Source organism: Odocoileus virginianus, unplaced genomic scaffold (genome assembly GCF_023699985.2).
Source record: "Odocoileus virginianus isolate 20LAN1187 ecotype Illinois unplaced genomic scaffold, Ovbor_1.2 Unplaced_Contig_4, whole genome shotgun sequence".
NCBI lineage: Eukaryota > Metazoa > Chordata > Mammalia > Artiodactyla > Cervidae > Odocoileus > Odocoileus virginianus.
The window spans coordinates 48,474-172,123 of record NW_027224321.1 but is presented as its reverse complement, the minus strand read 5'-3'; the positions used below and the strand labels follow the sequence as shown (position 1 = coordinate 172,123).

Genomic DNA, 123,650 nt, shown 5'->3' with positions numbered 1-123,650 from the left:
CATTTCATTTTTAGAAGGAGAGATGTAATCTTACTTTCAACAAAATGGTTAATTTTTTTAATTTATTTATTTTTAATTGGAGGATAACTGCTTTACAATACTGTGTTGGTTTCTGTATACATCACTGTGGATCAGCCGTAGGTATACATATGTCCCCTCCCTCTTGAGACTCCGTCCCACTTCCCGTTTCCTTCCCACACCTCCAGGTTGTTACAGAGCCCCAGTTTGCAGTTCCCTGGGTCACACAGCAAATTCCCATTGGCTGTCTATTTTACACATGGTGGTATATATGTTTCCATTCTACTCTCTCCATTCACCCCACCCTCTCCTTCCCCCCAGCCATGCCCATAAGTCTGTTCTCTATGTTTGCATCTCCACAAAGTGGTTAATTTTAAAATGTTATCTGTTTTGTTCCCTCTCATATTTCTAAAGATGACTGTTCATAAAAAAATGTGTTTTTATTTCACAATCTCACTGGAAATTGTGACTTTAAAGGAGAGAATCTAACCTGCAAAATTTAAATATGCCAAGCAACTTCACATGCAATAAAAAGCAATGTTGTGCCTTCATGTCCACCAAACTTCTCTGCTAATGGTTGTTTTCGCATCTCACCTGGATAACAAGGTATTTGCATGCTGATGAGTTTCATGCACTATAAGATTCCAAGGTAGTTTGTGAATCATTAAAAAGAAGAGACTCTTTACAGTAAATACATGTTGTGTTACTTGTAATTCATTGTATTCTCAGTCCTTGAATTCATGCTTTAGAAGCTGTACTGTTCTGGGGCTCAGAAACACCTGGACCGGAATCCTGGTTCCATGCTTGTCAGACATGTATGCTCGGGCATGGTACTCAGCACCTCTGAACCTCAACTTCTTCATCCATAAAATGGGCATAAATGTTTAGATGTAAACGCATGTTATTATTTAGGAAGGCACAGAGAGAGATTTATTTTAAGGAGTTGACTCATGCAATGGTGGGAGTGTTGCAAGTTCAAAATCTGCAGGATGGGTGGCAGGCTAAAGACCTAGGAAAGTTACAGCTCGACTCCAAAAGCCATCTATTGCCACAATTCCTTCCTGCTCATGGGGAGATCAGTCTTTGTTTATTCAGGCCTTCAATTGATTGGATGAGGCCCACACACAATACAGAGAGTAATCTGCCTTCTTCAGAGTCCACTGATTTAAGAGTTAATCTCACTAAAAATTATCACAGAAACATCCATAATAATGCTTGACCAAATATCTGGGCGCCATGGCCAAGGTGACACGTAAAATTAATCATCAGATAAAAATTAAATAACAAACTCTAGGGAGAATGCTTGGCAAATTATTTGCTTGATAAATAAGAACTGCTGGCAAGAATTTAATTCAATAAATATTTTTTAGAATCTGCTATGTACAAGGCAAGAAGTCCAGAGAACATCTAAATAAATGAATCATCTAGCTCACCCTGCTTCAACAAGGCACGTGTCAGTGCCAACAAGCATAAATTGCTATGAGAGTTCTTGGAGATACTGGGGTCTTTGCAATTTGCTCAGTCTTCCTGACTCTGGTTCCCAGGTGGTCACGTGTTGCTTTGGTTGACAGATGCAGAAGTATCCCAACAGGAGAGATGGAGACTCAGAACAGGAAGAAAAAGAACAGACAGGAAACCATGGGGAGAAGGCTGCAGCCATTTTCCAAGGATGTGACTGATGTGGGGAGGTGATGTTTGCCAGAGTCAGGCCGGGCCTTGTTACCAACACAGAGGAGGAAAAGAGGTGGGGGGACAGGGAAGAAGAGATGCTGGGTAGATCCAACACGAAAGATGTGCCTTAAAGGAAAAAGTGCAGCAATGCAAAATTTTAATTGTTGCTACTACACAAGCCAACTTTATTAATCAAAATGTTGCCTCTGCTTTCCCTGCCCTCTGCACAAAAGGTTAAACTCGTGCTTCTGACTTTACCTACAGTCTGGATCATGAATATTTAGTGCTCTCACCCAAAAGGTGTTCTTCCTATAAGTCTTATTCATCAGCACATTGGCACAAAGCCTGTGTCTAAAATCCCCAGAAAATCCCAGTGCCTAAATACCCATTGCCGCCCACCCTCCCCACACACACATCATCCTTGGGTCCCCCAGCTCCTGGCCTCATGTTGGGCCGTTCTCCTTCCTGCACTAGGCTCCAGCCACACAGGTATCCTTGAATTTCCTCCAGGACAAGCGACTTCCATTCCTTGACCTTGGCTTGTTCTATTCCTTCCAACAGGACATGGACATTTCTCTTGCTTCCTCACCTGCACATCCTCCCATCATTTGGGTTTCAGCAAAAATAACGCCTCCCTGGAGAGCTTCTCTAACCACCCACCTGAACATCACGCATCCTTTCCCCCTACTTCAGCCCTCTGCTTCTTCCCTCCTAGCACTTAACAAAAGGGGCAGTAATTTTGCTTGTTTTGTTTGATATTTTCTTTCTCCTGTAGTAGACTATGAGCTTCCCTGATAGCTCAGTTGGTGAAAAATCTGCCCGCAATGCAGTACATCCCGGTTCAATTCCTGGGTTGGAAAGATCTGCTGAAGAAGGGATAGACTACCAACACCAGTATTCATGTGCTTCCCCTGTGGCTCAGCTGGTAAAGAATCTTCTCACAATGCAGGAGACCTGGGCTCTATCCCTAGGTTGGGAAGACCCCTTGGAGAAGGGAAGGGCTACTCTCTCCACTTTCCTGGCCTGGCGAATTCCATGGACTACAGTTCACGGGTTCGCAAAGAGTCAGTCACTACTAAGCAACTTTCACTTTCACTTTCATAGTAGACTATAAGTTCCATAGGGCAGGATCCATGCCTGTCTTGTTGATGTCAAAGTGCAGCACTCAAATAGGAACATGATTAAATATTTGTTGAACAAATGCGTAAATGAATGAATGAGTGAGTGAGCACCCTTGGTCTCTCTGAACCTCAATTCCAGTCTTTCTGTTTGAAGCCTGCACTGATTTTGGTGCATAAAACGTACACAAAACAATGCCCTATGAGATAATGACTGCTAAGGTTTGTGATTCTGTTACTCTTAACCTGGTTACTCTTAACCTGGTTTGAACTCAACTCTATTATGGCCTTCCAGATTTAACTAACTGCACCATCTGGCTCCAAACTCCAGGGTCTCATTAAATGAGCAGTGATAATAAAAGTAATTGCAAAAGAGTAGAGGAGATTAGGGAGACAACAATAAAATAACGTTGCCAGCACAGGGCTATTGATTTTGTTTGTCGCCTGCTGGTGCAGAGGATAAATCATTTTATTTCTCAGATTCATTTGGTTACAATAAACATTGTCACCGGGCATGCAGGGCAGCCACTGATTAGTGCTAAAGAGCGATTACTACTAAAAATGTCTCTGCAGAGTTACATCATGTCTGGTAAACCTAGAAGATTAAATAGAAGCCAACCACTGAAATTAGAGTAAAGATTTCTTTCATTATTCTTTTCCTGATTGGCAGAAATGTACACAGCGATAATTTCAGCAGTCTCCTGCTGTTCCAAAAAAAATTATTTAGTTAAGGTATTAAAAGTTCTGTGTCACTAAGGGAAGAGTAAAGTGTAACTTTTCTTATGTGGCCTCTGGAAATTTATATCAAACTTATCATCGGAAGCTTAATGAGCAATTTGGAAAAAAAATTGAATACAGCTGTATGACATCCATCATAGACTAATAGGATTCATTGCTATTACCTTTATCATTTCTCTTGAGACAGTTTCTTTTCATTGTGGTCATCCTTACAGTAATATTATTTGAGAAAAATCACTAAATTTAGAGCAAGCATAAACCATGTGTGTACATGCTAAGTTGCTTTAATCATGTTCAACTGCTTGTGACTCCATGGACTATAGCTCACCAGGCTTCTCTGTCCGTGGGATTCTCCAAGCAAGAATATTGGAGTGGATTGCCATGCCCTACTCCAGGGGATCTTCCTGACCCAGGGATCGAACCCATGTCTCTTATATCTCCTGCTTTGGCAGGTGGGTTCTTTACCACTAGCACCACATGGGAAGACCAAGCATAAACCATATCTTCATCCAATCCATAAACCACAAATTTTGCAGCTGTCTCCTAATTTCTTGTAATAGCCTGGTTTCTAAACTCCTGAACTCCACTGTCTTCTTCCATGTTCTGAAAATGTCAATATTATTGTTACTTTTATTTTATAGGGGATGGCATGTTTATTTGCAAGCAAGGTGGCAGAAATCAGAAATTCTCAAAGGGTGTTCCCTGAGCCAGCAGTTTCAGCATCACATGGCAACTTACTGAAAACGTAAATTCTCAAACCCCAACCCAGACCTACTATATCAGCCACCCTAGAGAGAAGAACCAGCCATCAGTGTTCCACAAATCCTCCAGGGGATTCTGATGAACACTCAAGTGGTTCTCAGTTGGGGGTCAGTTTCACCCCTACCACCAGGACATTTCACAACATCTGGAGACATTTTAGTTTTCAACAACTAGGGGAGAGGTTGTAGTGGGCTTCTAGTGGATAAAAGCAAAAGATTCTGTTGAACACCCTACAAGACACAGGACAGATTCCCATAACAGAGAATCCAAGTCCAAAATGTCAATAGCTCCAAGGCTGAGAAATCATGGTGAAAGGAAAGAACTCTGTTGAGCAACTCTGAGTTTTAATGTTTACTATTCATTCTTATTTATTATTTTATTTTTGGTGTTTCATGTATTACAAATGATTTTACTTTTCATTTCCTATTTTTATTTAAACCCACTCAATGTGATTTCTATTAATGTCATCTTTAGAAGATCTTCCTCCCGCTCGCTTATAATCACACCAATGTTTACCTATGTGTTAGATTTCCTTTTTTATACTTAATTAGTTAATCCATTTGGAATTAATTTTCATAAAAGTTGTAAAGTAATGATCTAATAGTTTCTTTATTGTATTAAAAGTCTTCAGACCTGAATATGAATTGCTTCTATTTCCTCACCAAGCCACGGCTAAGAGGATGTGCTTCACCAAAACAAAGGAATTAACTGAGCAAAAAGATCAGTCTGAATCAGCTTCAACCTCATGTGACCAAAAGTTTAATACCAGATTGAATGCCAGATGAAAGTATACTTCTCACACTAAAAAATTAAAATGTGGCAATGAACAGAATGGTGCTTGGTTTGTGGTGCTGTAATTAGGGGCTTAGACCTCTTCAAAACATCCTTGTCATTATGATCCAAAATGCCTGCTGAAGCTCCAGCCATCACATTCTATTACATGCAGATTGATGAAGACAAAGACAGAAAAGGGTGAGCCTCTTCTCTTTAGGGACACTTTCCAAAGTTAACATGTTATTGTTTGAATCTCACTGGCCAAAAATAAATTATAAAGCGCACCTATTGCAAAGAAGGCAAGGAAATACAACCCACTAATTAGGAGAATAGTTAGAGAGGTAGTGATAATAATCTTTGCCAAGTTGAGTTGCAGGAACCAGGGCTTTAATGTTCCAAAGTTTTGAGATAAAGGGGATCTCCAGGATGACAATTCTGTGTGTGTTGGCAGTGGGATGTGCTGGAGGGAAACCCTTTAATGGAGAGTCCCAAAGAGAAAGTGAAAGAAAGTGAAGTCTCTCAGTCGTGTCTGACTCTGCAACCTCGTGGACTGTAGCCTACCAGGCTCCTCCATCCATGGGATTCTCCAGGCAAGAGTACCAGAGTGGGTTGCCATGCCCTCTTCCGCATCATCTTCCTCTGTAGAAAAGGGAGGAAAGAGATGATTTGCAATACTGGCATCTGTAGTGAGTTGCCACACAACTCTCAGTGCTCAACACTGGAGCAAATCCTGAGTCTGTTTCCGTGTTCAAAACCAACAATAAGCATCACTTAAGAGCAAAGAAAACTAAAGAACTCAGTAACCCCAACCAAAGAATGATTTGCAAGCTTTTACCCTTTCATCAACCACAGCCAGCTGTGTGCCAACCCCTTAGAAGCATAATGCCATTTCTATGAGGTTGGAATAAAGTTAATTTTAAAATAGCACACTTTTCTTTTAAAAATGTAAATCGAAGGACCTGTTTTCAGGCTCAATCACTGAATGCACTCCAAGATTTATTTAAAATCTTCTGTGATTTTTCCAAATTCTTGAGATTGTTTGTACCTCTCTGAAATGAATTAGAAATAGTAATTTTTTTCTACCTGATAAGATATGGATATTTTCATGACAGTCATTTTCCAAGCATATGCTTGTTTGAAGGACAGAAGGAATGGGAACTATTTGGGGCCAACATGACTCTGTCTCCTTGCTGGTTCCTGGCAGGTCAGCCAATTCCAGGTGACTGAGGCTATTAAACTCTTTCTATTGACTCACATAGATATAAATAATACTGACAGTCTTGTATATTCTCACCAGATGCCCTGAATCACTCTCGTCTTCATTCTAAAGACTGTGGTGGGAGAAGACTCAAGACAGGAGAATAATAGAGTTTGTAAATTCCACCTCTAGACAGTATTCTGCCTTCCAAGGCTAACTGCTTACTGCCTAATCCTATTATGCATGTTGGAAACTGGGAATTATCTCTGCCTCCCTGCAGGATGCTGATATGTTTCTGATCTGGGCTCCCTCCTTCCACCCCAGGCAGATGGAAATGCTGGGCCAACTGGGGAAATGCTTGTGTTCTCAAAGAGGCAAAAAAGAAAGTTGTTGTTGTTGTTCAGTCACTAAGTCATGTCCAACTCTTTGCAACCCTGTGGACTGCAGCATGCCAGGCTCCTCTGTCCTCCACTATCTCCCAGAGTTTGCTCAAATTCATGTCCATTGAGTCGGTGATGCTATCTAACCATCTCATCCTCTGTCACCCCTTCTTTTCCTGCCCTCAATCTTTCCCAGCATCAGGGACTTTTCCAATGAGTCAGCTCTTTGCATCAGGTGGCCAAAGTGTTGGAGCTTCAACTTCAGCATCAGTCCTTCCAATGAATATTCAGGGTTGATTTTCTTTACAATTGACTGGTTTGATCTCCTTGCTGTCCAAGAGACTCTCAAGAGTCTTCTCCAGCAATATAATTGGAAAGCATCAATTCTTTGGTGCTCAGTCTTCTTTATGGTCCAAATCTCACATCCATATATGACTACTGGAAAAACCATAGCTTTGACTATACAGACCTCTGTTGGCAAAGTGATATTTGTGCTTTTCAATATGCTGTCTAGCTTTGTCATATCTTTCCTTGCAAGGAGCAAGTGTCTTTTAATTTCATAGCTTCAGTCACCATCTGCAGTGATTTTTGGAGCCCAAGAAAAGGAAATCTGTCACTGCTTCTACTATTCCTTCTTCTATTTGCATGAAGTGATGGGACTGGAGGCCATGAATAATTTCCAAGTTTCCCGTTCCCCATCTGGATGCAGGCACTTGGATGCTTGCCTTTCGCCAAGGTCTGTGTCAAGCTCTCGCGTCCCACAACCACCTGTTGTGTGCCTGCTGTCTCTCGGTCATGTCCAACTCCTTCTTGACCCTGTGGACTGTATCCCACCAGTCTCCTCGGTTCATGGCAAGAATATTGGAGTGGGTTGCCATTTCCACCTCCAGAGCATCTTCCCAGACCAGGGATCGAACCTGCATCTCCTGTATTGCAGGCAAATTCTTTACAGGCTGAGCCATCAACAAAGCACAGCCACCCTGGGGGGGAAGCTAATAGGATCCCCTTTGGGCAGACGAGAAGGCTGGGTCCAAACAGTAGGCTTATGGCGGAGGGGGCTGGGTCCTTCACAGTGACCGCACCCTGCTGTCCGCGAGGTGTGCTTGCCATGGCCCTGGGGGTGAGAAAGCTTCTCCCTTGGGAGGGAGACCAGCAATAGGGGTTTGATCACAGACGCAGAGCCCGCCAAGCAAGGATGGTAAGGAGAGACTCAGCAGAAATGGTAGGGACCGCTTCCTTTGACTAAAACCCCTGTCCTGGCCTTCTTCACGGCCAGTCATCCAACCAGACTGGGCTCAGGCCCCGGCTCACTCTGACAAATCACCTTCCTCTGCCCACCCCAGGGTTCTGCAGTGGCTCTCCAGGATTTCCTCTGATGTCACACTGTCCACCATGTGAGGATCTTGAGTTCTCTTGCCTGCCTCCCTCATTAGAGGGCAAGTCCTCTGAAGGCAGCAACAAAGTCATTTATTGCAAATAATTCGATAAGTGACTTGTTGAGTGAGGGAGGGAGTTCAGATGAGGAAATAAGTTTTGCATCCTGCCCAGTTGTCCATAACTTAATTAGTTACTCCTAATGAATGTAAATGTTGTCTCCTAACTTCTGGCCCAGAGCTTTTTCTTTGATGCTTTACTAAACTCTGACTATATGTCCTCTTTCAGAGTCCTCTATAAAATCTGGGTAGCAGTGTGGGAGAAATTAGTTTAACCACTTGGAAGAGACTAAAGACCTAGGAGGGAAAAAATTGAAAAATTAGAAGGAGAAAAAGAGAACATGCAAGAAAGAGATGAAAACCATTGTTGGCTTCAGAGGGTCTCAGTTCATTTCAGTTCAGTCACTCAGTCGTGTCCAACTCTTTGTAACCCCATGGACTGCAATATGCCAGGCCTCCCTGTCCATTGGAAACTCCCAGAGTTTATTCAAACTCATGTCCATTGAGTCGGTGATGCCATCCAACCATCTCATCCTCTGTCGTCCTCTTCTCCTGCCTTCAATCTTTCCCAGGATCAGGATCTTTTCCAATGAGTCAGTTCTTTGCATCAGGTGGCCAGAGTATTGGAGTTTCAGCTTCAGCATCAGTCCTTCCAATGAATATTCAGGATTGATTTCCTTTAGGATGGACTGGTTGGATCTCCTTGCAGTCCAAGGGACTCTCAAGAGTCTTCTCCAACAACACAGTTCAAAAGCATCAATTCTTCGGTGCTCAGTTTTCTTTATAGTCCAACTCTCACATCCATACATGACTACTGGAAAAACCATAGCTTTGACTAAACGGACCTTTGTTGGCTCAGAGGGTATTGCAAGGATATTATTTGTGTGGAAGAAATAAAGGAATGGTCCTCAAAACATTCACATTTCATTTCTTCACATCTTGGTACTGAAATCCAAGAAACATGCAAAATGGATAAAATAGAATTGCTTTTCATGTTCATTACGCCTAGAACAGGGTATGCTCAGTTGGACTCTTTTGCACCCCCATGGACTGTAGCCTGTCAGGATCCTCTGTCCCCAGGATTTCCCAGGCAAGAATACTGGAGTGGGTTGCCATTTCCTTCTCCAGGGAATCTTCCCAACCCAGGGATCAAACCTGTGTCTCCTGCATCTCCTGCACTGGCAGGCAGATTCTTTACCACTATACCACCTGGGACTCTAGTTAATGTCAGGCCCAGGGGAAAGTCTGAAATTTTTCTCAACATGTAGCTGACGTGGATGCTGACAGAAGACCCAATACTCCTGCGTCAGAGATGAGACTCCATCACTCACAGCAGTAGCCAGGGTATCTGCATCTGTTGCCTTAGTTACCTGAGCCCTGATTCCCACAAGGCAACATGAAAAAGAGCCAGGTGATACCTGCACAAATGGTCAGCCACATTACAGAAGAAGATCTTAGTGAACCCAAGGCTTTTCTAAGGGGCAGTGAGCATGCCTGCCATTTTTTTTTCCAGAGGAAGATATTATCTTTATTATATGGAGTGTTAGTAGGCCTGTTCTTTGTTCTAAAGGGAGAAATTACTTCTATCTCCCAGGCTGTTCCTCATACAAAAATCCTTGAACAAATAGAAACAGAGGCAAATGTTCAGACTCATGAGAAACCAATGTATCCATTGCTGTCTCCCAGAAATTACCTGATTTATCCATTCGCTCACACACTGGACATCACTTAGCAATTATATGTCAGGCACTGAGCTGCTTGCTAGATATACATCTGGGAGCAAACCTTGACTTGGTTCCTGACTGCAGGGAGCTTACACTTTTAGCCAGGAAGATAAGCATGCATTCAGGATCACATGAAGGCATGCAAAATGGCAATAGTATTGAAGACCCTTCGAGGAGGGCTCAGTGTCACCACAGAGACATACCATAGTGGATGCTACAAAAGCGTGATGTGGCAAGAAAGAGACTCCCGGACAGATGAGACAGAACAAGCAAAGGCCTCAGAGTCAGAGGGCGAACCCCCCCATGAGTGGGTGAATAGTACAGTTTTCCCAAGACTGTTGTCTCTTTCAAGCCAGTTGCTACAGACTGATCATTAATTGCACCCTTCTTTCCTCTAGAAAAATGCTACAGATGAACCTATATGCAAAGCAGAAATAGAGGCACAGATATAGAGAACAAATGTATGAACACGGAGGATGGAAAGGGGGGATAAGGGATTGACATGTACACTCTACTATGTATAAACTAGATACATAGGGTCTCTAATGAGACCCTACTGCACAGCACGGAGAACTCTACTCAGCGCTCTGTGGTGACCAAATGGGAAGGAAATCCAAAAGAGAGGGGATGTGTGTATACATATGGCTGAATCACTTTGTTGTACAGCAGAGAATAACACAACACTGGAAAGCAACTATACTCCAATAAATTAAAAAAAAAAATAGTGCCATCTGAGGATTTGAGAGGTTCAGAGTTCAGGGAGAGGGCAGCATGTTTCAGATGCTGCTCTACAAAGATAAATGGGACCAGAGCAGGCTGAGCTTTGCAGGCCCTGCTAACAACCTGGGTCATTATCCCAAGAGCAACGGGGTGCTATATGAGGGTTTTGAACAAGAGCATCACATGAGCAGGCTTTCATTCTGAAGAGATCCCTTTGGTGTCAATGCAGAGAAGAATTTAGAGGAGATGATCAGGTCATCAGAATCTATGACTGTGGTTCAGGCAGAGAAAATAGTGGCTTGGATGAGAATGGTAAAGTGAGATGAAGTCGAATTTAAGTGGAGAAGAAGGGACATGGTTAGACTCCAGATACTTAGGGGGTACAAAGGACAGGCTATGACTCGGGAGTAAATAGATCATCAGTGATGACGCTAGAATTTCTGTCTGGCACAATCACAGGAAATATTAGTGAAGGTAAAGAGAAATGCTAGCTAGGCAGTGGGATGAGCAGGTATGATCTCAGGTGGGAAATACAGGCTGGAGCCATACGCCTGGGAACTGACATCATCTGGATGCTCACTGAAGCTGGGGTGTGAAGGAGGGGACCCAAGCACAGGAGGAGAGAGCCAAGGAGGGAGGCTGGGAAAGCCAGCGTGGACAGACAGGCAGAGCAGGGCAGGTTTCAAGGCAACTGAGAGGGTGCTTATTGAGTCAGGGAGAAGCCCGGACTGGGGCTCCAGAAAGCCTGCAGGAGAGAGATCACAGGAAGACCGGCAAACGCCTGTGGACGGAAGACTAGAGCCCACTGGTGGTCCACGCAAGAGGAGGTGCGTGGAGCCGGCTGGAGGAGACTCAGTCACGTGGGAGAGGGGGAAACAGAGGCCAAGAGGCCCGGCACCTCTGTGAGGTTTTAGGCAGTGAGAGGGAGGAGACAGAAGGGCCGTGGAAGATGGAGGGCAGCAGCGTTCGATTCTGAGGACGGGAAGCATGGAAGCAAGCAGAAACAATTCCAGTGGGGAGAAGCCCCTTGAGAAGAGAAGGGGTAAAAAGAAAGTGAGGAGGAAGAGGAACCAGCCCTAGAAGGTTCCTGAGAAGCACAAGCGTGGGACGGGGTCCAAAGCGCAGGAGGACGGAGCTGACTGGGAGAAGACAAAGGCCAGCAGGAAGGCCCCTCGGCGGGGTCGGGGTGCCCGCAAACCTGGGCGGGGGTGGCCGAGTGAGCCCGTGGGAACGCGGCCGGGAGGAGGAAGTAAGGTTGTTGACCAAGGGCAAAGAAGGAGACGGAGTCAAGGGGAGCCAGAGGTTTCCAGGAAAGAGTGTCTGGAGGCAGCCACTGCCGAGAACAAGTGGGACAGAGGAAAGCAAGGAGGGCGCCAGACAGTTTGTGTGTGCATGCACACACACGTGCACACGCACACACACATGAACACATGTGCGCTCACTCACATGCACACACATGCACGGGCACACATATCCACAAATATGCATATGTGTGCACACATGTCCACACATGCATGAATGTCTGCACATGTCTATACATGTGTGCACACACACGTGTTCACACATGAACACGTGTTGATGTGTGTCCCCACATGCTCGTGCTCTCACACATGCTCACACATACACATGTATGCATGTGTGTTCACGCACATGCACACATTGCATGCATACATGCGCACATGGCGCGCGCGCACATACACACGTGCACGCACATACATGCACACACATATGCAGACATACACACAAGCACGCTCACATAGGCACATGCACACATATACCCATGCATTCACATGCTACACACACATTCATACACACAGGCCAGGACCCCAGTCTCTCCACACTCGGTAAACACTCCCTCACATCCGGGCCCCCTTCCCCCTTCCACTCTCTTGCCTGTGTCCATCTGCTCACAGTCCTGTCACCATGAGCATTCCTACAAGAGGTGGCCTGAGGAAGCCTCTAAAGCCTGGGCGGCTGGTGAAAGGGAAGATCATTGCCAGCACTCCTCAGTTCGTATTCACCCCCTCATCCCAGACACATTTACAGGAATAAGCTCAAAGCCATCGAAATGACCCAGAAGAGAAAATCCATCAGCATTCTGGCCAAAGCCAAGCTCTGCTCAACCACCCAGGGAGCTGCGTAAGGCTGGTGTTTCAGAGAGAGGAAGGCCTGGGGAGCAATGAAGCTCAACTTCTCCTCCCTCTAATGAGGAGCCCAAAGCCCAGAGAGGCTTAAAGGCGGCTGCTCACCCGCATGTGTCCTCGTTCTTTGAGAATTAATCTGGGCACACTGCATCCAGAGGCAGGCAGTGAATGCTTGAAGAAAGTGAATTTATCTCCCCCTCGCCAAACCCCCAAATGCTTCCCTCCAAGTCAAATGCACCACAAGTCTGAAAATGAAAGCCTCTCTTTGCTTAATCAGGGGAGAAACGGTGTCGCCTCATTTCAGACAGATCAGAGGAAATCTCAAGAGGAGGGAACATGGCCCAGGATTCTGGAGCTGGAACACCGAGTGCTCTCTGGAGTGGAAAGGAAATGACTCTCCTGACCTGGAAACAACCCTCATTTGCCATGAGAGTCTCTTGTTTCCAGACTCTCCAAGGACAGCAGGGGTCAGAAGCTGGGGCTTTGGTGGGTAGACAGCGTGGGGTCTGCAGGGAGAGAGCATGCAGGCTGTGCCTGGGGTCTCCCGGAGGAGGTGGGCTGTGAGGGAAGCCCCGTGAGGGTGCTGCCGCCCCCCACCCTCCTGCCACCAGCCAGGACTCCCGAGTGTCTTCCGTTCTGGGTCACTGAAGGCACACGGCTCCTTAAGCATCCATAAATCGCCTGATCTGCCTGAAAGAAACTGACAGTGGGGCTTGAAAGAAAATCCATTTCTGGAATAACAAGAGAGCTTGGCAGCTTCTGCGAGCAGATTCAAGGCAAAGCTGAGGGCGCCCGGGGGATTTTCACTTTGCAAGGGGTAGGGGGTGGGGGGTTGTCTGTGCCCGGAGGTTGAACCAGGGGACGTGAGAGGTGAAATCGGAGGCGAAAAGCCTCTCTGTCAGCGTGGAAGGGCAACTTCGCTCTTGTTCTTCACCCATCTCCAAGAAAAATTAAGTAGACATCAGAGTCATCTGCCAGCGCTGAACTGGAAGGAGGGAGACAGTGAGGAAGAGAAAGGCTGGAGGAGGCTTGGGAGGGGGGTGCAGGGGGAGGAGGCAGGGGGAGGAGGCAGGGGGACAAGAAACGGGGACAGGGACCATCACTGCTTAACATCTATTCAGCTGGGGTCACCGCAGCGCTGTAACACAATTTGTTCTTGTACTCAGAACACAATTTGTTCTTGTACTCAGCTCAGACGATAAAGAATCTGCCTGGGGATCTGAGTTCAATTCCTGGGTCAAGAAGATCTCCTGGAGAAGGCAATGGCTACCTACTCCAGTATTCTTGCCTGGGAAATCCCATAGACAGAGGAGCCTGGTGGGCTACAGTCCATGGGGTCGCAAAGAGTTGGAAACGTCTAAGCGACTAACACTAACACAACAGCAGGAAGGCAAAGAAGCACGTGAAGTTTTACATTCATGCACACAAAATTACTGCAAACACTATTCTCCTACCTCAGAACTATGTATGTGTGTGTGTGTGTGTGTGTACACATATTAAATCTCAATTTGGAGGCTACGTCCTTTTTGGCTTATTTTTAAAATAAACCCCCCTGGAGTAGGAAATGGCAACCCACTGCAGTATTCTTGCCTGGAGAATCCCATGGACAGAGGAGTGAGAGGGTAACAGGCAGGAAGGCCAGGGGTCTCCAAATGGAAAAAAGAAGCTGCAGGTGCCAGACATTTTTATCTCTCTTAAGCGGCAGGAAGAAACAAACCAGCGATATGTCTTTCCTTCTCTATACAAATTTAAAAGAGGTTTCTCTTAAAGTGCTGTGTTGCCATGACACCTGGTCTCACCTGAAGCTAACTACTCTCAAACCTAGAGTTGACCAATACGTTTCTTTTTCTTATGGAAATGTTGTCTCAAGCTATGTTAATGAACCCCAGACTCTATCTTCAAGTTGGTTCCGCCAGGGATGAATTATCTGGTGTCATTCTAAATTTTATGACATCCTTTTCATTAACAGACTGTGAGTGACTATATAACAGACAGCTAAAGACTAGGAGGGGGGTACTCTATTGCCCCCTTCTGATGCCTATGTTAGAAGCTTTCTCTATCTCCTTTATACTTTAACAAAACTTTATTACACAAAAGCTCTGAGCGATCCAGCCTCGTCTCTGGCCCTCGATTGAATTCGTCTCCTCCGGAGGCCAAGAATCCCGCGTCTAATCGTTCAAGCAACAACCTTTCAGGAGCCTGGCAGGCTACAGTTCACAGGGTCACAAAGAGTTGGACAAGACTGAGTGAATGAACACACAAAATAAAAGCAAGTGCTCCTCTGTGTGTCTGTGTGAAGAAGGCACTCCGTCTTGAGGGTGGGAAGGAGACGTGTCACAGTGGCCCCCCGCTGGTCCCCCTGCAGGAAGCCCCCACCCTCTTTGTTGCATGAGCGTGGCTCCCTGGAGGCGTCTGCTAGTTGCTGTCTTCCCCAGCTAAACTTTCCCGACATGTAGGGTGAATTTCACATGATCACTACATGGTGAAGCATTTTGTGGAGAGTACAGAATCAAGAATTTAAAGGAAGTTAATAAAGGATCCACAGGTTCAAGGCAAATGCCGCGTGGGTCGGGGCTTCTTGCCAGGTCAGGTCTAAGTGTCCTCTGGGGTCAGGATTTGAGCCCAGGTGAGCTGGTTCAAGGGCTTCCCAGGCGGCGCTTCCCAGACTTCCCTGCCTGCCGATGCAGTAGACAAGAGACGTGGGTTCGATCCCTGGGTCAGGAAGATCACCTGGAGAAGGAAATGGCAGCCTACTCCAGTATTCGTGTCCAAAGAATCCCCACAGACAGAGGAGACTGGTGGGCTAAGTCCATGGGGTCACATAGAGTCAGATACACCTGAAGTAACTTAGCATGCATACTCATAAGTTGGTTCAAGTTCCTGCTTTCCACCACTTCCCAGCTGCTGTGTGTTCCCTCTGCTTCCGACACTCCCCTCCTGTCCTGGATTAACCCTCTCTATCGCTTTGCTGGTTCTGAGGAATCCCTCCTGCCTCTCCCCCAGAGCTCGGCTGAGAGGCCCTCATACCTGCCCCTGGACCCCCCATCACCCCCCAGATCTCAGGACTCCCTGCAGACAGTAAGATCCCCAGGGACAGGGTTTCTGTAACACCCAGGCATTGTGAGCACACAGTGTGTCTGCGAGCACAATGAATGAAATAGTGAGAAAGACCAGGTCTTTGTCCTACAACTTATATGTGCAGAGTACATCATGAGAAACCCTGGCCTGGAAGAAGCACAAGCTGGAATCAAGATTGCTGGGAGAAATATCAATAACCTCAGATATGCAGATGACACCACCCTTATGGCAGAAAGTGAAGAGGAACTAAAGAGCCTCTTGGTGAAAGTGAAAGAGGAGAGTGAAAAAGTTGGCTTAAAGCTCAACATTCAGAAAACTAAGATCATGGCATCCAGTCCCATCACTTCATGGAAATAGATGGGGAAACAGTGGAAACAGTGTCAGACTTTATTTTGGGGGGCTCCAAAATCACTGCAGAATGGTGACTGCAGCCATGAAATTAAAAGACGCTTACTCCTTGGAAGGAAAGTTATGACCAACCTAGATAGCATATTAAAAAGCAGAGACATTACTTTGCCAACAAAGGTCTGTCTAGTCAAGGCTATGATTTTTCCAGTGGTCATGTATGGATGTGAGAGTTGGACTGTGAAGAAAGCTGAGCGCCGAAAAATTGATGCTTTTGAACTATGGTGTTGGAGAAGACTCTTGAGAGTCCCTTGGACTGCAAGGAGATCCAACCAGTCCATCCTAAAGGAGATCAGTCCTGGGTGTTCATTGGAAGGACTGATGCTGAAGCTGAAACTCTAGTACTTTGGCCACCTCATGTGAAGAGTTGACTCATTGAAAAGACCCTGATGCTGGGAGGGATTGGGGGCAGGAGAAGAAGGGGACGACAGAGGATGAGATGGCTGGATGGCATCACTGACTCAATAGACATGAGTTTGAGTAAACTCCGGGAGTTGGTGATAGAAAGGGAGGCCTGGCGTGCATGGGGTCACAAAGAGTCAGACACAACTGAGCAACTGAAGTGAACTGAACTTGTCCTACAAGAGCTCCTAAACCCATGGGAGGGCAGATTCCTACACAACACCATGACACCTCATGGACAGCTGGAAGGGCTGCAGTCAAATTTACAAATCAGGTTCCAAACTCACATGGGAAGGACTGGCGGCCTCTGCCTGGGGTGCGAGGACAGGGCAGACACTTAATTAGGGATACATGTGTGTGTGCTCAGTTGCTCAGTCGTCTCTGACTCTCTTGCAACCCCATGGACCACCAGGCTCCTCTGTCCATGGGGTCTCCCAGGCAAGAATACTGGAGCAAGTTGCCATTTCCTACTCCAGGGATCTTTCCAACCCAGGGATCAAACCCATGTCTCTTGCATCTCCTGCATTGGCAGGCAGATTCTTTACCGCTGAGCCACCTGGGAAGGGATGAGTCCTATTCTAACCAGCCAAGAAGGGAGGAGGAACAGACTGATAAGGAGACCACACGGCACATGAAGAAGGGTGACTAGTTTGGTCCAACAGCTGAGCTGTCTGAATGAGCTCCTACAATAGATCAGGCATTGTCCAGATGCAGAGAGCCAAACACAGGGGGAGCAGAAAGCCCTTCCTTCCAAAAGGTCACAGTAAGGGAGGGAGTGAGACCCACAACAGACCACGGTGGAAACTGTTAACCACAGGTTCCAGGCCAGGATCCCGTCCTGGCGGGAGGTCAGTGAGTGAGGTGCTCACCCTCCAGCTCCAGGGAGGCTGGGAGGGGGCCTGGCCAGGGTCTGTGGCCTCGAGAAGTCCCCTCTAGCACTCTGGTGACCCACAGGTACTCATATCTTCCACACGGCCAGGAGGTAGAAGAGCTGAGAAACTCTCAGGAAAGAGCTGCTCTGGGAGTGCAAAAACAAAGCAGGCTTTATGGAGGAGGTGATTCCCAAGTTGGGCCCTGATAATAGAGTAGGAGAGGTGGAGAGATTTTGAACAAAGGAACAAACTAAAACAATAAAGAGTGACAATAAAGTGTGCTAATCTTCATTGACTCACTTCATGGTAGATAGAAGGAAAAAAAGTCAATTCTAAAGAAAATCAACCCTGAATATTCATTGGAAGGACTGATACTGATGCTGAAGCTGAAGCTCCAATACTTTGGCCACATGATGTGAAGAGCCAGCACATTGGAAAAGACTCTGATGCTGGGAAATATTGAAGGAAAAAGAAGAAGCAGGTGGCTGGAGATGAAATGGTCGGATGGCTTCAGTGACTCAATGGACATGAGTCTGAGCTGGAGATAGAGAAGGATAGGGAAGCCTGGCATGCTGCAGTTTGTGGGTCACAAATAATTGGACACCACTTAGCGACTGAGCAACAACAGCAATAAACCTTCACTGAGCAGTAAGAAAGTGCCAGCCTGGACCTAAGCACCTCTAAAGTTATCTTATTTAATCCTCCCACCTCTCTGAAGGGAAGGAGGTCATTTCACATGTGAGTAAATTGAGGCACAGAGAGTTGAAGTAACCTTCCCAAAGTCACACAGCCAGAAAGCAGTGAAGCTAGGATTCACAGCAAGGTAATGTGTCCCAGATTTCTGCTCCCTAGTAAATGATCCACTGAGGCACATGGCAAAACTGCAGAAGCCGTGTGTCTTTCCTGGGGTACAGGATGCTGGATGGTCAGTGGTAAGAAACAGGCAGGGAGGAAGACACAGCATTCGACTCAGACCAGGAAAGGCACATGGACAGCTGTTCCTGGAGCTTAGGATCTAGACCAGGAGGTCACATCGTGTGTCTGCAGGGGTGGGTGAGGGCCAGGCTGCTCAAGTCATAAGCTCCCTTTTGGGGATTTGGGCAGGAATTCAATTGGGAGCCATTGAAGACTCATGAGCAGGGCACAGGATGCTCAGTGGGGAGCATCAGGAAGATGACCCTCAGGCAGTGCCAAGGATCAGGAGGAGGGTACGCTGTGATGGAGATACGTAGAAGGATGCTGTGGTGGTCCAGTGTGACAGGGGCCCATGGGTGGCTCCAGGTGTGATATGGTCCCTGCACGTGTTCTCCGTCTGTTGCCAGGATTCCTTCCTGGTTTGTATTTCCTTCCTGATGATTGGTGCCATCATAAAGAAGTGCTCCCAAGAACAGTGCCCTACACACCCCTTAACACGGCCCTCCTGGCCTGCACCTTTCTTCTCTGTCCTCATCTCAATAAACCTGCCACTATTTCCCCCCAGCAACTTCAAACACCTCAGCCCTGCTGGTGAATAGCAATTAGTGACCGGCTTTAGCCACTTGGGTCTCACTGTCCACCCCAGGGAGCTTCTCAAGGCATTTCTTTGATACAAACATGGGGGCATTCAGAGGAAGCCAGTCTCTTCCATCGGCCGCAGGAGCAGTTGTCTCTTGGACACTTCACCCCATACACTTCCTCCTGAGTGCAAAGGAGGAAGTGCACTCAGCTTACTGCCTGCAGTGTCATACATGCATGCATGCTTAGTCACTCAGTTGTGTCTGACTCTTTGCAACCTCATGGACTGTAGCCCACCAGGCTCCTCTGTGCATGGAATTCTCCAGGCAAGAATACTGGAGTAGGTAGCCATTTCCTACTCCAGGGGATCTTCCCGACCCAGGGATCAAACCCAGATCTTCTGCATTGGCAGGTGGATTCTTTGCCACTGAGCCACCAGGAAGCATCAAGTCCCTGTTTATCTTAAATCAATCTTGTCTCCCTGGCGGCTCAGACAGTAAAGCATCTGCCTGCAGTGCAGGAGACCTGGGTTCGATCCCTGGGTCAGGAAGATCCCCTGGAGAAGGAAATGGCAATCCACTCCAGTACTCTTGCCTGGAAAATTCCATGAACGGAGGAGCCTGGTAGGCTACAATCCTTGGGATAGCAGAGTTGAACATGACTGAGCGACTTCATTTTCACTTTTCTTTTGTCTCCTCTAATGGATTGTAAGATGGTGGAGAGCAGGGCCTCCTGTTCCTTTCTTATTTTGATTTATTTTTTAATTTATTTTATCCTTAATCCCCAGGAAGTATTCCCAGTGGACACTTAACTGACAACACATTGCACATTATGAGAAAAATGAGGGAAATGTCTCCTAGTCAAACAAGGCTTCTGCAAGGGGAAAAACACTGATTAAAAATTTGAGGCTATAAATGAGCCCATGGAGTCCCAAAGCCCCAGCTTGATCCTAAACGATGGTTCAGAAACATTCGCCGAGGTCTGATGGATGTACAGGGCAGGCCACTGAAGGCCGGTTTGTCCCTCATGTTTTCCATCTTCAGGAGAATAAAGACCTGTCCAGTCCACATGTGCCTGGCTTGGGGTGGGTCAGGAAAGGCAATGGGATGTTTGTGTCCAAAATCCAGCCCCAACTCAATGGAGGGCCTGACTCCTAAGCCTTTTCTTTTTGAGGTGGAGGCTGTGGGCAGAGGCTGTGTCCATGGTAATCTCCAAGTTCAGTCCTCCACATGGACCACGAAGGGGGTGGGGTGGCAGGAGGGAGACACGCTTCCCCAGTTGTGTCTGGAACCAAGGTGGCTTTGGAGGACTCTGCCTTCAGCAAGGAAACCGGGTACCTCAGCCTGGGCCCCAGCCTTCATCAGCATGTGGGGTTGTGGACATAAGGCACTACCTTGGCCCCAAGACAGATCCTGAGCCCACAGGAGACCCTGTAAGCTCAGAAATAACCACACATATCTGAAGGGTGGTGACCTAGCAGCGTGTCTCCAAGTCACAGAAGCTGGAGACCCTGGGGGTGCAGATGGGTGCCCAACTGGGGGCACCAAAAAGTGACCATGGATCCAAACCTGGCCCTGATGGCAAGAATCAGAACCATGAGGGACAGCCTTCCGCTTGCACCCGATCAGAATGCTCGAGTTATCTGCTTATCAAAGTCAGCTCAGGTAACTCTGCGAGTCAAATCCCCATAGAAATAAATCTGAAGGGAGGTACTGTATTTTTTTTTTCACTCTCAAAAGAATGACAAAGGCAACCCATGACATTTCCTCCTCATTTAATTCAACATAGTCATTTGAGCCACGCCGCAAGGCTAGCAGCAGCCATGCACACACACACAGGACATTTTTAGTACCACATACAAAGACAGCACTTTGATTAGAGGTACAGCCAAGACGCCCGCTGTTTTCATGAGCTACACCTAAAACAAGGACTGTCCTACACAGAGATCACAGAGAGGAACCATGCAAAACCTCGGCCAGACAAGCCGAGCTGGAAGCACTGGGCGGCTCCTCCAAGTGAACTCCCAGCGTTGTTCAAGTTCTCCGTCATCAGCGTCAATGGAACAGTTGCTTTTACTCACGATATTGATGTGCACATGGCCTATTTCTTACACTGACAAAAGCACAGTCTGTAAAAATGTGAATATAGGGAAAAGCACATTTAAGGAGATCAGCCAAGAGTTATGCTAAATTTTATCTTCTAGGAGGGTTTCAAGTTACTGATCTTATTCACATTCATCATTTGAATTGAGGATAAAAGGTTAGGATGGTTGTCATTCTCTATGTGGTCTTATGGACAGGGCCAAATACTTTTTTTTTTCCAGTCACTATGGTGATAACACAAGCCTCTTCTTGGTGAATTCAGAAAAGGCAGCTCTTCTAGTTGCTATGGTGAAACAAAAATGAAATTCCCTCGCTAACAGAGAAAACCTGAAAATTCCATTCATTGACAATTTTGGTCAAGTAAATTTTATTCCACTTTTCAGAATCCAAAACCATGAATTGATCATCCCCACTACTAAAATTCCTTGTCAGGTCATTAAAGAGATTTAGGTAAAAAGACATCTTTTATTTGTGTTCATTCCCTACAAACATTCTCAATGTTGTGAGGAGTCATTTTAACTACTGCCCAGACAAAACAGAAAAACATTTTTTTAGTTCATGCTTTTGTAGTTTTTCCAATGAAGTAATCATTTAATAGCTTCCTTCTAAGATTTTCTTCTTTAGCCACTGAGTACCTTCTATTCAAAGTGGAAAAACTAATCACAGATGTTTAAATAACTTTATTTACTTCTTTTGCCCAAAGATAACACCACTTCCAGACAAAGCTGGGACTACAGGTGTTCAATAAGATAATACCTTGAATTCTATAGCAATGCCCTCACCCTCTATATTACTAAAATAAGTATACTGGTTTCTTCCTAAACTAAGGATTAAATGCAATATTTTATCTTAGGAGTTCTAGGTTCTGTATTGTGTTAATAATTCCCATTTGCTAAACATTTTTGAAAAAGCCTTGTAAATACTTTGATAAGACTTATATTGAAGGCAGGAGGAGAAGGGGACGACAGAGGATGAGATGGTTGGATGGCATCACTGACTCAATGGACATGAGTTTGAGTAAACTCCAGGAGTTGGTGATGGACAGGGAGGCCTGGTGTGCTGCAGTCCATGGGGTCGCAAAGAGTTGGACACAACTGAGTGACTGAACTGAACTGATATCAAGCTAATAATTCCTATTTGCTAAACATTTCTGAAAAAAACCTTGTAAATAGTTTGATAAGAAATACATATTCCTGGGAATCTAGCCATGGGAAATTTTCCCAACTATGGAAAAAGATTCATGCACATAGATGCTCACCCCATTGGCCAACAAGAAACCACCTTCAATGACCAACATAGCAGAAATCATTAGAGACTGAATAGCATGCAAGTGTTAATGTAAAGTTTAAGAAGACCCCGTATATAAAGAACACATCCTGGATAAAATATTAAGTGAAAAAGCTTATGTAAAATTGTATATGTGGTATTCTGACTTTATATAAAATTTTAAAAGAGACATAACACATGCATAGAAAAAAAAAAAAAAACAGATCTGGATAAACACCCTGACTTGTTAGCAGTGATTATCTTCAGATAGTGAGACTGTTTATATTTTCTACTTTCCCCATAGTCTACGTTTTCTATAATACCCATGAATTTCCTATCATACCCATGAATTATTTATAATGGGAAAATAATAAGTAAGAGGAACATTCAGTGAAAACAAAATCAGATGCGCCTCTGAGGAATTCATTTTCAGGTGCCTTTTCACACTGCTAGGAAGGGGATACTTCCATCAAGTGGGGTTCTGGGGGCACATGCAGGAAGATTATGCTTTAATGATTAAAATCAGAGAGAGAAATGATAAGAGTTTCTCCTGAAAAAAAAAAAGCAGAGTCCTCTAGCTGTAGCACGTCTTAGAATCTGACCTGACTGTAGAAACTTTTAACACTATGACAGATAATTAGTCACCTAATACCAAAAAAAAAAAGGAAACAAAAGAGAATCCGTTGAAGACAAAGTAAGGATCCAGGAGAGAAAGCAGGACCAGGTTGCTATTCCTAGGAGAGATGTTCCCTAATGTGCATGGGTCCAAGGAGGACAAGAGAAGGAAACGGGAGAACACCACGCAGCTTAAAGCATCCACAGAGGGCTCCGGCCATGGAGACGCAGAGAGCAACAGGGCAGCGTCTGGGGGGAAGCACGGGGAAGGAAATGTTCTTCCTTCACATCCGTCTTCTGGAGTGAAATCGGAGACACATTTTATCCTCAGACTGAGCACACTGGAATGATTAAAGCCATGGTGGTGCACCCAGGGGCCTGAGCAGTTCTCGCTTAGTCAGGAACACAGCTGTTGTCAAGATGCAACTGCTCAGCGGTATCCCTTGAATCTTCTCCATGTAGACGTCGGATACGACCTGTGAAGACAAAGGAGGAGCATGCATTAAGAGTCATCTCCCTCTTCTGTTCTCAGGACACCGCGTGCTTCAAAACACACTAGTAACATACTGACAGAGGGCCTACATGCAACTACCAGGCACTGAGACATTGCCTTTCAGTACTGAAGCGATTACATGACCATTTTTCTCCCTTAAAGAGGTGAGTCCTGACCACTTTGCCAATGTGAACAAAATGACTGTGGTTGAACAGTTAAGACTCAACTCAAAGATAAGACCCAGAAAGCTTCCAAGTGCCCTATCTGCTGAGTGATTTCTGCACAAGGATGGGTTGATAGTAACATTAAGAACTGCAGTAATGTACTGAAGAGATGAACTAGAATTTAAGTGCAGCCAATACAAGAACTGATGGATCATTGTGGAGGGATCAAACAATTTCTGGTACCCAAAGGAAGTACTCCCCACCCCACCTTCTCTCCACCCATCCTCAGGGAAGGGGTAAGGGCACAAGAAAACAAATAGCTTTCTCTCACCCTGGTTCTTACTTCTTTTCAATCTTAGCATGGGAGAAAGAAATATTTATACCCAAACATCTCATCCCAAGTTATTGGGTCAAAGGCTGATTCAAGATGGAGAGCTCCGATGGGCAAATTGATAAAAGACTTGTCCCCAGATGTCCCTTCTGCCCTGCCTTCACTGGTGCCCAGCTTACACCCGCTTGAGTTGGCATTCACTTACTTGCCCCTACTCCTAGGAAACATATCCTCACCTCTCTAGAGAAAGCAGTGTCAGAGACACACTACAATAATAATATTTCAGCACCATGTACCTGTGGGGAGAGGTAGGAGAGAGGGGCAGGATATGGGGAGGGGAGAGGGAGGTACAAACTAACGCGTAGAAAATAACCTACACGGATAAATTATACAACACGGGGAATATAGCCAACATTTTATAATAACTACAAATAGAGTTAACTTTTAAAGAATTAACCTTTAAAATTGCAAATCACTATACTGTACACTTATATAATATTTGACAGCAACTATACTTCAATTAAAAAAATCAAAAAAATATATTTTAGTAGCATGTAGATGGTTGCCTATAAAATTACATTTTCAGCAAACTTCTTAAGGACATGCCAGACAGACGACATCAAAAAAAGAAAATGGATCTTCTACCCAGAAGTAAAAAGTATACCAACAAACTGGATGTGCCAAGCACATTGTTTCTAAAGATATCTGTGATTAAGACTATCTCGGGCCTCCGTGTTCTCACGCTCTTCTCATCCCCAGGCTCACAGATGCCCAACGTGGACATGAAGTGATCTCCTTCTCCCAATTCATCTTCATTCACCAGTGAATCAACTCTCTTTACATTAAAAAAAATTAAGTCTAAGCAAAGAGCAGGCTGCTAAGAAACCAGTCTCTGTGCTCATTGTCCTCATAGTCAACACTCTTGGAAAAAAAAGAGAGATGAGATTAGATCTTTAAGAGGTGGATGAGTACATCTATTCTGATTACTACACCTCTATGGGTTTTTAAATCATTTTAAATTGTTTCATCACTTCCTAATTGTTTTTTCTATGACTCAGCTCATAAAGTAACAAATGCTTCAAAACTCAAATTATAATTTATTGTAAAGTATAATATTGTGTTCATGAAGCACCATGATGGAAGAGTTGAAATGCATTCTTCCTAAATATTCAAGGTTTGTTTTCTTGAGCAACTTGTGGGGCCATGCCTGCCTTCACACAAAATAACTATACAAATAAAATATGTGCCAATCTTGCCCTTACAAAATATTCCAGGATAGAGGGCTTAGAATATGATATGTAATTGTCAGAATCCAAGGAAAAGTGTTGAGTGACCAGATACACCAAATCCAGTTACCCCTATAACACAGCCACTCTGTGAACAGAAATTCTGCTGTGAGAGGATTTATGCAAAGGTGGAAATCAGGGTCTGAGCCTTGGCACTTAGAAGGTGCTCAGTAAACACGAAGGCAAAGAGGGAAGGTGGGAGCGAGCCTTAATTGTGTTTCCATTCCGTGCAATTCACTTCCTTAAAAAATTTCTAATCAAATGGAATGCTCATAGCTGATTCCTCCTAGCTCTACAACTCCCTAACAACATTTTTAACATTTGGTTTGAGCATTTGGACAGGTAATGAGAAAACTTAATTAAAGTAAATGCTCAGATCATGGTACAAAGCCTTGGGCTCAATTTTGCCAGTTAACTGAATTACATTTTTATTGTGCGAATGAGCTATTGCTAAAAACCTTGCAAGTGAAAGAAAGCATTAGTGGCTCAGTCAACTCTGTGATCCCATGGACTGTAACCTGCCAGGCTCCTCTATCCATGGAATTCTCCAGGCAAGAATACTGGAATGGGTAGCCATTCCCTTCTCCAGGGCATCTTCCTGACCCAGGGGTCTCCCAACATTGCAGGGAGATTCTTTACTGTCTGAACTATCAGGGAAGCCCCCAAAGTCTTAAAATCTTTACTAAAACATTTTTGGTAGTAAGATGTGATCAACATTCATTTGTTGAGAGAAAATAAAACAAACCAACCAAAAGACCCACACTTTGTGTATCCCCTAACAGCAAAAATCATCAATGATGCGTCATAAGAATGAGGTACACATTTGAAGCACAGATCTGTAAAGACCCTCATGATCTAGAGTTAAGTAAGAAAAAATTGCCAAGTCTTAGAACAGTCTGACCTTGATTCAATTAATGTCAAAATAGCTATATAATTTGCAAGTTTTGAAAAAAAAGATTCAGAAAGATACTACTAGTGGTCATCTTGGACCAGGGAATAGTCTTGCACTGGGGGAATGAGGGGGAGTTACGGGAGGTGGGTTTCCACCTGTATCCTTTCTATATCCCTTGATTGATTTTTTTACACCATCGTTATTTTGCAAATTTGATCACATGTGAAAACAAAATAACAGAAAATATCATGATCTTGAATTAGTCTCAAAATATGTATATTTCAGAGCAAAAAAAGAAGAAAGCTATTCAAATGACTTACCTTGCTAGAATTAAATTTTTCTCCATCAGAGTCCATGCGGTTTTATTTGATTTTGTTAACAATCTCTTTCAGAATACCTTTGAGGTCATTAAGCTTAGAAAGGGGAAAAACAGAACTGGTCTTAAGATCAATTTTCCAACTTGAATTTTAAATCATGACTCTAAGGCTTTTCCATGAAATAGATTAACTATACATGAAATAAGAAGTATGGCCCATGCCTGGAGTATGGCAGAATATCAGACAGGTGATATTTCAGAGCTTGTTCACTACAGGCTTCTGAAACCAAATCACTAGCAAATAGGCATGAGCACCGATTAGGATTAGTTTTTGCTACTGCTGTTGTTTAGTCGCTAAGTTACGCCCAACTCCTTTGCGACCCCATGGCCTGTAGCCCACCAGGCTTCTTTCTCTGTCTGTGGGATTCTCCAGGCAAGCAGCCTGGAGTGGGTTGCCATTCCCTTCTCCAGGGGATCTTCCCAACCCAGGGATCGAACCTGTGTCTCCTGAATTACAGGCAGATTCTTTACAGCTGAGTCGTCAGGGAAGCACAAATCTTAATCACTACTGATTCCACATAGGAATAATAGATTTTTAACAACACAGAAATAATATATAACCTATATATATATATATATATATAATTTACACATATATAATTCACACAAATACAATTTATACATATAAATCATAATGTTATATGTAACTAATACCAATAAATGATATCAATAAAGCTTTGCTTTGATAAAAGCATAACACTAATGAAAATAATATAATACTAATCAAATTTTTGCAAATGAAGTGTCTCCCCTCACCAAAAACACAGTATAAATAGCAAAACAAATTTAGGTAAAAGGCATGATAAAATTATTTTCAATACATGCATATTTCACAAATCTTTACACAAGATACATGAAGATGATAAAGATCACTTCAAATTACAAGCCATATTGTTACACTTGATAAAAGCTATAGACATAACGCAATCTCTGTACAGTTGGCTTCCAACTTGCTAAATCACTCATTCAAGGAAAACTCTCAGTTTAACTATGGTTTCTTTCCAGTATTAACCTCATCATTTAACTGTTCTTAGAAAAAGGACAAAAAGAAACCATAAGAGCTGCCTAAAATAAAGGCATAGTAAGATTCCTACTTACAGACTTAAGGTCAAGGAATGACTTTGTTTTCTGGTATAAGAATGAGATGGAGAATTTTTTTTTTTTTTTACTGGAAGGTTTGGGGAAATCTCTGTATTTGTTGCAGTAAAAAGACTTTAATACACTGATTTAGCATGGTTTAAGACATCAAGAGTTTGCTCAAAGAAACAAGTGGCCAGCCCTAAAATTCTCTTTGGATACGAAGGAGAAACTTGTTGTTGAGAGAAGGTGTAGAGGATGGGGGAGGAGATAAAAAGGAGAGAGGGCGGCGGCAGGACTGGAAGACGGGAGAGAGCCAGTGAAATCCGTGGGTGCAGGCCGAGGGCTCTGTGTTGTATGGTCTAAGGCTTCCCAGGGCTCTGTCTAAATTCTACTAAAACCTGCAAAATGCAGCGTGTGGGGGGCTTCTTGTAGGAGCTCCACAACCAGGGAGACGCCAAGGGGCCTGGACCAAGGCCCTGCCCTGAAGGCCCCACAGACCCCAGGCTCACAGGTATGCGTGGACAGCCCCCAACTGTGACTGCGACCATCTGGGACCCCTCAGCAGCCCCCGCTGCTCAGGCCCACCGCCCCCACAACCCTCCCCAACCCTCCCAGAAGCTCACGGACTAGGAGGCCTCCCTGAACCCTGGGAGTCAGTTCAGCTGGTCCAGTGCCTGGATGTCCGTCTCCATCCTCGTGTTGCCATCCTGCCCAGGCTCTGAGTGGCCCCCAGCAAGGCACACGGAAGGTTGAGCTCAACCCCAAGTCCACTTTCCACTGACTCCCTCCAAAGCCACCTCAAGTGGACCAACAAGTAGAACAACAGAAGAACCAAAAATAGCCTGTTTTCTCTGCACACTGACACACATCTGGACACATCCCTAGCACCTCTATTCCCAAGCCAGACTGTCTAAGCCCCTCTGATGTGGCCACCCTGACTGCTCAGAGGGCTCTTTGAAGGAAGGGTCCCAGGTATGTCCCCAGAGGTTTGGGAGGGAATAAACCCCACCCCTAAGGAGGCCATCAAGTTCCCTCACAGGATGACACAGCTTCCCCCTTCTTCCCACTCGGGGTTCCCCCTCGATCAGGAACATTCCATGCCTCTCTGGACTTAGGGTCTTCACAGCTGCTGACCTTGTTCCCTGATAATGTAGACTCAGGCAATCTGGAAAACACGCCTGATACTGCAAAGTGTTATTCCCACTTAATCCTATGTAATTTGGCTTGAAAATGCTCCCACACCCAAAACATTCAACAAAGGGTCCATTCATGAAATTTGGGGGCCATGTCTGCTTTGATGGCACTTAGCCCAATGGTGTCTTCCTTGTTCAGAGGCTCAGTCATCTCCGACTCTTTGCAATCCCACAGACCACAGCACACCAGGCTTTTCTGTCCTTCACCATCTCTCAGAGTTTGCTCAAACTCATGTCCATTGAGTCAGTGATGCCATCCAACCATCTCATCCTCTGTCGTTCCCTTCTCCTCCCACCTTTGATCTTTCCCAGCATCAAGGTCTTTTCCAATGAGTCAGCTCTTCACATCAGGTGGCCAAAGTATTGGAGCTTCAGCTTCAGCATCAGTCCCTCCAATGAATATTCAGGATTGATTTCCTTTAGGATGGACTGGTTGGATCTCCTTGCAGTCCAAGGGACTCACGGGAGTTTCCTCCAACACCACAGTTCAAAAGCATCAATTCTTTGGCCCTCAGCCTTCTTTCTGGTCCATTTCTCACATCCATACATGACTATCGGAAAAACAATACCTTTGTCTAGATGGACCTTTGTTGGCAAAGTAATGTCTCTGCTTTTTAATGTAATGTCTAGGTTTGTCATAGCTTTTCTTCTGAGGGGCAAGTGTCTTTTAATTTCATGACTGCTTCACCATCTGCAGTGATTTTGGAGCCCAAGAAAATAAAATCTGTCACTGTTTCCATTGTTTCCCCATCTATTTGCCATAAAGTGATGGAACTGGATGCCATGATCTTAGTTTTTTGAATGTTGAGTTTTAAGCCAGCTTTTTCACTCTCTTCTTTCACCTTCATCAAGAGGCTCTTTAGTTCCTCTTCACTTTCTGCCATAAGAGTGGTGTCATCTGCATATCTGAGGTTATTGATATTTCTCCTGGCAATCTTGATTCCAGGCTTGTGCTTCATCCAGCCTGGCATTTCTCATAATGTACTCTGCATAGAAGTTAAATAAGCAGGGTGACAATATACAGCCTTAACATACTAGGGGTCTTCCTAGTCACTCAATTAAAAACCAGCAATAGTACATCAGAAGGATAGCAGCTGAAACAGGGTATACTCTTGTGTGATGGTGTGGTTCCAAAGATAGCTGTCGAGTCTCTCCATGTCTACGTGTCACTCCCACCTTGAGGGGTAGAGCATGGACATGTGGAGTTGACTCGTCTCCCAGCTAGATCTCAGTTGGCCTGGGGCTTCTTTACTCAATGTCATGCCAGGTCCAGGTCCCACCTTGGGAGCACTTCCTCAGCCTTGGAAGCCAGCCCCTATGGAACAAAAGGAACTGACCCGAGATGCCCAAGCCACGTGGATCAGAGGTCATGTGGGGACAAAAGCAATGAGGAGGAGCACCAAGGTGCCAGGTCCTGGCCTTAATTCCAGTTGAATCCAGCCCTGTAAACCCAGCTGAGACCACAAGAAGCAGAAGAACTGCCCAGCTGGTCCCTTCCCAAACTCCTGATCCAGGAAAGTGAGAGGGAAATAAGAGTTGTTTAAAGTCCCTGAAGTGTAGGGAACTAAAGTTGATTGTGACAGAAACATTCTACACTCATCATCCTGAGTGGTTGACACCAATGTATGGAGCAGGAGGCTCCAGGGGAGGGAAGAAGATGAAGGAAGAGACAAGCTGTGGGGGCAGGAGGGACAGGTAGGAAGGTTCTAGGCATCAGTTCAGCATCCTGCATAGGACCAGAGCACAGGAAGGGAGACCCATGGACACATGGCCTCTGATGTTTTACATGCTGCTGATAACTAGTACAGAAATACATATGCAAGGAATTGTGGACTGGATAAACCATCAGTTAGAGCTCTGAAGAGAGCACTTTTGGTTCATTTATTCAATGTTTTTGAGATCCTCCTATAGGAGGGGATCTGGGTACTGGAAACCCTGCCACTCCTGATGGGGTATTGTCAGCAGTGAAACAGCACATCTTGGGGGCGGCAAGGGGGGGAGCAGCGAATGTGACATGTGACTGCAATGCCCAGGGCCCATCCTCAGAATGCCACGATAAGATACCACCTCCTCCTCAGAGCCTAACAGGGAGCACGTATTTATGAATCGAGTGTCACTTCTCCTAAACCAAATCATAATTTCCAGCTGCCCAGCTCAGGGTGGAGGCGGCCATTCTCCCTCTAGGCTTGACATTTACGTGTGTATTCGTGAATTCGTAATTCAAATTCAGTAGGTGACAGATTAGAGTGGCCACAAAGACTGGCATAGAGGCTCCCAGGCTTCCAAGCTGCTTCTCTGAGCCTGTCTGGTATTCCTTGTCATTGCAAGCATCTTTCTCTTGAGAGAAAAAGAGAAATGGGGTCTTAGGTTAGACAGAAGCAGGGGAAATTTCAGATGCTGTAGAAATGGGACTCAGGACTATTCCCATGTGGGCTAGGAACATCTGAGAAGCAATTTTGTTCCAGCAGTCAGACTTTACACAGTGAATGAAGACAACTGAACACAGAACAGGGTCATATCCATTTTTCAAGACAATTAACTTCATTTATTTTTGGACACTGGCCTCTAGCTGAAAGCTCAAAGATAACAGAGTTTAAAAAATATTTCCCAAACTATAAACAGGACCCTACCTTTGTATCCAGCTGTCTAAAACGATGCCTTATTCTTCAAAGATGTTTGAAAAGAGAGAGAACAGAGAGAGAGAGAGAGAAAGAGAGAGAAAAGGGTTATTTTAAAGAACACAATACAGATCATTCTCATCTTCAACTAAATTAACATCAGCTGCTTTTATCATTTTTACTTTCTTCCTAATACTAAAGCAGAATTGTACTCTTGTCCCAGTTGGAAGGACAGCAAATTGATGCAACCTTGGTTGATGTAGGTGGGGGGTGGAAGATGACACATAAGGTCCATTCCTTTCTTCCAAAACTAACACCTCTGAGTCCAGGGACGGAGGAGAATAGAGGCCTCTGCCTTGTTGCTCGAAGAGAAAAAGCACGCCTCACGTCCCGTGCTCCCGAGAGCTGTGTTAAGTCTAACAAAGGGAGTAGTTGTTCTTACGTTTGCTCTTTCTTAGACTGAATTCTGAGGTGTGCTTGGAGCTCTCAGAATTACATTTGACTATTAACCCTATTAACCCCACTTTAAGTTCAAAGGGCATGCTCCTGGAGGCCCTGCATCCCACATTCTTCGTGGACCATCTATGGAATGAGTGATGTGTCTAGTTCTCTGGGCAACCCCATGTGCCTCACAGAGGATGCTCAGGACTTCCTGGGGACAACAGCCTGTGACAGACCAACCAAAGGGCTTTGCCATCTTCTAATCTCTCTGTTTCTTCCTCGCAGAGATACATGTGTGGACCCTGTGAGGTGATGACTGCTGCCCATGATCTGTGGATCTTCCCAGAATTCACCTCTGCAGCATGGCACAGGGACCCATGCTCTGGCCACCTGGTCCCATGGCCTTGCCTTGCAGGTTCCAAATATCAACACCTCCTACTTCCCTGCCATCAGGAGGCCCATCAGATAGCAGGTGGGGAGGGTTTGCCCTTCCTAGCAGGCTGACACACCTTCTGTGTTTGTCACCTTTGGCTGTCTGAGCCTTATGCTGCTGCTTTCTGGTACAAATTTTCTTTACACAGTTTGTTCAAATAAGCTGCCTGTGATCTGCTAGCTTCCGTACATGAGGGGAGCCTCGCAAAGCAGGAATGAATGCTGACGTACTCCTCTGAAGGGTCGCTGGCCTTTGTGTTGATCTTGACAAGGTAATTTTCTTTCATGACACCTTCCCATGCCAGAATCATGTTGTCTTCATTTCTGAAACCTTGGATAACGAGACAAAAACATTCAAGTTGTTTCACTTACCCGCTTCCCTCCTAAATCAACACCTGCTAGGCATTTTGCCGTACCCTGGAACCAAAGGAATTAGATTCATCCTGCACATGCTGATCTGACTAATGTTACTCACTAGTGACGGCAGCAGAGCGATGGAATAGTAATGAATTTCTTGGTAACAATGAGGAATTGGAGCTTGCATGAAATAGGAATGCACATTTCATTCCAGACAGAGATCCATCCATAGCCCATCTGTGCATTTTGTGACCTAACAAAATCATTTCACTAGTCAATTTGGTTTTCACATTTCCTATGTTCCATTTTGATGACATCAGAATGCTACACTGATTATCCAGTTGGATAATTACTGATGGATTGTCTATTCTCAACCTAACACTGGGGTAGAAACTTTGGAGGAAAGGAGAATCATCCCTGGACTTCATTCCTACCCTCTTGAAATATGCAGTCTAAGTATAGACCTCAAGGAAAATCTTATTTTTAGTCTTTTCCTCTCACCTAAACCAGGTGTGCTGCAAAACTGGCCTGGGGAATGTTCCAGCAAGGTTTTTAGTTCTTTTTTTTTTTTTTAACAGTAGAGCTCCCCTGGTGTCTCAGACAGTAAAGAGTCTGCCTGCAATTCCTCAGACCCCATTTCGATCCCTGGGTTGGGAAGTTCCCCTGGAGAAGGAAATGGCAACCCACTCCAGTATTCTTGCCTGGAGAATTCCATGGACAGAGGAGCCTGGTGGGCTACAGTCCACGGGGTTGCAAAGAGTCGGACACAACTGAGTGGCTAACACTTTTTATAGTGACTTAGCTTTCCAGATGGCATGAAAACAAAAGAACAGATCAAGGTGTCACCTGTGTTTCCAGGACCAGTGCAATGGACAGCAATCCTTCATATGAATTCGTGGGGAAAGAAAAGTGCATGCGTTCATGCAGGTGTCCACTCAGAGTAAGTTCACCTAGTGTTTAGTTTTAAATTTGTTCTTCGAGATGTTAGAGTTTAGGAGCTGCTATAAGATTTTCCTAAATGTAGAAAGAATTACTTGGGAGTCAAAGGCAAAACCAATATGCAAGGGGCAGAATTGAAGCAGATCCCAGAGAGCAAGTCCAGATTTATTTTTCAATGGTGGTCATTCACTTTAAAAAATAATTCCTAACTGAATTTCTCTTAACTGGATTTTTCCAAGCAAAGTCATTCTCAATGTCTTTTCCTCAAACTAAACGTAGGTGGAAACCCAGTAGGAGAACTTAATAATCAGCCAGAAAAGGACAGATGCTCCTGAACTCAGGTGGCTAGACAGCAAAAATGGCCAATGACTAAATCTCCAGCCTGTCTAAGAGTCAAGGAAATGTTGACTGAGACAACACCATGGCAGTTTCACAACCAAACTGGAAACTGAGCAGGGTCTACAATAATGACTGTACCAGGCGTTGGCAAAGAGGTGAATAAACAGGTTTCCCACACACTGGGAAAAATCTGTGAACAGTAACAGCCTTAGGGAACGAGGGTGGGATGGGAACAGACATAGCAAAAGACTTCAACATGTACATACATTATATCTAGAAATTTCTCCTCTAGAAAGAACTCAAAGGGAAAAAAAAAAGTCGCTGACACACTCAAAAATGAATACATAAAACTGCTTATCATAGTGTGACATAGTAACCAAAGAGGAGAAACCATCATACATGCTTAACAAGGGATTGGTTTAATGAAGTATGGTATATCCACAGGCTAGAGTATTTCACAGCTAAAAATTATCAAAAAAGTATATATTTATGGTGATGAGAGATGTTCTATAGGAGGTTATTAGTTAAATAAGCAAATTAGATTTTGAGTATGTATGCACAGAGCAGTCAGATTATCATAGACCCACCTAAGAAAAACAGAATCAATACCAATACGCTATCAATATTTATCTCTAGATGTGCTGTGCTGTGCTTAGTCACTCAGCTGGGTCCACCTCTGTGTGACCCCATGGACTGCAGCCCACCAGGCCCCTCTGTCCATGGGGGTTCTCCAGGCAAGAATACTGGAGTGGGTTGTCATGCCCTCCTCCAGGGGATCTTCCCGACCCAGGGATCGAACCCAGGTCTCCAGCATTGCAGGTTGGATTCTTTACCGTCTGAAGCCCATCTGCTCTTACCCTTAGTTGAGCTTTCCTGTATTTTTCAAGTGTTCTATAAATAAGTACTTTTTCATTCATGAAAAGTGATGGGTTTTATAAAACTGTAATCACTGGGTAGCATATCTTTTACTATCACTTGAAAGCATCGCCCAAAAAGTACTAAACGGGGATGCTTGGATTCTACCTTTTCTGAAAAGTTATTGAAAAATCTTGCATTTTTTTCTAAAGAAGGGCCGTGTGAAGCTTAAACCCCATGATTCTCCCATCACTGGAGGCAAATGCAAAGTAAGCGTAGGAAGGAAATCAATACCGTGAGAGGAGTCGACGACCACAGAATGCTGAGGCTCAGGAATTAGCCATCCCGAAGGAGAGACAGAAGGGCAGGTGGTGACCAGATGCCCCAGGATCACCAGGGAGTAAACAGCTCTTGGCTCCCTGTCTCCTGTCATCACTGCACAGTGGCTGGAGGATCCTGTCCTCCACCTCCCATCCCCCCCACTCTTTATTCCTTCCTGAGACTAAGAACTGTCTGAAGAGAACATCGATGGCTCACCGTTTCTCTGATTGCTGTGAGCCCAGCAGAGAGACAGGTGCAGATGGACGCGGCTCATTTCTGCCTGCTTTGCTTTCCCTAGTTGAAGCTCCTGTCCACTTGCTGGCCAGGTTGGGGGATTGGCTTTCTCTTTATTTATTCATCTATTTTAATTGAAGAAGACTCTGGAGAGTCTCTTGGACTTAAGGAGATCAAACCAGTCAATCCTAAAGGAAATCAACCCTGAATATTCATTGGAAGGACTGATGCTGAAGCTGAAGCTCCAATACTTTGGCCACCTGATGCAAAGAGCCAACTCATTGGAAAAGACTCTGATGCTGGGAAAGATTGAAGGCAGGAGGAGAAAGAGGGTGACAGAGGATGAGATGGTTGGATGGCATCACCGACTCAGTGGACATGAGTTTGAGCAAGCTCCAGGAGATGGTAAAGGAACAGAGAAGCCTGGTGAGCTGCAGTCCATGGAGTCACAAAGAGTCGGACATAACTGAGGAACTGACCAACAAATATTGCTTTGCAGTGTTGTACTGGTTTCTGCTGTACAACAGAGTGAATCGGCCATACGCACACATATGTCCCCTCCCATCCCACCCCTCTAGGTCATCACAGAGCACTGAACTAGCTTCCTGGGCTTTGTAGCAGGTTATCCACTGGTTTTCTATTTTACACACGGTAGTGTGTATGTGCTCACTAAGAAACCAACACAGCATTGTAAAGCAATTACACCCCAATAAAAAAATTAATTAATTAATGAAAACAAATCCACGAACGTGGCCAGTGAGTGGACAGGAGCTTCAATTAGAGAAAGCAAACAAGTCAGAAATGAGCCATGTTATTCTGTACCTGTTTCCTTGAAGGGCTCACCACCATTGAAGAAACAGTGAGCCAACGATGCTCTCTCCAGACAGTTCTTAGTCTCAGGAAGAGATACAGAAATGGAATGGGAATGGGAGACCACCAGACAGGTCATCTCCCAATTCACCCCACCCTCACCTTCCTCAACCCCCGGTGTCCACATGTCTGTTTTCTACATTTATGTTCTTATTATGCTTAATCACAAATGAGTTTGGGGAGGAGATCTGCACTTATTCCTGCCTTCTTAACCCATCCTGAATCCAAAGGACTGATTTGTCCTCACCCATACATCATGTCTCCCGATTCTATTGATTCTGGACTGGAGAGTGGACCTTCCTCCCATGTAGCCCCTCTGCCTCCCCACCCCCAACTGGAATCCCACTGGTGATGGGGAATTCCCTACCTCACAAGGTACCACATCATTTCCAGACAGGCCTAACTGTTAGACATGGCTTTTTATAGCTCAGCTGGTAAAGAATCTGCCTGCAATGCAGGAGACCCTGGTTTGATTCCTGGGTGGGGAAGATTCCCTGAGAAGGGATAGATTACACACTCCAGTATTCTTGGGCTTCCCCTGTGGCTCAACTGGTAAAGAATCCACCTGCAATGAGGGAGAAACTGGGTTCGATCCCTGGGACAGGAAGATCCCCGGGAGAAGGGAAAGGCTACCCAGTATGGTGGCCTGGAGAATTCCAAGAACTGTATAGTCCAGGGAGTCACAGAAAGTCTGACACAACTGAGCCACTTTTACTTTCATTTTCACTTTGCTTTATACTTCATCAAGCCTTCCTCCCCACACCATTTCTCCATCATTTCTTTTTTTCTCTGTAACTTCAGGAAGAAGTACGAAACTTGTTACCAAAGACTCTAGTTGGCAACACATTTCCTAAATTTACTTTGCATTTGCCCCCAAGTCTGCAGGCTTGGTTTGGTCCCCTGAGCCCTCCCACAGCTTCTACAGTCATTCATCTATGACACGGCTTCAAAACAGACTCAAAGGTAGATCTGAGACTCTTCATGACACTCCTCTGATCTTTGGGTATAGTCTTTGAGTACAAATTCCAGGTCTCAGCTTTCAATTCCCATCCCTGATATAAAGACTTCTCATTCTTTTGGTTAGAAACGATTCATTCTGTCTTCCACAGCAAAACAATGAGGAGAAAGACAGTAACTTATCCAAATTGTCAAAACACTTTTCCTCTTTAGGAAAGGCAATTACATACATATGATTGCTAATGACATCCCCAAAGTGACATTTAACATCTTGAAATAATGCTGTTAAAAGAGCCGACCATGAAGACTGTTTAAACTGTGACATGAGATGGGGGTTGTTGTACATTTACATTCTGAAAGCCAGATTTTAGGGGATCATGGCTGCAGGGGTAACACAGAAGCAAATTATGAACAATATTGAAGGTCATATTCCTGAGTATCTTTCCTGCATTTTTCTTTGCAGGAATCAAACAAAAAAATGATGGTTCTTGGGAAATTAAATTTTTCTTAATTACAGCCAGTTATCATATCTAGGTTAGTAAAATTCATGTTTTTACTTTCTGAATCATCAAAATATTTGGGATATATTAGAAAGACATGAATGATTGGCCCAAAATGGAACATGAATCCCATGATGGTAGTCGTGCATTCTTAGTCACTCAGCCTTGTCCAACTTTGCAACCCCATGGACTGCAGCCCTCCAGTCTCCTCTGTCCATGGGATTCTCCAGGCAAGAACACTGGAGTGGGTTGCCATGTCCTCCTCCAGGGGATCTTCCCAACCCAGGGATCAAACCTAGGTCTCCCACACTGCAGGCAAATTCTTTACTGTCGAGCCACGAGAGAAGCCCAGTCAGTGAAGAGATAAACAGTAGTTGTTTCAAGCAACCGGGTCTCATGGAGTTGTTAAGTAAGGCACAAGAGATCTGCTTAGAGACTCAGTGAGACCCTTCTTGGCTTTTCCTCAGAAAAAGAGACAGAAGGAAAATCCCAAGGGGTCTAGGGCTGGATCCAACCTGGGCCATCAACTCTGCATCCCTAATCAGCACACAGAGCCACTGATGACTTCTTTGAGCCCCTGAATTGCTGGAGTCCCGGGGATGCAGGACTTCTAATTTTACTGTAGGGATGGTCTGTGGCAACTGAGATAAGTCAGTCACCCTAGGCCCTCGGCACTGGCACTTTTGCCATCATGGGCCCTTTCCTGGATGAAGAAAATATTAAAAAGATTATACGACCGGGTTGGTATAAAGAAGAGTATATACCAATAGGGGCTTCCCAGACAGCTCAGTGGTAAGGAAACCACCTGCCAATGCAGGCGACACAGGAGACACAGGTTGGATCCCTGGGTCAGGAAGACCCCCTGGAGAAGGAAATGGCAACTCACTCCAGCATTCTTGCCTGGAAAATTCCATGAGGACAGAGGAGCCTGGCAGACTACAGTCCATGGGGTCATAAAGAGCTAGACATAACTGAACATGCACCCACGCATATGAAAGTGAAAGTGAAGTCATGTCTGACTCTTTGCGACCCCATGGACTGTAGCCTACCAGGCTCCTCCATCCATGGGATTTTCCAGGCAAGAGTACTGGAGTGGGTTGCCATTTCCTTCTCCAGGGGATCTTCCCAATTCAGGGATCAAACCCAGGTCTCCTGCATTGTAGGCAGATGCTTTACTGTCTGAACCGCCAGGGAAGTGGTGGCTTCCCACGCATATACCAATAGATTTTCTATCACCTAAAAATTCTTTCTTTTCCTTCTGGCTTTTAAAAGAAATGGAAAGATCCGTGTGGACCCCAAAGGGTCTGGGCCCCGTCAATATGCAGACGCCTGCCCTGCAGCTGTGCCCCACGCCCACCCAGAGATGGAGCCGCCAGCTTAAGCCTGAGTCTAGAGGACAAGCTACAGGAGCCAGTGGTGCTCTTTCCAACTCTTTGTGTCCAAACATCCGGAGGAATGAAAATAGGCCTCTCTCTCCCTTGGGCTGAATCTGGTAGAAGCACATTTGTGGGTGAGGAAGACTGCCCATCTCAGTGGCTCCAGGAAGGGGCATTAGGAAACCCTCGGGTCTCGGGGAAGAGAGATGGATGTGGGTTCCCTGCAGCCAAAAAGATGGTGGAACCAGGTGTGACCGAGCGTCAGGGGTCAGAGAGTCCAACTCCCACAGTCAGGGCGAGGAGAGGGGCTGGTGGGGAACTGCCTGCCCGACGTCTAACAGGGCTGAGTCAGTGGGCAAGCATGCGAGAGAGAGAGAGAGCGCGCAAACCCCACGGCCGTGTGGATCCTGCCTTCCGGAAGGCAGTGTGGGTTGTCAGCAGGGAGAGTGCAGAAGACACCCCTGGAGGCCAGAGGCTCAGGTCGGGGAGCAGCCCCCAGAGAAAGCATTGCCAGACCCCAGGAGTGGTGGTTGGTGTGAAGGGGTCAGGCAGGGTTCAGCTGAAGGGCCCACCACACGCCACACGATCGCGGGTCAGCTGGAATCACACACAGGCCAGGGAGCACAGAGCCAGCCCAGGGCAGCGCCACTGTTTCCACAGAGGGTTTCCGCTCTTTCCTCTCCCTTCTCCTGCTCTTCAACCCTCAGAAGGTCAGTCAGGGCACCTAGTGAGCGAGTGGGTAGGAGGCGAGGAGAGAGGAAAGCCGGTGGCCCACCCTTCCTGATGAATCCACTGGCTGAGAACCTGATGAATCCACTGGCTGAGAAGGGGTCCTAAGGGGAGCCTCCCCTCTGGAAGATGGCGAGCGGGCTGGTTCATCTATTGGACTCCGGGTCCCAATTCCTAAACTGAGATTCTTTTGCCAAGTAAGATCATCGGAAGATTTTCTCTAAGAACCACCAGAAAAGTTATGAATGAAGAGGAAAAGTTAAAATTTTACATAACCTCCTTCTCCTTCTGCCTCTGTAACTCAGCTTGCCCCTTGCAAAGTCTAGATCACGTAGGTCACGTAGTCTCAGAAAGTGGGGACTTGCAATACTAGGAACTGGAGTTTATCTCACTCACCCTTGTCCTGCTCTTTGCAATTGCCCAGCCCCTGCAAACCTGCTTAATCATGCCTGTCCAGGCCAGGCATCCCCCTCCCCATCTTGACTGCTGTTCCCACACGCGTGAAACCCCTTAGTTTAAACCAGCCTATTAACAGCTAGTGTTGCCCACTACAGCCTGTCTATAAAAACTCTATAATCTCTTTGTTCGGGGCTAGGAGATTGGCGCGTTAACTCCTCTGGGCCTGCCGGTGTAATAAACCTGAATTCTCCAACTCTCCAAGTGTGGTGGTTGGTTTCTCGAGTACTGGTTTCTACAACAATGAGCCTTGCTAGAACCAGACCTAAGATCTCCCAGGGAATAAATGTCATGGAGGCAACAGAGAGCAAGAACCAAGTCATATTCTGACACCCATCGTGTCTGTTCAACATCCTACTTACACCCTTACGATGTCCATCCAAAAGCGAGCCCCCTGTAACAAGGCCGTCCCAGCAGATCTAGCTGTCTTTCTTAATCTACGCTCCCTCCTGAATAAGTCACTGGGGGGGGCTTGATGCCTGACCTTCACAGATGAACACCTTTTTTTTTTTTTCCGGTTGTGTGGCATATGTGATCTCAGTTCTCCGACTAGGGATCAAACTCATGCCCTGCGGCCTTGGGAGCTCAGTCTCAACCACTGGGCCATCAGAGAAGCCTCAGGACACACCCCTGTGAGTGCTGAAATAACTGTCACTAACCCCACCGGTGGAGATGTGGACCAGACACCCTCCCAGAAACGAACCCCCACCCCTGGGCCCCAGCACAAGGGCTGAGCCACTCACAGCAGACAGAGGGCTCTGTGCTCCTCTCTTTGCAGCAGCACCGGAAGCAGTTCTTGACCACCCTGTAGAAGTAGGCGAAGACCACGAAGGGGAACGGGATGTTGAGGCGGCTGCAGTATTCCTGCACCAGGAAGTACCTCTGGAACTTCCAGACCTGGTCGTTGTTCTCCTGGACGGTGCCCACGGTATAGCTGGCGGGAGGGGAGAGAGGGTCAAGCCTCAGCCTTCCGCAGGCCTGGCCATTTCACCACCCAATACCCGACATCAGCATCAAGCTCTCGCTGACACAGGAGAGAAAAATTCATGCTGGTATCAGAGCCTGAACAACTCAGGCACTCTTCCGCCCATGCTGGGTCAAAATTAGATCTGGCTTTTGCCTTGTTGTTGTTGCTAATCACAAAAGATTGTCCAACGAACTTTAAAATGGTTCCTATTCCAAGATCTCTCCAGGGTTCTCTTTGTCCGTTAGTCCGGTATCATGTTTCATACTGAGAGGCCCAAGGGGATGATTCTCATGGGAATAACTTGCCTATGTCATTGTGGGAGTTTAATTATAAACGATCTGGGAGAGCCGTTTGTTAATATTTATCAAGGGCCTTAAAAATATCTATCCCTTTGACCCATTGATTTTATTTCTGGAAATCTAACCTAAGAATAAGGAGACACTGAGAAAAGAGAATATAGAAATGGTTATACATTCATTGGGGTCTGGTGCCCCCACCATCCACCCGGCAGCAGGAAGCAACCAAAATGTTCTACACTGAGAAAGTGTATCACAAATTATGGCTAGTCCATACGATCACATTATGCAGTCATTAAAAATTACGTTTATAACTAACTTTTATACTTTGGGGAAATGTTTAGATATGAGTGAAAACAATAAGGCTTGGATTTTTACTTACAATACCGTTTCACTGTGTAAATCACAGTTCATAGGGAGAAGGAGATCCCCATAAGGAAAATTAGGATGTCTATTTATTGGGAAAATGTCTGATTATATTGCCGACTTATCAGTTATGAATTAAACCAAGATTGCAAGGTAGCCAACACTTGTATCTACCAGGCCCTGTTCTAAGCAGTCTATTTATATTAGTTGATTTAATCTGCAAACAACCCTGTAGCATATAAGTGCTACCATCACCTATGACTAACAAATCAGGAAACTGAGGCAAAACCAGGGTAGATAAATTGTCTGAGTCCCCAGACTGGGAAGTGATGAACCAAAATTTGGGCCTCACGACCCACCCCAGAGCCTGTTGTTGGTCACTGCGTGATGCCATCTCGTGACACGGAGCATGAATGCTCTGAGTCGTGCTCATTTCAAAAGGACCTGCTTGGTTGTTGTCCAGTCACCAAGCCATGTCCGACTCTTTGCGACCCCATGGACTGCAGCACACCAGACTTCCCTGTCCTCACCATCTCCCAGAGTTTGTCCAAGTTCATGTCCATTGAATCAGTGATCTGCCTGGACTACTTAGTAAAAGATTACTGTGGAGCATTCTACCATTTGTTGAAGTTCAATCATCCAAGACAGTTTACTGCTAACACCAGACCACCACTTTAAGCACCAAAGAAGCAGCAGTGAACCCTTAGAAATCACCTCCAAGCAAATCCTGATTGCAGATAGATTAAATTCTCCAAATTCTGGGTAAAAACTTCAGAGGCCAAACTTCTCAGGCAGACTAAATGGGATACATTTGTTGTGAGACCTCACTCTTGCTCTCTGCCATACCACCACCTAAGACTTAAATATCTTCAGGCAAGTAATGGTCATACACACAGGCAAAGCCCTAGCATACACAGAGCATGGTTGTGGCTTTGCCTGTAAGGTTGGCTCTGCTTATCTTGGCATTGACTGATGAATCAGACTCCTCCAGGTCCTGGGGTCTGGGCAAGGCAGGCTTTTGCAGGGAATGCCTCTTCAATAGGGGGTGATCTTTAAAGCAGAGGGAATTCACATTTACTGAGTATCTACTGTCTGTAACCTCCCAGGCTAGGCATGTAAAATGGTTTCTTGATTGATCATATGTCATCTCTACATGGTAGATTCTCTAGGTGAAAAGCAGACAGGACTGTGATGCAAGAGCATGCAGCAGACTGAACCCGGCAGTGAATCTGCCGCTTCTTCCAAATGTAGGTCAGGTTGCTCGGAGACGAACACCCAGCATCATTATCTGTCCTGGCCAGTCCCTGATGATTCTACATCTGCAAAGGACACCGCAGGCTTCTGTCGCTGCAACGAGAGAGGATGGCAGGCACGCCCGGGTTAATGAAGTCCAGGCAGGCAGCCTGCCAGGAATCACGTTCTACTCTATTCTTTGTGCCAGAACCAGTATCACCATGCAAATGGTGATGCCCTAGGAGCAGCGTCTTAAATTCTTACCTATGCAGCCAAAAATGGTTTCTGCCAATTGCTATTGCAATGCCCCAAATTAAAAAAAAAAAAAAATGTATCCACTATCATGCATCAAATGTTGTCTTCTGAAGTTTGATCCAAAAGGAATTACTCATTCCTATTGAAGGGAGGAACATTCAGGATGCCTCGAGCTGGAGAAGGTGAACTCTCCTCTCTTCCTGGAAGCTTTGAGTAGAACTATGGCCAAGAAGGGTCCTTCCTAGTGGGAAGAGATTGACATCTTAGCTTCACCAGTCACTCAGAGGCAAAGGGAAACATCTTAAGCCTCCCAGGTCATCTAGAAAAGGAACTGGCAATGTGACCCAGAGGCCAAAACTGCTCTGTAAGGGGCCATGAGCAGAGAGGAGGGGATGGTGCAGGGTCACAAGGCATGGCTTCTTTCTGCACATCTGGCCGAAGCCAAGACACTGGCCGGCACGTACAGAAAAGGCTGCCAAGCCCTGGTCTGAAATGCACTTTAGACCAGTGCCCACAACAGGGGCTGGTGTTGGTAGCACTCTTCACTTTGAAGAACTCTGCCTCCCATCTCTGCCCCATGGGCTCCTCAGGACACCCCAGCAGGCTCCACGGAGCCCCCAGCCGGAACCACTGCTTCCTCCGCACTTCAGGGTCCAGGTGGATCCAGTGAGTGGCGTTCCTCTCCTGGTCAAGCAGTAAAAGCCCTGATATGCATCCCAAGGGGTGTGGACGAGCTGGCTGATTACTGGACATGAATGCCCAAAGGCTGCTTTGCAGAAATCACTTATTTCCGAGGCTGACCATGCTGAGGTCCACCATTACTTAGGCCCACCTTCCCCCAGAGAGCAGCAGAAAGGGACAAATGTGACCCGGAGCCAAATCCCACCCCAGACCTTTCAAATTGTTCTTCTTCTCTCGAGTCAGCTCCAGACTTGGCCAAAAAGACATGAAGAGTCCCCAGGGCAGGCTGATACCTGCGCACTGCTTCCAAGCACTTTGCTTGAATGATTTTTAATGTTCTTTTGACATGGTTTTCCATTTCTGGAGAGGAGGGGCTGAGTTCTGCTGTCGATGCATCCCAACCCTCTCAGCAAACCCGAGTGTCCAGAGCAGCTCAGGGCCCCTCCCTCAGGCTCAGGCTCTCATCCACCCAACTCTGATGGTCCTCACTCTCCCTGCCAAGCACTGGCCATCTAGTGTCTTCCTTGGGAGAAATTCTGCAAGGTTTCTACCTTAAAAAAAAAAAAAATTTAGCTGCATCATGCAGCATGTGGGATCTTAGTTCTCCAGCCAGGGCTGGAACCCACACCCCCTGCATTGGAAGCACAGAATCTTAACGACTGGACCACCAGGGAAGTCTGAGAAAGGTCCCCTTTGACCAAACATCTCTGATGATATCCATGCCCTCAGCTACCCAGCCGGTGGAAGCTCTGTCCTCGAGGAGCAGCTGAGTACAAGAGGATGAAGAGACAGGAGAGATGAGCTCTCAGACATCCCTTGACAGTGAAACTGTTACTGAGACACAAATGTTTAGGATTCAGATAGCCTTGTAATACACATGGCTGAAATTCAGCATTATGTTAAAAGAGTAATGTGCCTGACCAAAGAACAAAAGGATGACTAAATATTAAGGTCACTTACGTAATTTATCATTTTCATAATACATCATAGATCAAAAGAAAAAATACCATTTCAATTGTTGCTAGAAAGTCTTCTGGCGACATGCAACATCCATTTCTGATTAGGAGGGAAAAAAAGAAGAAGAAAGAAGGAGCTTAATAAATATGAAATAGGGGGAAACTTTCATGACATGATAAAAAGAAAAGAGAGAGAGAAAAAAGAATTCAGTAAGGAGACATGGAATTCTTTTTTTTTCTCTCTCTTTTCTTTTCATCATGTCATGGAAGTTTCCTCCTGTTTCTTATTTATTAAGCTCATTGGAAAAGACCCTGATGCTGGGAAAGATTGAGGGCAGGAGGAGAAGAGGGTGACAGAGGATGAGATGGTTGGACAGCATCACCAACTCAATGGACATGAGTTTGAGCAAACTCCAGGAGATAGTGAAGGACAGGGAAGCCTTGCATGCTGCAGTCCATGGGGTCGCAAAGAGCCAGACATGACTTAGCAACTGAACAACAATAACAAAAGAGACTTATTCCAAAATCAGTTATATTTCATAACCTCCCTACATATCAAAAAACAGTTATCGAAAAAACATAATAGAAAAACTATGTCACTCACAACCACAAATGGGTAGGAAAAAATGTACAAAACATTGACCATATACACGTGAAAAAAAGTCCATAAAACTGAGGAACTATATGTATTTGATTAAGTGGAGAAAAACCCATTCTTTCTGGCACTTCTTTTAGATGCCAGCTTCCCCTAAATGAATCTACAAAGTTAACATCAGCACAATAAAATTCATTAAAATTTTTGGAACAGGAAAGAAAAACAGATTTCAGAAGATAAGCCTTAGGCCCTCCATCTGATTAAACATACAAGAAAACCCAGGAAAAGTCTGAGTAAGACTAATGAAGGGCCTTCATACAACAGATGTTAAAATGATTTTTAAAAATCAGTAATTAAAGCTGTTTGGTAGTAAAAATGAAAACAGAAAGACCGATCCACAGAACAGAATGGAAAGTCTGCAAAAAATTCACAAAGAAAAAGTAGACACTAAAACGATGGCAGAATCTAGAAACACTTGAAATACAAGAAACTTGCCAGCTAGACTGCAAGCAGATCAACGTCTCTTCCAAGCTTTCCACAGATATCAGGCATTTTTCCATCTGCCTTTCTTTGCCTGACACACCAGCGGTATCCAGGGACCCTGGCTCACCCTGACGTTTTGCACCCATGCAGTGACCCAGCGGGTGTGTTAAAATGTTCCGCACATCCAGGCTCCCCTCTGAATCTGCAGCACCAAAAACTCATCAAAGTGAACAGTAAGAGACAGTCAGCGATTTCATGGCACTGGTTTTTGAGATGCTAAATGTCGACTTTGTTTTTGTCAAAGTAACACAACTAAGATTATGCTGCTTGCCTTTAGAGACCCATGAAAATCTCCCTTCACCTGCAAGAAAAACTCCAAATTCCTTGCCACGGCAGAAAAGACTCCATAACCTACCACTGCTAACTTCCTCCTCTCTCTAGTCGCTGGTCCTCCCCAGACTGCTTTATCTCCTCTGCCTCTCCCTCTCCAACCAAACCTCAAAGGGCAAAGGTCTCATGAGCTCACTGCTGCCCACCCCCTGGATCTGTCAGAAGTAATGACCCCCACTCTGCACCAAGGTCCTTTGTTCGTAAAGAGCCTTTTCGTGCTGTTTATATTGTATCACAACACATCATCTTGTATCACTATGCCTCATGCCCATCGCCCTCAAATAGCAGGTATTTCTCTTTTTTTTTTGGAATATAATTGCTTCCCAATGTTGTGATAGCTTCTGCTGAACAACGTGACTCAGCCACAGGTAAGCATCCATCCCGTCCCTTGTAAGCTTCCCTCCCTAGTCGGGCCCCATCTCCCCTGCTCCCTTAGGTCATCAGAGCACACCAAGCTGAGCTCTTTGTGTGAGACAGCGGCTTCCCCCCAGCTATCTGGTATACACATGGTAGTGTATATATGTCAGTGCTACTCTATCAACTTGTCCCACCCTCCCCTTCCACCTCACACCCCCGTCTCCACATGTCCATTCTCTACATCTCAAATAGCAGAGATTTTAACTTCTCTCTGCCTCTGGCTCCTCATTTATAAATGGTTATAAAGCCACACCTACACAAAAATGATGAATAATTTAAATAAGGCCACACATGTCAAGCACTTGGATGTGCCTAGCCCAATAAAGTGTCAATAAATATTAGCTATTATTATTGTTCCCATTATCTGCTCCCTTTTCATCCTGGTTCAATAGCCTGCCTGGGACTAATGAAGTCACCCAAATGCTTAAGTCTGTACCATGTGATTTTTTTTTTTCTATTCTGCTCCATATTTGTAATGAGCATACATTAGTCCTAAGATTAAAAAATCATTCTTAGAAATCACCCTAGACGGGGCATGTCTGATGGGTCCCTTTCAGCAGAAAAGCCTCTGGTGTATTGATCCTCAGGATGCAGCATCTGTAAGCACCGCAGCTGTGTGTTAAGGTGACCCCGAGTTATTTACTGACAATTAAGTTCACTCCGTGCTCTGATAAACCACACACGGCCTGTGATCAATAATTTTAATGTGGAATAATCACAGATGTTCACATCCATTTCCTTTCCCCACCGAATACCACCTAGAGAACACTCCAATATCACTTTAAAATCCCAAGTGTTCATTTACTTTGAGTTCAAAAGGCTGCCATGGTGTATAGTTAAGCTGTTACATGAATATTTTGATGTGATGCCAGATGAGGGTCATAGCCCAGAGATGTGGGCTCGAAAGTGAAAGTCACTCAGTCGTGTCTGACTCTTTGTGACCCCATGGACTTTATAGTCCATGGAATTCTCCAGGCCAGAATACTGGAGTGGGTAGCCTTTCCCTTCTCCAGGGGATCTTCCTAACCCAGGGATCGAACCCAGGGTCTCCCGCATTGCAGGCAGATTCTTTACCAGCTGAGCCACCAGGAAAGCCCAGGAATACTGGAGTGGGTAGCCTATCCCTTCTCCAGGGGATCTTCCTGACCCAGGAATCGAAACGGGGTCTCCTGCATTGCAGGCATTCTTTACCAGCTGAGCTACCAGGGAAGCCCAGAACAACCATTACAACCATCTTTCGATAGAGTGTTCTGACTAGTTAGCCCAAGGATGGCAAGGGGGCTGCTCTCAAGTGCCCAGACAGGGATTAACAAAGAAAAGGCCTCTGCTTGAGCCCAAGAGGAATCCAGGAAGCCCCCCCTGGAAGGGAACTCTTCCAGCTTTCACACGTAAGTACTGAAGGCAACAGTGGGCTGCAGCCCAGCCCAGCGGCTCAGGCCTCAGGTGGAAAACACTCGGGTTCAAGTCTCGAATGGACATCGCAAGCTGGACGGCAGCGTGGCCAGCACCGCGGAGGCTGAGCTGCCCAACTTGCACTTCCTCGACCCAAAAATCACAGGCCAGACTCCTGTCCCTCTCAGCTCCAAATTCTATCATATGATTGTCAGGGCCATAATGAATTACAAACTGACACAGTCCTCAAAATAGCTTTGGAGAACACCTGGAGGAGGAAATGGCAACCCACTCCAGTGTTCTTGCCTGGAGAATCCCATGGCCAGAGGAGCCTGGCAGGCTGCATGCAGTCCATGGGGTCACAAAATCTGACACAACTGAGCACACACACACACACACACTCACAGCACTCAGACTCGGGCAAGCTCCAAGCACTATTCCTCTTTGCCTCTTGAGATCTACTGAGTTCACGTCACTCAAAGTCCACAGCACTGGGAGCTGTCGGCCTTTTTGTTGAATCATTGGAGATGTTACATCAGCCGTCGGTTTTTACAGGGGCTGCCCAGGGTTCAACATAAAGGTTGACAGGAGAGGCTATCACTGTCAAATAGAATCCCAGTCATCTCATTTCCTCCCCACTCTTGCTTCAAGTCTGGGACTTGGTCCTCCCTTCTCTGCCCTCACGTGGATACATAATCACTCATCTTGCCACCTCTCTCTGCCAGCTCAGACTTGGGGACTTTCAGCAGCCTGAGATGGTCCAGCTTCCCTTAAGCAACACAGCTGTCTGGATCCCTAAGTCCTTTTCAGGACCCCCGTTCGAGCCAGTGATGGTGGAGGGAGGGGAGTGGTTGCACATCCCTCTTTAAGGCCAGTGGGACCAACGGCCACGTGACCTCCGTGGCCCACACACCTGACGCAGATGTTACCTATGTGATGAACCCGTCACTAGTTTGACATTCACCGTTAACACACCCCTAGTGGCTCAGTCAGTAAAGCGTCTGTTTGCAATGCAGGAGACCTGGGTTCAATCCCTGGGTCAGGGAAGATCCCCTGGAGAAGGAAATGGCAACCCACTCCAGTATTCTTGCCTGGAAAATCCCATGGATGGAGGAGCCTGGTGGGCTACAGTCCATGGGGTCGCAGAGTCGGACACAACTGAGCGACTTCACTATTAACACTTCACCCTGAGTAACAGAACAGGAAGCTAAGCTCCTAACTGGGGACCGAATAATGAACTAAAAGCAGAAAGAATCCTGTTCTTTTCATCCATGGAACAAACCCAGGAAGGGCCAGGCACTGAGACAGACAGAGTCTCTGCCCTCCAGAGCTTACAGTCTGGAAGGAGAAGAGGCTGTAGCTATGAAGGGGGCTCATGGGGTCACTATGCACAGTAGGGAGGACACGTGGACCACTCAGGCCAAGGGTGGTGCTGGGCTCCTTAGAGAACAAGCAGGAAGGGGGAGAAAGCAGTCAAGATGGAACAGGTGATGCCGACAGAGTAGTGACATCTGCAAAAGTGTCAGGCAGGACAGATCACCTCATTCAGGGATGAACAGGCGGGATGCCTGCGGATGGAATCCTGAAGGTGTTTTCAAAGTTCAGGTCACAGACAGCCTTGGAGGAGGTTGAAATTTACCCCGAACACTGTGGGGAAATACTAAAATACTTCCAGAATTTTAAGCAAAGCCGTGACATTTTGGGGAGTTTGCTCAGCGTTCAAACGTTCTTTTGATGAATTTGTAGAGGGGAAAGTGGTCTCCCCATCCTATTCCTCCAGGCTCCTTCAGCAGTGACATTTTGGAGGCACCTGGACTAGAGTCGGATGTCTCCGTGCACCGGAAGACCAGATAACCGCTGGCTGCTCAGTGCCGTGGATGCGTGATGTCCCCAGATGCACACGTCCCCCACCCAGCCTCACTCAAGGGCAGGCCACTGACCAACAGAGAAAGGTGACCCTCGATTACAGTCGTGGTGCCCCTCACGGCTCTATGTGACAACTGACTGATTTTTTTCTTTTTAATTGTAGAAGTAATATGTGATCATTGTGATGAGGGAAATATATACTTGATTTTTTTAAATTTCTTGTTTTTTTATTGTCAGAAAATAAGATTATACCCTAAAATAAGTCTGCACTTTGCTTTTTATATTTAACAAAATATCCTTCCAAGTCAATAAACAGAGACCCCACCTTTTCTTTTTAAGGGCTGCATAATATTCCATGGTATGGCTAGAACATGTTTTGTTCTGTCATCACCTTATTGGCAGGCATCAAATAATGATCTAATAAATGCTCTTACATATGGACCTTTAGTAAAGATTCCCAGAAGTGAAGGAGTTGGGCCAAAGGTTTGCATACTTTTAATAGCTATTTTTAGATCACTCTCCCAAAAGTTAGGAGACAAATCAGACTCCCAGAACCACCCCCAACCCTTCTTGTGATGTCTGTTTACCTGATAGATCCTAAACCAGCACCTCACTTGTGGTTTCATCTGACCTTTCCCACAACAAGGGTGAGCCCCCTTCCATATGATTCGGGACCATTTGAATTTCTCTGAATTGCATTCCCTCTGCCCATTTTCTTCTGGCTCATCCTTCTTTACCAGTGTGCAGGAGCTCATTCTATCTTAAGAATTAGAAGCCTTTGCTCACATTCAGGCAAAGATTGCCCCCAGTCTATCATTTATCATGTGACTCCATCTGTGGTCCCCTGTACCTAAAACATTTGCTTAATGAAATCAAATGTATTTCTTGTCTGTCATAGTTTCCCAGTTTTGGGGTTCAACTATAGTTTTCATTCACTCCAAGGTTTAACAAATAATTTTTTCATTTGTATTTTGTTTCTAAACTATTTGTCTCTCTCTCTGTGCCAGGATTCATGTATTCAATATAACTAGCTACTTCACAGCAACAGCATAAAAAACTAAGGTACCTCCACTGTAATCGCCACATGGGGCTCTTTGAAACCCTCTTAAGAAACAATAAGGGGTGAGATAAGCATGATTTTCTAAATGTATTAAAGAGAATGACCAAAGGCAATAAAAATGCTTCAGAGTCTCCATCGAGTTCTCAAGCCAACCTCATTAGATGTGAGCCCCAAGGAGAGTCAGTCTCCTGACCCTGTGCTCTTGACTTGTACTTAAACTCAACAGTTTAAAGCAGCAACTACCTAACGGCTGAGTCCCTTAAGCCCTGGAAACCATCCATCTGAGTCCATAGAAAGTGAGGACCTTGAGCTAAGCTGGGATGCAGTCACCGTTAGGCCAGCATCGTGATACTCGGGGGAGGGTGCTATGAGGGTATCTAACATACAGTCTGAATATGCTGGAGAGGGTCACAGTCATCTGTCTTTGGGGTCAAATAAGCTCAGGTTATAGCTCACAGGGACACACTGCGTTTGTAATATAATCCCTTCAAGGCCCCTCCCTACTCTAGACCATCACTGCGCTACACACCTCTATTATACGCTCCTCAAGGGGGACCTTTGCTGCCTCCCTCCCTCCCAGTGCCTCCAGCCCGGCCCAGCACAGGGCCCGGCAAGGCTGGACACCCAAGCAGGGCGTCTCCGAGCACATCCAGCATGTCCCCGAGCACGTCCAGCGCGTCCCCGAGCACGTCCAGCGTGTCCCCGAGCACGTCCAGCATGTCCCCGAGCACGTCCCCAAGCACGTCCAGCGCGTCCCCGAGCACGTCCAGCGCGTCCCCGAGCACGTCCAGCATGTCCCCGAGCATGTCCCCGAGCACGTCCGGCGCGTCCCCGAGCACGTCCGGCGCGTCCCCGAGCACGTCCAGCGCATCACCGATCATGTTCAGCACGTCTCTGAGAACGTACCCGAACATGGCGACCAGCAGGTTGACCAGCAGGATGTTGGTGGACAGCATGTAGATGCACACCAGGGGGATGGTGATCCACTCGGGGAAGCGGGGCAGGTTGTGCTCGTCCAGCTCCACGCACAGGGGCTTGGACTCGTTCCCGGTGAAGGTGCAGTGAGAGAAGTCGTACGTGGTACCTGAGGATGCAGCAACCAACAGGCAGGTGAGGACACTCGGAAGGCCAGCACTAAGGCACCCAGAGGGCCACGAGGTGAGGATCGTGGATTCTGTTGGGCACTGTTCCAAGGCACTCTACCCACCCAGGCATGAGCCTCAGAATCACGTGTTCACTCATTGACTAAAATCCCCCTGAAACAATGCCATTTGTAGCAACATGGATGGACCTAGAGATTATCATACTAAGTAAAGTAACTCAGAAAGAGAAAGACAAATATCATATAATATCACTTATAGTGAAAGTTGCTCAGTCGTGTCCGACTCTTTGCGACCCCATGGATTATACAGTCCATGGAATTCTCCAGGCCAGAATACTGGAGTGGGTAGCCTTTCCCTTCTCCAGGGGATCTTCCCAACCCAGGGATCGAACCCAGGTCTCCCACATTGCAGGCGGATTCTTTACCAGCTGAGCCACAACGGAAGTCCTATCACTTATATGTGGAATCTAAAAAATGGTAAAAAAAAAAAAAAAAATGAACTTATCTACAAAACAGAAATAGCCACAGGTAAAGAAAATAAACATGGCTACCAGGTGTCTTGTTACCACTTGGTGGGGTGGTAAATTGAGAGGCTGATAGGCATCTGTGTGACTGGTGGCAACAGACTAGAATGGGGGCCTTGGAGAAAGTCTGGGTCTGGAAGAGAGGATGAGGAGTTTTGCCTGAGAATCTTAGAGAAGGCAGTGGATGTAACTGTCTGGCACTCCAGGAGTCACTCTGGACTCGAGATCCTCCTCTGAGCGTGTGAGTTTGGCCCTGCTGGTTGGTGAGACGCCAGTCAGAGAAGATGGTGCTGCACCCATGTTACCTGCAACAGAACTTAAAGGCAGAGGTGCCAACTGCATCCCAGGTCACACAGCACATGAGTGACAGAACCAGGACTCCAACACTGCCTGTCACTGACTCTTTAGGTCACTATGAACCGCCTCCCGTGGGACTAAGGCCACCAACATGTAGGACTATTGGGAGGACAAAACACACCCACTTATGTAAAATGGCAAGTACAGAGTGCAGATTGGGGAACAATAATAACAAGGTGCCTTTCCATCAGTGCATGTAAAAGAGCTGTTTCTAAGGTCTTGGAAGAGACTGCAGCAGAAGACACCAGAAAGACCACACGAGGCCATGGGGATAATTGAGAAAACACCAAGGAGCTGGGAAACGCAAGCCTAGGGCCGGGCGAACATCGGGGGGGGGAGGTTTCTTGTGGCTGGACAGAACATGATGAGCCCAAGCTACCGCCAGCATCACAAAGATGTTCTACAGTTTATCCAAAACACACACCAGTTTGCACATGCCCCACGCTTTCCTTATGCCAACTGGCTGTGATCAAATTAATGCCATCTTTGCTACCATTAACCTGCCTCCAGATGGTTGGCAGTGAGCTCATACCAGAAGCTTAAATTCCAGGTTCCAGGGCAAAATTTTTCACTATTGTCCTTTTTGAAATAAACGGGTACCCTGTAACTCTGGATGGAGCCACAACACTCTTTTCTACACCAGTGAGGATTCTGGCTGTCATTGGCCATGCTGCTGTCAGAAATCTGAGAAACACTCTTTTTAAGAAGGTTTAAAAATTGCAGGCTGAGATGCTGGGGACAAGCTTGCCAGGGTACATAAGATCCTGCTCAGGAGAGAGAAAAGGCTTTGAGGGTTAGTGTCCACTGCCTGATGTTAGCCAGACACCAGCAGCCTGTTCCTAGGACAGGCCTCAGGGTCAAACCAGGGAGCCCTGGAGGCTCCCTGGGGGCTGGTTCTGGAAGCATCTTCCGCCTCCCAGCCGTTCCCACCCAGACTATGTCAGGCTCACCGTCCACATCGCTGGGCACTTGGCCAAACATGGCCAGGTAGGGCTCATAGATGACTGAGCGGAAGATCCACCTCCAGCGATGCTCATTCTGTCTAAGGATCCCCTGCCTGGCCACACCAAAGGCCACCATCCACACGGCAAAGAGGAACAGGAAGAAGAATACATCGATCAGCTGTCGAGGGAGGAAGACAGGAGAGCAGAGTCAGGACTGCGCCAGGGCGGTTCGGCTGCTCTGCTGACCACGGAGAAGGCAGAGGGGCCCCAAGAACCTGAGGCAGCCAGCATCATCCACTCACCGATTTTTAAACATGGCCATCATCACCCCTGGGTCTCAGAGCATCCACTGATGGATGCATCTTTGCTTGCAGGTCCCCAGGCCAGCTCAGCAGCAGAAACTTTCTGAATGAGACCAGCCTGGGAGCAGAAGAGGGCCCCAACTCTGCAGCACCCCCCTCCTCTCCAGCCGACCCCTGAGTTACTGCTTTTTTTTTTAAGGAAGAAGTCTCCTTTTTAGACAACAATGCACCATTATACTGTTTTTAATGTTCTGCACACAAAGCATGACTTCATGGTGACTTGATGCCCCAGATATGCTTTGAATTAAAACCACAAACTCAAAGGAGCTCAGCGCTGGAAAGGAACCTTGAGATGAGCTCATTCAAACGCCCATCTGATTTAAAGACAAAAACACGGAGGTTTGGGTCACATGGAAAACAAGCTGGGAGAAGCAACATGGTCAGTGTGTAATTATCTTTCTGTTATCTGACCCCTTGAAATGGGTCTGGTGGTGCTTCCCCGAGGTCCGTATTACGTGGTTTTAAGATTAAAGTTCCAGACCTCGCTGTGCTTCTAGCTCACTTCATGTTTCCAGACAAACATGTGAACCTCCTGAACCCGACTGTCCACATCTATGAGATGGGTATAAAATTCCCTATCCTGCCTATGCACGCGTGCTCAGTCGTATCCGACTTTGTGACCCCATGGACTATAGCCCACCAGCCCACTCTGTCCACGGGATTCTCCAGGCAAGAATACTGGAGTGGGTTGCCATTTTCTATTCCAGAGGATGTTTTCCATGCAGCGATCAAATCTGAGTTTCTTGCATCTCCTGCATAGGCAGGCAGATTCTTTACCACTGTGCCACTCCTAGTGAATACTTAAGACTCAAATGAAAGCACTTGGTAACGTGGACCATCTAAATAGAGATCTTTACTAGTAATGTGCTGAGTTATGCAGTTTACTCCCAATAGTCATCCTTCATTAAATTTTAACCCGGAAGGGGCCCCTGAGGAAAACAGATTAAAAAAAAAAAAAAAACAAATGTTACTGATTATGAAATGCAACCATCACTCTGTGGAGAAAAAGTTCCTCTCAGCAATGAAAGGAACCCTGGGTACAGTCAGAAGAACAACTAACCACAAATACTCTTTAGTCTTACCATCCTCTGCAACATTATAATCTTGGGTCCTAAATTTCTGCTGACCGTGAAAATGTGAATCAACCTTAGGGTGAATATAATGTAATCCAGGCAAAAAATCACTCGTCCCGAGTACAGTGAGGTTTTGTTAGAAGGGTGGAGCCTGTGGAAAGAAGGGGAAAGAATTTGTGAGATGCTGACAAAACATTTCAAAGCTGTGCTTTTGTATCACTTTTATTTATTTCTGGATTTTACTTGCTAGTATTTTTTTTAAATTTTACTGAAGTGTAGTTGATTTATAATGAAAGTTTTAGTTTTAAAAATAGCCAAATGTGAAGAAACAGCCAAAAGCCTGGGAACTGAAGGTGCAAGTAGACCAGGGTCTACACCTGCCCTTCAGTCACTGGCAACCAAAGGCCACGTGCATTGCCCTCGTGGGCTCCAGGGGAGATGAGGCCATCACGCACAACGGAGCTCTCAAGATTCCCAACGCTTCAGTCCTTCCGCCTAAACACAGTAAGTCCCCTACACATGAACCTTCAAGACGCGAACTTTCAAAGATGCAAATATGGGTTCCCACGTCCAATTATGTACGTTAGTTCAGCTGTCTGGTGTACCTGTCATGAGCATGCGTCCTCTAGAATTGTGCTTTGTGTACTTTACTGTAAAGTACTGTGTAGCCTGGGCTTCCCCAGCAGCTCAGCGGTAAAGAATCCGCCTGCTGACGCAGGAGATGCAGGTTCAATCCCTGGGTCTGGAAGATTCCCTGGAGAAGGAAATGGCAACCCACTCCAGTATTCTTGCCTGGGAAATCTCGTGGACAGAGGAGCCTGGTGGGCTACAGTCCATGGGGCTGCGAAGAGTCAGACATGACTTAGTAACTTAACAACAGCGTCGACTCCAGTAGTACTGTAACTTTATGTCGAGCCTAGGATGTCCAGAAGCAAGCGTAAAAGCAGCATGATTTAGCTGGTTCTACTGTACTTTTCAAGGTACCATATTGTAAGATCAAAAATGTTTCATTTTTTGTGTTTGTTTTTAATGTACTATTCATGTGAAAAGTACTGTCACTCTATTACAGTACAGTACTATATAGCAGATTGTGTTACGTGGGTCCCTGGGCTAACTTTGTCAGACTTAATGAACACACTCCCTGAACACAACACGTTCGAATATAGGGAATTTACTGTACTACTGTAGGGCCCAATCCCATCGTCACTAACTTCCCGGCTCACAAGGCTTCCACAGTGATGCCAACCACTTGGGACCTGAGCCTGCCAGGTTCCCCCCAGTGAAGCTTACCTCATTTGCACCAGATCATTTGATTAACTAACCATCTGCTAGCATGTTCATTGAAAACCTTGTGCTTTCTAACTGGAATGATCCAGAAATCACATTCAACCGTGATCCAAAAGCTGGGCCTTTAACCCCAGCAGAAAGGGAGGTTTTGAAGGAGGAAATCGAGCTTTACCCAGTTCACATCATAGAGTGAGCATTCACTGTAAAGCTTCTCATTCTAAGTGGGTGTAAATAGGAATAGTCAAGCTTCTCTGCTCCATCAGAAGAAGGAGCAAGGAGTTTCACCTCGAAGCTACTGGGGAGGCAGGTCTGGAAGGGGCAGGATTGGGCAAGGGGGTTCACAGTTTGGGTAAACCCCAATATCCCTATCAGGTGGAGTCACGTTGCTTTTTCCCTCCAAACACATTTCCAACTGGCTTTTCTAATCACAAGCTCTGAGACTGAGGAAACCTTGCAGCTGGGAGGGCAGGCTCCAGAACCAATATTCGAGTTGAAGTTAAATGCATGTTAGATTATATGGCCTCAAAGGAAAATGCTGTGTGATATTTACACCCTCATCATTCTCTAGGGCCTTCAATTTCTAATTTCCTCTCCCCAAATTCTATAAGCACAAAGAGAAAAACCATGAAGAACCCCTTTCCAATTACAGATCACCAAGAGGGGGGATGAGAGGAGACACAACTTTATATCAACCAGGCTGTGTCTCCAAGAGGCAGAGACAATGGGCATTGTCTCTAAATGGTAGGGACGGGGAGGATACATAGCAACTGGGCAGCCCCAGACTGGCTCAGCCGTCCAGCCACGTGATGGGAAGAACCATAAGCAAACCAGTTCTGGGGTTCAGAGGGACTGCTATAGTAAGAAAACATTTTTTTAAAAGGAATAGTAACCGCTTTTCTGAATGGTGTTCTGGAGATAGTCTATTCCCTCATAGCTCAGTTGGTAAATCATCTGCCTGCAGTGCAGGAGACCCAAGTTCGATTCCTGGGTCTAACTGGGTAGCAGATCCCGTGGAGAAGGAAATGGCAACCCACTCCAGTATTCTTGCCTGGAGAATCCCATGGACAGAGGAGCCTTGCAGGCTACAGTCCATGGGATCGCAAGAGTCAGACACGACTTAATGACTAAACTGCCACCACCATACTTATGACGTTGTTGTTGTTTAGTCACTAAGTCATATTGACTCTTTGTGACCCCATGGACTGTAGTCTGCAGGCTCCTCTGTCCATGGAATTTCCCAGACAAGAATACTGGAGTGGGTTGCCATTTCCTCCTCCAGAGGATCTTCCCGACCCAGGGATCGAACCCATGTCTCCTGCATTGGCAGGTGGATTCTTTACCACTGAGCCACCAGGGAAGCCCGGTATTCATAAAATATAAGGGCCATATTTCATCCTATGTCACTTATGTTGGGCTTGAAATGTCTTTCCTCCACCTTTCCACCTGAGAGACTCCGCAAACACCTGACGCTTGAAAACATGGTGAGGACTACTTACCGAAACACAATTCCTGCTATGAAGTAGAAAAGCCCGAGTGAATCCATGACATTCCACAGGTCAGTAAAGTAATTCACGCCGTTCACGCACCACTGCGGAGCAGAGAGGGACAGAAAGGATGCAACGGCTGGAACATCAACTGCATCCAGGTTTATTCGTGCTCACATATTTCTCTCCAGATCCATTTTGAGTCTGTGACGTACCAAATACGCCCTACAACTGCTCCCTGTGATTCCCAGGGGATTGGAAAGTAAGGTCGCATGCTTGTTGTTCTGTTGTTCATATGTTGCTAACAAAGTCAAGGGAAAAAAAGACACATGGATCTTTACTGTTCTTTAAAGAAGAACCTGCAGAACCTGTGTGGGCCAAGTTGGAACCCTTCCCCAACTGCCATGTACAGTGGTGTAGGCTGTACACTGCACAACTCTTCAAGGGTGTTACCCATTCTGCTGTCATCACAGATGTGTGTGTTTACTATAAATATTTTCTGACACATGACAATAAAACATCTTGAAAAAAGGAACTTTTTTCAGAAGTTTTAAAAACCCTTTTTTGGCACGCAGGTGCTATGCATGGCACCTAAGAGGACAGATGTGGTCACAGAAACGACTGACAGGAATGATGTGTCTCAAGGATCTTTTTGTCATTATGTGTATATATCAGTCATGATTTCTCAGAAGAAAGCAAGTCAGGAAAACACTTAAAGAGGGATAAGATTATCCATTAGAAGAGGCTGCATCGGGACAGCCTCTCTGGCAATCCATCCACTAGATTTGGGTGATTCCAGGGAGGTCATGTCACCTGTCATTTGCTCATCCATTCAGAACATATTTACTGAGAGCCCACGGGATTGCAGATACCTGTGCTGGACTCCTGAAACACAGAGTCATCAGATTGGGTGCACTGTGGACTCTCAAGGAATCCACTGGCCCATGGGAAAGATAGATGTTAAACATGTTTAAAATGAAACGTGATAAGAGTGAGCGGGGAGGTAAGACCAAAGGTCCCAGTGAGCTCAGATAAGGAAACTATGTACCTGCCTCACTCAAGGAAGAGGAAAATAACCACAAAGATGCATCATCAAAGGGACATGGCACTTTTCAAATCTACATGAACTCACCACCATGGGCCACCCGCTATCCAGATATCTCCTTTCCTATTCTGCACCTGAAGCCAAGGCCTGAGAAAAAGAAGCAAAGGAACTCGCCCAAAGACAGAAAGGCAGCAAGTGGTGGGTCTCGGGGTTCTGAAATCTGGTTTCCTCTCTCCAGCATCACCCCACTTCTTTACACTCCACGGGGATCCCCCAGTCTTAGATTTGGAAGAGATCCAAGAGACAGCATCAGTTTCTCAAGAAGCCCTTCTCCTCACTCGTTGATAAATGCAAATGGCAACTTTTGTGGACAAGGGGGTGAGAGCATTATGAAATCAAGCACCAAGAAAGTATTACAGTCCCCAGGTGCACCGGTGGGAGGGGCAGTTAGGGAGTTTGGGATGGACAGGTACACACTGCTATATTTAAAATGGATAACCAACAAGGACCTACTGTATAGCACATGGAACTCTGCTCAATGTTGTGTGGCAGCCTGGATGGGAGGGAGTTTGGGGGAGAATGGATACATGGAACAGTCCCTTCACTGGTCAGCTGAAACTATCACGACATTATTAGTTGGCTATGTGTGTGCTCAGTCGCTTTAGTCGTATCTGACTCTGTGACCTCATGGACTGTAGCTCGCCAGGCTCCTCTGTCCCAGGGATTCTCCAGGCAAGAATAGTAGAGTGGGTTGCCATCTCTTCTCCAGGGGATCTTCCCAACCCAGGGATTGAACCTGGGTCTCCTACATCTCCTGCATTTGGCTGGTGGGTTCTTTACCACTGAGCCACTGGGGAAGCCCTTAATTGGCTATACCCCAATACAAAATAAAAACTTTAATTAAAAAAAATAAAAACAAAAAAAAATCCCCCAGATGTAAGCAGCCTGATCTGACCCTGTTTCCCTGTGGGGTGGCAGATCTCGTGGGCTCAGATCTCTAACGGTCCATTGGGTGACCCCAGTGACGTGGATCACCACCCACCCAGGGGTGATGAGGGTGATTGGGACAGGCTCTACCTGCCACCTACTTCCCTCTCTGAGACCTTGGCCTGCAAGGCAGGTAGGCACAGGGCAATAGGACAGCGCCAGCCTGGCTCAGCCTCTGAACTCGTGATGGGAGGAACAGTAAGTAGATCAATTCTGTGGCTGGGAGACACTGTTACAGTAAGAAGACATTTTTAAAAAGGAACAGCAGTCTCTTTTCTGAATGGAATGCCAGGGTCAGGCTACATTCATAAAATACCATATTTCACCATCTTTCTCAGGACTGGGGGATTCGAGGGCCTGAAGAATGAGTGTGCTCTCCATGAAGGGATGCTGGGACTTGCCTCATTTTAAATAAACATTCACAGACTGCTTAATAGACCTAAGAGCTATTTAGCAACTAACTCTGTTTGCACTTATTGATTGCCTTGGTTAAAAATTCCAATTAACAGAGCAGCCTCTGCCACCACCATCCCCCCACGGGCAAGAGGACCCAGACAGACACTGAGGAGCATGCATTTGACACCCAGACACGATCTGAAACAGGTAACATCCCGCCTGGTTTTGATTTTCGCTAACAAGTGTGAATTGGGTTAATTAAGACAGTACCAGGCTGGCAGAACTGATGGTTTGAGGAAACCAACCGCATGGAGGATTCCAAAGGCCTGAGACTGCAGACCCGAGGGGAAACACCGACCTCTAGTGCCAGAGTCCTGAAATGACAAGAATCTGCAAGGCTGGCTGGCAACGCAGACTGGCTCACAGACCACACAATCAGAGCGGCTCTCGGATGGCAGGGCTGGCCTGGGCCCCACGCTCCTGACCCTAAGCATGTCCTTCACCATCGCCTTAATGCGCAAGGTTGCTGAATTCAAACTCCCCCTTCAAGAAGAACTTTTACAGGATGAACCTAGAGCCTGTTATACAGAATGAAGTCAGAAAGAGAAAAACAAGTATCATATATTAATGCATATATATATATATGCCTTCCTTGATGGCTCAGTAGTAAAAGAATCTGCCTGCAATGAAGGAGACGCAGAGGATACGAGTTCGATCCCTGGGTCAGGAAGATCCCCTGGAGGAGGAAATGTCAACCCACTCCAGTATTCTTGCCTGGAGAATCCCATGGACAGAGGAACCTGGCAGGCTAAAGTCCATGGGGTCGCAGAGTCAGACATGACATGACTGAACATGCACGCTTACAATGCATATATATGGAATGTAGAGATATGATACTGATGAATCTAATTGCAGGACAGGAATGGAGACTCAGACATAGAGAACAGACTTGTGGACTCAGCTGGGGGAGGATGGGGGTACAAATTGAGAGTGTAGCATTGACATGTGTACACCACCATGCGTAAAACAGATAGCTAGTGGGAGCTGCCATGTAACACAGGGAGGTCAGCTCGGTGCTCTGTGATGACCCAGAGGGGTGGGATGGGCAGGTAGAAGGGAGGCTTGAAAGGGAGGGGATGTATTTATACTGACAGCTGATTCACGTCATTGTACAGCAGAAACCAACACAACATTGGAAAGCAATTATCCTCCAATTAAAAATAAATTTAAAAGAATAGCTTTTTACAGAGAAAGAGAGGACAAACTTGGACAGAGCCACACGTGGTCAAATATCACCCATTTGGAAGGCAGGACAGCCGGGACCCGGTCGGACGCTGTGGGCATCACATCAAGCCTGGGGAGTAACTGGGTAGCACAGCAGCCCACCGTCCGCTCCCATGCAGAGTCCCCTCTGTGTCTCTCCTGAGCAGCCCTCCACGCCCTCCACCTGCCCAGAGTCCCTCTCCAAGCTAAATGCACCTGTCCTGAGGCTCTTTCCTGCATGACCCGAATCAGTGACGAGCAGCTGATATGCATCCGAATCTGAAGGGACACGCCTGTGCTGAGAGGACTTAGAATTTCACTCTCTTGGGTCCTCTCCATCAACCTCCCCATCAGCTCAAAACTCACTCATTCTACACTACCTGCCATGCTCACCTCCTCTCCTTGAAAGCTCTCGCAAATGACCCTGACGGCCATCTCTAACTGGTAAAAAGTCTATAAGGACAGAGATGTTTGCCTGTGTGTTTCATCCCTGGGTCTAAACACTGCCTGACACCTGGTAGGTGTTCAACAAATATCTGTTCAAAGAAGGAGGCTGTGGATAAAGTGTGCTGGCCTGAGCCAGGATGACTCTCCCTGCGTCCTCCATTCAGGCCCAGCTCTGCCCCCAGAGCAGCCCAGGAGAAGCCCTCTCTCTGGACCTAATGCTCCTTTAGGTGCCTGGAGGATACAGATGACCTTGGGACTCACATCGCAGGCTCTGTGATGAAATGCAGCCAGGAGGCAGGGTCAGGAGTGGGACCAGGGGAGAAATATTGGGAGTGTAAGGGGCAGTCAAGAGCAGGAAAAGAACTCTATCAATTGTTGCACGAAGCAGCTGCCAACAGCACCCACTGCCCAAAAAGGTACCCCTGAGCCCTTCCTATGAGCTTCCTCCCCAATGCCCAGCTCTGGCCTTAGGGATTCCCACTTATTCTCAGTCACAGCACAGCTCTGGGGTTCAGTCAGGAAGACCCCGCCTTGTCAATTCATTTTTTAAAAAGATACACACACTTGTCGGAAACACAGTAGCACTGGCTCCTATGCTAGTTCCCAGGGATCAAATGTGAATAAGAAACAAATGTCTGAATGAAGTCATTTCCCTGCCACCCACTTCTGGTCAGGAGCAGAGTTTGGGCGAGGAGCTGGAACTCCCCAGCAGAGTTGATGTGGATGAGATGGGCGAGGTTGCCTCACAAGGCACCCAATCCTGTTGTTCCTCTCTGGGACTTCCTGTGACGATCATTTCCCAGTTCTATGTAAGTTAAGTCATTATATTTCATACCTTGAAAGGATACAGGGCTATATGTCAATAACATCTCAATAAAACTGAAAAAAATACTGCTTACAGTAGGAAAGATGCCCATTTATGGATGGGAAACCAGAAGATCAAAGAAATTCAGTTACTACCATGCTATTGAGAGTCCCTTGGACTGCAAGGAGATCCAACCAGTCCATCCTAAAGGAAATCAACCCCGAATAGTCATTGGAAGGACTGGTGCTGAAGCTGAAACTCCAGTACTTTGGCCACCTGATGGAAAGAGCTGACTCATTGGAAAGACCTTGATGCTAAGAAAGATTATGGGCAAGAGGAGAAGGGAACGATGGAGGATGAGATGGTTGGATGGACATGAGTTTGAGCAAACTCTGGGAGACAGTGAAGGACAGGGAAGCCTGGCATGCTGCAGTCCATGGGGTCACAAAGAGTCAGACACGACTGAGCAACTGAACAACAACCATGCTGCTTGCAACTCCTGCTGGTTCTCTCTTTCTCTCTCCCTCTCCACTTCTTTGGGCTCATGAGTGATTTCCCTGCTGGGCATCCCCCATCCACAGAGGACAAGAGGTCTGCTAGCCTCCAAGATGCTGTGAGACTCAGGGCTTTCCCCCTGCAGCCAGACAAAGCCCCCCAGACTCGCCCTTTCATCCTCTTTCTCTGCAGTAGCTAAGCTTTCTCTTTGATGTGGCTTTGAAAGGTAGTCAACCACGCCCAGAAGCAGAGCAAAGGGAGGGAGGCGGGGCCCCAGCCCGAGACCCCACTGGTCTAGGAGGAAGCATGTGTGACCCTGAGCAGTGCCAACTCCCATGACAACACAACTCAAGAGGTCCTAGTTTAACTTGGTTAACTCTCACAATGACCCATTTCTGTTTTAATTGTTGACTGTCCTTCCATCTTTGTCTGATTCTCTCATGCAGGTATTTTCCTACGCTGGCTGCTGATATGTAGTTAAGTCCAAAAAAAGAGAGAGAGAGAGAACTAGCAAGTAAAGACAGCACTGATAGACTACATGGAAGGAGCTGTGGGTTGAACCGTGTCCCCTCCAAATTGATACTTCCAAGGAATATCCCCCAGCCCCTTGTTTGGACGTAGAGTCCTTGCAGGTGTGGATTAGTTAAAATGAGGTCATACTGGAGCAGGATGGGCCCCTGACCCAGTGACTAGCATCCTCATGACAAAGGGAGATGGACAGACACACACACGGGGAGAAGGTGGTGTGAGCATGAGCACAGGGATCAAACAACGCATCTATGGCCAAGGAACAGCAAAGATGGCCAGCAAGTCTCCAGGAACGATGAGGGGCCTCAGACAGGTTCTCCCTCACGTTCTCAGAAGGAACCAACCTTGCCCACAACCTGATCTCAGACTTCTGACCCTCAGATCAATGAGATGATGAACTTGTGTTGCTTCAGCCACCCACGTGGTGGTGCTTCATCATCGCAGCCCTCGCCCTCATGGACTCATACAGAAGGGCCCTGGACTGAACTGTGACCTCTTGAGCCAGTGCTGGGCTCCTGTGAGGCTGATCTGAGATCATAGAAGCCTTTTGCATATCAGCAGGACCAGGACCTGGGGGATAACTGCTGGTAGACCACAGGCCTGATAATCTCACTATGCTCAACACACCTCTACCTGTACCCCATCTCCAGTCCACACCTGCAACTCCCACCTACTGGACAAGCAAAGGCAGATCCAGGACATCGGTGCCAGGACTTCTGCCATCCCTTGTGCCCATGGCAGATGCTGCTAATTCATTAAGATGCTCTCCTGCTGAAAACAGAGCCTCAGAGTCTTTCTCAACCCAGGGACCCTAGAAGTCACCAAAAGGCATCTATTAGAGTTGGCATGATAGTTGAAACCAATTTAGGATTCCCATTCTAGGTAGTGACTCTGTGAGGTCAAGACCGGTTTCCTTTGCCTCTCCAAACATCTTGTATCACTTGGCACAGCGCCTCATAACCTATAGGCACTAGGCCGTACTTGTTGAATGGATATGTTCTTGCATTTGGGCTCATATGGGACGAGAGTGACAGCAAGAGCAATTCTCATACACTTTGCAAATTATCATTTTAAAAGGATTTTCTGGATGACTTTTTATGATGGTTTAGGGACAGCACTGACCTTCACCATCAACATTTATTTATTCAACAACTATTAACTGAGCACTGCTACACGCCCAGCCTGGCCCAAGTTTGGATTCAAGAGTGGGAAGGCAAAAACCACTACAGTATTGTAAAGTAATTAGCCTCCAACTAATAAAAATAAATGGAAAAAATAAAATAAAATCACTTTCCATTGGGAAAAAAAAAAGAGTGGGAAGGGATGTCGAACAATGCAGATCCCAAGAAACTACAGAAAAGCACCATGAATAATTGACACCAACTCCCTGAAATTCACAAGGATGAATATGAATTCCCAACTGGGCATCGAGATGCTCTTAAATGGAAAGTCCTTCCAGTCCCCCTGCCATTCATGGTGCTGCCTCCCCCGGTGATGGTACAGACAGGATCACAAGTAGCTCCTAAACCCTAAACACAGGAGTGGGTTTAGAGTCCAAGGTCAACCTGCTCTTTGAACACATTTCTGATCCCGAGTAATTAATCTCCATTAACATTAATTACATAGCAAAGCATGGCCTTGGGGCTAAGAGATCTCATGGAAGTGCGTCTTCATGTTCATGGGTGATCACCTAATGAGAACATTTGTTTGGGGGAAACAGTGACTTTGGAACTTCAGGAGCAACTTCTGATCCTCTGTGGCATTAGGAAGACACCACCCAGTGAGGAAAGGAGGAGGCGCCCACATGAGGGCTGACCTACCTGTCTCACTTCATCACAGAGCAGGACAAAGACTAGCGCGTAGAGGACCAGCTCTGGGGCGTGGGGCACAGAGTGGAAATCCATGAGCAGCACATAGGCGAAGAGCAGGAGGAAGGCGATATAGAAGACCACGTTCCAGGAGAAGACCACGAACGGGGAGGTGAAGAAGGCCACATAGTGCCACAGGAGCTTCCTGGGCTTGTCCAGGGGCTTCTTCCTGGACCGAGAGGGGACAGCCCTGTCACCATCCCAGCCGACGGCGCTGTGTGGGCTTCATCTCTCCTTCTGAACACAGATGAACACAGACCCACAGCCAGGCCAGGGCCAGGCAGCCAGAATTCAGCCTTGGCATTTCTCGGTTGCCAGATCCAAATTCTGCCTCGGATATAAGGACATGACCCCACTTCTACCTGTTTCAAACCCAGAGAAAGTCCACGGAGACCCAGACCTAATGTGTGCAGGCACTAGAGTGGACGTCATAAATTCCTGGCCTTACAATGCTTTCTTTACATGAGAGCACACACAGAGAGATATGTGCACAGACACAGAAATTGTACAGACACAGATGCTTGTACACACAGATGAATGTACACACACATAAGCATGTACACACTGATGCTCGTACACCCACAGGTGAATGTATACATAGATGCTTATACACATACAAGACACTTATACACACACAGATGCTTGTACACACCTAAGTACATGCACACATACAGACACTGGTACACACATGCTTGTACACACACAAGTACATCTACACACAGATGTAAGTACACACAGAGAGATGCTTGTACACACACAGATGTTTATACACATATAAGTACATCTACACACACAGATATCTGTATACACACAGATGCTTATACACCCACAGGTGCATATACACACACACAGATGCTTCTACACACACATGTTTGTACACATATAAGTACATCTACACACACAGATATCTGTATACACACAGATGCTTATACACCCACAGGTGCATATACACACACACAGATGCTTGTACACACACAAGTACGTCTACACACATAGATGCATATACACACACAGAAATGCTTGTACACACACAGGTGCTCACGCATTCACAGATGCATGTACACACACACACTATTGTGTGACTTGGTTTCATACCTAAATGATACAAAGCCACAGCCAACCAAGGGTATAATAAACAGACACAGGATAATCTTCCAGTTCTTGGTGTCTCGGGAAATCTCTCCATACCACTGCTTGGAAAGAAAATTCTAGAGGAAACAGACAAAGGAACAGGTCCTTATCAGTGCGATGACTTGCCAGATGGTGGGCGACCTTCCTTCCCAGCCCTCAACTCTCCCCTCACTCTCTGAATTGAGATCCTTATTCTTCTCTACTGGCTACCTGGTTCTAAGGGGCTATGATTAAACCACTGAAACTTCTGCTTGATGTTCAGTCCTGTCCTATGTTGAGTTCTGTGGACTTTAAAATAGAGGCTGTATGAGTCCAAATTCACTAAACCTATGAACCGTAACCAACTGTAATTCTAATTGTGTAATCTTCATCAGTAGAGCAGGGCGATGTCGACCTGGACGCATGCTGTGAAGATGAAGTGTGACTGCATGTACAAGCAGTGTGTAGATGAGTGTCAGTCTGTCCTCTTCCCTACCTTCCTCCCTTTCCTCCAGCTGGGACGGTGGGTGAAGCATCTCCCCTCCCAAACCTGAGACAGGACACGCAAATTGCTGTGAGTGTAACTCAAGGCAGGAAGCATCTACAGTGGCTGAACCCACTTCATGCTAAATTCCCTGCTGCCATCACTGCTGATAACGGCTGTAACAGTAACTGCTACCATAAAGGGCTGGCTCCACTCACGTACTGTCTCGTCAAATCCTCACAGCAACCCTTTCTTTACCCCCTACTCTGCCCATTTTACAGATAAGGAAACTAAGGCTCAGAGAGCTGTGTAACCTGGCCCATCCCTACACCAAGCTAGAGGTACACTGGGCCCAGAGACCCAGCTGATGGCAAAGGCCCATTTCTAGGCATGCTGTTTGCTGACGGTGTGCTGCTTACCTGGACCCCGGGCTGGGCAATGAAATGCTGGTCGGTTGCCTCCACCGCCAGCTCCAGACAGCTGCTTCCGCCCCAGGCTTCACAGGAATAGACCAGGAGTTGTTCCGCCAAGTCCTCGTCATTGCTGTAACACTCTGTGAACAGCTCTAAGCAACAGCATCCCCAGAGAGAGGGAAGAGGGAGGCAGGGCTGGCCAATACATAGAACTTTCTCACCCTGCCCCTTTCCCAAGTCAAGCCCTGACTTCCACAAAATCCCGGCTGTGACTATCCTAGTTTATAAGGCAGAGAGAAGGCCAACATAAGAGAATTCCCTACGGAGCAAGTAATGTGCACCCCATGCCCATTACAGCACCTCCTGGTGGCAGGTGTCAGAAATGCCCATTGAGTTGACGTGAACCCAGGGAGTTTCCGTGGGGCTCAGCCAGTGGGGAGAGGATTCAAACCCTCAGCCATCTCATTTACCTTCTGTGCTTTCTTGGTGAGGGTCTTTGCAGTTAAGGCACAGTGCCAAAAAAAAAAAAAAAAAAAGCCAAAATGATGTAATAAAAAACACTGACCAGTTGCATTGAGGATGTGCTCATATTTTGACACATAAGCTCATATTTTGTGCTCTTATGACAAAGAGATTGGTGTGCTGATCCTCAGAGGAACTATTTTAAAAGTCAAAGTGTTAGCAGTCATAGACTAGCTAAGTCAATCCAAAATCAACACGATATCTTCAAATTTTAAATAGAAGAAAAAAAATCAGACACTTTTTTTTCCAACATAGAGAAGCTCAACTCATGCGAATTTCTTCATTAGATAAGACAACAGATAAACATGTCTGGAAACTTAAAACTCCCAAGTGGGAAAAAAAAAATAGAACTGGTCTAACATTCTGTGTTTCTGGGAGGCAACTTGGTCCTGGATTTCTCACACCGCATGGTCCAGGACTTCTGAGCAGGGGCACTGATAAGCTTTGTTCAAGGGCAGGTGAGTAGCAAACGGAGGACAGATGTTCTGGGAGCATCAGACTCAGCAAGGCCTCTGCCCTCTTCTGTTCCAGGTGATGAGAAACCTCCTCCTGGAGGGGGAGCTGGGCAGCTCACCTGTCATCTCTTATTATAGAGGCCCTGAGTCTCCTGATTTAGGGGAGCTGTGGGGCTGTCAACACCAGTTCTTATTCACATCACCCCGTGGGGAATCAAGACACAAGGAACAACCCTGGATGCTGTTCTGAATGCTGCCTTTCCCATTAGTAATAAACTCTGTGTCCCCTAACTAGGGCTCTGGGGTCTTCCCTAGGTATGGGTATGGGAGACTAGCAGGCTAACCTGTTAGCTCACACGTCAGGTAAAACCTCAGACCTGTCACGGCTTCTGAATAGCAACACTCCAAGGCTCCCCTACGGTGCTGAGTTACTTAGACTTGATCTGGATATGGCTCTGGGAGGCTGTGGGGTGAGGAAGCCCCCATTTTTCCCCACCTTCAATCTTAGGAAAGTCAGTAAATGCCCCCTAGCGTGACTGTGCCAGCCCCGCGTCCCATTCCGGGAGACTCACCCACTGCCCGGGTCTCGTACTCATTTGCCAGCTCCTCCGACTCCCCTGCAGCATTGATGTCGTTCTTCACCTTAGCCAGAGTCTTCAGAAGTTTGCTGGCCCCCAGGGCAGCCAGTGTACAGCCCCTGGTCTTTCAGAGAGGTGAGCATGCTGCAGTTAATTCTAAATCCCTTGTGGTCAAGCCAACATCAAAGTCAGACAAGGAAAAAAATTGCGGCAAAAGCAGGGAATGGATTCCCAGCAAGAGGTGCAGTGTGCACCGAGAGTCCTGAACCTGAATATACTCACAGTCTTGAGCACGGAATTAACAGACAAAAAGACAGTATGAAGATCAATGCAGGACAAGCTGACAGTTAGATGGGGCAGTGGGAGGTCTGAAGACCGCCCCCCCATGGTATAAGAGCTCAGGTGGGAAAGTGGCCAAGCGTACAAAGATCTGACAATGAGTTAGTGAGACTGTGTGTGAATTAATATTTAGTACCTAATTGTAGGCTCTAAAAATGGAGAAGATAACTGCTTTTCAACTGCTCATAAATCATTTATAAAAATCATTATGTATGGAATCACAGAGAAAAATATCAATCATTTCCCAGGGCAGATTTTGTACAGGCCCTACCTTCCTGTCTATAATGTGATAAAGCTAGAAATTAATTTTTTAACTAAACTTAGAAACCTCATCCTCTTGGAAAACAATCACACATCCACACACACCTAAGCAGTAAGTGCTTCCTGGATTGCCCACAAAGCCCAGGACTTTCCAGAGACCTCCCCTCCCAAACACACCTCTGTTCACATAAAAACAAGCCACAACCATTTTCGTTACATCAAATATTTCATTTCATTAGTGATGCTTTAAAATTAGGCCCCCCAGGTGGTGCAGTGCTAAAGAATCAGTCTGCCAATCCAGGAGATGCAAACCCTGGATCAAGAAGATCCCCTAAAGAAGGAAACGGCAAATAGCTCCAGTATACTTGCCTGGAAAATTCCAAGGACAGAGGAGGCTGGTGGGTTATACTCTCTGGGGTAGCAAATAGTCAGACACGACTGAGCATGGATGCACATGTGCACACGTGTGTGAGTTCTGAGAGGGTCAGAACAACCACAACAAAGCGTATATTTGCCAAGGGATTGGGCATTTACCTGCTCCCAAATGACTTTGGAGAGTTCCTTCTTGTTCTGAAGAATGGCCCAGATGAAGAGTGCTTGCAGGGGGTGCCGAGTAATAGGAGACACATCCTGGGAGGGGTTAGAGCAGGGAGTCAGCACTTACAACTGGAACATTACTTTAGCAGACACACTAGTATAAGAAGGAAAATGGGGTCAGGATGCCCTAGGGAGCACCCCGTGTTTGGAGGGCTCTGTAACTTGGTGCCTGACTCCATTTTCACAGAATAGGGATGAGCGTTTCATCTCCACAATGCACCAGGTGATATAATTTGACACAGAATCTTTGATCTGTCATAAAAGGCAATGTACAAGTAGATGGAAAAGTATAAAGGGTGAAAAAATGTGCTGACAGCAATTTAAAAACTGAATGACTCTGACAGCCGGAAGAGAAAGCAATTCCTTCTCACCATATAAATCTTCTTATCTAGAAAAATGCTCAATTTAAATTCTGACTTTCTGATAGTTAAAGTTCAATTATCACAATGTAAAACTATATTTATTTCTTTGGAGTGTTTATTCAAAGTTTCAATTCCTAATGTTTCAGTTAGAATCCCAGCTTCATTTAGCCATCCATATCTTCCAAGGGAATCTTTTTCATATAGAAAAACAACTCTATCTATAGATTCCTTTTAATCTTCCCTACAAGTTTTACCAAGATACAAAATGTTTCTGGCACAGTTATGGATACTGTGGAGAGTTTCACTATAAATAGAAACAAACAGCTTATAAAACACTTCCAACTTCTTCAAACACCTAGCTCATTTAGATTTTTGCACCACACACATATATTAAAATTCTAGAACTATAAAAGATAATGACCTAGCTTGAGTTTTCCCAGAAGCAAAACAATTTGAGACATGCATTTTATTTGAGAAGTGATTCCAGGAAAACCACTCAGAGGTTGAGGAAATGAAATTAGAAAAGAAAGGACCAACAGGGTTATCATGGTAAATAACCAGAAACTAATCCCACTAGCTGGGGCTTCCCTGGTGGCTCAGTGGTAAAGAATCTGCCTGCCAAGCAGGAGATGTGGGTTCAATCCCTGGGTCAGGAAGATCCCCTGGAGAAGGAAATGGCAACCCACTCCAGTATTCTTGCCTGGAGAATCCCATGGACAGAGGAGCCTGGCGGCTATAGTCCATGGGGCTGCGAAGAGTCGGACATGACCTAGTAACTCAACAACAACAGTCCCACTAGGCAACTCTAGGGGCCAGTGTAGGACACAGGCCTCAGAACTATCCCCTCTGAGCAGGAAAGTTGCTGGGCTATTTATACACCAACTTGACCCTCAATGGGCTCTGACCAGAGGAAGCCTTCAGCAAAGAGTTGCAGGTACAGGAAACTGGCCCTGCCTGTCCTTTAAGTAGAAAATCTTGAAAGAATATAAGTGGTACATCCATAACATCCTCTCAAATGGAAACCAGGATTATCCTTTGGGAAAGATTCGCTTCCCTTTTCATTCACAAAGGAAAACTTGGCAATTCTCCAGTCTTTTGCATGGGTAGCACGAACTATTTTAGGTAGATCACGTCCAAAAGCCTAAGGCACGAACAGGTTGCCATTTGTTTGCCCCTGTTCTCTGTTAGATGCCTTCAGAAAGTGTATCACACCAACCTTTGCAATTAATAAACACTGCAATAACTAGTTGTAAATATAGCACAAAGAATAAAGCAAGAAAATGCACCACTTGTTATCTCAATAGGATTTGCTAGCTTAAATAAATGAAGTAGGACAAAAAAATTAACAAACCCAATATGTTGACTACATGATGGTGATGAGGTAGGGAGTAGGAATCTAGAGAGGCAGAGAAATTTTTTCTGAAGGAAGACTCAAGAGATCAGAGAATTCAGGCAGACAACCATCCCAGTACATACGTGGAGCTCTATGTCTATTTCATCTCTGCTATTCCTGTCTTCCTTTCGGAAGCCTCTTCGGAAGTTAGCAACCAGTTTCCAGACAAATGTGAGGAGGGCATCATTATAGGAATTCTTGGCAATCTGCAGGTTTCGATACACCAGGGAGCTGAAGTGATTGGAGAAGAGCTCCGTGAGGACGTCGTTGGTGAGGAACTTGCGCAGGTTCAAGCCATTCTCCAGAAAGAGGCGGACAAACTTGGGTCTGTCCTTTATAAGAGCCGTAAACATGACTTCCTGAAGGTCAGCAGACTAAGGAGAAGGAGCAGAGAGAGAACACACACCCTAAATCCAATTAAAGCAGCAAGGCATTTTCTTTCTCAGCTTACATCGCACTTTCCACCAGAAAGTAACAGGATCATCAGCTTTTCGTTCAGCTCTGCTTTGGGAATAAAATTTATCTTTTCAGTTGTAACATAATGTTGGGTTTTAGCTCAAGCATTGAGGCAAGAGAAGGAAGCAGCATGGTGGGATCTGAAATCAGCCAGACGTGGGCTTGGATGGGACTTAGCCTCGTGTAATTGTAAAGTGGAGATAACGACAGCATGTAGGGATGACATTGATCAAGAATTGATCCCAATGTCTGGTATAAAGGAAGCACTGGCTCTGTCACGGGACAGGGAACTTGCCATCCAGCTCACACCATTTCTCTGAGGTCTACAGTAGACACCGTTATGAGCCAACCACCAACCAACTCTTCCCTCGGTGCCGTGGGGCCACCCTGCTGCCCTTCACACAGCATGAGGCAAATGCCTGGCCATGTTAAAAAAACCATGAGTTACTGGAACACCTGACAATGATACCCAGTTATTAGTTCCCTTCATCTCTACACTCTGGGCTCCTGATAAGCCTTATCCCACAGAAGCTTATTGATAATCTTAATGAAGAAAATTAATACATTCTTCAGGCACAAACCAGTGGTCTACAGGCCATACCACTGTTTCCCACTGTCCTCCTTAGTACTGGGCTGGCCAAAAGTTCATTACCAAATGAACAACCTGAATGCACAACCTGAATGAATTTTTTGGCCAACCCAATATTTCTTACAGTTTGATTCAGCTGCCAACATTAACAATTGGACTATGTATAAAATAGAAAACTGATAGGAATATACTGTATAACACAGGAAACTCAATGCACCGTGGTGTCCTCAATGGGAAGGAAATCCAGCAGGGAGGGGACACATGTACATGTGTGGCTGATTCATTCTGCTGTGCAGTAGAAACTAACAGAGTCGGACATGACTGAAGTGACTTAGCAGCAGCAGCAGCAGAAACTAACACAACACCATAAAGTGACTTTGTGTGTATGTGAGTCGCTCAGCCGTGTCTGACTCCTTGCAACCTCATGGACTGCAGCCCACAGGCTCCTCTGTCCATGGGATTCTCCAGGCAAGAATACTGGAGTGGATTGCCATTCCCTTCTCCAGAGGATCTTCCTGACCCAGGGATCAAACCCTGGTCTCCTGCATTGCAGGCAGATTCTTTACCATTTGAGCTACAGGGAAGTCCTACAAAACCACTATAAAGTCCTATAAAGCAACTATACTGCAATAAAAATTAATTAATAAAAAAATTAGATGGTTCATAAAAATCCACAATTCCAGCATTACAATCCAGATAACTCAGACAGTAAAGAATCCACCTGCAATGCAGGAGACCTGGGTTCAATCCCTGGGTCAGGAAGATCCCCTGGAACCCAGTCCACTCTCCTCACTTCACGTGTCTGAGACCCAGTTCAGGGGAATATCCCCGGCCAAGAGCAGCATTAGCAGTTTCTGTTTCTGATGTTGGCCTCAGGAGGATCACATGTTGCCCCTGCCAAGGGGCCCTTGAGTCCCCACACTGTGGCTCCCAGTGGGACAGAGGCAGAAAGCGGTGGCTGCCCTGATGATCTGCACTTCTAACCGCTCCCAGGTTAAGCCCGTGCAACCCCTGGTCCAGGGATCACTCTTTTTTTTTTTTTTCCATTTATTTTTATTAGTTGGAGGCTAATTACTTTATAATATTGTAGTGGTTTTTGCCATACATTGACATGAATCAGCCATGGATTTACATGTGTTCCCCATCCTGAACCCCCCTCCCACCTCCCTCTCCATCCCATCCCTCTGGGTCATCCCAGTGCAGGGATCACTCTTTGAGAACCTCTTGCACACAGGGAAAGAGAACTGCTTTAAAGTCAAACACGGCTTTGTTTCCACACCTTGGTTTTACCTTACCTTATGTGCAACCTTGAATGAGACTGTGTCTCTGAATCTCATTTTTCTCATCTGTAAAATAGGTGTGTGTGGGGATAAAATGACATAACACGGGTCCAGATGCCTTAATAGATTCAAGTTCAGAACAGGCCCCCAAAATGCCATCAGAATGCTCCCCAGTGGTACCCATGGAGCCCTGGCTTATTAACCATCAAAATGAGATAATCCCTGGGATGGTTGGCATGAGGGCCAAGTGAACAAGCACAGTGAAACTGTTTTGTGCTATATAAGAGGTTACACAAATATAACCGTCATTCCAAAGATATGTATTTATTTTTAAACAAAGACTTATATTGGACTTAACAGGTGCCTATGTCTTAAGCACTTTAGGAACATCTGATTGTATCAATCCAATGAGGTAGGTACTGCTATTAATTACCATCTCCATTTTTAAATGAGCAGTGGAATGCTGGTAAATACTTCACAACCAAATCTCTAGAAGAAAATAAGCCCTGATTTGGGGCATTTGCCCATTACTATGGTGTAAATGCTCCCACCACAACCAGTCTTCAGCTATCATGTGATATCACTGAATGTGCAATTGGGCCTCGACACAGAGTACCAGGTACTGTTTCCAGTACACAGATACAACAGTATCTGTACTGTACTGTACAACAGTACACGACATAACTTCCCGAGGCTAGATCACAGCAAATGTAGTAAAACAGTTAGAAAGGGATGAGTCTGATTAAGTATTGCCTTTGCTTTTAATAAAATTTATTTAGTTCTAAGTTTATATTATTTGATTTTTAATGACTATATTTAACAACTGACTCAAAAATCCCTACAAATTTTAGCAGTCAACTTTGTTTTTAGCTAAAAACAATATGAGCTGACCCCAACTCACCACTGTACAAGGAAACGGAGGCATAGAAAGTTAAGTAACTTGTAGAGGTTAAGTCATGCAGAGGGGCTGGCTCCAGAGTCCATTCTCTCAACCATTAGACCCTTCATGCTAACCATCTTTATCTAAGTCAATAAAAATTAAATAATCGATTCAATATGTGCCCAACTTTATGTTTATTTGTACCATCTAACCTCACTTAAATAAGACAGTTCATACACATGGGTTCATTTATGAATCAATTAACTAAATCTACCTGCAGTTCTACTTTCCCTCAACTAACTCAAGGCTTGCCATATGAGATAGAGCTCATTATGCTGCAAAAACCAAACAAAGATAGTGTTTGCTAAAGAAATGAATAATTTAAATGTCCGTAAGCCATGACTTTATTTGTATTCTATTATTAAAATTGATCACGTTAGTATAAATGAATTCTTCATCTTTGATTATATGATGATGGGCCTAAAAGTGTTTTCTGAATCTGACTGGGAAGGATACAAAGTTATGAAATACACATGCCTTATACTGTTATATACACATATAAAATGAAATTCTCGCTGCCCATCCATGACTGAAGAGCTGAAACAAAGAAGCCCCTGCCATGTAGATCCAAGTGTGACAGTTCATAATTGTTCCTATGAAACAGAATTCCTGAAGTGGATCTCAATTTAGTTGTATACAAGAGGATGCTGCTGTAAAGCATAGCCTTACGACTCTCATCAAATTCTAAGTGAGAGGGATTTCCCTAGTAGTCCAGTGGTTAAGATTCTGTGCCCCCAATGCAGGGGGCCTAAGTTCGATCCCTGGTCAGCAAACTAGATCCTGCAGCTAAGAGTTCCCATGCTGAAACTAAAGATCTCACATACTGCAACTGAGACTCACTGCCGCTGAATAAATGTAAAAAAAATTAATTCTAAATGAGAAAAGTCAGCTTACTGGAAAAAAATACAGATTTCCTGGACATACAACTTCCATACTGGAGGCAAAGGTTTGCCTGGAGGAGGCCCGATTTTCTATGATATTCATTGTATGCCTTCAATCAACTTGCTCTATTTGTCTCTTATACATCTCATGTCTGACAATTTTCTCATTAGAATTTGGCTAGGAAGGTGGAGTAGGGCACAAAATGAGCACCGCTGTCGAGCATATTATTTCCCCCAAGAGGAAATCTTCACCTCTGCACCCAGATGGAGAATTGCCTCTCACGTCATGGCTGAAAAGCTGTAAACTTTAGATGATATGGGTGGCTTGATGTTACCTTACATTATAGTATATTTAGTTTTATTATCTCTTTACAACCAACCTACGAAGTCAATGTTATTATCCCATACTACAGATGAAGAAGTGCTAGAGAAGACTCTTGAGAGTCCCTCGGACAGCAAGGAGATCAAACCAGTCTATCCTAAAGGAAATCAATCCTGAATATTCACTGGAAGGACTGATACTGAAGCTGAAGCTCCAATACTTTGGCCACCTGATGCGAAGAGCCAACTCACTGGAAAAGACCCTGATGCTGGGAAAGATTGAAGGCAGGAGGAGAAGGGGGCGGCAGAGGATGAGATGGTTGGATGGCATCACTGACTCAATGGACATGAGTTTGAGCAAACTCTGGGAGATAAAGTGAAGGACAGGGAAGCTTGGCATGCTGCAGTCCATGAGGTCACAAAGAGTCGGAGACTACTTAGCGACTGAACAACAGCAAGATGAAGAAAGTGAGTCTTAGCAACACAGATGCACCAGACAGAATGTCCATTACAAGATTCAACATGAAAGGCCTTCTAAGAAATGGACTAGACCTGCCACTGGAATCACCAAGCATGGCTTCTTATTTACCTCCCATCGGCGGTCATTGGTGAAAATCTCATCATTGGCTATGTCCAGCTGATTCCACTCCAGTAGAAGCTTAAGCTGCCCATTCCAGTTATCCTTATCTTGTTCATTGGTGCTAAAGGCTGTAAGAGCATGGGGAAAAAGTCAACTTACCAAACACCCAGAAACAAGAATATCAGAACCATTCCATACGGTCAATTATCAGAGCCATTTGTCAAAGGAGATTCTAAACATGTTCTTTTAGAATCAAACAGAGGGACTTCACTGGTGGTCTGGTGGTTAAGACTTTATCTTCCAGTGCAGGGGGTGTGGGTTCAACCCCTGGACAAGAAGCTAAGATTCTCACATGCTTTGCAGCCGAAAAACCAAACATAAAAAGCAGAAGCAATATTATAATATATTCATTAAAGGTTTTTAAAAAATGGTCCAGATTAAAAAAAAAATCTTTAAAAAAAAAGAATCAGACACTCAGAGCTGTCATTTCACTGACACTTTATCTTCACTGATTCTTATCCACATTTTCTATGTCCCAAAGTATATGATGAGGATCAATTTAGGTGATATCTTTCCATTCCATATCCTAACAGTATAACTATGGTATATTGATATTTTCCTATAGATCCAGATTCCATAAATATTACATTTCCAGGGCCACATCTGACTTATACTATATCTAAATCTATGAAATAAAGAGCTATATTATAACAATGTTCTCCTTGTCTTTTCCAGAGCTACTATTTTCTGTATCTATGTATCTCTACAGATGTAGCCCCATTTCAATAAATATCCTTACAACCAAATTTCTGACAAGTACGACAAGAATATTTCTAATAAATAGTTAATGCTTAAAATGCACTTCTGAGGTGCCTTGCTCTGCTCTGCATACTTTACAGATATTAATCAGGTGGCTCAACTCCTCACGGTCTTTGTCAAGGATCTGTTTACTTCAGGTAATTCCATCTGGATGGGATTCTCAGCAAGCAAAGTTCACACATGAGGATTTAAAACTGAGGTTCATTCACAAGCTTCAGGAGATGTGTTAGCCCCTGAAACTGAATGCAGAATTATGTGTGTGTGAAGTGTGTGTGCATATGTTTACATAGATGTGGAATACTAGGACAAAGGTCCATTCATAGCTTATAGTACATTCTCCCAGATGTCTGAGGCTCAGAAAAAGATTTTAAACCACTATTAGAGACAATTCTTTGGAAAGCACTGTGATCATATTTAACCAATATTTTAATGACATAAAAATTCTTCTTCTATTAATACATACATCCAAGGAGGTCAATAATAGTTATTCTAACTTTCAACCTATGATAATCAAAATTAAGTGCAAGATTACATTTCCAGTAAAGCTGCTTAAAAAATAAATGCCAGACATTAAAAGCCACAGAAAGTCACATTTCTAGAAGATTTATTTTTACTCACCTTTGTACAATGCATAGGAGATTGCATTGCTCACAATTTCATCCCCTGCTTCTTCCATTTTAATAACTGTTAGTAGGTGAGAACTTTCGAGAATTTCTTTGAGCTGGTAAGATTTAAAGAGCAGAATTGTCAGCCAACTGATTTCAGGCCCAAGGAGTATAAACTTCTCTCTCTTTTGGTGAGGAAAGTCTTGTTCCATTTTTTTTTAAAGACCACCTATAGGAATGTTTCAGATTTCCTTCCCTCCTCTACAGTGCCCATACTCATAGCATCTAATTTCTAAATTGAAATAGTGAGTCCTTGACCACAATGAGCATATGCACTGCTTCTATAAGGGCATGTATATCTATCAGGAACCTGCAAGACACAATGACTAGGGGTGAGTGTGAGTGTGTGTATGTGACACATGGTAGGCACCCAATCACTGAATGAGTGAATAAATCAGGAAAATAACAGAAAAACCACAGAAATTGCCTGAGTGTAGTCCTAAGGGCTTAGACTATAGGAAAGAAAATTTAATGTGAATAAAAGCCAAGACAACATGGTGATTGAATAAAGAGATGAGGGATTCTCTGTATTTTCCTTTGTGATTTTCTGTAATGTTTAATTTTAAGACATTTTGTAAGATTCATGAACTGGGGGAAGGACTTCCCTGGCAGTCCAATGGTGGGATGCAGGTTCGATCCCTGGTCAGGGAGATAAGATCCCACATACCTCACAGCCAAAAACAAAACGAAACCAAAAAACATAAAGCAGAAGCTATATTATAACAAATTCAATAAAAGACTTTAAAAAAAAGCCTGGGGAGAGGCAGAGTTCCTCCGGATTCTAAGGTTTCAGGCCCACTTGGAGGGAGCTTGAAAATGAAAAGCTCCCTCTAGAGAAGGAAGCGAGTCTGGCTGTGGTTACACCGACTTCAAGGTGGTGGGTTTTCCCAGCAACATTTGGACATGAGGATCTGGAACTACAGAGTCTTGGTTGGGCAGAGAGGGAAGCTTCAGGTCAGGTTGAGGATGAAGATGTGAACTAAATAGCGTCCTTGTGTATATTCAGAAAAGATGAAAACCCTAATTTGAAAAGATACACGCACTTCAGTGTTCATAGTAGCACTACTTACAACAGCCAAGTCATAAGCAACCATCAACAGATAAACGGACAAAGAAGATGCGGTGAATACACACACACACACACACACACACACACACAGAGGAATATTACTTAGCCATAAAAAAGAATGAAATAATGCCATTTTCAGCAACATGGATGGACCTAGAGATTATCATACTAAGTGAAATAAGACAGAGAAAGACAAATATTATATCACTTATATGTGGAATCTAAAAATAATACAAATGAACTTATTTACAAAACAGAAACAGACTCACAGACATAGAAAACAAATTTATGGTTACCAGAGGAGGAAGGAGAGGGGACGGATAAATTAATAGTATGGGATTAACAGATACATGCTACTAAATGCAAAACAACAAGGACTGTCCAAATGACAAGGATTTACTGTATAGCACAGGGAACTATATGCAATGTCTTGTCTTTTTTGAATATATATTTATTTTTATTTATTTGGCTGTTCTTGGTCTTAGTTGTGGCATGTGGGATCCAGTTTCCTGACCAGGGATTGAACCCAGACTCCCTGCATTGGGAGTACAGAGTCTTAGCCACTGGACCACCAGGGAATTAATTCCCTGTAATGTCTTATAATGGAAAAGAATCTGAAAAATAATATATACATATTCTTTACATAAAAATATATGTGTGTACATATATACGTACAGAAAACCATCTGTCTCTGTTCATCAACTATGCTAAAGCTTTCGACCATGTAAATCATGACAAACTACGGAAAGCTGAGAGATGGGAATACCAGACCATCTTACCTGTCTCCTGAGAAACCCATATGTGGGTCAAGAAGCAACAGTTAGAACCCTGTATGGAACAACTGATTGGTTCAAGATTGAGAAAGGAGTATGACAGGGCTGTCTGCTGTCACCCTGTTTGTTTAACCTATACGCTGAGCACATCATGAGAAATGCCAGGCTGGATGAGTTACAAGCTGGAATCAAGATAGGCAGGAGAAACATCAACAACCTCAGATATGCAGATGATACCACTCTAATGGCAGAAAGCGAAGAGGAACTAAAGAGCCTCTTGGTGAGGATGAAGGAGGGGAGTGAAAGAGCCAGCTTAAGATTAAATATTTAAAAATCTAAGATCATGACATCCGGCCCCATTACTGCATGGCAAACAGAAGGAGAAAATGCAGAAGCAGTGACAGATTTCCTCTTCCTGGGCTCCAAAATCACTGGGGACAGTGACTGCAACTGTGAAATCAGAATGGCTTCTTGGCAGGAAAGCGATGACAAGCTTAGAAAAGCAGAGGCATCACTCTGCTGACAAAGGTCCACAGAGTCAAGGCTATGGTCTTCCCAGTGGTCATGTATGGTTGTAAGAGCTGGACCACAAAGAAGGCAGAACACCAAAGAATTACTGCCTTCAAATCGTGTTGCTGGAGCAGACCCTTGAGAGCTCCTTGGACAGCAAGGGGATCAAAGCAGTTGATCTTAAGGGAGATCAACCCTGAATATTCACTGGAAGGACTGATGCTGAAGCTGAAGCTCCAGTATTTTGGTCATCTGATGCAAACAGCTGACTCACTGGAAAAGTCCCTGATGCTAGGAAACATCGAGGGCAGAAGGAGAAGAGGGCATCAGAGGATGAGATGGCTGGACAGCATCACTGATGCAATGAACATGAACTTGGGCAAACTCCAGAAGATGGTGAGGGACAGAGAGGCCTGGCGTGCTGCAGTCCATGGGGTTCACAAAGAGTCAGACACGACTGGGCGACTGAACAGCAACAATAATAAGTATGTATACTTACATATGCATTTATATAATTGAATCACTTGGCTGTACACCTGACAGAACACAGTATTATAACTTGAGTTCAGTTTTTCAAAAAGAAAAAGGAGAGCCCTTGAATACTGACTTTAGGAGGCGACCTTAAGGTTGCAGTTTCCTGAGAAAGGTGGTGTCCAAGGGCTTCGTTCAAAAGGCATCAGAGGGTGAGGAGGAAATAGATGAAAACTCCAGGAAAGCACAGACCACAGTGAGTTGATGGAGAGGAAGAAGGGCTGACGGCAGGAAGGGAAGGGTTCTCTCTCCACGCTGGCAGAAAGTTCATGTGAAGGAAAGAGGTCTGGCCAGAAATGACAGGTGAGGATGGGTCCAGCTCCCAAGATTCTGGGGCCAGCTGGGGGTGGGCAGCACAGAAGGGCCGGGAAAACTTTTCCTTTGGAATGAAAAGGAAGAAGGAGAAGATGAACATGGATACAGAGCAAATGGATGGAACCCAGAGACTCTGCAGGGGCACCCACCCATACTCTGCCCCTCTAGAATCCTGACCCCCAGCTGCAGCCCGTGTGACCTCAACTGAAACATACTCAGGTCACACCTCACCCTGCCTCAAACCCCCCGGTGACTTCCTGGCACACCTAAACAAGACCAAAAGCTCTAGGCAGTGGCCAAGGACTCCCTGGCCTGGTCCCACAGTCTCCACCCAAAAGCATCCACCCTCATCACCATCTTTCAGTCCCTTGGGAAGCCGGGCTTACCTCGAGTCTCAGGAGCTGTGCCCCAAACAAGCCCAGCCCTCACCCTTGACCCTCACCCATCACTCAGATCTCAGCTCCCACGTCACCTCCTCTGAGAAGCCCTCCGCTGAAAGGCTTCCCACACCAGGCCAGGCTCCCTTGGCTCAAGCCCAGTGCATCCACACTACTAACTTTCTTCAAACCTCCCTTTTCTGGTGTGAAATTAAATACTGCACTGTACTGTAATCATGCCACAGGAATTTTTTTTTTCCAATTTCTCTCTGAGGACAAGCACTCTTTGTTGAATACCCTTCTTTCTGAAATGTCTGTTCCAGGATCAGGCATCAGTATGCACTCAATAAATTACTACTGAATAAATGCAAGTGTTGGAAATGAATGATACCAGGTTGGCTGGCAGGCTGGGAGACCCTGAAGGGTCAAGTTCTTGAGCAGGTGGGAGTAGGCAGAATGGAGAACCATGAGAACCCTGGTAGGGGAGCAGGGCCTGGTCCCAGGGGGCAAGTATGTGGGGTCTCTTGAGGAGGATGAGAAACTGTGAGGCCAGGCTTAGGGGATGCTTGTCCACATGACCAGTGAGGCCACCCACAATTACCCTGAGAGGCTGCTCAACGAATATTTGGCTGAATGCATACATTCATTCATTAGTAATTCCACTCTTGAGCTTTGTCTTTTGGGAAATCTCTACCAACTGCCAAACCCCATATAAGTGCATAATTAAAATGCCAGGCTAATTTTTATTATGGATGTATGTCTTCTGATTGACATGATTATAATTATGATAAATCATTAGCATATGAATATGAATTAGATATGCACCCCAGAAAGGGCAATATAATCATAGAAAGTGAAATGTGTCTGACATTTAGTCTGCTTCATGTGACTTTCTGTAGCAGTTTTCTTGAAGCAGAAAATCAAAACCCTTCATAAAGGGACTTCCCTGGTGGTCCAGTGGTTAAGACTTCACCTTCCAATGCAGGGGTGCAGGTTCAATCCCTGGTTGGGGAGCTAAGATCCACATACCTCGCAGCCAAAAAACCAAAAAGTAAAACAGAAACAACATTATAACAAATACAAAAAAACTTTTTTAAAAAAATGACCCACACCAAAAAAAAAAAAAAAAAAAAAACACTTTAAAAAAGTCCTTCATAAAGGGTATAGGGACCCAGACAGTGGCATGGCCCTTTGGACATGACCTTGTCTGGACTCTACAATCAATGTGTATAAGGAATAAGAGGAAAGTCAGTGGAATGGACCCAGGGCCATCTTTGACGGGTGAGTTAAGAGTTGTCTATTCCTCTGTCTGCGAGCATCCTTGAACTGACTGCTGAATTTCTTCCATCCATCACAGGAAACTACCTTGAGGACATTGCTCAACACATAAAGTCTCAGGTTTATATCTATGCTTTGGGGTTGCTCCCTTGATATGTTTGGAATGACTCAAACTGTTTAGGTCTGAATATATTGGGAACTGGAAATAACCACTGTGGGTTATATGTATTTCTCTCACCCACGTATTTTCACCCAGAGAGCACTCTATTCAAATCAGGTCCTGGGTATTCAGGGTGTTTGTGTGTGTGCATGTTCAGCCATGTCCAACTCTTTGCAACCCCATGAACTGTGGCCTGCCAGGTTCCTCTGTCCGTGGGATTCTCCAGGCAAGAATACTGGAGTGAGTTGCCATTTCCTTCTCCACAATATCTTCCCAACCCAGGGCTCGAATCCATGTCTCCTGCCTCTCCTACACTGGCAGGCAGATTCTTCACCACTACCTCAACTGGTTCGGGGTTGGGGAGTGACATAGGCAACTGCCGACTTTGGCCTTGCCCAGCCAGCCCCCTCCTGCTTCTTCTTTGGGATCTGCTCCTTGCAGGGTGCTAGAGATCTAGTGTCAGCTGTCACCACAAGTGTCGCCTGACAGCGGGCCGGCAATCCTCCAGGGCTGCCTCTGTCTGGGTGGGTTCATCTGTCTCATTCTGGGGCTCAGCATAAGGAGGTCTGTGGTGGCTGCACCCCTAAGCTGCATCTTTCAACTTGGCCTTCATCATCAATGAAGCTGATATCACTCTATTCACCTCAACCGGACCTGAACAAGATACAAGCAAATCCCAGCAAGAACTTTCACAGACAACCACCAGCTTTACCCTTTTTAGCAAAATCTGCAAAATGCAGCACCTCAAGTAGGAACATCACATGAGCGTTTGTTGGACAGGGCATCATTCAGCACCAACAGAGACTCTCAGGTGTGGGAAGAAGATGCAGCTGCATCTTCTAATTCTGAGTCTTAGTAATGAAGCTTAATCCAGAAAGGACTTGTGTCCTGGTCACTTTGATCCTGTCGTACCTTCCCTAGACCATCACCTAACTGCCCAGCCATGTGAAATTAAATAAAGCCAAGAGGGTCTCGCTGTTTGTTAATTTAATATTGAGTACCTGGCAGCCCAGATGGTAGGCTTGATTTTTCTCATTATTTTCAAGAATTTGATTTGTTCATGCTTGCTTTAAATAATGACAAAGACCAATACACAGTACTCTATATAAAATAAACAAGGGTTTACTGTTTAGCACAGGGAACTATATTCAGTATCTTGTCATAATCTGTAATGAAAAAGAATCTGCAAAAGAAAGTTACATATATGGGGGCTTCCCAGGTGGCCCTAGTGGTAAAGGACCTGCCTGCCAGTGCAGGAGATATAGAGACACGGGTTTGATCCCTGGGTCAGGTAGATCCCCTGGAGGAGGGCATGGCAACCCACTCCAGTATTCTTGCCTGGAGAATCCCATGGATAGAAGAACCTGGCGGGCTATGGTCCACAGGGTCGCAAAGAGTAGGACAAAACTAAAGCAACTCGGCATACATGCACACACATATATTTTTGTATATATTTATAAATATTTTTCTCTGAGCTTCCCCTGTGGCTCAGTGGTAAAGAATCTGCCTGCCAATGTAGGAGATGAGAGTTTGATCCCTGGGTTGAGAAGATCCCCTGGAGAAGGAATGGCAACCCACTCCAGTATCCTTGCTTGGAAAATCCCATGGACAGAGGAGCCTTGCGGGCTACAGTCCATGAGGTCACAAAAGAGTCAGACATGACTGAGCAAATGGGCACAGCATAGATAGACAGACAGATAGATAGGTAGACAGATAGATAGATAGATAGATAGGTAGAGATATGAATCACTTTGCTGTATACCTGAAATTAACACAATACTGTAAATCAACTAAGCTTCGATAAAAGAAAAAACACGATGACAAATGCTACCATGAGCAAGACTGTCTTCATTACTCCAAGATTCAGTTTCCCAAATTTGACACTTTGAGGTTCTTCCACAATGAAATGCTGCTGAAATACCAAGCTAATTAAAGAACTTATGAAAACTATTTATTTATTTTTATTTTTTTTTTTATGAAAACTATTTATACTAAATTCAACCTTTCACTCTAATGATGAAATGGGTTCCATGATTAAAATAACTCTTGCTGTCTTCATCATGTTATTTCCTTTATGGAAAACTTTCCAAGTGGCAGCACAGGCTCCTAAGAATACCCAAAGATCGAAGGCCATTTTCAAATGAGCTGATGGGAACGTCCCCACTCCTATCAATGTGAACTCTATCACAAACTGAACAGTCAACAAGATGAAAGGCATTTCAAGTCAACACCAGTCAAGATTCAGAGAGAAAGGGGAGAGAGCAGAGCACTACGTTAAGATACTTTACAGGCTTAGCCAGAAGAAGCCAGAGATATTTCACTCAGTGCACATTTCTTACATGATCCAATAGGAAAGATGAGAGATTATGAATGAATCACAGGCCAGTTAACTTAGAAGGTAATCTTTCTGTAGTAACAGCTTCTCCACTAGATACAGATTTGATTTAGAATCTGCATTTCTAAAACATCATCACAGGGATTTCACCCCCTACCCCCCAACCCCCATCCCCTCACCCCCCACTGCTGATACAAGACACAGAAGCTCAATGCTTATTGGCAGAGTATGAAAGAAGGAGTATCAGCTTTGAAACCAGGCGGACTGGAATTTAAGCCGCATCTGCTACACCTTATGAGGTATGGAGACTAGGCAAGTCATTTAATGTATGGGAGCTTCAGTTTCCAAGAAAAAAAAATCTGATTGGGCTGGAGTGCAGTTTCAAAGTCACTGAGAAAGTATAAACACCCAGAGCTGCTAGTGTAGGCTGGCAGTGAAGATGCCCGCCCCTTCCTTCCCGTGAACTTGCCCCGCCACCACTCACCCATCTGATCCAGCTCTCGGTCTCCTCCTCAGGCAGCCGGGACACAGTGCGGGGCAGGAAGCGCACCAGCTTCTCCTTGATGATGGATGATGTCAGGACATCCTCCACCTCCACCAGGCTCGCAATCACATCGGCAATCTGCCCCGAGCCTTCCACCACCACGCAGGGGATTTTACTTTTGACGGAGGTATTGATGGCCTGCGAGAAGGGAGCTGAGCGTCGACCAGAGGATCAACAGAACCCGGCCCGGGACCGAGGCTCTAATCAAGCTGGTGAACAAATCATATGGACACAACTCTGCGCTGTATCCTTCTGTGGGGGCAGGGGAGGTTCATTTTCAACCAGAAGCAAAGCAAATAGTTGCAACCGCTTTAAGAATCAGACATGCAAGCCAGTTGTCTTACGTCCCGTGTTAGTATCAGATTCCACAGTAAGGACACGTGCGACTGGCAAGTTTCCCACAAATAAGTGCTTCAAAATATCCCTCTGTACAAAACTGATCATTCCAAATATTGACATCATAGATTCAAATGACAACTCTTAAGATGGTACTCAACATTTTCACTGATGGCTTATATGACAGAGGTGAATAATATGCATAGTTTGAAGGTATGAAAATACCTTCCCAGAAGCTGGCACACTCTTTTGACTCACATATTTCCCTCCTCAAATAATTTTCTTTTCTCCTTTTATGAAAAGAAAAGAAACATATATTTGCTTTCTGGATAGACAGCTACCACACTTTTATTTCCTTGATAAAAACCACAGAGACCAGCATAAGGGAATCAGGTCTTAAGAATTTTAAGACAACAAGACAAAGTGATGTACACGTGAGCACAGGAGACACTGTGATGCCCCTTCCTTTAGCCAGGAGTGCTGTCTCCCTTAGAGAAGACGCTACCCAGAGAGTGTGGAGCCTTCATCAGATCAGGCTGGGATCCATCTTCACCTCCCTACCTGTGCCAAAGGTGGGTGTCGGGGCCGTGCTGGGGGGGGAGTGGGGGTGATAGGAGAGTGAGCTGAAGGATGAAGAACTCAGTGGGCAGTCTCTCCTCCCTCTCTCCTCTCTTCTCTCTCCTGTAGCATCTGTGGGTTGCTAACTGGCTGAACAGACTTTGAGGGAAATGCTACTGAAATGCGATACTCTAGACTAGCAGAACCTCACTGGAAACCTTAATTCTAAATCTAAAATCTGAGTGACAATAAATGTAACCATCTTCAGTTACTTTTTCTCCATCTCTCTTCCTCTGTAATGTGACTGCCTCTTCAGGCATTTCCATACTCACTATTTTACACTGCAAAAAAATCTCTAATTTTTCTCTGAAAAGTCTTTCCCTGAAAAACTTTATTTAATAATGTTTTCAACAGTAGGTCTCATAGAAGGTACTTAACAAATACCTGCTGATGAAGGAATAAACAAATGGATCATTGTTACAGAAAATTATAAAAGAGAAGCATTAGACTATGATTCCAACTAACTCTGCCAGAAATTTCGTGTAAATCTAGGTGTGTGTGATCACAGGGTGGCCATGGTTTTCCAGCATACGTGTTGGTTACCATCCCTGAGTCTTGTGAGTTCATGTCAAGCCCTCCTATTTGGCTGGTTGATGGCCAAAGCCAACAGCAAGTACACAGACTATTTGTGTTGCTACAAAGTCTCTTCCTAAATATTCTCAGGTGAGGAAACAACATAAGTCTGTTAGGGCAACACACTGTGTGATTGGAAAAATGCTACTTACTTGCTGTAGAAAAGAAAGCAATCAGATTAGATTAGGTGAGCCCCCCAAACCCTGAAAATACAGACCAGTTGAGCAAACTTGTTGACTGATCTTCTAGAAAACCAAACCAAGACTCACTTTCAAAGTCTCTTTCCCACCTCCTTGGGCAAAACACACAATGGGGATCTTGCCACCGTAGTTGGAATCTGTAAAATATAAAACATAAAATATATTTTGGGCTCATCAGAAATACTCACCTACCTCAAGGGAACTTCTGCCCCTTGAGCCCAGGGTAGGGGTGCTGGCTGCAGACGTAACAAACTTGACAATCAGTTGATCACAATGGATCATCTCTGGGCTCCAAACCATGACATGGGTCACACTGCAATTTTTTTACTAATGTTTAAAATGCTAAAGTCTGTGAATGATTGACTTTTGCTAATAAATATTTTGGACTGCAAGGAGATCAAACCAGTCAATCCTAAAGGAAATCAGTCCTGAATATTCATTGGAAGGACTGATGCTAAAGCTGAAGCTCCAATACTTTGGCCACCTGATGCGAAGAACCAACTCATTGGAAAAGACCCTGATGCTGGGAAAGATTGAAGGCAGGAGAAGGGGACAACAGAGGATGAGATGGTTGGATGGCATCACCAACTCGATGGACATGAGTTTGAGTAGGTTCTGGGAGTTGGTGATGGACAGGGAAGCCTGGAGTGCTGCAGTCCATGGAGTCGCAAAGAGTCGGACACGACTGAGCAACTGAACTGAACTGAACTAAATATATATTAAGCCAGGTTCAAATTTATCCTAATAATTACACTCCCACTCATTTGCATAGTCTATGCTTTCTTAAGTGCATGAAAAATTTGCATAACTATGTGTTTTCTCCAGAGAGATGACTGCATATAAATATCTTCCGCCACAGACTTCCCATTGAGAAAAGAAAAGATCGAGATTATCTCCAACAAGTCTCTGTGATGGAGACTGTCACTAGATCACGAGGCAATCTGGTTCCACAACAGGACACATCTCACCACCAACATCTCAGCAGTAGGAAGACAGTATTTATCACTTTCCATATCAAATAAACTCAATGGTTGCATTCTCCCCTGAAACCAGTGTTTTAGGTGGTTTTGGTTGGCTCAGTGGTAAAGAGTAGGAGACACAAGTTCAATCCCTGGGTCAGGAAAATCACTTAGAGAAGGACATGACAACTCACTCCGGTATTCTTGCCTGGAAAACTCCATGGGCAGAGGAGCCTGGCATTCTACAGTCCATGGGGTCACAAAAGAGTTGGATGGGACTTAGTGACTAAACAACAATGGTATAGAGAAATAGCCAATATTCAAAGTAAATCATCTAACTGCTATGCTAGTGGGTTGGGTTTTTATCACTTCTACTCTAGCAAATCCCATTGCTTCATCAGTGCAATTTGCTACTGTGAATTTCACCAGGTCTTAAATGTTGTCAAGCAGAATGGACAGCAGGTCTGTTTATTGCCAAACCAGAGTGGGACAAGCCAGCATTCATCAATGTGCCAGCACACTGGGGGGTACCTATCACATGGGCAGAAGTATTCCTAGTATATTAAAGAAGAGACACAATGGCCCGTCTTTGGCCATAGAGCACCTGATGGGATGGGTTTACCAGGCTTCTCTCGAGAGTTGGGAGCTGCTGTTGATGCTGCCGCTGCCACTTTTGCCCATGTGTTTCCCTAACGTCCCACCTCATAAACTCTGACCTTGAATCACGCGCTCGGAGATGTACTTCTCCAGCTGATTCCGGAGCTTGGCCTCCACGGTGGGGTGCCCATGGCAGCCGTTGTCCACGAGCAACAGGTGGGTGTGGTTGTTGTCCAGGACGCACAGAGGGTCTCTCTTGAAGTCATCCATAATGTACTGAGCTGAAAAATATCCCTGAAAAGCACACAGAAACTTGTCTATGGGACTCGCTTGTTGGCCAAAATGCCTGATGACATCTTTATAGGTTCACGGAAGGCTGACTCTTTGGGTTCAACTATACTGATGCTTCTTTCCAGATTCCTAAGTGCAGAAGGGTCTTAGAGATCTCATAGTTCAGGCCATCATTTTAAATATGAGTAAATGAAGGTTCAAAGTAGTTGGATCACATGCCTATTGTCACATAAATGACCAGTGGCAGTGTAACAAACAGATTCTCAATCCAGTTCTTGTTCTATCGCCCTGTGCTCTTTTGTATAAATTCATTGAAACTGATAGCATCCAGGAAAGTGTTTGCATGTGTGTATGTGTGTGTCCAGACATATATATTTGTGTGTGTGTGGATATGGTAAAGGTAGATATTGATATACACATATTTGTCTAGAATCCATCATATGTCAAGACCTATGCCAGGGTCTAGGGATTAGAAAATGAATAAAATGGAGTCTTAGCTCTTGAGGAGCACACAGTTACAGGATCATGAAAAGAGGCAATTAAATAGATTCTTTATCATAAGACTTAGTACCAGAGAATAAAAAACTAAAGATCTGACTCTAACAGGACTTGCTGGGACAAATTTTCATGAACAAAACACATCCATCGGTAACTCCTTCACAGAACTCCTTTGATTACGTCATCCTTGTTTTTAATTCCTGAGGTTCCAAAGGAACCTTGTAAGGTCAACTTCCTACTAGTTGATGGGATCCCAGGGCCCTGTGCCAGGGTCACTGTCCCCCGTGACCCCACAGACCTCCTCATGTCCTGCCCATACCTCCACATCACAATTCCTGATAAGGGTGTCCCTGTTGGAGACCATGCCCCAAGCGGCGATGCCAATGGCCACGATATTCTCCTCCGAATTCCTGCTGATGGTGTTATCTCTCACCACCTCCCCAATGAATTTCATCAGCCCATAGTGGGTGCCTCCAGTGAGAATCCAGGCACCTGCCAACAAGAGAGGAGAACAGAGGCTCTGAATAAGTTTTTCATCCTGTGCTCGATCCCTAAAGAAGCCCCACCCATGAGCACCAGGACCCAGCATCGAAGGCCACACTTTGGACTACATTCAACATACGGCATGGACTTAGGAAAGAGAAGAGGATGTCTGAGTGTCTAAGAGATGCTGCTTAAACAGATACAGATTCTAGACCCTACTCTAGACTCACAACATCAGACTCTCTGGGAGGCGGGGCCAAGGAATCTGTCCCTTTAACCACCTCTCGGGTAAATCTTTTCCTGGCTAATAAGAACTTGCCCTTAGCCATTGAGCAAGTTAAGCAATGTCATCATGGAAAGTGGAGCGCTCTGCTCCCACACCTCCCACCCCCATGGATCTAGAGTGATCTTCCTAGCAGGACCCTGGTGCCCACGATTTAACTTTGGGCTTCCCTGGTGGTAAAGAATCCGCCTGCAATGTGGGAGACCTGGGTTTGATCCCTGGGTCAGGAAGATCCTCTGGAGAAGAGAATGGCAACCCACTCCAGTATTCTTGCCTGGAGAATCCCATAGACAGAGGAGCCTAGTGGGCTACAGTCCATGTGGTCTTCTAGCATGACCCTGGTGCCTACGATTTAACTTTTAAATCACACAAGCTTGTACACTGGTGTTTCAAGGTTTTTATTTGATGATCTTTGCAAGGCCAAGAGTTTTTCACAGTTTTGTTTTCAAAACTGTAGTAAACAAAATGCCTAAAAAATATGATTTCACATAATAGTAGAATCTAAAGTTGAAAATGTGCCTACTCCATAGTGCCACCCAGGCAGGAATCTAGCCTGAGGCTTGGCCACCAGTCTCCCTGAATTCTGAGGAGTCCCGAGGCAGCCCCCTTCCCCAACTGTTAGAAAGCCCTTTTGTTCATTTTTGTCTCCATTCTCCATTTTGTTACTGTCTTCCCGACAGGGAGCTACTTTAGTCATCTCCCACATAAAAGTCCTTCCAATATTTTACGGTAAATGTGATGTAGCCCCTAGAACATTCAGATCCCATTCCTTTGGCCAGTTCTCACAAGATGTGAATTCCAGACCCCCTGGCAGCCAGTCTCCTTCCCACAGACAGATTTCAGTTGTCAATACCCCTTTCAAATGAGGCAACGGGAGACAAAGCTGCTCTCCACGTGGCTGACCCAGAGTACACGAAGACAATGAACCCCCAGCTCCGGCCATTCACTCCATCTAAGAAGAATCCCAGCCTGGGGACTTTTGTCTGCTTTCTTCTACTCTATTTATTCCCAGTACCTAAAACAATTCCTGACACATGGCAGGCATTTAAGAAGTATTTGCTGAAGGAATGCATTATGCCTGTTCAGATTTAGTGGTGAGGAAGTCAGCTGCTGGGTTTCATAACAAAGTATCTACTGTGGTCCCATCTGGCTGATCAAGAAATTAAGAATAAATAAGGGGAGAAACCACAGTTTCTTTTTGATTTTAAGGAAAAGCATATCTAGAATAAGACATGCTACCTTAGTTCTGTCAACTAATATTCTTAGTAAAGATGTTTTCAAAGGGCTTCCCTGGTGGTCCAGTGGTTAAGTCTCCAAGTTTCCACGGCAGGGGGAAAGGGTTCAATCCCTGGTCAGGCGGGGAACTAAGATCTGCATGCCATGCACCATGGCCAATAAATAAATAAATATAAAAATCGATGCCAAAAAAAATCCATGATGAACAAAAAATTTTAAGCTTTTAAAATCTTAGCATTAGATAAACTAATAAAATATTCAGTTCAGTTCAGTTCAGTTGCTCAGTCGTGTCCAACTTTTTGCAACCCCATGAACTGCAGCACGCCAGGCCTCTCTGTCCATTACCAACTCCCAGAGTTTACCCAAACCCATGTCCATTGAATGATGCCATCCAACCATCTCATCCTCTGTCATCCCCTTCTCCTCCTGCCCTCAACCTTTCCCAGCATCAGGGTCTTTTCAAATGAGTCAGCTCTTCGCATCAGGTGGCCAAAGTATTGGAGTTTCAGCTTCAGCATCAGTCCTTCCAATGAACACCCAGGACTGATCTCCTTTAGGATGAACTGGTTGGGTCTCCTCCCAATCCAAGGGACTTTCAAGAGTCTTCTCCAACACCACAGTTCAAAAGCATCAATTCTTCTGCACTCAGCTTTCTTTATAGTCCAACTCTCACATTCATATATGACTACTGGAAAAACCATAGCCTTGACTAAATGGACCTTTGTTGGCAAAGTAATGTCTCTGCTTTTTAACATGCTATCTAGGTTGGTCATAATTTTCCTTCCAAGGAGTAAGCATCTTTTAATTTCATGGCTGCAATCATCATCTGCAGTGATTTTGGAGCCCAAAAAAATAAAGTCAGCCACTGTTTCCACTGTTTCCCCATCTATTTGCCATGAAGTGATGGGACTGGATGCCATGATCTTAGTTTTCTGCATGTGGAGCTTTAAGCCAACTTTTTCACTCTGCTCTTTCACTTTCATCAAGAGGTTTTTTAGTTCTTCTTCACTTTCTGCCATAAGGGTGGTATCATCTGCATATCTGAGGTTATTGATATTTCTCCCGGCAACCTTGATTCCAGCTTGTGCTTCCTCCAGCCCAGCATTTCTCATGATGTACTCTGTATATAAGTTAAATAAGCAGGGTGACAATATACAGCCTTGATGTACTCCTTTTCCTGTTTGGAACCAGTCTATTGTTCTATGTCCAGTTCTAACTGTTGCTTCTTGACCTGCATGCAGATTTCTCAAGAAGCAGGTCAGGTGGTCTGATATTCCCATCTCTTTAAGAATTTCCACAGTTTGTTGTGATCCACACAGCTCGAAGGCTTTGGCATAGTCAATAAAGCAGAAATAGATGTTTTTCTGGAACTCTCTTGCTTTTTTGATGATCCAGCGGATGTTGGCAATTTGATCTCTGGTTCCTCTGCCTTTTCTAAAACCAGCTTGAACATCTGGAAGTTCACAGTTCACATATTGCTGAAGCCTGGCTTGGAGAATTTTGAGCATTACTTTACTAGTGTGTGTGTTTTGTACAGTTCTTCTGTGTATTCTTGCCACCTCTTCTTAATATCTTCTGCTTCTGTTAGGTCCCTACCATTTCTGTCCTTTGTTAAGCCCATCTTTGCATGAAATTTTCCCTTGGTAGCTCTGATTTTCTTGAAGAGGTGTCTAGTTTTTCCCATTCTATTATTTCCCTCTATTTCTTTGCATTGATCACTGAGGAAGGCTTTCTTATCTCTCCTTGCTGTTGTTTGGAACTCTGCATTCAAATGGGTATATCTTTCCTTTTCTCCTTTGCTTTTCGCTTCTCTTCTTTTCTCAGTTATTTGTAAGGCCTCCTCAGACAGCCATTTTGCTTTTTTGCATTTCTTTTTAAAAACATAAATATTAGACTTTGATAAACAGAATTAAATCTCGAGGAAATATTAGTCAAGCTCAAATGAAAGGGATATTGCAAAAAAAAAAAAAAAAAGTTGCCTATAGTCTTCAAAAATGTCCTGAAAGGCCAAAAAAAGACTAAAGAACAGTTCCAGAGGAAAGAAAGATTTTCAGTTTTATATCATGAAAAAGTAAATGAATTAGAATCTAGGTAGAGAAAAAAGAAACTTCTTTTTTTGCTCTGAAGGACATTGTTGGGATAATTAGCAAAATTAAAACATGGACTTTTTGTTAGATAACTGTACTGGTCAATGTGAACTTCCTTAAGTTTGAAAGTTATACCAGTTACATAAAAAAACAGTCATGTTCTTCAGAGACATGTGTTAACATGTGTACGTAAGGGCTAAAGGTCATGATACCTAAAATTTACTCTCACAGGATTTTTTTTTTTTTTTTTTTTGGCTTTTGAACCTCATGGCTTGAGGGATCTTAATGCCCCGACTAGAGATTGAAACTGTGCCCTTTACAGTGGAAATTCAGAGTCCTAACCACTGTATGAGATGGTTAGATAGCATCACCAAAGGGCAACTGAGCAACTGAACACTACTGAGCAACTCAACAACAATAACCACTGGACTACCAGGGAAATCCCTCAAATGATTTTTAAAATCATAATACGTGAATTATTAGGGAGAGAGATAAGACAAACACGAGGAATTGTTAACAACTAGTGAATTTAAGTGAAGGCTGTATAGATATTCACTGGATTATTCTTACAACTCTTCTGTAGGCTTAAAATTTATCGTAACAAAAAATAAAAAAAGAAAAAATAAGCAAAATATTTCAAATAACAAAGCCACGGTTATGTGTTTTGATCCCCATCAGACACTCAGCTGGTGCTCACAACCTGCCAGGCATGGTCACTTTTTTCAAAGCATATTATTGGTCCCCAAATGAAAGAACAAACATTAGCCTTTCTTTTTTGATTGGCCAGAATACTCTGAGTATTTTATGTAAAAACGAGTAAATGAAAACGTCAGGTTAAGAGAAACATGCAACTACCCACATGCAATTTCCTGATCTCTGATTAAGGAAATCCCCCCTCCCTCCCCCACCCCACCCCACCCCACCCCCCGGAGTTTCGGATCTGTTTCCTCATTAAAGGATCTTGTTTCTAATTAAGATCAGGATTAATCATACAGCTCCAGAGTATCTGCAGTCTTGCGCATGAATGGCAGAGGACAATTTCGTTCAGTCTCTGAAGACGCGGCGCAGCCTGGACAGACAAACCCGCGGGCGCCACGTCCCGGCGCGGGGACGGTCCCCTCGGCCACCGGGGACCCGCGCACCTTTCGACTGCGCGATGTAGATCAGGCGGCTGAAGATCTTGCGCATGCGCGGCTTCAGGGCGAAGTTCTTGGCGCCGCCAGTCACAGAAATGACCAGGTTGGGCGTTTTCAGGTGCCAGTGCTGGGTCAGCAGCTCGTACAGCGGCTCCGCGTCCGTGTCGCAGGACAGCCGGATATACTGTGGGGAAGGGCAGAAGCATCAGGGTCCGCAGGCGATCTCCTGATGGCGCGGGCGTGGCCCCGTCTACCTGTTCCTTTGGGACGGGAGCGCAAGGCAGCTGAGGAGGGTCCCCTTGGGGCAGTGGAAGGGGACGTGGGGCCCCTGCAGGGACATCCAAGCCAGCTGGAGAGCTGGAGACTTCATCCTAAAGGCAGTGGGGCACCCGTCGGGTGTTCTAAGCAGAGTAGAAGCCAGAGGGGTTTTACATTCTGGGGAGCCCTCCAGCAGGAGTGCTGACTACAGACTGTGAGCCGAGACAGGTGGGGAGGCAAGACAGTGGTGGCCCATCCCGGGACAGATGCCCTGGGAAGAGACAGAGTGGACAGAGGAGAATTTAAGGAAACTGTTAATAATGGCCAACTGAAAACGGGCACCTGCCATCTGCCTCTGAAAGGGAAAATATTAGTCGCTCAGTTGTGTCCAACTCTCTGTGACCCCATGGACTATAGCCCTGCCAGGCTCCTCTGTCCATGGAATTCTCCAGGCAAGAATACTGGAGTGGGTTGCCATTCCCTTCTCCAGAGGATCTTCCCAACCCAGGGATCAAACCCAGGTCTCCTGCATTGCAGGCATGATTCTTTACTCTCTGAGCCACCAGGGAAGCTATAAAGGGTGGTATGTCGCACCAGGGAGGTCAGTAGGTGGCAGGGGGAGAGGAAGAAGAAAGGCTTCCCTGATCGGGAATCAAACCCAGGCCGCGGCGGTGAGAGCACGGAATCCCAACCACCAGGGAGCTGCCTTTACAAGGATGCAATCAATCACTGTAGTCACTGACCTCTGACACATCCTGAAATGAGTTCAGGGTGGAGATCAAGAATGAAACTCTGTGCTCTGGGGAAAACCCACAGAACAGGGCTTCAGATAGTTATTTTCAGGATATTATATGAGCCCAAATTCTTGCATCTTCTCATATCTACAAAAGCACTAAAATCATTCATGAAGACACCTGCTCCTTGTGACTAGCAGCAAGCGTCTACCAAAGTGGGTGTTTGACTGCATGTACCCACTTCACTAAAATCATATGTAACACTGACCTTGCCCCCCTACCTCTTTGGAGCAGCTTCTCAGCTATCTGAGATGCTGTCTCCTTGGCTATAGTCCTCATTTGCCCCCAATAAAACTTAACTCACAACTCACATTATCCTTCTTGTTTCCATTCGACACAATCCATTAAACAGCTTTGTAAAATGCTGTGTAAGAGCCTGCAGTGTGGGTGTGCAAAGGAAAATATCACCTTATTCAAGGCCATGTTTACTCTCAAGAATGTCATATGCCAAACTAAACGAGACCACTCATAAATGCATTTGTCAGGCATTTTGTAGCAGTGAGGGTCAACAAGGATATCACATGAGGCTGCTCTGTGCCTGGAGAAAGGATACTGGGTGACAAGCCAGCCATCCCTGTGGAGCTCCATGCTGGGGTCACAGGCCAACATTTCCAGAATGAGCCAAGCTCCATGACAACCATTGTCAAAGGCCATCTTGTTTGTCAAGAGCCGTCCTGTCCCTAGCCAGCCAGCTCCCATCTCTATATTCAGTAATACATGCACCACAGAGAATCAATGACTTAACGCCAACCCTTCCCTTAGGAATTTTCTTTGTCCTGAGCCTATAAAAATTGGCTGTAAGTCCACAAAAGCATCAGCTCTCCCTTGAAAACACCTCAGGATCGGCCTGCCGTTCTAATAGCATCTCCCGCTTTCTCCTCCCTTTGGCGGTCATCTCTCCCTGGTCTGTCAGAAAGCTGGCCTAATGTCTTGGCAACACCTCTCATTATATCTGTCCTTTGTTCTCAATGAATCCTCTCTTCTAAAATACTCTGTGTCTGGAAATTCTTTTCCAGCCCACGCCCGGACGGCCATAACATTTGGTGGCCAATATGGGAGCTGAACCTGCAACCTTGGTGTTACCAACACCTGACAGATAGAACTCCTCTTTCTGCTTTTCCCGCTACTCACTACTGCCTTCACAAGTTCACCTGTGGAGTGTTGCCATAGCACATAATCTAATCACAGCTTCTGATTTTTTTACAATCTTTTTCTGCAGTCATGTTTGGGTTGACAAGCCATCTCTTCTGCTTTCATACATACTATCAGACAATTTGAAGTACCTCAAGGTACTTCAGTAACCTACCGTGTTAGCATATGGATTAGCTAGTTCAAGTAGAAAACCATTGCTTACCTTCCCTTTCTTCCCCTGAGTCTCAAACTGAATATCTCCAAAAGCATCAGTGGGAAATTCCTTTGTATGTTTCTTGTAATTCCATTTCTCATTTTGGTTGATCTGAGTGCCTTCTATGTGTTGGTTCTGGGCATAGCCACACTTGCACACATTTTCCCTGAGTAGGAGGATATTGACAGGAAGGAACAGATTTCATTAAATCTACTTAAATGTTTCATCACGTTTCTTAGACTACACATGATTAGCTTAAATCAACACAAAAAGAGATTTTAGCATCACATCTAATTTCCAGACTGTTTTCATCATCTCGGTTGTTTAAAAACTATCTCGATGTTTCATCCCTGTGACATGGAAGATTCAGGCAATACACTGCACTTGCATCTCCACTGAGAAAGAAGAAAGCAGGAATGCAGGGAATAAAAAACAACAGAGAAGACTTCTTGAGCCTTCACATGCTCTGGCCATAGCCCTAACTATTCTAGACTCCCAGTCACTTCTCTCTCAGGTTCTGCAGGGCACTTCTGTTTCTTTAGAGTAAATTTCTTTATTTAGGTTAAAATAACTCAGGGTCCTTGTAACTAAAAGTCTTAATTATTAACACTGTGTATGTGTGTGTGTGTAGGTGTGTTCAGTCGCTCAGTAACATCCAACTCTTGCAACCCCATGGACTGAAGCCCACCAGGCTCCTCTGTCCATGGATTTCCCAGGCAAGAATACTGGAGTGGGTTGCCATTTCCTTCTCCAGGGGATCTTCCCAACCCAGGGATCAAACCCATGTCTCCTGCACTGCAGGTGGATTCTTTACCACTGAGCCACCAGGGAAGCCCAGATCTTAATTACTATAGGGTATAGAAATTATCTGTATTGATATCAAAACATTCAATATTTTCTAGAGTTATAAAAATTCAGCTAGAACCTAGAATCCAAAATCATTCCTCCACCAGTAACCTTGCCTCTTTTCTTTTTTCTTTTTTTTTTTTTTTTTTTTGAACAGTTCTCTTGGGCATCACTCAGTTTGGCCAAGGGAAAAAAAAAAAGTCCACTGGAATTGATTACAATTGTTTTAGTCTTTTCTCCAACTAAGCCCGGGGGCACTTCCTGAGCTGAGGCTGCTCCGGTGGTGTCAGGATCCTCCCCACTATTGTGGTTCAAGTTGGCTTCCTCCAGTCTTTCTTTAGCTGTTTCTGTCCCACTATCCTTTGGGGTCCTTCCACACCCACCCAAGTTCATTGCAGGATTGGGGAGGGAAGTTCCTGTCCCAACTGTCTTTGTTACAACTGAAGAGTGACTCTGAAATCCTTTTCCTTTCCAAGAGTTGGGGTGTGTTTTGGGTGACCTCGAATGAGAAGCTTGTCTGGCTCCATCTTGATGATTGGATTGGTAGCCCTGTAAGCACCAATGTACACGAATTGGTCTACAAATAAAGAGGAGAAGGGAAGAATTCCAGGAAAGCATTAGGAGCACAGATACTTGGAGGAGGCATAGAAGTGACAGAGAAGGGGGATGAAGAGGATTAGGAGAAAGTCAGGATGCTAGTTCTGCCCCTTGGGACAAGTCTGACTCCTACAGAATTACACTGTCAATATAGTAGCTGCTAGCCATGTGTGGCTATTATTTAATTTAATTTGAAAATTCAGCTCCTTGGTTGCACTAGCCAATTTCAAATGCTCACATGGGATGATGCAGATAAAGAATATCCCCGTTATAGTAGAAAGTTCCATCACACAGAGCCCATTAGAACAAAAGCAAAGTTCTTCCTGTCTCTACCTAGAACCCAGGATGGCTGAGGCAGTGAGGACTGCAGAGAACAAACCCGGATCCAGGAACATACAGCCTCGAGAGTGCCAGGAGGCGACCCCTAAGTTGGGCAGCAGTGTCAGAAGGTACCCTCAGCAACAGGGACCATAGTCAGGCATCGCTCTCCAGTGGCCACACAAGAAACAGAAAGGGGTTAAAGAAGAAAAACATGAGTGGCCTGGCTTAGCACATACGGGACAACTCTGGGGAGATTTGGAGTAGTTTAGGTCAGCTGGTGTGCCAAGCAGCAGCAAAATTACACTATCACTGTTACCAGTCACTTCCTTTGAGTCCTTTGTCCAATGAGTAATTTAGATTACACAGAGCATCCCCACTGCTGATAGACAGATGAAAATAATGAATATGAGAAGTTAAAAAGCTTTTGGCGTCTTGACTCTGGCCTACAACCTTGGGTCTCCTCTGAGATAGGCACTGGGAGACCCCGAGGTGGTCCTGTCCTCAGCTGGCATTGCAGAGGGTGAGGGCTACTCACAGCAAGGCCCTTCGTTTGGGGTCAGACCTGAGCTGCAAGCAGACACCATCAGGTGGGTAGTTGTAGATTTCCCTGTCCTCCATCCACTTCTGCTGCAGCTAGTAGAAACACCCTGACTTTCCTTTGAGGACCCATCCTTCCCACACCAGGTCCATATGGACACAACACCCAGCCAGTCAGTTCATTCACTCAGTCGTGTCTGACTCTTTGCGACCCTATGGACCGCAACACACCAGGCTTCCCTGTCCATCACCAACTCCCGGAGTTTACTCACGCTCATGTCCATTGAATCAGTGATGCCATCCAACCATCTCATCCTGTTGTCCCCTTCTCCTCCCACCTTCAATCTTTCCCAGCATCAGGGTCTTTTTCCAATGAGTCAGTTCTTCACATCAAGTGGCCAGAGTATTGGAGTTTCAGCTTCAACATCAGTCCTTCCAATGACCCAAGACTGGCCAACTACATATTTCATCACCTTCCCAAGGATTAGAGTGGGTCCATGGCCCATGCCAGGCCAATAAGAGCCATGAACTCCAAGATCAAGGGTCCAGGACTTTGGGTAGAATTGCTAGGAACGAGGCCCTCTTTCCCCTCACTGGTAAACTGAACTGTTATCAGCCAGAGTTGTGGTGTCCATTTTGCCATTACAAAGGAGGAGGCTTCCCACCCAGAGAAGGACAGACCCACAGGTAAAAAGAGGCGGGGTCTTGGTGACACTAAGCCCTGGATCTGGCTGTGCTTTCCAGCCACAAGTTCCCATTACAACCGCCCCTCATTTAAGCCAATTAGATTGGATATCTGCAAATGACAAGGTACTGATGAATAAAGTCAGCCTAAGGCAGGGTCATTCTTAGAAGGGGAAAGAGCTGAGCCTGAAAGAACGTACACATGGTTGCTTCCAAGTCCTAGCTATTATAAATAGTGCTGATCTAGAGGGGTGGTCTGGGGGCAGGGGAGGAAGGCTCAAGAAGGAGGTGATATAGGTATAATTATGGTGATTTGCATTGTTGTATGACAGAAACCATCACATTGTAATGCAATTTTCTCCCAATTAAAAAATAAAAAAAGAATGCACAAAGAAGAATCAGAAAACTGAGTTCAATCCTTCATTTCTCTCCTACCAGTGAAAGTGTTAGTCTGCTGCCTTGCAGGCAGGTTCTTCACCCCTGAGCCCCCAGGGAAGCACACGGTTTATCACAGGATGTTGAATATAGTTCCCTGTGCTATACAGTAGGACTTTGTTGTTTATCCATTCTATATATAATAGTCTAGCTATTCATTGATTGTTTAGTTGCTGCCATAGTTTGTGTTTAAACACTGACTCTCTGTTGACCAGAGGCAGTTAGAGCAAGATCAGGAGTGTTATAATCAGCCTTAGATCAAACCTTGGCTTGGCTCCCTGTTCACTGCATGAACTTAAACTAATTATTATCTTTTGAACTGTAATTCTCTTATCCTAGAAATCCAGCAAAGTATACTTTCTGAGTTGTAGTAAGGATTCAGTGGGATGTTTCCTAAAATTCCTACCATAGAAAGTTCTCAGTCAATGTGCTTTCTTTCTTTGTATAAATTAGAAAATGAACATCAGAAAAAATAAGAGATTTCTATTTTGTCATTGGTATAAACTTAGTCATTATGAAGCATTTTGACAGAGTATAAACTCTGTGAGTCAGCTATCTATCCCCCACATTTCCCTGAAAGATTTTGTGTTAATTTGTTTGACTGGTAGAAAATAACATTTGGATTCATTCATTCATTCAACAAATATTTATTGAGCATTGACTGTATCAGGGAACTTTACATACTTGATCACGAATTCTACAACTGCCCTGCAAGGTAGCTTTTATCATTTGACTGACAAGTCAAGTGAGGCCTGGAAAGGCTCAGTGCTTTACCCAGGGTCACATTGCTGGGCTTCCCTTGTGACTCAGATGGTTAAGAACTGGCCTGCAATGCAGGAGATGCAGGTTTGATCCGTGGGTCAGGGAGATCCCCAGGAGAAGGAAATGGCAACTCACTCCAGTATTCTTGCCTGGAAAATCCCATGGACAGAGCAGCCTGGCAGGCTACAGTCCATGGGGTCGCAAAAGAGTTAGACATGACTTAGCAACTAAACAACAGCAATAAATGATAAACCATAATGGAAAAGAATATTTTTAAAAAGAATATATATGTGTGTATAACTGGATCACTTTGCTATACAGAAGAAAAAAATGCAACATTATAAATCGACTATACTACAATTTATAGAATTAATAGCTAGACTGTCTCCTATCGCCAGTAGGCAAAAGAGAGGGAGCAGAGAGGAACATATGAGAGAAAGAGAGGACTAAAATCTCTTCATTAGAGCCCAGGGCACCTTCCTTGGGAAACATCATCAGTCAGTCCACTTATCACTGGCCCATTAGGTAACATTCACGGAGGACCCCCCTGGGGGTTGCTCCCCAAGGCTTTTGTGACTCAGCCTGGATGTTCCAGGGAGACTCAGCATAGATGAACACCCAATCAGACAAGAGAAGCCACAGTCAACAGCCAGACAGGAGCCAGTCAGATTGCCACGTGTGCGCATGCCTGCCGTTGCCTGCCAACAGCTATAAAATAACAAGGTTCATTGCCACGGCCACCTGGGTGGGCTCCCAGGCTCACGGGAACACCAAGAGAGCGACAGCCTATCTTGGAACCTTCACCCACTCCTGCCAAAGCTTAAAATATGAAATGATGCCTCTCTAGGGACAAGCTGCTTGCCAAATTCTTCCTGCTTGCACACCATTTCTGAGAACTGCAAGATGCAAATAACCTGAATAATGAACTAGTCTGCTGTCATGGTTGTTAATAATTTATCTTTGAACATACTAGCAAAATCGGAGGCAAAAGAGGTACTTACGTGGCCTTGGAATCTTTGGTAAAGAAGACACACTCCCGTTTCTTAAAATTTGCTTCAATGAAATTCACCAAGTCCTTTGGAGAGAGAACATGGGAAGAGCACATCACTAATTTGCACTTCACCCCTGCTGCTCTTCATGAGTGAACTAAACTTATTTCAAAGGGTTTAAGGATTCACTGCAGATCAGTAGCACCCAGCATCCCATCACGCCTTTAGAGTACACAGACCTTTAAAAAAGAGGCATATGTTTAAATTTTTAAAACTAAATGTAAATTTTTCTAACAGTTACTTGGCATGATCTTGTAATAAATGTCACACACAAGAAGTATGTTTTTTCAACTCTAAAGCAACTGGGGGAAAATAAGGATCTGTTGGTAGCTTAGCATAAATAATGTATTACTGCAGATTCCCATTCCTCTAATGCTTGCTTTTCCAAAGATGATAAAGTGCAAATGCTCTTTTCAGACTTGCATTTGTCCCCCCACGGGCAGGTGGTCAGGCATATCCAGGACGTAATTCTGACACGTGATGGAAAACTTCCCTTTAGGTGACAGAAGCAAATCAATTGGCAAAGGTTGAAAACTACTTTGAAAATACATATACTCCTCAGAATGGGAAAAGATATTTGCAACATGTATTGATCACCACAGGCTTGGTAAATAGAATATATAAAAGACAATGAGACCCCAAGAATAAGACAGATAACGTCAGGGGAAAACAGCAGGAGACGTGAACAGGCATTAAATAAAAGAGGATACAGAAGCCATAAATAGGTGAGGAGCTCAGCCTCCTTGGGAATGAGGCAAACGTGAAGGGAAACCACAATGATGTCCCACGACACATGCACCAGACCGGAAAAATTAAGAGAGCATTGGATCCAAAGGCCTGGGAAGGGCCCGACAGGGGGCCTCAGACCCACTGTGGGTGGTGAGCAAATTGGCTCAGCTCTGGGAAACTGGCCACCGCTGTTCCCTCGAAATAGTCCCTGTGTCCTGGGAATGGCCTGCATGCTCAGATGCCTGGCACAGGGCTGGCAGCTTTAGGGGACTGTCTTGCCCCGTGGAGGTGGGGCTGGCACTCCAAACCCACTTCTGTCAGGTCGCCGGGCACCCACAGTTCTCAGACAGTGTCCTATGCGTTTTCCTCCTGTCTTTGCACCCAAGCCAAGCCTGACTCCTCATCCCCCACAGCGGTGCCACCACAAAAAGGGAGGGGACAGTCTCTGTCCTGGGAAAAGGTCCACCGTGCCTTCAGCAGCCTCCCCCAGCCATCTGGTGCCCGCTACTGTACATTCTGAGACATCAGAGAATGGGAACCACATGCCCCCTTTACCTGGCCCTTTAAATGATATTTCGCCATAAATCCTGTGTCTTAACCCCAATTCCCACTAGGGAGAGGTGTTCACCTTTACCCAGCGGCCTCAACCCAGAGAACCTTCTCCAGGGACCACCTCACACATCTAGGAAGGTTCAGAATGGCCCTGCTCCTAATAGCAAGATCGGAAACCCAAATGTTCATCCCCCTTAGGCTGGACAAAGGAGCGCGTGAGGAAGCCCAGTCCAGCAGGACTGAACCAACGCCACTACACCTGGCCACTCGGAGGAACCACAAACACAGGTCAGCTGGCCAGAAAGCGAATCCACGAAGGAGCACTGACTGTGGGACTCCACGAGTGTCAAAACAGACAAAACGGGGCCACCCACTGTTGACGCACATATACTCAGACCATAAGCTTACGACTAAAAGCAAGGAACGGGGAACACAAAATTCAGGACAGCGTGGAGGGCTTTGACACGGGGTCACATGGGAGTCTCCTGAAAAGTGCTGGTGATGGGTGCAAGAGTGTTAGTTGTATTGTTTTTCCTTAGGCTGGGAATTTATGTTTGTAGGTTCTTTTCTACCAATATTGATGATAAAAATGTAGAAAGCAAAAATAAATCTTACATCCTCTGAATGAAAAAGTTTTGAAGCCCTGTGATGTCCTTTCATCCTCATCATTTTTTCTAGCTCTTCACTAGTTTTAAGTCTACTTCACACAGGTAAAGAGAGGAGCCTTCTGCCCACTCACCCCTCCCCACCCCAAGTCCGAAGCAGCAACTCCGTGTGCAGGGACACAGAATGACGAGAGGTGAGACAGGTACCAAGAAGGGCTAGAAGCTACAGCCAGAACAAATGCAGACGCAGAATGAGCCACCAGCCACGAAATTAAACAAAAGGACTTCAAAACTCACTTCTAAGGTGAACCCACAGGGCTGGAAGCAAGAACACCAAGCATTAAACCATAAAAATAAATATTCATAGTATGGTAATTCACTACAATGTGTAAAATATGTAAAATAGATACCATATATAAAATAGCCAGTGGGAATTTGCTGTGTGACTCAGGGAGCTCAAGCTGATGCTCTGTGACAACCTAGAGGGGAAGGATCTGGTGGGAGGTGGGATGGAGGTTCAAGAGGGAGAGAATGTGTGTCTATCCATGGCTGATTCATGCTGATGTATGGCACAAACCAACACAATATTGTAAAACTATTATCATTCAATTAAAACTAAATATTTTTTTAAAGTGCAGTATTGAAAATGTTATATAAGTCAGCTAATAGGTTCACTCTTGAATGAATAAACAACAAGGTCTTCTTGTATAGTACAGAGAGTTATATGCAATATCCCGTAATAAACCACAATGAAAAAGAATATGAAGAAGATGCATATATGTGTGTGTGTGTTAAGTGAATCACTCTGCTGTACAGCAAAAATTAACACATTGTCAATCAACTACACCTCAATAAAATCTGTTTTTTAAAGGCCCAAAACAAATGCATTCTTTAACAACGTAAGGTTACAGTTACAATCTTTAAAACAGGAATGCTTGACAAACAACACAGAAAAGAAAACACAGACATGAATGAGATGAGACATGATCTTCTTAAAGGAGTGAAGTGAAAGTCACTCAGTTGTGTCCGACTCTTTGCGATCCCATGGACTGTAAGCCCATGGAATTCTCCAGGCCAGAATACTGGAGTGGGTAGCCTTTCCCTTCTCCAGGGGATCTTTCCAACCCAGGGATCGAACCCAGGTCTCCTGCACTGCAGACGGAGTCTTCACCAGAAAGGAGGAGTACGTCCGCAAAGAACCTTAGCTGCGTGTTGGAGGGGGCGCGGTTAACTCACGCTCTCCGCGGAGGACACGTCGGTGCTGCGGGACGTGCTGGAGTACAAGGTCCGAGTGCTGTCCGGCGTGCCGTTCCTTCTGCTCCTCATGCTGAGCCGTGCGCCCTTGAACGACATCTCTTCTGTGGACAAAGGGGAGGGGGGAAGATGGGGTCACCAACGTGGGCAGGCTTCGCTGAAGGCTTTACCGCAGTGCCCTCCCCGAGCCCCTCCCCTCTCGCCGACTGCTGCCCCAGAGCCCCGTCCCTACCCACGCCCACCCCGGCCCCCCTCACAGGGTAATTGTCCCCGGCCTCTGCCCTCTTCACTTCTCTCCTCCGGGACCCAGCCTGAGTTCAGTCCCTCCCCACGCTTTCCCTGGCCCCTCCCGCCTGGGCAGGGCCCTCCGGGTGTGCCCTCTTGTCTGGGGGGTGGGATCCAGCATCCCTGACCACCACACAAGCGGTGAAGGATGGCTCCTTTCATGCAGATGGATTTGGAGAGAGCTGTAACCAGCGGCTTGCAGCTAGAAGACCAGCTGGCAGGCAGGAGAGAGGACGCCTGCCCTGATCCAGTCACAGGAAGGGGGAGGAGGACTTTGATAGACAGGGCAGTGGGCCCCAAGGACCAGTGAGCTCCCGGTCATCCTGACACCTGGAGCCGGCACACGGGTCCCAGGGGACCCTGATAAATTCCTCCCAGGCTCCAGGAGCAGGCCATAAGCTGGGGCTATCATAGAAGCCTCGGTTGCCATGGAGATGCCCCCAGGATGCCCCCTGCTCTTCTGGGGATCTGAGTCTCCCATCCCAGGTTCAGGAGCAACCTGTCCCTCTTGTCTCCCGAACGTTATCTCAGACCTTTATCCACCAACAGCTACACCACATCCCTGGGTGGTGGCCGAGCAGACACAGCAAACATGGGATTCCTAGAACAATGGCATCATCCTTCTCCTACACTCCCCTCTGCCCACACCCCGATCCTCTGTCTGCTCCTAGGACCAAGCTCCCCCAGCTGCCCATGACCTCTCCCCCCACCACCCTCGCCTCTGTCATCACCACATCCAAGGGGCAGTCCCACCCCTTCACCCCTCTCTAGCTCTTCCTGTGGCCCACAGCTGCCCCCCAGACCCAGGTACCTCAGCCTGACCTTACTCACCTCCCTCTCCCTTCTGGTCCAGGCTCCTCACTGGGCCCCGACTTTGCCATGTGGGTCCCATGGTCTGTCTGCATCCCTCTTCCCCAACTCCCCTGACACCCAGCTGGTTATCTCCTGCTCATCCTCCCAACCTTATGCACCATCTCTTCAGGGAGGTACCAATGATTCCCAGGCTGGCACAGGCCCCCCAGTGGCCTATTCTGGAAGCACCGCCTACTCTCCACCAAGACATGAGTACCCTGATATGTTTCATGATCTGTTTGGCCCTCTGTCTGTCTACTTAAGACTAAAACCAGATCTATCTGTTCATCAAGGAGATCAAACCAGTCCATCCTAAAGGAGATCAACCCTGAATATTCATTGGAAGGACTGATGCTGAAGCCGAAGCTCCAGTACTCTGGCCATGAAGATCCCACTCATTTACAAGACCTTGATGCTGGGAAAGATTGAAGGCAGGAGGAGAAGGGGGCGACAGAGGATAAGATGGTTAAACAGTGTCACTGACTCAATGGACATGAATTTGGGCAAATTCCAGGAGTTCCTGGAGGACAGAGGAGTCTGGCATGCAGCGTCCATCGGCTCGCAGTCGTACAGGACTGAGCAACTGAACAGCAACTGCATTCCCAGGGCCTGGCACAGAGCCCGAAGCAGAATGTATTAACACCCAGATAGATGAAATACACCAGCAATTATATAACACTCCCCCTCGCCCCCAAATCCTCCTTTAGTTTGCAAATTACTTCCGCCTCACCGTCCACAACCCCTGCACGTGGAAAGGCTGAGAGCCACGGCTCAGACACTCAGCTCCTGACCTCTCAGCCTGGCTCCTCCTCCCAGATCGCCTGTCCCAGCCTCAAAACCCTCCCGTGCCACAGAGATGGGAGGCCTCTTTAAAGCCCGCTGAGAACCCTCAGGCCAGGCTGTTTAAAAGAACAAGCGCCTCTTTTACTTCTCTCTCCAGGCCTTTCACAGAGAGACTCGGAGTATTAATTGGTACTTTACATACATTATTGTAAAACCACAAATCAATCCTGCCAGGGATTTACTGCGATTCCCATACAGCAGCAAATGGCTTCTAAGTAGGGCACCAACGGTCAGCAAGTGATTCATTTGTTCGCAATGAAAAAACTGCTGATTTCATTGCAGCGGAAAATGTCTATTTTTGCTTTTTAATCACAGTTCAAATAAGAAATGGGAAGGCTGTGTAAAAAGGGCAGGAAGCAGTCCTGTTCTGACATTTCAGGGGCCTTTATTCCATGTTAGTTACTAATTGGTTTTCTGAGGTCAGCTGATATTCTAGTTGACTAATTATGAGTCTGGACGAGCTTCACACTGCCTCACTTGCCAGGTATCCCAGCTATACCATTTATCCATCTCCTAAACACAGTTGGGAGTTAAGGCTTGGGTGTGAAAGGTGTATTAGGAGAAGGGACATAGGGTCAAGGACCAAGGGCTTCTAGGGAGGTCTGGAGAGGAGAGAAGAGGGTCTACAAGGACCCCCAGGATCCTTGGAAAGAAGGTCGTCCACCCCTGAAAGGGGGTGAACTAGAAAAGCAAAATGACAACCACGAGGAGGAGAAAGTGAAAGCCACACCAGGGAGAAACCAGTTAATGCATCAAATACTAAGGAAAAGTCATAAAGTCATACCACTAGGTCGAACAATACAGAACTCTGTAGAAAAATGGGTGAAAGAATCCAAAGCCATCAAACAGGGAAACACAAGTCACTAATAAACACAAACATATGCTATGCCTTCCTAGGAATAAAAACAACAAACCTCCAGTGACAAGGAAGCATCCAGGGCAGACAGTCTCAGATGACAGCATTTGATGTTGAAAAGAACTTAGTGCAAACTCTCTCATATGGCTGGGGGGCCTGGGGAGGTAAAAATCATTTTCCAGCCTGCAAACCTGTGTGGCAACAATGTAGCAAAAGTTCAAATATTTCCCTTGGTGCTTTGGAGAATTCTAGATAAAAGAAGTCATCAGAAAGACATTAAAGGGTATACTTAGAAGATTTTCATTTCATAGAAAAAATTAGAAATGACCTAAAGTTCCAACAATAGGAGAACATTACATGCAGAAGGACTAAGAAGATGGTACCATGAATGAGGTGTATTTTAATGACACGGAAAAATTAATAAGATTTATTGTGAGCAGAAGAAAAGCAGGAGGCAAGAAATCCCAGTGGTCAGGAGCTCTGACCTTAGAGAGACAGTCAGCTTGGGTTCAACCACTCACCCTGTGACCTTTAGTGGGTCTTTCACCCTCTCGGCTTCCCTATAAAGGTGAAGGCAGGAGGAGAAGGGGATGACAGAGGATGAGAAGGTTGGATGGCATCACCGATTCAAAGGACATGAGTTTGAGCAAACTCTGGGAGACAGTGAAGGACAGCGAAGCCTGGGGTGCTGCAGTCCATGTGGTCGCAGAGTCCGACACCACTGAGTGACTGAACAGCAACAACAATAGCCAACACACAATGCTCCTTCAGGAAGGGCAACTATGGAAGAAGGAGCTGTACCGTCGTTACATGTGACGTGTATAAGGCACGTGGAAGTAGATGCACCAAGATGGTAACCACTGCTATGCGTGTGGGTGGGACTGAGTGATTTTAACATTATCCTTTCACGTTTTATATTTGGCAAAATTAAATGTATTCCTTATGTAACCCTGAAAACATCTTTAATAAACAGGAAACGTTTCTAGAGACTGGGTAAGGCAAAGATAACCGATGACCTTAGTGATAGCGTTTCAGTAAGTAGGGGTGAGAGACTGAGGACCATAGGACAGACCTCTCCATCCACAAGAGCACATGGGTGGGGGTAGCTTCAGGGGAGGGGAGGGTACAGGCTGACCTGTTAACTCCCAAGGGGCATGATCATGTTTAAATCCTGGGGGATGAAAACTAGCAGAGAGAGAGAAACAGTTATGACCGTATAGAGCACAGAGTAGGACTTTGTGGGGTAGCTGGGAGCAGTAAGACTATCAGCATTAAACTGATCACTGAGGATAAAGGATAAATCGAAGATGAAAGGAAAAGAGAGTTGAGAATAACATAATAAATGCTGATGAAAACTTGGGGGTCTTTTTCTTTCCCTCTCGCATTGTATTCTTTGAAATCATTCCTGGACATTACACTGACTTCCTACGGCCCCAGGTCCTTGGTCTCAACTGGACTGTCTGACACATACTCCAGAGAAGAAATGCCAAGTCCGCCCCAGACGAGAGGCTGGCTGGAGACATGCACGCCTGTGACATTGCACACTGTGGAACTCTAGAGAGTTGTTTAAAAAGTCAAGTTTAGAGTAGTGGTCTCAAAGGTGGAGCTTGGGGCTTCCCGGTTGTGAGGGGCTCAAGGGCCCCTCCCCACAGCTGTGGGAAGAGTGCTGCTCCTTCAGATTTGTATCTTCAGGGTCCTTCCTAACAGGCTCCCTCTGGGGAAGGCTTTGTGCTGCCCAAAAGCATCTGGGCACATCTGCTCTGGGGCTTGGCTGCACACTTGCTCCTGGTCACCCAACCACACAGGCAGCCAGGAGATGTCTGCGGCTTCCGTCTCTTGGAATGGAGAAGAAAGAACTACTTTACTTGAGGAGAAGTGAGTTTGTAAATGGTTTACCAAGCTCCAGAAGTTAAAGGTGATGGGCTGATTCCCCAAAACCCCAACACTTAGGGGTTGGAGTTTCACATACGTCTTGGAATACATGATCATGTAACTCCTAAAGTGTAATATGACACAACAGAACATGACATAAGCATAATACATAACTCATGGTCTTAAAGCCTAGCCAAAGTCATCTCTTGGATATTACTTTCTCTGGATCAGAAGTGAGATGTTTAAATGAGATATTTGGTATCCACATGAAAGAGACAGTTCACTGCTTGGAGGGCTGTGGAGTATAATGTTGTCAAGCATGAGTTTCAAGCCTAGGGCTATCTTTTTGCTTTCTCTGAGCGCAGTTCTCTAAATTAATGAAATTCTCACTGAGGAGTAGGAAAATGGAGTCAGGAAAATGATAGCACCTGACATGGACTAACCAGCCCCCCGGGGGGACCCCCCCAAGTAAGACTCCACCAGTGAATTGACACCATGCATGCCCTTAATGTGGATATGATGTCTGATAAGGTGGATCTCATGTAAATCACCCATGCGGTTTACTCTATTACTCTACTTCTTAAAAAATTGTAGGGTTGGCCAATGCATCAGGAAAGCACTAGCTTCATAACACAGGCCAGGATTTCAAAAGTTAAAGTGCAAATCGAATCCGACTCTTTGTGACCCCATGGACTACACAGTCCATGGGATTCTCCAGGCCAGAATACTGGAGTGGGTAGCCTTTCCCTTCTCCAGGGGATCTTCTGAACCCAGGGATCAAACCCAGGTCTCCCACATTGCAGGTGGATTCTTTACCAGCTGAGCCACAAGGGAAGCCCAAGAATACTGGAGTGGGTAGCCTATCCCTTCTCCAGGGGATCTTCCCAACCCAGGAATTGAACTGGGGTCTCCTGCATTGCAGGCAGATTCTTTACCAAAAGTTCAGGCAAGAAATGAAAGATGTACTTTTCTTCAATAACGAAATATATAATGTCAAGAGGAATTAAAATAAACACACCAAGCGTGCGTGCTCAGCTGTGTCCGACTCTCAGTGACTCCATGGACTCCATGAGCCCACGAGGCTCCTCCATCCATGGGATTTCCCTGGCAAGAATGCTGGAAAGGGTTGCCATTCCCTTCTCCAGGGGATCTTCCCAACACAGGGACCGAACTCACATCTCCTGCACTGTGGGTGGATTCTTTACCACTGAGCCACCAGGAAGCCCAGATCTCAATTCCTCAATTCCTCACCCTCACCAGCTTCAATGTGAAGTCTCTGGAGAAGGTATGTGCTGACCTGATCAGAGGCGGGAAGGAAAAGAATCTCAAAGTGAAAGGACCAGTTCGGATGCCTACCAAGACTCTGAGAATAACTACAAGGAAAACTCCTTGTGGTGAAGGTTCTAAGACTTGGGATCGATTCCAGATGAGGATCCACAAGTGACTCGTAGGCCCACACAGTCCTGAGATTGTCAAGCAGATCCCTTCCATCAAGACTGAGCCAGAAGTCAGGTGGAAGCCGCCATTGCCAATGTCTAAATCAACCTTTTTAATAAATTGATAATCAGTTGCTTAAAAAAAGGAGAGAAGAAAAAGTTCCACACAGCAGACGTAGCAAAAGTCAATAGGATAAATCTTCTCCCCTGGAGTAGGGAAAGAACTGAAACTGAAGTCGTTCAGTCATGTCCGACTGTTTGGGACCACATGGACTGTAGCCCACCAGGCTCCCCCGTCCATGGAATTTTCCAAGCAAGAATACTGGAGTGGGTTGCCAACTGAGTCTTCAATATTATAAAAAAAAAAAAGTCTCATGCCAGGCAAAATTAATAGCCTTAAAGGTACCCAGTGAAATTATTTAAGGATAAAAATAAAGATAAAGCCATACAAGCAGGTAAAACAGAAAATTTCTTTGGTATGTATGGATGTTAGGAATGGTTTGTGTTCTTTGTACTTTCATATACATTTTAATGTCTAAATTTGAAACTTTATTAAGGATGTCTTGATTTTTGACTTTTAAAAATATTCAGGACAATGAATTTTCTTGAATTAAAGGTGACAGTAGCTTTAAAAATGACCCAGATACATGTACAAACTAAATCTCAGATGTTCTTGGAAACTTTACAGGCTTTAGACTCTGGTTGAACTTCACAATGTAAAGACTGTTAAGTGAAAATTGTCCAGTGAAAGGAAAGCCCTACATCTAAAAAAAGACATTGTGAACAAACCTCAAAGGTTTTAAATCTGTCCAGAAATCCACCTCAGTATCTGAAATTTCCCTCTGTCTCTTCCTCTAATTAAGTTTGTTACTGGCTATAGCATTCAAGATAACAAAAAGCATTGCATATATAAGCAATAGAGCAGGAAAAAAGTAAATTACAGACGGGAGGAAGTTGGGCTAGCATTAAACTTCTCCGAGACTGTAAGCTAGAGGCTGTGGCAATATGTGTATTGTGTGGAGGGGAAAGACTGTGATGTGGCGATTGTATCCTCAGCCAATACAAATGTGAATGCAGCAGATATCACCCTCAGGAATGGAGGAGGAGGTTGGAAGGCACCCACGCAACTTGCAGCAGTTCAAGAAGTGGGTTTTGAAGGGAGTGATGAGTTTAAAGAATAAATGGAGAAGATATGGTGGAACTTGGTGGGGGGGGTGCCCATTAAGTTTTTTGTATTCTATCTCAGTGCACAAATATTTGAAGAAATTCCTAAGATATTATTGAATACCAAGGAACCAAAGAGAAAGATGTGAGCAGAGATTAAAATGAGAGGAAAACTAGTAAGGTGAAGGGCTCTTGCTGCACATGGAAAGCCTGCTTGCGGGGCATGGCTAGATATTGCAACCTAATTGCAAGGGACCAAAGCAAGGGAACACAGTCAGTTTCACGTTTCACGGAGTCCATAAAGCAAGATCAAACCCATATTCCCTGATCCAGAGTCCAGTGTACAAACAGCTCCTGCAGTTTGGGTGGGATGGGGCAGACGGCCAGACTGTGAAGCGGCAGCACGTGGAGGATTTTTCTAGCAGTAACAGTATAACAGTTCCACAACGTGATTATGGTGGTGGTTACACAAATCTACTCATGCTAAAATTGCATAACACTCTACACCTGCTTCCTAGGTGGTGCAGTGGCAAAGAATCCACCTGCCAATGCAGGAGACTTGGGTTCGATCCCCAGGCTGGGAAGATCCCCTGGAGTAGGAAGTGGCAACCCAGTCCAGTATTCTTGCCTGGCTTTTCCCACGGACAGAGGAGCCTGGCAGGTTACAGCCCATGGGGCCACAAAGAGTCAGACACGACTAAGCACGCAGGCACACACTGCGCATGCAAATGAGAGAAATCTGAATAAATAAAGTCTGCGGAGGATACCATTGTCGGTTCCCTGGTTTTGATATTATACTCTGGTTCTGTGTGATGTTACCTTTGTGGGGAACCTGGTGAAGGTGACCTGGGATCTCTCTGTACTATCTTTTCAATTTCAAATGGATAATCCTATGTGACTGTTTCATACATATTTGAGTATGTATGAAAGGCAGCAATTTGACTCTTAGCATGTGCAGAAGCAGTGACAGTTTCCAAACTACAATTTAAGAGAGTCTCAGAGGCAGCCATTTGACTCTGAGTGGTAGGCTACTCTGAGTCTGTTATTATCTCAAAATAATAAGTTAAAAGAAATAAACCTGCGTAAAAAGAACACTGAGCCACACGATAGGAGACATCTTGACATAACCCTGTAATACCTACAGCACCAAACTGTGTGGCCGTCTAGTATAAAGTCCTGAATGCCAGTGGAAGATGTATCACTAAGGTAAAATTCAGTGCAAGTAATTCTGTAGTGGGGACAAATGATGGCTCCAGTATAGAAATATCTGAGAGTTTGGCCAGATTTAGGACTTACTCCTTGTTCTGTCACTCAGTCATGTCTGACTCTTTGCAACCCCATGGATTATAGCACACCAGGCTTCCCTGTCCTTCATTGTCTCCCTGAGCTTGCTCAAACTCATGTCCATTGAGTCAGTGATGCCATCCAACCATCTCATCCTCTGTCATCCCCTTCTCCTCCTGCCCTCAATCTTTCCCAGCATCAGGGTCTTTTCCAATGAGTCAGCTCTTTGCATCAGGTGGCCAAAGTATTGGAGCTTCAGCTTCAGCATCAGTCCTTCCAATGAATATTCAGGGTTGATTTCCTTTAGGATTGACTGGTTTGATCTCCTTGTTACTTGTTGAATAATGTAAAATCTTTCTTGTTTTCATTAATATCTCAATTATTTTTACTTATGGTCCTTATTCTCAGATTGCAGATGAGTCTTATTAAATTAATGGAGTCCTAATAGCCACCAAGAAAGTTACCTCAGTGACAATTAAAGTCACAGTGGATTCTGAACCAGCATTTATGGTTTCCAACTTTACCATAGATAGTGAAGATATTGCTTACCATCCACATCAGGACGGCAGCTCTGTGCTAACCACTGCCCACTTTCTTCAATTTCCCACGTGGAAACACATAATGACTGGGCAGCAAACCACTGGGGGCCTCACTCAAACTCAGACTTGTGGGCCGCCCCCCAACACACAGGGACCCCACAGGCTTGGGGTGGGATGCAGATTCAGCAACTCCAACATGTTTCCTGATGCTGCTGAGGCTGCTACAGAACCACTCAGCTTAGCCAGGAGGCAACAAATAACACCAATCAGGTTTTTTCCAAAGCTTGTACTGGAATCTTTTTCAGGCACAAGCATGTAATGGACTGGACACTTAAGAGGAGGTCACGTGTTCTGTATTCAGTCTGTATTTTGTTGTTGAGTCACTCAGTTGTGTCTGAATCTTTTGCCACCCTGTGAACGGTAGCCGACCAGGGTCCTCTGTCCATGGGATTTTCCAGGCAAGAACATTGCAATGGGTTGCCATTTTCTCCTCCAGAGGGTCTTCCCGATCCAGGGATCAAACCACATCTCCTGCATTGGGAGGCAGATTCTTTACCACTGAACCATCAGGGAAGCCCTCAGTCTGTATTTAGAGAAACCTAGATTCATAAGCCTTGGGTGCAAAAGTGAACACTTATCAATATTAGTATTCATCCACCTTCTGCCATCTTCATTCACACACATAAAAAAAAAAAAAGGAAAGGGGAGAGGGGCTATTTGGAGCAAGACGTGGAGAAGCCTAAGTAAGAGATTCTTACCTCTGGAAATAGTCTGGAATTAAGAAATCCAGTAATGCTTCTCTCTTCATCCTGTTCCAGCCCTTAATTTTGTAAAGTTCTATGGTCAGTTATAACATTGTTACAAACAATAATCCTAGTATTTCTGTCTGGAAGCTACTACTAAACACTACATTGCTAAGAAGCACAGGTTCTAGACCTGAGTTGTCCAGTCCAGCAGGCTCAAGCACTCGAGCCTGGTAAGCATGTGACATGCGACTGGTATAACAGATACACTATAAGTGTATAATACACAGTGTATTTTGAAGATTTAAAATGAAAAGAAAATAATGTGAAACATGGCATTTATAATTTTTATATTGGTTGCATGTTAAAATGAAAATATTCTGAGTATATGACTCAATGAAATAATGGTACCAAAATTTTAGAAAACAAAAGAATCTTTGACTAGCAAAAAATAAAATTATTCTCAAGAAAACTTTGGCTGAGTGTTCTTTTGTGGTTGCAAGTTGAGTTTATAAACAACACGATTTGTCCTGACAGCATATGACACATATATCTTTATCAAGCTAGGAATAAATAACAGCTTTGTCTTATGTAAAGCTGCTTATGTGCCAGGCACTATGCTACACTCTTCACGTGTGTCAACTTTTCTAATCCTCCCATGAATTATATGGATTATTATTTTCCCTCTTAAATGAATGAGGAAACCAAGGCACAGAGATGTAAAGTAAATTCCCCAAAGCCACACAGCTGATAAACAGGGTTTACAACGTTCAAACCAAGCAGCCTGGCCTGAGAGTCTAATCCTTAAAGTTTAAGCTCCTTTTGCCACTTTACTAAGCCCTTAGGAAAGAAAAGATTGTTATATTTACTGTATCAACACACTATCAAAATTTAAAGAATTAAAAACCTTGTTTTGTTGATTGAGGGGAGTAGGTTGACATTATTTTTATGGCTGAGACTCATGATATAGTCTAGAAATTTCAAGTGGTCACCCATCAACAACAGAATACTTTTTCGTCCTGTGAGTCCAAAACAAAAACAAAAATCAACTTGCTATGTTATTGTTCTAACTCATGGAAGGCTTTTGGTTTTAAAAATTGTGTTTCAGCCTGCCTATCACCAAGTCCAAACCAGTTCTAAGATGCCATTTTCAAGTTCTAAGTCTCTCTATGATTTCTAAAAAATCAGAAAGAAAAAGAAGAATAAATAAGAAGTCTCCTTACTAACCCTGAATGAGACAGGAAGCAAATTGTTCATGTTCTGATGAAAATGTTCCAAAAGGCCCCATACCAAACCCCAGCCATCTCCACTCTGCACTCCCATCAATTATTCATTGTAATGATGAGTGCGACACTTGCAGAGGGTTCAGATATAAATGACACCATCCAGAGAAATCTTCCTAATTCTCATTTTGGCAAAAGCGCTACAGCGATGCCTGCAAAAGTCACAGTGACCTGCAAGGTCTGTGCACACCTTTGTCTCCACATCTCATTCTCCCTTAGAGAAGAACTGAGATTTGTTTGGTTACGGGAATCGTCCTGCTTTTCTAATTGCCTCTGTTGACCATATTTTTTTGAGATTTGAATAGATGGCTAAAAACTGGGGAAATGGCAGAAGCCAATGGTGCTCCTAAAGTCATCAGTCCCATGTGAAGTGAAGTAAAAGTGTTAGTTGCTCAGTCGTGTCCGACTCTTATGAGACCCCATGGACTGTAGCCTGCCAGTCTCCTCTGTCCAGGCCAGAATACTGGAGTGGGTAACCATTCCCTTCTCCAGGGGATCTTCCCCACCCAGGGACTGAACCCGCATCTCCTGCATTGCAGGAGGATTCTTTACCATCTGAGCCATCAGGGAAATCCCCACGTATCCTGAACCAAAGATAATAGGAAAGAGACAGGAGGCAGGACAGGGCAGCAGAAGATGCTTGAAGGAGAAAGGCAGAGGGTCCCTGTGGTGCCTGGAACTCTATTGTCTGATGTGATGCCAAGAATCACATCAGTTCTTAGGCAAAACCGAAAAAAATTAATAATGGATGATAGCAACTTTGTTCCAAATTTTGAAGAATTGTACATCCAAAGCCCTAAACTTGGAAGAAATTTCTTTATCCTCTATGATACTGACAAGCTAAAACTCCTACCATAATAAGCATATTTGTAGGCATACATATAGAACAGACTTGAGGAATAACCATTTTCTTACTTTCTGCTTAAGAATCTTTACACTGAAAAAGTCAGCATTAGCAATAATGGCTTCAAAATTAAATAGAAATAAAACCTTTAATTATTCATCCAACTCCTCAGAGTTTCTTTCTTGCTTCTAAATGATACAAGCAATGAGCATGTTTCAGAAGCTGAAAAAAAAAACTAAAGGAACCACAGTGTGTAAAAGTAACTCAAATATACCTTTCTCCTTTTATTATCAAGACCATTGACCATCCGAATGCATACTTTCTGAATGTTCATTTATATGTCACCATAGTCTAGATTTAAGAACAACCTGTTTTAAGGACCTGTCGTATATCACAGAGAACTCTGCTCAATGTTATAAGGCAGGCTGGATGGGAAGGGAGTTCAGGGGAGAATGGATACAGGTATATGTACGGCTGAGTCCCTTCCCCGTTCACCTGAAACTATCACAACATTCTTAATAAGCTATATTCCAATACAAAATAAAAAGTTTAAAAAATTAAAGTCATAAAAAAAAAATAAGAACAACCTGTTTAGCTCCCAATAGGTTTGGAAACACAGGCTTGGTTAAGGTAGTCAGTTGCAGACGTAAGATGCTGACTTTTTAGTAAAATTCATCTGAGGACATTTCTGACTCTGCCGATCAGAGGGAAAAAACTGCAGATCTATTTTAAATCACTCAAAAATCTAGCACAGATTTCTACATTTCTAAATAAACCCAAATAAGACTAAAGACACCTGTGCACTAGCATTTTGCTTATCCACACAGATCTTTGAGAAATTTCCAATTTCATCTTCCTTTAGTTTCTTACCTTCATAGAAAAAACAAAGGGTGTCTTCCTCAGAGACACTAAACTCACATCAATTCTACAAGTTACACAATTGCAACACTTATGGAAAGATGAAAAGCAAAAGTTGGTAACTTACCCGTGGAAGTTTATCAGGCAGGATTTGCTTTTCTCCAAGGATCCTGCTCCTCTGATAAGCTTGCAAAAGGAAGAGGCTTTTTATAACTTGAGCCTTCTCAGCCCCACCCTCTTCTCTGAGGTTCTTTTAAGAGGAGGAACAAAAAAAAAACTCCAGGCACCAAATACAATGACAGTGTAAGCCACTGACTCTGAGTAAAGAATGCATATTCACAGAACAGAGTATTTTAAATGCTCATAAAGCAGAATACCAAATCCCCACTCTTGGCTTGCCAGTTGTATCATAGTATTAAACAAACTAAAGCTGAATTTCTACAATTATGACACATTTTAAAAACCACAAATGAAATAGGAAACGCTCATTATGGAAAGTCATAACAAGATTAATTAAAAGATTAAAAGCTATTGATTAAGAAAATTTCTTAAGTAGAGGAAATTTAACACATGTATTTTCGTCAGTTTTGTTAACTTTCTCCACATCAACATATATTCAGTATTGGGATGGCTGGCAGGGCTGAGGTGCAAGTCACAAGAGATCTCAGCAAGGCCAGGGGCTTCCCAGCCAGCCCAGTGGTTAAGAATCCCTGCTCTCCATGCAGGGGGCCTGGGTTCAGTCTCTGGTCACAGAACTAGATCCCACATGCCACACTTGCATGCCACAACAGTCAAATAAATAAATGATTTTTTTTTAAACTCAGCAAGGTTGGATTTATTAATTTATTCTTATTTCCATGCCCCCTTTAAACTATACTTTGTCTTTGTGAAAACTAAACTAGGAGAGATAAAATAATAATCAGTGGTGGACAATTTTCAGTCATTTTATTTAAATGATGTACCACAAGCATCATTTAAACTTTTGTTATAGTTAATGTTCCTTGAAAAGTGAAGTGAAAGCCTCTCAGTCATGGCTGACTCTTTGCAACCCCATAGACTACAGTCCATGGCATTCTCCAGGCCAGAATACAGGAGTGGGTTGTCTTTCTCTTCTCCGGGGGATCTTCCCAACCAAGGGGTCGAACCCAGGTCTCCCGCATTGCAGGTGAATTCTTTACCAACTGAGTGATTCTGTTATGTAGTCATATATGAAGTATACATTTCAGGTAAGTAGAAATAGGATGGTATAATTTAAAATTTGATTAAAGGGTCAAATGAATGCCAAGAGGCTAGTGATTAAATATAATGGAAGCCAAGAGGCAATTTTGTAAAGACAGAAGTGTTTGATCAAGATGTGAAAGGAAAGATATGACATAATTAATTATAGTGGTAACTCCTAGAGAAAGCTTATTCAATTCAGGGAGGAAACTCTGTTGACAAAGAAAATCTTTAAGAAAAAGCTTAAGATAAGGCCACAAATACTCCAAGGGTCAGACAGGTAATGAAAATGAATAAAGTGACCTAGTGTGAAGCAATAGGGAAGGGTGGGGACTGTGGAAAACTGCGAACATTGGGGTCACATCTGAATGAGGACCCAAGTAAGAAAAGATCTAGCCAGAAGCAGAGAGAGAGTCAGAGAAATCTCAAAGTTGCCGCAAATGTGGACCCTAGGACTAAAAACTCTCACACCCTTAACCCCCACAATTTCCTTCCCAACATACAACCCATGTACACGCACATATAGGCAAGACCATGGATCTGGTCCTCTCTGTCCTTAGACTGCAATCTGCACAGCATCTTTCCAGGTATTTTTAGAGATGCAAAGGAATTGGAAAGCAGAGCCTAACGTTTAGTCTGAAAATCAAGCTGTGAACTGAAAAAGGCTAGAAAGCTAAGAAAACTGAGACTGAAGTACCAACTGCATACTGCTCTGCTGTGGAGGAATAACCCTTGTCAAAGGTGGCGGAGCAGTGACCCGAGGCTGCAGAAGGAATGCTGAGAACAGAGGGGGGTGAGCACTGAGCTGGGGGAGGTGGAGAGACGGGGGAAGGAGGAGGCGCTCCTCGGGTGAACCATCGTAGTGCCGTTGCACATGGGGATTTGGAGCTGTGTTTGCAGGGAAAGTTTCAAAATACGTGTTGCTTTGCCAGCACTTCCCTGATGGTCCAGTTAAGACTTCACCTCCCAACACAGGGAGTGCTGGTTGGAGCCCTGGTTGGAGAGCTAAGATCCCACATGCCTTGAGGCTAAAAACCAAAACATATAACAGAAGCAATATTGTAGCAAATTCAATAAAGACTTTTAAAATGGTCCACATAAAAAAATCTCTAAATATATATATATATATATATATATATACACGCTGCCAAGTAATTGGTGTGACTTACAAAACAGAGTGTACAATTACATCTGGGGTTTAAAACATACCTAGGGAGAAAGATTGAAGGCAGAAGGAGAAGGGGATGACAGAGGATGAGACAGTTGGATGGCATCACCAACTAAATGGACATGAGTTTGAGTAAGCTTGGGAGTTGGTGATGGACAGGGAGGCCTGGCATGCTGCAGTCCATGGGGTCGCGGTCGGACATGACTGAGCGACTGAACTGAACTGAATGGAATGATTTCTTATGTCAATGAAAAATAATTTTTTTTAATGTTGAATGAAAAAGTATCTCATTGTAGGCAGTCTTGCTTCATATATTACTTACTAGGTCATGTTTGTTTCCTGGTACTCATAAATGTATGTATTTTATTTCCAGATCTTTTCCCCCAAGTTGCTGTTACAAAAGAGTATTCTGCCAAGTATGGGTACAATTACACATGTTAAAGCAGATCTGGAGTCTGAAGTAGCTAAGTGGTTATGAAATTGAGCAATATATTCATATCTGCAGGAACCATAATAGGCAGAGGACTTTCCTGGTTTTTGTTTTTTGGTTTTGAAAAGAAGAGATTTTTATTATAAAGAAAAACATTTCTGGCAATTTGTGCAGAAATACTGGTTTTTACACCGCCCTAAAGGAAAACTTAGGGGTTTTTTTTACATAGAAAAGTTATTAAAGTTGGGATCTTAAATTGTGCGGGGAGGAAAAAAAAACACCATTGAGTGTCAAGGTTCTAAAAGCAGAACTCATTTTGTGCAATGAACATGAGGAAAGACTACTGTATGGTTCTTGTTTTGTTTTTTCTCTATTTTATTTTTCTTTTAAATGAAGAAAAGCTTTGCTTAAGGCTTGCCTACTTTTATTGGAGTAAATCTGAATGATCCTACTCCTTTGGAGTAAAACTTAGTGCTTACCAGTTTCCAATTGTATTTAGCTTCTGGTTGGAATTTGAATAAATGAAAACCTAAATAAAATAGGTGAAAGTTCCCTGACTATTCAGGTGAATACATACACACACACACACAAAATATTGAATGAATTTGGCTCTGAGCTTTTGCTAACTGTGGGAGCTCGAGAAAGCAACTTAACCCCCGACTGCCAGCTCCTTCTCCACCACGGGGGATCCTAACACTTGCAACTCAGGCTGTGCCAGGATTTGGGGGGAATTTTGGAAGGATGGCCACGATGGAGGCACTAACCATGTTAACACCCTTTCCCCCTCTGACTTCTTTTGTCCACTCAGCTCGGCAGCTCTTTGCAGACAAGGCAGGCGCCTTTTTCTGTCTCCAAGCGCCCACGGAGGCAGGAAGGCGAGCCCCAGCATGATTCCG

At 45.1% G+C, this 123,650-nt stretch overlaps 1 protein-coding gene across 9 annotated transcripts; it reads right to left on the bottom strand.

The window, feature by feature from the left end:
• Positions 1-20,688: 20,688 nt before the first annotated feature.
• On the bottom strand, positions 20,689-107,178 carry TRPM8 (transient receptor potential cation channel subfamily M member 8). Of its 9 annotated transcripts, XM_020893850.2 has the most exons (25): positions 107,062-107,178; positions 103,892-103,965; positions 98,718-98,874; positions 96,318-96,495; positions 91,406-91,578; positions 90,417-90,591; positions 88,811-88,878; positions 86,955-87,152; positions 79,076-79,178; positions 77,648-77,766; positions 72,675-72,965; positions 70,774-70,869; positions 69,634-69,763; positions 68,091-68,236; positions 67,173-67,285; positions 66,030-66,246; positions 58,256-58,347; positions 55,482-55,623; positions 54,044-54,215; positions 52,017-52,194; positions 40,897-41,087; positions 32,452-32,551; positions 31,360-31,393; positions 26,401-26,493; positions 23,300-23,390 (listed from the first exon to the last, which is right to left on the bottom strand). In XM_020893850.2, the coding sequence occupies exons 1-24, from the start codon at positions 107,176-107,178 to the stop codon at positions 26,443-26,445; spliced, it is 3,315 nt and encodes a 1,104-aa protein (XP_020749509.2). In that variant the 3' UTR covers positions 23,300-23,390; positions 26,401-26,442. The 9 variants fall into 9 exon arrangements, 7 of the variants coding, with proteins under 7 accessions (XP_070319671.1, XP_020749509.2, XP_020749510.2 ...); XM_070463568.1 differs by lacking the exon at positions 23,300-23,390 and having other exon boundaries at positions 26,438-26,493; positions 32,411-32,551; XR_011486310.1 differs by lacking the exon at positions 23,300-23,390 and having other exon boundaries at positions 26,442-26,493; positions 32,298-32,551.
• Between the last annotated feature and the right edge of the window lie 16,472 nt (positions 107,179-123,650).

Excerpts from the sequence above, each read along its gene's own strand:
- TRPM8 (XM_070463566.1), bottom strand. The coding sequence starts at position 107,178 with ATGTCGTTCAAGGGCGCACGGCTCAGCATGAGGAGCAGAAGGAACGGC. Across the intron at positions 90,592-91,405 it reads TCAGGAATTGTGATGTGGAG|GGATATTTTTCAGCTCAGTA; the intron begins GTATGGGCAGGA and ends TGTGCTTTTCAG. Across the intron at positions 66,247-67,172 it reads TGTGGCTTTGTATCATTTAG|GAAGAAGCCCCTGGACAAGC; the intron begins GTATGAAACCAA and ends CTCTCGGTCCAG.